The sequence below is a fragment of the Anomalospiza imberbis genome, chromosome 7, assembly GCF_031753505.1.
Source record: "Anomalospiza imberbis isolate Cuckoo-Finch-1a 21T00152 chromosome 7, ASM3175350v1, whole genome shotgun sequence".
Lineage (NCBI taxonomy): Eukaryota > Metazoa > Chordata > Aves > Passeriformes > Viduidae > Anomalospiza > Anomalospiza imberbis.
In genome coordinates, this window is record NC_089687.1 from 702,729 (window position 1) to 843,427 (window position 140,699).

The 140,699-nt window shown below is 53.1% G+C and overlaps 2 protein-coding genes, 1 long non-coding RNA gene and 2 other non-coding genes across 8 annotated transcripts; 2 read left to right on the forward strand and 3 right to left on the reverse strand.

Moving 5' to 3' along the window:
• Positions 1 to 4,511: 4,511 nt before the first annotated feature.
• On the reverse strand, positions 4,512 to 56,525 carry GPD2 (glycerol-3-phosphate dehydrogenase 2). The gene is made up of 17 exons (XM_068195055.1): positions 56,375 to 56,525; positions 44,754 to 44,861; positions 39,375 to 39,543; positions 37,779 to 37,903; positions 36,041 to 36,138; positions 34,992 to 35,155; positions 22,012 to 22,164; positions 20,197 to 20,341; positions 16,015 to 16,208; positions 14,136 to 14,270; positions 13,732 to 13,907; positions 13,133 to 13,264; positions 12,008 to 12,166; positions 11,154 to 11,266; positions 10,996 to 11,074; positions 10,797 to 10,895; positions 4,512 to 5,354 (listed from the first exon to the last, which is right to left on the reverse strand). Exons 2-17 carry the CDS (start codon positions 44,853 to 44,855, stop codon positions 5,229 to 5,231), a joined length of 2,169 nt encoding a protein of 722 aa, XP_068051156.1. The 5' UTR covers positions 44,856 to 44,861; positions 56,375 to 56,525; the 3' UTR covers positions 4,512 to 5,228.
• Positions 56,526 to 58,827: 2,302 nt separating this feature from the next.
• Positions 58,828 to 60,084, reverse strand: LOC137477570 (uncharacterized). Its single transcript, XR_011001049.1, has 2 exons — positions 59,785 to 60,084; positions 58,828 to 59,044 (listed from the first exon to the last, which is right to left on the reverse strand). It is a non-coding gene; the product is annotated as an uncharacterized lncRNA (long non-coding RNA).
• A 4,125-nt stretch (positions 60,085 to 64,209) lies between these two features.
• TRNAG-GCC (transfer RNA glycine (anticodon GCC)) lies at positions 64,210 to 64,280 on the forward strand. Its single transcript has one exon. It is a non-coding gene; the product is annotated as a tRNA-Gly (tRNA).
• A 225-nt stretch (positions 64,281 to 64,505) lies between these two features.
• Positions 64,506 to 64,577, reverse strand: TRNAA-CGC (transfer RNA alanine (anticodon CGC)). The gene has a single exon. It is a non-coding gene; the product is annotated as a tRNA-Ala (tRNA).
• Positions 64,578 to 87,156: 22,579 nt separating this feature from the next.
• NR4A2 (nuclear receptor subfamily 4 group A member 2) lies at positions 87,157 to 92,413 on the forward strand. Of its 4 annotated transcripts, XM_068195058.1 has the most exons (8): positions 87,158 to 87,316; positions 87,477 to 87,869; positions 88,002 to 88,325; positions 89,201 to 89,330; positions 89,413 to 89,576; positions 89,977 to 90,179; positions 90,599 to 90,777; positions 90,857 to 92,413. In XM_068195058.1, the coding sequence occupies exons 2-8, from the start codon at positions 87,591 to 87,593 to the stop codon at positions 91,111 to 91,113; spliced, it is 1,536 nt and encodes a 511-aa protein (XP_068051159.1). In that variant the 5' UTR covers positions 87,158 to 87,316; positions 87,477 to 87,590; the 3' UTR covers positions 91,114 to 92,413. The 4 variants fall into 4 exon arrangements, with proteins under 4 accessions (XP_068051158.1, XP_068051159.1, XP_068051157.1 ...); XM_068195057.1 differs by having other exon boundaries at positions 87,157 to 87,316; positions 87,477 to 88,325; positions 89,413 to 89,501; XM_068195056.1 differs by having other exon boundaries at positions 87,182 to 87,316; positions 87,460 to 88,325.
• The last annotated feature ends 48,286 nt before the right edge of the window (positions 92,414 to 140,699 follow it).

Here is a 140,699-nt window from a genome sequence, read left to right on the forward strand (position 1 = left end):
AAGAAAGCAGAAATCTAAAGGAAGGTGGGGGGGTGGGAATTCCCAGTAAAGTATCCCTGCTTACTGCTCCCTCCTTCCTACAACAATTTAACTGGAGAATCCCTTAACACCAAACCAAAAGAACTTCAGTAGCAATAATCAGTTTTTAAATTCATATGAAAGCTTTATTAGTTGTTCCATGCACAGTTTAAAAGAGATGAGGCAGCTTTTCAGACAATTCGGGGAGAAACAAGCCCTGTTCACCTGGCTACTCTGGGCTCCCACACGCCTCTTCCTCCCAGGAAATTACAAATTAGAGGAGTGCAGGGGGGGAGAGAAAAGCAGTAATTTATGAAAACACAGTACACCATAATTTTGCCATTTTTCTGCAATAAGGATGGCAAATGATTCATGGGGAAAAATGAAATATATTCCGCTGTCAGCTCAATAGATCCAAGATTTACAGCTCTTCGACTTGGACAGGAACAGCTCTGCTTGCATAGGAATGAATTGCAAATCAGTTAATTGGAGAGATGCAAAAATAATAAATGAATCTGTGCAAAATAAAGGGAGCACCAATTTGGGAGAGGAAATGAAGGGCAGCGGAGCCCTGGGTTTGTTCTGGGGGGGGACAGGGACCTCGGCACAGGGGACACCCCCGACCCTGCCGGTTTTACAGATCCCTTAAATTCCAGCTGCTGCCGCTGGAGAACGGCGGGTGTGGGAGGCAGAGCCGAGTCTGGCACATAAAGGCATGGGGGAGGGAGAGGTGTGTCCCTCCAGGTGAGGCACAGCTCACCTGGGCAGTGCAGGGTGTGTGACCCCTGCACACAGCTCACCTGGGCAGTGCAGGGTGTGTGACCCCAGCCCTGCACACAGCTCACCTGGGCAGTGCAGGGTGTGTGACCCCTGCACACAGCTCACCTGGGCAGTGCAGGGTGTGTGACCCCTGCACACAGCTCACCTGGGCAGTGCAGGGTGTGTGACCCCAGCACACAGCTCACCTGGGCAGTGCAGGGTGTGTGACCCCTGCACACAGCTCACCTGGGCAGTGCAGGGTGTGTGACCCCAGCCCTGCACACAGCTCACCTGGGCAGTGCAGGGTGTGTGACCCCAGCCCTGCACACAGCTCACCTGGGCAGTGCAGGGTGTGTGACCCCAGCCCTGCACACAGCTCACCTGAGCAGTGCAGGGTGTGTGACCCCAGCCCTGCACACAGCTCACCTGGGCAGTGTGGAATACCTGCCCCAGCCCTGCACACAGCTCACCTGGGCAGTGTGGAATACCTGCCCCAGCCCTGCACACAGCTCACCTGGGCAGTGTGGAATACCTGCCCCAGCCCCCGGAGCGCTGCGAGGGCTCGGCAGCGGCAGGCACAGCCCCGGGGCTGGGCAGGGGAAACGCTGACACTCGCCAGGCTCTGCAGCAGCAGCCCCTGCTCAGGTCCCACGGGCACAGCTCGGGGCTGTGGCGAGCACGGCGAGCACAATTCCAGCTCTGCCGAGCCAAGGGCTCCGCTCCCGAGGGAGCCCGGCCCCTCCTGGCACACTGCCACCCCCGGGACACCGCGGGGACACCGCGGGGACACCGCGGGGACAGCGGGACGGGCACTCCCACCGAGGCAGAGCACGGCCCGTCCAGGGGCACGGAGCTGTCCAGCCACGGCCCCACGGTGGCCCTGTCCCCACACCTGCCACCAGCTCCCAGCTAGCACGGGACACACCCAGCTCGGCCCCGACGCTGAGATATGAATGCTGCTCTGGTATTCCCCATCATGCTTCTAACCAGGCTGCAACAGCCACACCAGGGCAATAAATCTGAATTTCTGACCATGCTGGGGAGACACCAGAGGAAGGGACCAGCCCCACACTCCTGTGCCTTCCAGCAGCAAAGCCAAGAGCTTGACACGAGGCAATTCTGGTACTGCAAAATATTTGGGATAAAGCTAATCACAGCAAACGTTCTTTGCCTTATCACTTACACGCCGTGGATTAGGGGAAAATCCATAATCTCTGTGGTTTCCCTCGGGTCTGGTTCATTCCCACGTGGAGGGAGCTGCGTGTACATCAGCACAACTCGGTGGCAGCTGCGCAATATCCCTGCTACAAGTGTCAATTAACCCACGAAATAATCTGGAGATTATGAAGATTGTGCTCACGCTGCTAAGGGCGCTGCTGACTCCCTGGCAGGGAAAATGGATCTGCTCTGCTGGAACACCCGTGCAGCCCGGGCTCACCTGACACGGAACACGACCCACAGGGACTGGGAAACCTCTCCCGCTCTGTGGCACTGGTTTGGGTCAGGATCAAACCCACCCGTGTGTGGGGGCTGCTCCTGGCCGGCAGTGAAAATCCAGGAGGAAAATGCACATATCATCTCTCGGCCAAGCCCAGGTGGCTGCTGCCGTTCCAGCCCCAGGGCAGTGCAGGACTCCTCACCTGCCACTGCCACTGCCACTGTCACCTCCCGGCAGTGCCAAGGCTGCACCCACTCCTCACTTCCACTTCCACACTGCAGAGCACTCCGTTCTGAGCTAAGAGGGGAAGGCCTGGGCAACCCGGGCTCTGTTCCCCAAACCCGTCCATCCCCACCTCCTCCTTCCCAGAGAAACGTCCCCAGGGCGACTCTGAGGTATTTGTGCACCTGCCACAACAAACTGCCAGCGAAAGGAGCTTTTTTAGCCAGTTTTATTGATTCATGCTTTCAGTCCTCAGTTAAAAACAAGGCACATTAAATACATCCTCTTATTGCTCAATAAACGCATGCGGCTCATTCCAGATATCAAAGGTAATAAATAATGGCAGGAAAACACCAAGACAGTTGTAAAAATGACAACCCAGCTTCAAACACAGCACTGAACAGCCCAGGCTGCAAGAGGAACATGACAACAGGCCTAAGTGCCACGTGGAAACCTGCAGTGTGTCTGTACAGGTATTTATACACAGCCAGACACTGCATGGATCCCCCCTCCCCACAGGGGCACGTTATTTACAACACAAAACACCCACAGAAAACCCAGACATCTTCACACACACAGTCCCACTCCTGCTTTTCCATCCCAGACCAGCACAGCAAGACAGTGACACCATACAGCTCTTGCCACGGTACGCCCACATGAAAAGCCCTGCAGAGCAAAGGCAGCATTCCTGCAGACAGGAGCAGGGGATAAACAAGCACCTGGGAGCTCTCCTGTACTGCTGGGGAACACGTGCAGCTGCCCCTGTCACTGCAGGCCTGGCTGTGCCGTGCAGGGGAGCAGGACGTGACACAAGTGCCTGAGACACAAAGCAAATCCATGCCCAGGGACACACACAGCCAGGAGAACCCACAGCCACGTTCCAGAAGCAAGATTAGCAAAACAAGAGAACAAAGAGCATACTTTGGGTACAACACAGAAATCCTGCTTTCCAGGTAAATTCAGGTTATTATTTTAACAATGCCAGTTAGAGAGAAGTGGAGAATTTATCTTTAAACTGTACAAAAGCTGTTCAATAGTGAAAATATTTTTTTTTTACAAAAAACCTGTTCAACATTGGAAATATTTCTTCTTCACGTGGCCTGGAAAAGGTCTCATGACTTTTACTTGGGTTTTTTTTTCCCCTTACATTTCTGTTAACAGTAGAATCCTGAACCCCTTCCCTCGCCCACTGAGCCAAATTACTGTGTTACACATTCACTTCATTCTGCAGGACATGTGAAACCTGTCACTGTGCGCTTGAACACAAACATTCCATCCTTCACCTGAACATCTGGCACACAGCTCAAAAGGAAAAGCCTACAGGGCCACAGGAACAAAGCCCTTTGTTCACTAGAACATCCTTGTGGTGCCAGATGTGCCAACTCTCCCTCCTCAGCCCTGCTGGAAGCACAGAGCCAGAACCTGAACAACATCTGCACCAAAAAGCAAACTGAACATGCAAAACCCATCTGAACTGATTTAGGAACTCATTTTAGGTGAGCCTCGCCCTTTTCTTTTATATCTACTGTTTTTCAACACCTGAATGTTTAATGTTTTTGTTAAGGGCTCTGCTTCTGCAGAGCAAGACAGCATCTGCACTCACTGTGCTATATCCCACCACTCCTCAGCATCTCCATTTGTGTCTGGAGCCATTTTCCTTGTTAAAATATCCAAGGAATCCTTGCTGTTCACTCCTGCCCTGTTGGGCATCCCTGATGGATGTTATTTTTCATCAGTGGACGTGGTGATACCAGTTAAATACATCAAATTTTACTTCAGCAGAAATTCTGACCCCTGGGAAGAGAAGCTTGATTTGAGGTGGAAATTGCTCTACTCAGGGAATACAGCAGATGCCAAATCCAGCAGAAAGCCAGGTTTCCCTGCCTTGTTCTACATCAGGCAGCAATCTCCCACCTGATCTCAGCCCAACCCAGCAGCAGGAGGACAACAGGCAGATACAGCAGTGCTGGAAACAGCTCCAGTGAGGGCTCCATGCTTTGGTTTTTCATTGAGCTGCTGAAAAACAGCAGTTTTCTTCTAGAAAAGTTAGTAGGATGCAAGACATACACTTTGATTTTTCACTGTGTCTGAGCATTTTTAAATTAATATTTAAGGATGTTGTGCTACCTAAATCTGCCTCATCCTACACAGCATCAGGGTTTGCCCCAAGCTTGAAGCTCTTTTTAGCATAAAACACCTTTTGCCTTTATTTCACTGCACAAAGCACCACCTGCAGACAATGCCATTTATTAGAGGCAGTTTATTTGTGTTAACAGGGGAGAAGGGAAGCTGTGCCCAGCTTTCAGCTACGTTATTACCTCGGGTGATTAATCCAGGTGTCTTGTTTTCCAGCTGGAATTTCGGAGTGGCCAAGTGCTGGCAGCACTGGAATAACAGGGCAAACCCACCACCCACAGCAGGCTCAGGACAGGTCTCCACCACCCCCACCCCAGGAAGTGCCGGTTTGCTCCTTTGGAATGGTGTCTCTACTCCAGAACACAGCTTTCCCTCTCTTGCTCCTTGCTGAAGAGGCACAAGCAGCTCAGAGATGTTGTGTTGGCAGAACTCAGCGTGTTGGAGGGCAGGATTCCCTCTGAGCACCCAAGGTGAAGGCGATGCAAACGTCAATGGCCGGGGCAGGGCGTGCCCAGAGTGCCCCCAGAGCCCTGCAGCCCGCACTCCTGAGTCCAGCCAGGCCACGTCCCGGAGCAGCAGGGAAATCATCAACGACAGGACAAACCACCGAAGTCTCCTGGGAGAGCTGCCCCGGGGGCCAGGAGCGCCCCGGGGCTCAGAGCCCGCCGCCGCTGCGGTCCACAGGGATGGCCTGGCGGCGCCGCAGGTTCTCCTCGGCGCTCTTCATCAGCACGGCCAGCCTGCTGCCCGACACACGGCCCTTCTGGATGGCACTCATCAGCTGGGGACACGGCGACAGCGGCACTCAGGGGCTGCCAGCGCTCCGCCGGGCCCAGAGCCACCGCAGGGAGCCCACGCACCTGGGTTCCCAAACTGCAAACCCCAACAGACTGCAAACCCCAAATGCAAACCCCAAATGCAAACCAAACTGCGAACCCCAAACCCCAAATGCAAACCAAACTGCGAACCAAACTGCAAACCACACTGCAAACCCCAAACTGCAAACCCCCAAACTGCAAACCCCAACTGCAAACTAAACTGCAAACCCAAACTGCAAACCCCAAACTGCAAACCCCAAATGCAAACCAAACTGCGAACCAAACTGCAAACCCCAAACTGCGAACCCCAAATGCAAACCAAACTGCAAACCCCAACTGCAAACTAAACTGCAAACCCCAAATGCAAACCAAACTGCAAACCCCAACAGACTGCAAACCCCAACTGCAAACCAAACTGCGAATCAAACTGCAAACCCCAAACTGCAAATCCCCAAACTGCAAACCCCAACTGCAAACTAAACTGCAAACCCAAACTGCAAACCCCAAACTGCAAACCCCAAACTGCAAACCCCAACAGACTGCAAACCCCAAATGCAAACCAAACTGCGAACCAAACTGCAAACCCCAAACTGCAAGTCCCCAAACTGCAAACCCCAACTGCAAACTAAACTGCAAACCCAAACTGCAAACCCCAAACTGCAAACCCCAATAGACTGCAAACCCCAAATGCAAACCAAACTGCGAACCAAACTGCAAACCCGAACTGCAAACCCCAAACTGCAAACCAAACTGCGAACCCCAAACTGCAAACCCCAAATGCAAACCAAACTGCAAAACCCAACTGCAAACTAAACTGCAAACCAAACTGCAAACCCCAAACTGCAAACCCCAAACTGCAAACCCCAAATGCAAACCAAACTGCGAACCCCAAACCCCAAATGCAAACCAAACTGCAAAACCCAACTGCAAACTAAACTGCAAACCAAACTGCAAACCCCAAACTGCAAACCCCAAACTGCAAACCCCCAAACTGCAAACCCCAAATGCAAACTAAACTGCAAACCCAAACTGCAAACCCCAAACACAAACCAAACTGCAAACCCCAAACCCCAAATGCAAACCAAACTGCAAACCCCAAATGCAAACCAAACTGCAAACCCCAAACCCCAAATGCAAATCAAACTGCAAACCCCAAATGCAAACCAAACTGCAAACCCCAAATGCAAACCCCAAATGCAAACCCCAAATGCAAACTAAACTGCAAACCCCAAATGCAAACCCCAAACTGCAAACCCCAGCTGCAAATCCCAACTAACTGCAAACCCCAGCTGCTCCCTCACACCTCCTAGGAGTGTCAGAGACTGCTCTGGACAGGTCTGGGTGGCAGGAGGAGGGCAAATACCAAACATGATGCACTTGGAACAGTGCAGACACCACCAGTGCAGACAGCCATCATCACTGGGGGCTTCTCCGTGACATCTCAGAATGTGGGAAAACCCAGCAGGTGCACAGGCTTTCCCTGGTTATTTGTAGTATCTGAGGGATGCAGCTCCCAGAAGATTCAGGATTTTTTTCCATTTAGGAAGAAATTGTTCCCAGTGAGGGTGGGCACAGGCACAGGCCTGTGCCCTGGCACAGGGTGCCAGAGAAGCTGTGGCTGCCCCTGGATCCCTGGCAGTGCCCAAGACCAGGTTGGAACACCCTGATCTAGTGGAAGGTGTCCCTGGCCCTGGCTTGCAGAGGAGCTTTAGGATCCCTCCCAGCCCACATCATGCAGGGATTTCATGATTCCTGATCCATCACTGATTCCAGACCTGCCCTTTTCCACCCACATGCCTTTCTCTGGAGAAACACTGTACTTGACTCCCACAATTCTTTCAAATCCAAATTCCTTTATAGACTTTTAAAACTAATTTGCCTCTAAGTCCTGGAAGCTGGACTCTTCTCTCTCCCACTGAAAGCACACTAGTGGTAAGATTTTAGTTAATTCTTTTTTATCCCATGGATAAAGCCAGCATTAGAGCTGAAATTACTTGCAGCCAGCTCTGCACAGAGCGCTGGGGAAGCAATTGGCACTTGCCAAATGCAATTTCTTACTCCCATGGACTGCAGGAATCCCTCAGATTCCTTCCCCCCACAGGAAAAGCTGCTGGTGTGGCCTTCTCCCTGGCCTCCCTCCCAACTCCAGAGCCACAGGGAGGAGGCCAGGCCTGTGCACAGAGGGATCTCCCAGCAGCAGAGGCACTGCCTCCTGCCCCGTCACCCTCCCGGGCCACCAGCCTGCCAGAGCTGGGGCAATGTGCTTTAGAGGAATGGGATGGGCTTCAAGGCCCCTTCCCACCCAAACCACTCTGGCATTCCATGCTTCCTGCTGACTAAACATGGGGCGGTTGCCTTTACATCCCACCAGCAGTTCCAAGGCTCCCTGTCCCTCGTGGAGCAGCACTGCCAGCAGCTGGCTCTGCAGGAGCCCAGCCCTGCCCCAGGCAGCCTCTGTGCCCTGGGCTCTGTGCCAGCTGTGCTGCCTGCCCCGGGCAGTCCAGTTTGCTCCATGGGCACCGTGTCGCCCTGTTCTTTTGAGAGTTTAAAGTTCTTCTAAAAGTTCCTGTGCCTTCTGACATTGACATATTTCAGCTGAGTTTTCTCAAGCATGTTCATGTAAATAATGCTTGTTTTGCATTCTTTGTGGGAGGAGAGAATGGATGGACTGTTAGTTTGACCAGTGTGCTTGGAGAGGTGGCAGTTCCACCCTCCAATCCACTGCCACTTTTGCTGTTGTCTATATACTGGAGTCAGAAAATAAATCTTGCTTTTTTTGGGTTCTTTTTCTTTCCTTTTACATCTGGTCTGCTTCTGTGAGTTATTTCGTGTCACAGTGTGACAGCACCGAGCACCAGGGGCTGCCAGGGCCACTGTGCCAACCCCTGAACCCCGTGCAGGTGGCCGAGGCTGGCCCTGCTCTGCTCCCACCTGCAAGCCAGCAGCCCCCAGGCACAACCTGCTCTATTTTCCAACACAAACCTCCACAAATATTTGCCCAGGGCTTGCACAAGTTCTGCGCTGAAACGCAATTACTTGAAAGTTTTCAGAAAGCAAACACTCAAGTACTGGGCACTGACTTAACAGATCCATTAAAAAATTAAACAAACATCTAATGTATTTTGCTCCTTCCATGGCAACCCCAGTTCATTTCAGTGGCACCTTCCTGCTTAGCACTGAGTGCTTCCCTGGAGCAGTGCAAGGCGCAGGAGAGGGCTCAGCCCTGCAGTGCCATTGATGCCTCAGGTTTAGATTTTATATTTTCCACGTTCCGTGCTGCTTTAGTGTGCAGCTCTGAGCTTCACATTCAGTGTTGCTGAGCTCTCTGCACAGAGCAGGGAGACAAAACAATTCCTTCTCCAGCTGGGCACCAAGGACAAATGATCCCAATCTCAGCCCAGGAGCACAAACACCGGGGGCCGGAGAGAGAAAAACAAGCAGGATGGGACTCGATCACCTAAAGCTGGAACTGGACAATGAACTGCAATGTGCCAATGGAGCAGAGCTGATCCCAGTGAAAGCCCCCGGGAGCGCTCGTGCATTTTGGGACCATTTGGGTTCATCTTGGGTGCAGCCCTGGCTGGGCTCTGGTGCTGCCCAAGGTGGATCCATGGAGGAGATCCTTTTCATGAATCCCTGCTTTATTCTGTGACTTTGTCCAGCCTCTGCTCCAGGGCAGCCTGCTCAAGGCATCCCCATCACTGTTGCTCTGGGAGATGTGCAGGAGCCACAGGGTGACAGGTTTGCACAAACAACCCTGAAATACTCCTAAGCACTGCCTGGCCTTTGCATTCTGTGGGATGATGCAGGGCTGGCAATCCCCGGTGCCACCAGAGGACACAAGGAAAAACGATGCACCACAGCTTTGGTCACCATGAAGAGACTAATTTATTTCCTCTGACTCCAATCATTTATAGTTCTCAAAAGGTGCCAGTGGATTGGAGGGTGAACGTGCCACCTCTCCAACGACACTGGACAAACTACCAGTCTATCAAATTTCTCCGCCTCTATGAAAGAATGCAAACCAATAGGTTGTTTACAGCAAGTTGTGTGAGAAAGTTCTCTACAAGAATGTAAACTCAGGAGGCTTTAGAAAATCCTAAGAAATCAGGGCGACACCTGGTGAGGCTGGTCAGCGTAGCAAAAACACCCCAGAATGCCCCCAAACCCCACAGAACAACAATTAACTGTTCAGCGCCCCAACCAATGCACCCAACCTAACCAAACTCCAGCCAGCTCAGCCCTGCAGAAGGGGCTGGGCTGCCCCAGTGAAAGGCTTCCAGTGGAGGTACCAGGTGTCCCTTTCCAGCAGCCAGAACCCAGCTGGACTGTTCTCTCCCATTTGAACAGATCAGCATAAACTCCCAAAGCCATCGGTTCTCCTTCCCCCCTGGCTTGTTTGGTTTGGTTTTTCCCCTTCCCCCAAGTTCACTGCAGCTCCTCAGCTCAATTGCTGAATTTTAGGCAAATAAATACTCCTTTTTGCTAATGCTGGACACAACCTGTGAAAATTTTCTGCATTTAGATTCAACAATGCTGCTCTTATCCCCAGCTCATCTCCAGAGAGACAATTACCATTTCCTTTGCCTTGATCTTGTTTGTTTAACTTGACACAGTGAAGAAAGGGCTGACATTGACCAAAATCCCCAGCATTAATTTCTCTCCTGTTTGGCATTCATCATTGCCACCGGGCAGGGGAGACACGGCAGGCTCTGAAATACCACCCCAAAAAAGACTCCTCAAACACCAACCCAGCTAACAAACTGCTTATGCCAAGGGAGCACCCTTGGGTTTGCTTGAAAGCCCCCCAAAAAGCAGATGCATGTCTTTTTTTTCAGAGAGACTGGGACAATTTAGCCAATCCAGGAATTAAAATGGGTTATAGGGCCTGCATGGGCTCTAACTACAAGATCATTCTTTATAATATTCAGTTCATTATTCAGTTATTTAGTTCATCATTATTATAGTTATACTACTATTTATCACTATAAATATTTGGTTATTTAGTTGTTTATTATTCAGTTTGTTAGTTTACTTATTTTTATAACAACCCTTAACAGCTGCAGATGTCAGTGTGCACACCTCTGCCATGCACCTTCCAACGGACACCTCTATAATCTTAAATATATTTAAACAGCATTTCTGGGCTTAAAATGCCAAATTCAGGTCTGGATTGGGGCATACTTTGTAAATTGGACCTGTTCTTTGAGTCTGACTAGGAAAAAAAAAAAATCCTGAATTTCCAAGCTGCTTGAGGATGCTCTGTGTGCCTCTTGTACCACTACCACCACCACAGGTAACAATGCCCTGGTCTCCAGCCCAGCCCTATGCAGGGGGAAAAGTTTCCCAGCTGTGTCTTTGCTATTTAAAAGCCAGCCTTTCCTGGAACCAGAGGAGGCACGTACCTGCAGGAACTCGTTGAGCTCCACCTGCCCGTTTTTGTTGAGATCCACCTCGTTGAGGATCTCGTGGAGGGTGTTCTCGTCCATCTGCACGCTGATGCTCTGCACAGAATGAGCACAGGAGGAGGGGGCTCAGCAGCCCGGGCCTCACCCACTGCCACAGGCTGCTCCCAGAGGGAGTCAGGAGCACGGGGCAGCTCACCTGCAGCACACGCTGCACGTCCAGGATGGTGATGAAGCCCTTCTTGTCCTTGTCAAACATGCGGAACCGCTTCTTGTACCTGCCAGGGAGGGGCTGGCATGTCAGGGTGCCACGGGCTGCAGGGACAGCAGCACGGGCAGCCCTCCTGCCTCACTCACCTCTCAATATCTGAAGGCACCAGGCTGATCTCAGACCTGTCTGTTAACTGATCTGTTTTCACTTTGTAGCCCATTTCATAGTACAGGAATGTTTTAGCGGTTTCAAGCTCTTCCTACAATGAAAACACAAAACCCGAGTATCTGAGCAATAGCAAGTTCTTACACAAGTATTTCTTTTTTACACTTTACTATTAGCTTCTTCCACTTAACCAGTACTTTTCTAAGGTCCCAAAAATAAGCAGATGGCAGCTGAGAAGTATCAAGAAGTTAAACTTAGGTATTTTTTACCCTTGGAAAAAGGTATCCAGGCTAGTAAAGACTTCTAATTTCTGTGTAAATGCTTTCAGGAGCACCCACACCTTCAGTCACACACAGTCTGTCTGCCCCTTTCAGGAAGAAATGGCCTTTTAAGGCCAGGCCTACAACTTGTCATTTTTCTCTCACTTGGTATCTTAGTGTGATGATTCACATAGCTGTCCAAAATCAGAAAAAAAATCAGGGAGCTCAACACCAGGCAGGTTCTTTATGGTTACAGGAGCTTCCTTTGCTGAGGCAGATCTGCTGAAAAGTGTCAGTAAAGCAAAATAACTGACAGGAGTAAGACAGCAATGCCAAGCCTGCTTTCATTTCTAAGGCTGGGGAGCAAGAGGATACAGATCTTCCCGTTCCCTCCACCCCTGGCTGATCCCAACCCATTTCACAGATAAAGTCTTTAGAATGAAATGCACCGAGTGACTCATTCTGCTGGGAATAAAACATCACTTGTAGTTCTCTATTCACCCAGCTGGGATCCTTAACACAGGAAACTCCTCAAGCAAAACGCAGCAGCTCCAGCTGGAGAGGGCCCTTTGTACCTTCTTCTTCTGCTCGCACCAGTTGAGCTCCTTGGCCATGATGTCCACGATGCGGGGCAGGGCCTCATCGGCAGCCTGCACGTTGAGGAAGGCCAGGCGGGTGCGCCGGGAGATGATGTCCACGGCGGTGCGCGCGTACTCCTTCACCCCGTACACCACCTGGAGGGGCAAGGGGACACAGGGCTGGCACCCCACACCCCAGAGCACAGCTGGGAGAGCTCCCTTCTCCTTGGGACGCTTTACAGAACCCGCCCGGGATCGAGTGCTTGTGCGTGAACTCAGAAACAGGCGCTATATAAATACTGATTTGTGTCCATTTCTCCCGGGGTTCTGAGGTCAGGGTGACCCCGAGATCGAAAGGAGTCTTTGCTTCCCTAGCCCGACACAGCCGAAGAAGGAGCCTGGAATGCGTCCCATTGCTTTTTCAAGGTTGTTTATTTCTTCTTATCTATAAACATTCTTTCTCTGACCTGCCGAGCTCTGGCTAGCAAGGAGGCCATGGCCATCTGCCTGAGCCTCAGGTGGCTCCCACCTTATATACTCAAAATTACATGTGTGTCTTTACAATTTATTTCCAATTACTATCACCTATGTTAGACTGTGAATCTCTACCTTAAACCAAGAGAAAAGTGACACCATCGCACCAAGACATGGAGGACAAGAAGAAGGAGAAGGAAGGCTAGGACATGCCCAAATTCCTCCATCTTGTACCCCCTTGAACCCCATTCCAAAAATCCCAAAATTCTACTTTTCCACCCTATGTTAGTTCAAACATCACACTACTAAAACCCTTATGGCTTGTAATTCCTCATACAAAGTTGGCAGCTTTTCCCATGGGCTACAATTGAAGCCATAGGTATTTTTGACTTCATGCCAGGGTCTCTGAGCCCCCTGCCAGGCTCTGGAGCCAGCCAGGGCAGCCAGAGGGATGTCCTGGACTCTGACAGAATTGTGCATAAATATATTAATATGTGTATATATCGATACACAAAGTGTGCTCTGGGCACAGGCACAGAAAATATCTTGGCCTCCACAAAGGACAGGGCTCAAGGAGATGTTTCAGAGCCACCGACCTGCTTGTCCCAAGAACACAATCAAGGAAGGTGACATGGTTTTCCCACATACCTCAGCTTCAATGTAAGGAAATTCAGATACCAGTCGTTTCCCAACAATAGGCCACCTCTTCCCTGTCACCTGGGCTATTTTGGCCACCTCAAAAGCCTTGTCCCCGTAGGTGGAAGCCAGGTGCTGAGCCACCTGTGGAGAGGAAAACAAATCCAGCATGCTTTGAAAGCACATGAAAGACACATTTTCCTTGACCATTCCTTCATCCCCAATAACAAACAGGCTGCCAAGGGTGTTGGAGTGTGACAGTGTGCGAGGAAGCTCTGTGCTGTTGGGAGGCTGGACCAGCACTGGCCCACCGTGTCTGTGCCACCAGGCCTGACAGCCCAGCTCTCCTGCCACACGGTGGTCACGCTGCTGCACAGCTTGGGGGGCTCCAGGGACCACAGACCCTAGCAAGTCAGAGTGTTTTTAGCAGGAAACAGTCAAGATACAGAGGAAGAAAAAAGGAGAAGATGATGAACAATTACTAACTTTATTTCTGTTAGAACTATCTCTGCCCCAGCTCTGATGGGGCTCACCAGACCTTTGCCCAAGTTATGCTGGTGTTTGATTGAGGGGAAGACTAAACCCCTCCAAGGCAGGAAGCCAGGACTCACCTCACTTTCCAGTCCGTAGTCCTGGACCAGTCTGATGTAGAGCGTGGGGCTCCAGTCCTGAGCCCCTTCCAGCTGCAGCCCCATGGTTCTGCAGGAGCCTGCCTGCAGGTTGTGCTCGCGCACGGCCGCGTCGATGGTGTCCCGTGCCATGGCGCGGTAGGTTGTCCACTTCCCACCTGGGGGAACAGTGCTCGCCTCGTTATTTGGGGAAAGCAGCAGGAATACAAGCTCTTACACCCTACAGACATATCTGTGTATTCCATATATCACATGACTGGGGCCAGGCTTGCCACTGACAGAGCAGCTTGGTTACAGGAGCAGAAGAATTCCCACAAAACAAGATTTTTGCATGGAATGCCCTGGGGAAGCCCAGCAGAGCTGGAGTTTGAAGGAACCCCCAGTACCTGCAATGGTGATGAGGCCGCTGTCGCTGATGGTCACGACGTGGTTCCGGGATAAGGACTGGGTGTCCTTGGAGTCGGGGTTGGTGACCAGGGGCCGGATGCCACTCCAGGCTGCCAGCACATCTCCTCTTCTCACTGTGCAGAGCCACACTGAGGCACGGCCAGCCCGAGCCCAGGGGTGCCCAGTTCCCACTGGGCACTCCACACCCTGCTTGGCCCTGAACACCCCCAGAGCTGGGGAGAGCCCCCAGAGCCAGGGGATAAGCTGGGCTATGGAATCCCAGAACCACTGATGTTGGAAGAGCCCTCCCAGGCCATCGAGTCCAACTGGTACCAATGCCCGCCTTGTCCCCAGCCCAGAGCACTGAGTGCCACATCCAGGTGTTCCCCGGACAGCTCCAGGGATGGGGACTCCAAACCTCCCTGGGCAGCTCCAGCCTGATCCCCCCTTTCCACGAAAATTCTTCCCAATGAACCTGAGCAGTCCTTACATTACATTTAGTAAACCAAAATAAAGTTTGTTACATGAGTGTAACATTTCCTTTCAGATCTTCCAAGCTTTTCCTCTAGATGGAAGGCTATCATTCCAAGATTTCCTCTTGACAAGCCATCTTTATCCACAGCCTTCACCCTAAGTGCAGTTACCAATTTGCTTTATACTGAAGTCTTTGGAACATGCTTTTAATACAACTTTCAAATGACCGATAATTGAAAAATCACTAAAAGGGTGTAAGAAACGTCCCCCAAAGAACATGGAATAGATTTCCGAAATCAATGTGCTCTGCCAGCGTGTTCAACCTGCCAAAATGAAGTGTTAATCACAGACACAAGACCCTGTATTAGGTTTATAAACTAATGAAACTACAGAAAGCAGCACGCGTGACGCTGTAATTAAGCAGCTGGAAGGTGTCCAAGCCTGTGGAAGCTGATAACCCCGGCACTGGCTCTGGCAGCGGAGGCAGGGCTGTCGAGGGGTGATATGGGCAGCGACGTTGTTATTTCAGCTCCAGCCATCTATAAACAGTAATTGCACAGGAAAACCAGCACAGGCCCAGCTGGGCTGAGCCAGAGGGACTGAACGCTTCCAAATGTGCTGCTGGAAAATAGGTGGGAAACCAGGGAATGGCCTGGCTTGGGACAGACCTTACAGCTCATCCCATCCCAGCCCTGCCACGGCAGGAACACCTCCCACTGTCCCAGGCTGCTCCAGCCCCACTGTCCAGCCTGGCCTTGGGCACTGCCAGGGATCCAGGGGCAGCCACAGCTTCTCTGGCACCCTGTGCAAGGGCCTGCCCACCCTCACAGTCAGGAATTTCTTCCCAATATCCCATCTAATCTCTGTACTATTCACATTCCCATCTCCCTCCCTGGTCTCCTCTGGTTCCAACACCAACTGCTGCTCCAGGAGCTTCCCTGGACACGTTCAGAACTTCATACAACATGCAGATATCAATTATCCACTTCAGGAAACAAGGAATCATTCATTTCCCATCTCCAGACAGCAGGTTTTCCTAAACCTAAGTATGTTACAATGCTCCTGCCTGAGAGCTTTTGAGACTTATTTGGATGCTGCAGCAGAAACGCAGCAGTACAAACGCTTTCACAGAATAATTTAAATAAACCAAACCCCCACTGTGGAGGAAAGATGGCTGCCCAGGGCAGTGGTGGAGTCACCCAAAACCCGGTGGATGTGGCAGCTGGGGAGATGGTCAGTGGTGCCTGGAGGGGCTGGAGCAGCATCACTGCACAGCTCATGCTGACACCTCAGCACAGCGGTGTCGACAGCCAGATCCCAAGAACCACAGCTTCAGGCAGCAGCACATTCTCCCCCAGGCTGGAATGCCCCCAGCCCTTCCCAGGAAGGGTTCCCCGCGGTTACCTTCCACGTCGGGGCCCAGGTAGTTGCGCACTTCGCTCAGGATGAAGTTGATGTCCTCCTCCGTGGGGATGGGGTGGGAGGTGACATCCGTGGGGCTGTCCGTGGTCCCTGCGATCGTCATCTTCTCCCAGGGCAGGAAGAAGATCACTCTGCCATCGCTGGTGGCCGGGTCCAGCAGCCCCATGTTGTCAGGGCTGAAAGAGAGGAGGGGCCTGGCTCAGACCAGAACAGGGCGTGGCACCTGGGGGGCTGTCCCTGCACCCCCAGTGCCCAGGCAAGGACTGGGACACAACACCTGTTCTCAGGTAAAGGGCTCAATAAATCAACAAATAATGGATTGCGCGTGTGGCCAAGACACAGCTTTAAAGAGATGTCCCAGAAGTTTGGGGAAACAAGGCCCGTGGATGTTTTTATGCCATAAAATCACAGTGATGCCTCCAATCTGCCTCCACAGTAAAGGTGGAGCAGGAGGGGAGAGGGGTGATGACTGAGAGGAAAAGGAGAACAAAGAAGAGAAATGAAGACATGTAAGGAATATCCTTGCAGTGACACTAAGCCTGAGTTTGTCACCACCTGCCACTTCAGCGGGAAGGAACACCCACAGACTCCCGAGGGATTTGGACCAAGGACCGTGCTCGGAGTACTTCCAGCTCTGTGGCCCTGAATGGGGAACTGTGCTTTGAGGAAAAAAGGCAAAAGGGACACTCGGTGGATGCTGCTACTCAGGCATTTTTCATTACTTCTGCCAGTGCTACAACAGAATGATTCGGTACAAAGAAGAAAAACTGTAGTGCTTTGGATAGATTTTAATTCATGTATCAGGTTTTTCTGGTGTAATGTAAGAAAGATATCCACAGTATAAATCCACCACCTCCTCAATGCTTATTAAAAAGCTCTGCTTGTATTTCAGAAAACAAAAGGCTTTTATAAACACTTCAAAGGAAACAGCTTTTATGGAGGAAAACATTGAACTGCCCCTTTTGTCGATCATTTTTTACTTCAAGGACTGATGCTGACTTTAATTTAAGGTGCTGCAACTCCATTTACAAACATGTGCAGACAGATCAGGGCTCTTCAGGTTGTGCCCCTGCTCCTGAGATACAGGGAGGGCAGGAGATGCAGGTTTAGGTGGCAGTTATGGACTTCAGTGAGGAATTATTCAATGGACTCAAATCCTAAGGCAGGCGAAGACCTGCTTGGGTGGGATTTACCTATTCAAGCTGAATATTGCATTTTTAGGAAGTCTGAAGTGATTACTGAAGGAAGTTGGCAATATCTGGCAAGGCTGGGAGAGAGGCTGAGAATTTCATAGCTAGCATGTATATTAGACCCATTTTAGCTGATATTTATAGACAGCTTAGGCATACGGTGGCAGAGGTACAATCTAATAGGGGAAGTCAACACAGGTTTGGGAAAGGTAAATCACCTCAGACAAATGATTACTTTTTAAAATGAAAAAGCTGTTGATTTAGAGACAGAGGAAATCAGAGGTTTAATATACAGTATCAGAATTCAGAAACTTTATAGACATTTTCTTCAAAGTATGAATTTTTTTTATGTGATTTCATAAAAACTGTTAAAAACAAGGAAGAGAAACAAGCAAAGGCTTCCAACTAAGTTTCCCCACAGCACCTCTGAACTGAAGTGTTTTAGATTGCACAGCAAGTGCTGAGAAAGGCTGGAACAGTTTTTCATATGCCAATTTTTTACTGAATCACTGATACCAGCTATCCTGGGAAGCTCTCTCTCCATGCCCTTTGCCATGCCTGTTCCAGCTTATTTAAATAACTAAAGAACCACCCAAACAAATGCAAAATAAGGTGGTTTGCATCAGAAAGAAGCATCTTAACACCCAAATACTGGCCTTCCTGAGGCTCAGGAGTCATGCTGCTGAGGAATACCTCAGAAACAACACGGTTTTATGAGGCAGGAATTCCTACGATTCCACCATGGATGGGAGCAGGAGGTAAGAGCCATGTAGCCATGGTGAGATTTCTCTTTCAAGATGGATAAAATGGGCAAATTGAGGATTGGGAGCTCCAACATGAAGCATAAAGCAATGCCTTTAGAGAGAAATGTAGAGGCAAAAGGTCTGGGAGATCCATGGAAGGTCTTGGATCCATGGAAGATCTCCAGCTGAAGAAGCATTTGACCAAAGCACCACAAATGCAGTTAAAGAACCATAAAAAGTGACTTTCCGTAGAGAAGAAGTGAGGTGCAACAGGCAGATTTACCTGGAATGTGGAATGCAGAGCAGAGAGGAAAATTCCAGAAACACAGAAACATGTGAAATTGGTCAGAAGGGAGAGAAAAAAAAGCCTTGCCTTCACAGACACATTCCAGGCAGGAAGCCTAATTAATGAGGGGGGGAATTCTGGGACTAATAATGAAGGACATCAGTGAGTAAGAAACCCATGGGGAGTGAATGCATTAGGTTAACATTAGTTTTACAAAATCTTGACTATATTTATAACTAAAACCCTCTAGATGTTTAAAAAAAATCATTTGTGTGACTGTAGGCCAAAATCCTGTACCACATTCACAGGGCACACGTGGACACGGTGAAATGCCAGCCTTCCTGTGCTGAGCAGTGTTCCTTGGCACCACGAGAAGGGAGGCCTGATACAACCAAGATTAAATCCCACGAGTGTTTTCTATTTAGCAGACAGCTCCCTGCTTTCAGCTATCCCACTCCAAGGAAATTCAGTGCAGTGTTATCTTATCAGCTGTGCTGTGGAGGCAGTGTGTGGGCAGATACTATTTTCCAAGGAAAGTAATGCCCACATGCTGGCATACACCGGGGAACATGGAGAACAAGAATTCTCCACATTTCCAATTAAAATTATTGGGTTATTAGAGACCAAATAAATCAGAGCTCTCAAGCATATCCAGCCATCTTCTACTTTAAATTTACTAAGCGAGCCCAGGTTCTAAGGTTTTCCATGTTTTTGTGTAGGGCCATACAGCTAATCACACACATCCTTCTCCCGGCATATGAGGAAACTGGGATTACAGCCCATTTCTCCACATTTTTAGTACTTTAAAGCAGCTATCAGGTCATTTTACCATTTTTCATGGAGAAAGATACAAAAAAAAAAAAAAACAACAGAAGAGAATGCAGGGGTGATTTTACACCAGGCCAAAAATGCCTCAATTTTACAGTGTGTGGTGGTGTCCTGTTGGGACAGCTCTGGCAGAAACACCCCCTGGTGCACTGGAAGGCTGAATTCCCATTCTGAGCGGGGCTGTGGAAGGCATTACTGCAAGGGCACTGTATCAACACAACTGGGCTAAGTCCATAAAGGGGAATTTCCATTAGGATGCTAATGACTTCAGGAACCAAAGGTAATATTTGAGCTCCGACTGACAAGGCTGGCTCGGGAGAAGGGGATTTGGCTTTGCACAGCAAACAGGGAGAGGAGCAGGGGACTGCAGGGAGCAGAGTGCCACGGGAACCTCTCCTGGAACACAGAGAGTGTGTCCTGTCCACCAAAACCCCCACGGGTGGGAGGGTGGGCTTGGGGCCACAGCAAATGTGGTTGTGCTACTCTGAGCTACTGCCATTGCCTGTGACAGTAATTATTATTACTGATTACCCTGCCCATCCTCTCACTTATTCTGTGCTTTGCACTCCTGTTTTCTCTGAGCAGAGCCACATCCCGGCAGAGTCACTGCACAGGGAATTTCATGTGTGAAGGCAGGCAGTGGAACAGGATGATCTTTAAAGTCCCTTCCAACCCAGACCACGCTGCGATTCCATGATTTAACAGGACAAGAGATTCTGTAGGAAGGTGCAACCTCTCTGGAAGGTTTTACACGCTCCTTGTTTCCCTGAGGGGGTGACCAAGCAGCAGCACACTCAGCTCAAAGGCATCATTGAAACAGGTGCTTTCACACCTGGGCATGTGCTGCCTAAACACCTTCTGCTTCAGCAGGAGTCCTGCCTTGGGGAGCTCTAACTAAAAACTACACGGCTTCAGTCTGTTCTGAATAGATGAAATTGTTCTCCTCACCGGCACAGCGCCAGGATCCTCTTTAAAAAACACAAACAAAAATCAGACTCAAACTGTGCGCTCCGAGCCGCCGCAGAGCCAGCGGGGCGCCTCTCCCAGCTGGTTCACTCAGCAGCAGCAGCAGAGATTACAAACGGTGTCACGCGGGCAGCAGGCTCCCCTGCCTCACCTGTAATAGCCAGGCATCACGATATGCACGCCTGCACTGGGCTGACAGATGTTGGGCACCTCCTGATCATCCATTTTGCGGACTGAGTCTGTGAAAGGTCCCGTGGCATTGATAACACACTTGGCTCTGACATCGAACTCCTTCCCTGTGAAAGAGAACAGTATCCATCACAGCCACCATTTGTTTCCTGCTCACTGATGCTCTTTGTTATTCATCTCCCTATGAACTCAACCTACTGTAAAGTGTACCCTGCTTGTCTGAACACAACAGCTGGGATGGGTTCTAACAATCAACTAAGTGTTCACCCAACACCAGATCTGAGAGAAAATGTTTTAGAGTGGAATTCCAGCTTATCTGTAAGGGCAGACAGAGGCGGGGTGGAAGTTGCTCAGCTGAAATCTGCCTCTCAAGAAGAGAGATTTCAGTCTCAGCCCGCAGACTCGGCAAATGGGATTACTACTGTACAGCACGGAGCCTTTACAATGTCATCTTTGCTTGACAGAAGGGCTGGGATGCAAAGCTCAGTCTGGCCTGCCAAAACACTGGGGTTTGAGTGAGAAATGTGACAGAAGTGGAAGCTGAGTGACACTAATGGCACGGCCCAGAAAGATGGCTCCTGAGCTGGTTCAGGGCTGCTTGCAGACGGCAGGGGCTCCGCTCCTCCCTCCTGTGCTATCCCAGGGTGTCACTGTCCCCTGCAGAGCACCCCACAGACCCCAGACTGACCTGTGAGCACATCCCTGCAGTGGGATCCGGCACACCCCACTCACCTGTGAGCACATCCCTGAAGGACACACCCCACTCACCTGTGAACACGTCCCTGCAGCGCACCCCGCAGACCCCACACACAGCACAAACCCCATACACACCCCACACTCCCCAGACTGACCTGTGAGCACATCCCTGCAGTGGGATCCTGCACACCCCACTCACCTGTGAGCACATCCCTGAAGGACACACCCCACTCACCTGTGAACACGTCCCTGCAGCGCACCCCGCACACACAGCACAAACCCCATACACACCCCACACTCCCCAGACTGACCTGTGAGCACATCCTTGCAGCGCACCCCGCAGACCCCACACACACCATACAGACCCAGACCCCATACAGAACCAAACCCCGCGCTCACGCATGAGCACGTCCCTGCAGCGCACCCCGCAGACCTCACACACCCCACACAGACCCCAGACCCCACACACACACCCCATACACTCCACACAGACCCCGTACACCCCACACACACACCCCACACACACCCCTCACACACAGACCCGGTCCCGCACTGACCCGTGAGCACGTCCCTGCAGCGCACCCCGCAGACCCCACACAGACCCCATACACCCCACACACACCCCACACACACACCCCACAGACCCCTCGCACACGCCCCGGTCCCGCACTGACCCGTGAGCACGTCCCTGCAGCGCACCCCACAGACCCCACACAGACCCCATACACCCCCCACACACCCCATACACCCCACACAGACCCCATACACCCCCCACACACCCCATACACCCCACACACACCCCACAGACCCCTCGCACACGCCCCGGTCCCGCACTGACCCGTGAGCACGTCCCTGCAGCGCACCCCGCAGACCCCACACACACCCCATACACCCCACACACACCCCACACACACACCCCACAGACCCCTCGCACACGCCCCGGTCCCGCACTGACCCGTGAGCACGTCCCTGCAGCGCACCCCACAGACCTCACACAGACCCCATACACCCCCCACACACCCCATACACCCCACACACACCCCCCACAGACCCCTCGCACACGCCCCGGTCCCGCACTGACCCGTGAGCACGTCCCTGCAGCGCACCCCGCAGACGCGGCCCGTGCCCGGGCCCTTGAGCAGGTGCCGCACCTCGGTGTAGTTGGCGGTGGCCGCGCCGTAGCGGGCGGCGGTCAGGGCGATGGCCAGGTTCATGCGCGCGTCGTTGTGCTGTCCTGCGGGGAGGGAAGGACAGCCGTCAGCGCAGCCCGGCAGCGTGTCAGCACGGATCCGTCCGTGTCACCGCCGTCCCTGGGCCGCTCCCGGCCGCTCGCTGCCGGGCTCTGCCGCAGGGCCGGGCCGGGCCGGGCCGGGCCGTGCGGGCACCGCCGCGCCCAGCGCGCCTGCCTGCCCCACAGAGCTCTGCCTGCCCCACAGAGCTCTGCCTGCCCTACACCTGCCCCATGGGGCTCTGCCTGCCCCACGCCTGCCCCACAGAGCTCTGCCTGCCCCACACCTGCCCCACAGAGCTCTGCCTGCCCCACAGAGAGCTCTGCCTGCCCCATGCCTGCCCTACAGAGCTCTGCCTGCCCTACACCTGCCCCACAGAGCTCTGCCTGCCGTACACCTGCCCCATGGGGCTCTGCCTGCCCCACGCCTGCCCCACAGAGCTCTGCCTGCCCTACACCTGCCCCATGGGGCTCTGCCTGCCCCAAGCCTGCCCTACAGAGCTCTGCCTGCCCTACACCTGCCCCACAGAGCTCTGCCTGCCCTACAGAGAGCTCTGCCTGCCCCACGCCTGCCCTACAGAGCTCTGCCTGCCCTACACCTGCCCCACACAGCTCTGCCTGCCCTACACCTGCCCCATGGGGCTCTGCCTGCCCCACACCTGCCCTACAGAGCTCTGTCTGCCCCATGGGGCTCTGCCTGTCTCATGCCCGCCCCACAGAGCTCTGTCTGCCCCATGGGGCTCTGCCTGCCCCACGCCTGCCCTACAGAGCTCTGCCTGCCGTACACCTGCCCCATGGGGCTCTGCCCGCCCCACAGAGCTCTGCCTGCCCCATGGGGCTCTGCCTGCCCCACACCTGCCCTACAGGAGCTCTGCCTGCCCCACGGGCTCTGCCTGCCCCACACACATGGAGCCCCTCGCTGAGGGTCTGCACTGCTGCACTGAGCAGCACACAAACCATCCGTCCCTTCCCTTTATCCTCCTGCCCTCACTCGGAACCCGTATCCCAGATTTTGACAGTACAACTGGTATTAGCCAACAAGTCTGATTACCGAGTGAACACTGCACTCAACATCCAAAACATCCTTTTAGAGACTCTGCCAAATTTAACCGGGTGGGTTTTTTTGTATATTCCTTTGAACTTCCCAACATACAACATAAAAGCACCCAAAAAAGAGAAATAAGTGGACAAGAATTAATGAAGGATTCTTAACACATATCATTAAAGATTTATTACTGAAATTCCCTCGTTAAAGAAAACCAAGAGAGAGGTGGAGGGACTGTGAGGGGAGGATGATTAATTACTCTGAAATACTGGCTTCACCTGAGACTTTTCCTATTTATTATTGCACTGAAGTTGGAGGCTTGGATGCTGGCTGGAAAGAATTACTATACATTGAAGGGGCCAGGCTCTGTGTGTCCTGAATAATTAATTTCCAAGCAGGCTAAACTTCCTGAGGTTCACTTCCCCACCTGTTTGGACCACTCCTATCACAGACCATACTGATAAAGTGATAAATCTGTAATAGATACTGTAGGTGATTTATGTTGCCAGCATTCCCAGCATTTAGTATAAATGGTTTATGTAAAGTTTGGTCCTTCGGATTCTGCCTGCACAGATCTCCGGCCCCCGTGCAAATCATCTGTTCCCAGCTAAAAGGGCAAAGTTATAAAGATGGGATCAATGGCCTTGCGAGCACCGCCTCCCCTCCCCAAACCCCTCATTCTGACCCAGCCCAGGCTGTGCACTGCCATCCGTCTTCAGCTATGAGAAAAAAAGTTACACAAAGTGTACAGGAACGGCAGCATGATAAAGCACCGATGAAGAAACAAACAGTAACTCCAATTCCACTCAGCAAACAATGCCCGGAATCAGCCGCAACAACGGAAGAACAGCAAAACAACTGCGAGAGACGTCAGGAAAAGTTGGGGATGCTCCATCACACGAGCTGCACGAGAGGGAACAACCATCGGTCAGAGCTGGCAGGCAAAGCTTTCAGTAAATGCAGGGGCCCTGCTGCTGCTGCCGTGGCAGGGAGGGATAAATGACCTTATGTGGTTCACCTCAAAGCTGCCCACTTTCAGGCAGGGTTGAGAGAAGGTACAGCTCGTGTGCAGAGGGAGCACTGGGTGAAAAAGGGACAAAGGACAGCGGCAAGCTGTGGTACAGCAGCTGCTTCCACATAACAACAGGGATTCCAGAGGAACCCGGTGCTCAAGGAATGCTGGATGTGGCACTCAGCGCTCTGGGCCGGTTGATGAGGTGAGGTCACAGCTTGGACTCGATGCTCTTGGAGGGCTTTTCCAACATAAGTGCTTCCGTGATTCTGTAATGCAGGAAATGCTCTCCTAGCCTGAAGCCAGGGGCTCTCAGGAGCTCGTTGCTCTGGAGACATCCCCCTTTACTGGGGCTGGACTGGGGCCAGCCTGACCCATGGCACTGCAGGACTCAGCTGTCCCAGGCCACGCAGCAGCACTCCTCAGAGAGGTCCCCAAAACCCAAACCCTGCCGTGCCATCGGCACATGCGGATTTGTTCCCTCCTTGCAGCAGGACCCTGGGGCTGGGGGGATCAGACCCCCCCAGTCTGCTCCTGCCAGCAGTGCCCCAGGGGGCACCGACACAAACCCCACTGCCTGCGGTGCCCTGGTGTGGGGATTCATCACATTCAGCACGACCCCACCTCAGCCAATATTAGCTCTGGGCTATGGAGCCCTGACTGTTTAAATTTGGCGAGTTTGCCTCTTCCCAGATTTGTCACTTATTTGTCCAGAGCAAAAGCAATCCGGAGAAGCCAATCAGCAGAATAAATAATGTGGAAATGGGTAGCTTCTATAAAACCAAACTTCCAAGTAACAATTGTTTAGCAAGCCCCAAATCCAAAGGCTGCTCAGCGTTTTGTTGAGCCTCCCAATGCTCCTAAAGTCAGAGTGAGCTCAGGACACTCAGGACACTCTCAGCACATGCCAGGATTTGGACCACTGTGCTCAAAACAACATTTTCCTCCTTTCTCTGAACCTCTCATCCATTTTCCCCTCATCATTATTCTGACGCAAGAACCCCCGTGCTATTACTCACTCCTCAGCTGTCCAAAAGCAACTGGAATGCATTTGCAGGCAGAGGACTGGGAAATAACCAGTTCCTGATTAACTACATGGCTAGAAAAACACACTGGCTTCAGATTGATGTGACCTACAGTGTGGAGTCCTTGAGTATTTCATGGCATAAACAGCAGAGATCTGAAGAGGTCTGGATTTGAAAGGAGTAAAGAGTGACTTCCTACCTTGGGAATTTATCATCTGTGGAGAACAACAGTGCAACAGTTTAGGAGAGATGGGGTCACAGGATAGTGGTTCTATACTCAGGAACAGCTGGGGTTTGCCTTTTTTTTCTTTTTTTTTTTTTTTTGAGGCTGCCAACTGGCATGTGTATATTCTCCCTAGAGAATGGCATTAAAATCCTGCACTTGAACAGAGTGCAGAATATCCTGGACTGGGAGGGACACACAGGGATCACCCAGTCCAGCTCCCTGCCCTGCACAGACACCCCAACAATCCCCCCCTGTCCCTGGCAGTGCTGTCCAAACACTCCTGGAGCTCTGGCAGCCTTGGGGCTGTGCCCATTCCCTGGGGAGCCTGGGCAGTGCCCAGCACCCTTCACCCAAAGGGGAAGCACCTTTTCCTGGTCTCCAGCCTAAAGCCCTCCTGACACAGCCCCAGCCCTTCCCTCAGGTCCTGTCCCTGCTCACAGAGAGCAGAGATGGGAGCTGCCCCTCGGGAGGGAGCTCCAGACCACAGTGATGATCTTTAACACTCTGGAGGGAAAAGGGAAGCATAAGCAAAGCCAAGATTTTGCATCTCAACCTTTCTGACCTCGCAATCAACTGCCAATTCTCCCCAGACACAGATCCTCCCAACACTAGAGAAAAGCACCCCCAAGCTTTAGCTCCTCCAGCCCAGACGTGTAAAGCTCTCGACATGAGCACCTTTGCCCCTTCCCAGGGTGCCTGCTCAGTGATTCCACTCCGAGAAACCTGAGGGGTGTGATCACAGGCAAGGGAGCCCCAGCTCCCAGGGCGGCTCTGGATTACCTACCACAGCCATCCTTGTCCTGCACAGCAGCCACTGGGACTCCAAAGCCAAACAGAACAATGATCCCACCTTGCTACCACAGGTGACCCCTTGGTGATGCTTTGGGGTTCTCCAAATACTTCAGCCAAAAAGTTATTTTCTAACAACAGAGTGGCTAAGCCAAATTAATTTGGCATCCTTCTCCACAGGTGAGTATGCCCCTGAAGATCCCCTAAATCTCCTTAGTGTAGGCAACACAGTGAAAAGGTAACTGTGGCATTCCCCAAGAAGAGATGCTCACCAGTGCCCTGCCTGGAGAGGACTCTGCTGCTCCAGGGCTGGGTTTGAGCACTTGCTCCTTGCATGATGCCAGCTGCCACCTGCTGCACCCAACAGAAGGCAGCCACAGCTCAGCACACTGGGACAAGCCTCCCTGAGCCAACTGATGGAACATGCTGAGCTCTCCTGCAGCTCCTTGTGTAGTGCCTCTGGAAAATAGCGAGGAAAACTGAAAGAACCATCCCTCCCGTATTTGTTGTTTTCACCTGCTGTAATACGGTGACAATGAAGAGATACTTTCATTTTTACTAAGGGCAGTCAACCCAGCTTATCCCAAAACACTGGCCTAAGTGCTTTCACCAAATTAACACTGAATCCTCCAAGAAACCCCTCAATCCTGGAAGCCACGCTATTGAGGATATTTGGTGTGCAAAGACAGTTAGAGTAAGTCTATCCCACACCATGTTAAGCCCATCAGTGATGCCATTTGGTTTATAATTCCTTATTTTTGTGCAATTTGGGAGAATTCTATTTTCACTCCTTAGCAGCAAATGCTGTATTTCTTCACATCCGAACAGACAATGTTTCCGTTGGCACTCACAGAATCCTCCCCCAGCATGCACACAGTGTACACTCAATTTTATTTTTATCAGAGCTGAGCCCCAGCCAGCAGGGAGTGATAACAAAGCCCACAGACCGGAGAGATTTGTTTGGGACTGGTTCAGGAGCCTTGTGTGAAAACCAGAGCGTTAATGAGGCACTCTGGCAGTTCTGGTATGTTCTGTCCTGTGTCACTCTGACAACTACCCCGTCACACCAATTCACAGAATCACAGAGCCCCAGACAGGCTTGAGATGAGAGGGACCTTAGAGCTCACCTGCCTACAGGTGTATTCCTTACTGCAGCCCCGCAGCAGGTGACTGCAGGCACACAATACTGCAACACAGGCAACCAAATCCTTTCCTGTTCAAGGTTTTCTCACTGTGTACACACAAACCTCACCCCAACCTCGCCACACTGAAGGCTGGTGAGCGATGACACAGTTGTACATGTGCATTAGGTATATACAACTACACTGCACTAAGTCACCAAGGCTGTCTGCTCCTATAATTTTAAGGAAGTGCTTAATTGCACGAGCAGTTTTATTACAAGCATTAAGCAGGAGCCCAGGAGCTGTTGTGCATATGGAAAGGGTTAGATCCCAGCTAGGCACAATGAATCAGCTGGAGTGACTCAGAATCCTTCCAGACTTCTCTGAGCAGAGCTCAGCGAGTTCTCCTCCCCAGACAAGCAGAGTAAGCTCAGGGGGAATGTCCCCTTTGACTCACGAGTCACAAGTCAGAACAATGCCCTCAGACCCGAACTCTCCAGCTCTTTGAATCACAAGAAACCAAAGTGGAATTTGCTGCAAACTCCCAGACTTTCTAGGCTATACAGCACTCATGTCCTTGCTCCTGTCCTGCTCCAGGGGGACACGTTCTGACTTGCTCCATGGGTTTCATTCCCCCCAGCAGCACAGTGACAGCACCCCTGACTGTGCCTGGAGCCCCTGCAGGGCACACAGAGCCCAGCCCTGCTGTGCCCTGGGCCACCCGTGCTGCTGGAGTAAGGCCCAAGCAGGTGGGAAGGATGATGGACAAGTGAATAAGCACTGGGAATAACCACAGCCCGCATTTCAGCTCTTTAACACCCGCCAGAAGGTGTGAGCTTCCACGGCAGGGAAAGCCTTCTCACTGGTAAACTGATCCCAACAGATTCAAACGCAGATTTGACGCATCCAGTTGAAATAATCCAGTAGCAGTCACCTGAATTTCTGACCTCCTCCATTTAGCACCAGCTCAGATCACAAGAACTAAACCTCCCTATTCTTGGAATCACACAATGGTTAGGGTTGGAAGGGAGTATAAAGCTCATCCCATTCCACCCCCGCAGCAGGGACCATTTCCACTATCCAAGCCAACCGGGCTTGGGCACTTCCTGGGGCAGCCACAGCTTCTCTGGGCACCTGTGCCAGGGCCTCCCCATCCTCACAGGGAAGGATTTCACCCTGATCTCCCACCTACCCCTGCCCTCTGCCCGTTTAAAGCCAATGCCTCTGTTCTACTACGATTTGGTCCAAATTCTGTAATTATAAACAAAGCAATATCACAAGCAAGAGGCAGAAAACCCATAAAATATTTTTACAGAAGAAATCCCAGTATCCTTCAAATATCTGCCTGATGGAGTCTGCTGCCAAGTTAACAGCACAGGAGCTAAAACTCCTACTGAAACTAAGATCCCAGAAAGCAAAAATAAGCCACAATATCCACCACATCCAGTGACAGACAAAATTTGGAATTCTGGCGCTGTGTGACTGCTTTATAATTATGTTGTTTCCCACTTCTTTTGTATCAGCCTTCAACTTGTCACTACACTGCGACTGCCGTGTCAGTGGCAGGAAAAGCACCATGTTAAAATGAAACTAAACATTGTCACTGTCAGTTTGTGGAAACGGCGCTAAAATGTCACCGTGAGCGCCCGTCACGGCGGGGCCAGGCAGGGACCTGGTGATGTCACCACAGCTCTCGTGTCCCCACTGCCACCAACGGCTCCCAGGGGGAAGATCCCGTCAGGGTGAGCTCCCAAAGGGGCAAGCCCGTGCTGGTTTTCACCTCCCAACGGAGCAGTGATGGCTGTATCAGCCACCGTGGGCTGAGCTTGGCCAGCTGCCACTGTGCCATGCAGGAGAGCCCACCTGGGAGCCACACCTGGCAGAGGCAGGGTCCCTGGAGGGACAGAGTGCCCTGCCACAGCGGGGAGAGCAGCACTGCTCCCACAGACCACAGAACCCACAGCAGCAGGGCTGGAAGAGACCTTCCCGACCACCCAGCACCACCACAATCTCCCCATAACCATGTCCCGAGTGGCACATCCGGATGGCTCCTGAACGCTGCCGGGGATGGTGACTCCACCACCACCTCCACAGACAACTGATCCCAGTGCCTGACCACTGCTCCAGCGAGAAGCTGTTTCTAACATTATTCTGATGCTCCCCTGTGCAGCGTGAGGCCGGTTCCTCTGCTCCTGTCCCTTGTTCCCTGGGAGCAGCGAGGTGTGCGGGGATCCCATCACCCACTTCCCCTCCCAAGGATCCGTCCCGCAGGGAGCAGCACCCCTGGCACCCCGCGACCCACTGCAGCTCCCACAAACAGCCCCTGGCTCACAGCAAAGCTCCATCCCTTCCCCTGAAAGGCACCACACCCCGGGGACCACGCAGATGTTTGTGCCACGATGAACAAGTACCGTCGTCTCGTTCAGGAATCATCTTAAATGTTTTTGGTAACATGATCTGAAGAATTATTCCCCATTCACTTCTTAAGGGACACAAACCCCATCCTTTGCTTATACAAGCATTAGAAAAAGAAAAGAGAGAGGCCCTGAATTCACCGGAATATTCATCATTTCCAACCTTAAACCCAGAGCGTACAAACAGACGAATCCGGCAAGTCAGAAAGCAAAGCCAATTTAATCTGTGGCTCCCCTGAGGTAAATGTAGTTCACAGTCCTGCCCCCACCCCAACCTCAGCCATAATCCCTGCTTCCTGGAGGTAAGAAAGCACTGGAGTGAGGAAAATTCTGCAGCAGGATATAATGATCCAAAATGACAGGGACAATAATGACAATGAATTTCATGTCTCCCAGTCATGAGCCGGGGATGCTTGACTGGGCTGACTCACACGATTAAATTGTTACAGGTACAGCAGGAGATGCAGTTATCGTCCGGTGCTTTGGGAAGGTGCCTGGGGCAGCGGGCAGGCAGCGCCATGCACCGCCCTGCTGTCGGGAGCAAAGGGCTCCTCCTGCAGCCACACGGCTGCCCCTCGACAGAGGCAAAACTGGGTTAAAGAGGCAGCTGGTGCAGGCCACTGATTTTATCCCTTCTGAAAATGATAAAAGAGCCCTGACGGGGAAAGCGTGGCAGGACCGGAGCAGCGAGGCACGGCGTGTGCCAGAGGGAGCTGGGCAGCCCCGGGAGATGGGCAGCACGGGGAGATGGGCAGCACGGGGAAATGGGCAGCCCCGGGAGATGGGCAGCACGGGGAGATGGACAGCGCGGGGAGATGGGCAGCACGGGGAGATGGGCAGCACGGGGAAATGGGCAGCCCCGGGAGATGGACAGCACGGGGAGATGGGCAGCACGGGGAGATGGGCAGCACGGGGAGATGGGCAGCCCCGGGAGATGGGCAGCACGGGGAGATGGACAGCACGGGGAGATGGGCAGCACGGGAGATGGGCAGCACGGGGAGATGGGCAGCCCTGGGAGATGGGCAGCACGGGGAGATGGGCAACACGGGGAGATGGGCAGCACCGGGAGATGGGCAGCCCCGGGAGATGGGCAGCACGGGGAGATGGGCAGCCCCGGGAGATGGGCAGCACGGGGAGATGGGCAGCACGAGGAGATGGGCAGCACGGGGAGATGGGCAGCCCCGGGAGATGGGCAGCACGGAGAGATGGGCAGCACGGAGAGATGGGCAGCACGGAGAGATGGGCAGCCCGGGGAGATGGGCAGCCCCGGGAGATGGGCAGCACGGGGAGATGGGCAGCACGGGGAGATGGGCAGCACGGGGAGATGGGCAGCACGGGGAATTGGTCCTGCCTGTCACTGCCAGCTCCAGCTCCAGCTGCAGAATGCTCCAGAGCCCTGTCCTGGGCTGGTGCTGCCTGTCCCTGCCAGTTGCAGAATGCTCCAGAGCCCTGTCCTGGGCTGGTGCTGCCTGTCCCTGCCAGCTCCAGTTGCAGAATGCTCCAGAGCCCTGTCCTGGGCTCTCTGCACCTGCAGCCCGGACAGCACGTCCCTTCCAGCCCCACAACCTGCAGGATTGCAGGGGCAGCTCTGAGATGCAGAAGGCCCTGGCACACATCAGGGCATGGACATACACCGAGTGTTTCCCAGCCACACCATGGTCAGCGTGCCTGCGAGGCTTCCCTCACCCACCCAGCCTCAGGCTGGAAACACGAGCAGCTGTGTATTTAAATTCACCTATGGAAAGTCTGTCCAGCGACAAACTGTCAGAGGTTTTATACCCAGGCAAGGAAAACAGCCACAGAGTTGTCTGTAATACCCCTATTACAGCTCAACATCTCCAAATATCCATTTGTCAAACATGAATTATAAAGCTATAACATTTCATAATTCAGGACACACTCAAATCCTAGGAAAAATAGCTACAAGAGCCCAAATAAAAAAAAGCATTTTTCCATTTTTGACAGCTTAATGAATGCCCTACTCTTTTGCATTGATTTTTGTGTGTGTGTCTGTGTGCGCACGTGTGCCTGGGAAGGATTTCTCAGGGGGTTTGCTGTAAACAGGGAAAGCGAAATCCTCTGCCAAGGCTTTTTCTACTTTTAAATAACCTCCATATTAAAATATTTCACCCCCAAAACTACCGAGAATGCAAAAAGCAAAAAACCAACTGCTTACATCCCAGTAAACATAGTGGAGATCTGTAGAACAAGACATTAAACAATCCAATATCTCAATGAGGCAAGAGAGTCCTGGACACAGCATATGTTAATTTCTTCTTTCAGGAAATAACAGCAAATTCGAAAGCACGGTCAGCAGAGCCCTAGAATCTTAAATTCAGGATTGATTCCAGAACACAGATTTTCCTCACACACCTAAGAGCTCACCTTGCAAGGCAAAATATGTTAAAAAAGCCTGCAAGCACCTAGAGACAGAAAAATAATGTATCATAAAGAGAACCGTGCCACTTGGAATTGCTGAACACTTTACATTGACACACTCTGGCCAGCTGGATCCCTGCTTTAATGGTTTTCCTAGTTCTTATCATAATGAACTCCATATAATTTAAATGGAGATTAATTCTTCCATTTAAAGTGCTTTGGAACAATCCTGCCCGAGATCCTGAGCGCAGCCCAGCCTCTCCCTGTGCCTCCTCTCCAGCTCTCCCGCAGCCCCTAAGTGGATCTGACAGATTCCTGCTCAGATAGCAGCCGCCTTCTCCCCCCAAAATGTTGCCTTTTTGCTATTCAGGAGTATCCTAATACCAACAAATGCTAAATGCAGTCTGACATGTCCCCCTAAGAAACAAACTTGTAAGTTGTGGCTTCAAAGCAAACCTTGAATAAATAGGACACGTTGTGTACACCCCGGCTAACATCCAACATATGCTCTGGCTTCCCGATGCTCAGGCAGAGCAAGAATAGCCTCTGGACAAGGCTGTGATTTGCTCTTGCTGGTACTTGCAACGTTTATGATGTACCATTTCTTTGTGCCTGTATAAACAATTTAAGGGATGTAATGAAGACGACCCCGGCGCGGTTGGGAACGCAGCGTCCCCATGAATTATGGATGGCTGGAGGTGCCAGCGGCCCCACCAGGGGCCACACAAAGACAGGCACCCCTGGGCAGGGGCTGCAGCACACAAGAATCAGCCTAGACACGGAATGCTTGCAGCTCTTCCCCTTGGTGGTGGTGGGGGGGATCGACAGCTGTCATCATTAACAGCTCTGTTTTCAACAATTACAGGGACAAAGAATAAAGGAAAGTGAGGAAATAGGATAAAACTGCATTTGACTGCACTTACAGTTAAGACACTCCATCCATAAAAGGCCAATTTATTGATTCATTCTTTGGGGGAGAGAGAAGGAATGGACAGAGAAGAGAAAGATGTCACCTACTTTAAGACTTGTATTTCACCTTGCCATTATTTAACACTATTTTATAACTAATCCTTCTGAAAGGACTAAAACAAGTTTAATTTCATCACCCCCTCCTCTACTTTCAGTTCCATTCCCTTTCCCTTTGTGCTCCATCCCTCTGGATGCAGGGTGTGACAGTACATCATTAAAATTCAAGCACAATAATTTACAAGACCTAAAGGGAGCTTGCTGAAATGTTGTGACTTGAAGCCCATTTCCCGAGGCCAGAGCACAGGTTAATTGATCGGGACAAAGCAGTTCATGTGCCCCAGCCCCACGGGAGCCCAGCTGGCCCACGGGCCACCCCACAGCAGAGTGACACAGACAGCAGCGAGCTGAATGTGGCCTGTTCCCAGCTGAATTAACACTCCAGCTGGACAGCCTCATTCTGCACTAGGTACAGCCTCAGAACACTCAGATGTGTACTATCCACTCACAGACTTCATCCCATCTTGTTCTTCAGGGAAACTGAGGTTTGGTGGAGCTTGGAGAGCTTTCTAAATTTTAATTCAGAACAGCATTTCTCTACATTCTGCCTAAAACCAAGGATAACTAAGCTGTATCTTATAAAGAAAGCAAAATAAAGCAAGACAGATTTTTCCCCTTTTCTTTCTATTTTACTCTTCCTTTCTAATACTGAGTGTGGGTTTGTTTCCCTCTGTTGGGATGGCACAAAACCTCCAGAGACATCTCTCAGTCACTCAGAGCGCTGCCCGTGTTTGCCATCAAAGCCCACCTGGCACCTCGATGCTGAATCTTTAGATTTACAGTACTGTTTAAAACAATTATTCATGTAAGAAACATGAAGACCAATTTTAAGGCTATCCTGAAAGATGTATCTTTGGAATGCTGGAGTAGTAAATAGCCATGATACAGCCAAATTATTTATTTAATCAGAAAAAACTTCACTAGATTATAAATAGATTTCAAGCTATAGTGCTCTTATGAGAAGTGTAATTACAGTTAAGAGAACCACTTCGTTCTTCTGGCAGGCTCCTGGGATCCCTTAAAACAAGCTAAGGAATAGCTCAGGATACGGAAAAAATAAATCTGAATTCCCTCTCTGTGTGCTGTGTTTGGCAGGTCCTGGTACTGGGTACAAAAACCGCCACATAATCCCACAACAAATTTTGCTACATTTGTAAATTATGCTCTCATTTCCTGCAGACCTTAAAAATAAGATAAAATGCAGCTTCTATCAGTAGTAAAATCAAGTAAACACCAGGTCCATCGTTTAAATCCAACCCTCCTCCCAAACGAGAATCTGCACATACATATTCCCACACATATATATGAAGTTTTAATTGATTTCCACGCTGCTGGGCTCTGTCTGAGACACCTCCAATAAACAACACAAGCTTCAGCCAGAAGCCTCATAAACCCCACTGGAGTCCAGCCTGTTTCCAGAGCTCTTCCCAGTCCAGAACCCCTTTGATGAGCTGATCAATTGCTCTAAATGCAGCTCTACAAAGGGAAAAGAATGCCCCTTATAATCCACCTTGCACCAGAAGACCTTTCTGCTGCCCAAAGGTCAGAAACCACATCTCCACCAGAACACTTTCACACTGCTCTACATCCCCTAGCCAAGAAAAGCCATTGCATTTTCTCCTACATCCAGTAAGCTGCTGTCCTCAAGATGTAACTTGTCTCCCAAACTAGCAATTAAGAGGCAAGTTGAATCCTTCAAGCTGTAGAGAGCCAGTGCACAATCCCCAGGCTCCCACCTGTGTTTTAAGCCCAAAACCAAAGCCCATGAGCACAGCACAGGCAGAGAGGCCACGCACCATCGTAGTAGACAATGGCTCCCACCAGCTTGTCCCTGCGCAGCATGGGGAACAGCTCCAGGGCCCGGGCCTTGGTCAGCACATAGCTGCTCTTCAGGCACTGGCTGCCTGCCACCAGGTCATACAGCTTGATCCCAATCCAGTAGTAGGGCAACTGCCACCACCTGAGGGGAAAACAGCAAAAAAAATACCAGTGAAGCATTTAGGAGTGCGTGCACACTCTGTTCTTGCAATACAGAACACAGACTGTTCTTACAGCACTTCTACCTTGTACAGCATTACAAGCTCATGGAAACAAGACAATGTAAATACTCCAGACTTAGGTGCTGTTTGCCACTGCTTTCAACTGAGCTACTCCCTGCAGGGAGTCAAGCACATTGAATGATTTATTTGCTCCAAAATCAGGATCTAAACGGGGCTGTTGTGCCTCTGTGTGAGATACTGTGTGTGCAAGCTGAGAGGATTCCCCCAAGGCACGGTCTGTGTTTCCTGCACAAACAGGGCCACAATAAATGCAGGAAGCCACTGACCTACACAAGCTGCAGCTCTTACAAGCCCCTCACACTAAGACAGGAATAATAAAAACAGGAATGGTCTTAATAAAATTAAGTTCCTTTAGCAAAACCTCCCTGATCTAAGTAGCCTGTTCCAGGGGGTAATTGCTCTTACAGACTGAAAACCCAACCCAAAGCACTGAGTGTCTTCCTCACAGGAGGAGGAAGCTGTTCTGTGCACACCCAACTGCCCTGTGCTCACAGGGACTGAACAGCACCGTGCTGGGGACACTGGGGGGACAAGAGTGCCCTGAAAGAATAGCAAATACATCGTGGCAATGAGAGCCCTTTGCAGCTGTCCCTGTTGGGATGCTGGAAGGCACTGACAAGCTGCACCCCAGGATGTGCCCCCCAAAGCAGCAATTGCTGGCTGGGCACAGGAGACCGTTGTGCTTCTGCAGCCCAGCAACTTCCCCAGCTCTAAGAAACCCTTCCCAGGCCAGGGTTGGCTTGTGAGAAGCCAAGGTAAAGGAGAGAAGGCACAGCAGAGCTTACTTGTAGATGGGAAGCATGATGGGCAGCGGGGCCGAGAGGTGGGGCGCGCTCTGCAGCAGGTGTGCACGCTCCTCCAGAGCCTCCTTCACCATCCTGTACTGCAAAACACCAGCCAAACACCAGCCACAGTCAGTGCCACAGCACCCACCTCCTCCAGCCCTCCCTCACCATCCTGTACTGCCAAACACCAGCCACAGTCAGTGCCACAGCACCCACCTCCTCCAGAGCCTCCTTCACCATCCTGTACTGCCAAACACCAGCCACAGTCAGTGCCCCAGCACCCACCTCCTCCAGCCCTCCCTCACCATCCTGTACTGCCAAACACCAGCCACAGTCAGTGCCATAGCACCCACCTCCTCCAGCCCTCCCTCACCATCCTGTACTGCCAAACACCAGCCACAGTCAGTGCCATAGCACCCACCTTCTCCAGCCCTCCCTCACCATCCTGTACTGCCAAACACCAGCCACAGTCAGTGCCACAGCACCCACCTCCTCCAGAGCCTCCTTCACCATCCTGTACTGCCAAACACCAGCCACAGTCAGTGCCCCAGCACCCACCTCCTCCAGCCCTCCCTCACCATCCTGTACTGCCAAACACCAGCCACAGTCAGTGCCCCAGCACCCACCTCCTCCTGCTTCCCCATCCTGTACTGCCAAACACGAGGTGAGTGCCACAGCACCCACCCTTGGCACCAGGGCAAATGCTCAATAACAGACTTTATCCAAGTATCAACACCTCCCACCACTGTCACTAGGCTTTCACGCTGCGATCTGCTGAGAAACCCAAAGGATAAGGGAAAGGATCCCCAATAAAATAAAGTTTTGGTAGTTTAATCTTGGCATCTTGGCAGCACAACTGCATAATTTTTCATTTGAACACAAAGCTCAAGAAGCCACATTGCCCTAATGAGGGGCAGGAGGCACTTCAGGAGGGCTAGGGACACGTCCCACAGCACAGCTCCATGCCAATTCCCACAGCTCAACCCCATCTGAACTCCAAGCTGCAAGTGCAGGAGGGCTCTTCTCCAAACCAATCAATGTCCATCAACGTGGGGGTGTTCTTTGGCAGGAAAGGGGGGTTTCTCTGTGTGAATAATTGCAGGATTTGGGTATTTCCCCCTGAAAAGTCACCATTCCTGCAGCAGCATTTCAACCACTAAACATACTTTGAGAGGCTCCAATGGAAAGACGGTGTGATTCCTCAAAACAGGAATATGAGGCTTCCACCCACACAAGAATGCACAAAAGCATTTATAAACTATCACTCATTTACCATATTTTCTTTCCCCATGCCAAAATAAATCACTCATTTACCATCTTTTATTCCCTTATTCCAAAATAAGTCGCTCATTTACAATAGTTTTCCCCCATTCCACATTGAATCCCTCATTTACCATCTCTTCTCTCCCCACTGCAGAACGGAACAGCCACTCACTCCCCCCAGTTCATGACATTACCAGTCACTTTTAATTTTATTTTATTTTAAGCTCTTTTTGTTCTGAGATCAGCCCTGTCTCTGCCTGCCTCTCCCAAAACCCGCAGCCTGCACGGCATGGCAATGACACTGCCCATCAAAGCACTGGAAAGCTCCCCCAGAGAAAACACTTCCCGTGCTCAGTGGCTGTGGAACACAGCACCGCAATCCAGCACCGAAAAGCTCAAAAGGAGACTCAGCTCTGACTGGGACAGTGAGGTATCTACCAGCAATTCTTGCTGAACAGCCAGCACAGAAAATTACCTGCTCGAAATCCAGCTTCATGATGGCCTTCTGGAGGTACCTCACTCCACCATGGATCAATTTAGTGCTCCTGCTGCTGGTCCCCGATGAGAAATCATCTCTTTCTAGAAGGGCTGTTTTTAGTCCTGTGTTACCAGAAAACCAAATTAACTTCTTAAATTACACAATTTGTATGTAATTCATTAAAGACACTTCTCTGGGGTAGAGACAATCACAAGAAAAATTACTCTGTACATGGATAAATTTGTATTCAAAGTGTAGTGCACTGTCTATATTGTAATGAAAAATTTTAGCCTTCTTCCTGAGGGAAAAGTCAAAGCAGAACTTAAACAGCAGCACATTAAAAGCTGGGTGTTTCACAATGGAAAGGCATTACTGCACATTACGGGGCCACGCTCCCCAAGGAAATGACAGCTTGGATGCTGGCAGGAACAGAGGGGCTCCACGGCCACTTTTAACCCTTTGCAGCAGGGAGCTCTAGACCTCTTCACTAACCATTTACGTGGCATTCCAGAGAGGGAGACAACTGGCAGCTCCGCTTACTTGCAGTTTGCTTCAGAGGTGCCCAAACCCAGGGGAGAGCCACAGAGCGTGGGGCACGCTTGGAATTCTGACACACAGGAAACACTCTGATCAGCCTTAACCACCAGATCCCTCGGGCTGGAAAAGACCTTCAGGATCACCGAGTCCAGCCACGCTCCAGCCCCTCAATGTCCTTTTGTCAGGAGGGACCCAGAGCTGGACACAACACTCGAGGGGCCTCAGCAGTGCCAGCACTGAGATTTTAACATCTCCTGGTCTCCCAAAACTTTTATGTCCTTAAAAACATCTAATTATTACTGGTAACTTACAAAGATCAGAGCAATTTATTTTTGTCGAATGTGACTGAAGATTAATGGACACAATCAGGAATAATTTGGTGAAGATTTATCAAACACACGAAAAGCAAAATTTGTTGTTAAGCGAAGCAAGCACGATAAAAGAGCAAGTTCCATGAATGAACAGCAACGAGACACAACTCATTAACCAAATGCCCGTGAATATTTCACACCTCAGAGACCTACTGATATACCCAGTATATCCAAGAAAAGGATAAACAGAGATTAACTGTAATGATTTCTGTCTGCTTTACAACTGCATTTCCTGCCGAAGCACAGCAGAGGCAGAAGTGAGAAGATCTTTGTCCCGTGTTATTAGATGTAACAACCAGGCTGGAGTTTGGACTCCTCTCCCTGCGGTCAGTCCCTACTGCTTTATCCATTTCACATTACCTCCCCTGCTGGATGAGTGTTTCCCAGCTCCACCTGAAAGGCTCTCCTGGGTCAGGTTTTGCCTCTGCTTCTGAGGTACGTGTCCAGGTTAAGGAGCTGAGAACTCCAGGGCTCTCTGCTCTGGCAGCTCCCCAAAGGTGGGGCAACGGGAGCACGGATCTGCTGCGTGACCTTCTGCAGGGTCCTTCTGCCTTCTGAGAACAGAGGTTTCCCAGCCAGCACAGCCAGTCCTCTACCTCTGAGTCCTTCAGAAAGCCAGTCTGAGAAGTTTGTCATAAGCCACCGCCCCAAGAAGGAGGCTGCAGCTGAAGCTGCAGGCCCTCACCTCTGGTGGCTGCGTCCAGGGCGCAGCCACAGCCCGTGGCTCCCCCGCCGATGACGAGCACGTCGAACTCCTCGCCGCTCTGCAGGGCCACGATCTGCTGCTCTCTCGTGGGGAGATGGTCCTTCCTCACTGGAGCACCCTCTGCAGCCTGAACCTGCACCAAGGCACCCTGCAGAGACGGAACACAGCCCATGAGGCCCGGCTTGGTTCTGTACACACGCGTACGGGGACAGACAGCCCCCAAAACACAGCCTTTTCTAGAACCACAAAGGTGGACTCACTTATTCCCAGCCACTCCCCCCATTTAGCAATCATACCCTATTAAACATTGAGGAGCAAACAGCACTAAATCCATGAAGTGCTGCCACACCTTTACTTCACCTTGCCCACCTCAGTGTAACACTGCACTCAAACGTTACTACCTGTATTCATTACTTCTAGGAGCTCCCAAATGTTACAGGATGCTGTTATTATTTTAATAAACATTACAAAGGAAGCATTTTAATAAACAGACACATGGCTGGGCTCTGGAGTCTGTACCAAAAAATTCACCACAGCAAAGGACAAAGAGTTGACTGTACATTTTACATCTCATGCAGTGGCATTAATCCAAGCTCAAGTTTAATGAGGTTCAGGAGTGATGTGATTGTCAAATGTAGTGCCCTGAAACACCAAAGAAACTCTAATTTCACCTCCTTCTTGAGAAACTTCTAAGCAATGCAGTCTATGTCCTACAGCACGTTAAAATACAACATTAAAGTGACAAAGCTTAACCACGTGGCAGTTTCCAGACAAGTTCCCTTTTTCCTGGAATGGCCCTGGGAATCTCTTTGGGCTGATATTCCCAGAGCCAATGCTGCTGTCTGTGCAGGGACTGTGGAGAGAAGGGCTGATGCTCAGTCACCCACCAGGGACCATGGCTTAAGTGGGAAGGGTTTGAGCACTCTCTGAAGGCTCGCTGCTGTTAACATCAACTTAAGCTGAATTCTAAACATTTCCAGACTTTCTTGAGAATTATAAACACTTTGAACACCAGCAAAACCTGTTTAACCCTAATTTAAGACCTAATTTAGGCCCAGTCTACAGGCCAAATGGCAGACTTAACTCTGCAGAATAGCTTCTGCCCAGATCTCCCAGACAGGAAAGAGCAGACTAATAAAAATTCAAGTGACAAACCACAGAAACTCCTTTCCAGCCAAGCACAAAAAGCCTCAGTTCAGATTATATGGTGCATGCAGCCTAAATATTTTTGTTCAGAATTATTTGCTCATTCTTCAGCAGTATCATGATTTAAATGCATTAGTTCTGTGTCCCTCTCTCTACCATAGAGCTGAAAATAAAATCTAAAAACTAGCAGCCATGACTCAAGGAAGTGCATATTCCAAAGATAATTAATGGCCACGTTCATCCTGCAATCAGGGATGATATTGACTATAATGCAAGCAGCTCATGAACATCACTTAGGACAGCAGCAACCACTGTCAGTGCTCGTGTGGTACAGTGCAATCCCCGGGGAAATCGGGCTGGGGACGGAGTGCTCCACTTCATACTGAGGATCTCATGAGGTCCTGGAGCCCCTCTGCCCTGGGGCCAGCCTGGGAGAGCTAGGCGTGCTCACCTGGGGAAGGGAAGGCTCCAGGCAGAGCTCAGAGCCCCTGCCAGGGCCTGAGGGGCTCCAGGAGAGCTGCAGAGGGACCGGGGACAAGAAAGAAAAGCCAAGATTTATAACAAATCCTAGTTTTTCCCAAGCATGGTGACCCCTGTGGGATCAGCTCTGTCCCCCCAGCCCATGTGGGGCACTGGGAGCTGCAGTGAGTGCCCACCCAGCTGTGCCAGCTGTGCCCAGCCCAGCCCCAGCTGCAAACACAGCACACTCTGCTCACTACCCGGTGCTCACAGGCAGAGCAGCCTCAAACACAGCCTGTGGGAGTCTGTGGGCCCCAAGCTGGGCAACTCCCTGGGGGCTCCCTGGCAGGGGAGACCCTCCTGGAGCAGTTCTGTGTCAGGAACCAGAGATGCACTGGACTTTTTTGGTCTTCAGCCTCTGTTTATTGTTATCTTATCAAAACTCCAGGAACACTGTCTGCACCAGACCCTGCGTGCAGGAAAAGCAGCACAAAAATGGCCAACAATCTCTTGTCACAAGGCCTTTTAAGTCTAATCAAAAACTGAGCTACCCAATTAAGAAGTGACACCTAAATTATTTTCCCTTCTAACCCAATAACTGACCCCTAAAGACCCACAATGCGGATTTTTCTACCCAATTACAAGATACCACCTAAAGCCAAGAAGAAAGAAGAAAGCAACTCAAGACAACACCCTGTATCCTCCATCTTGAACTCATCAATAACATCCTAAAAATCCTAAACCCTAAATTTCTCACTCATGTGACATACTACACTACTGTCTACAATCTATTTCACACTTTTGTGGTTTCTAGTTTACCTTGAGGCTTTGGAAGTTTTCTCCATGAATGAGGGTCAAAGTCAGTGCTCCCCTGGGGGTCAGGGCACCCCAGAGCAGACAGAGAAATATTCCCGGTGCCCTGGCTTTCCACAAGCCTGCAGCTCCCAGGCACTCGGGCTGGGAGGAGAGAGGCGAGTCCTGAAGAGCCCCGGTGTGCCTGCTGGCACAGATCACCGGAGCAGGGACAAAGTCTGGGAGCTTCAAAGAAACTCAGCTGCCACCTTATTCCTCTGGCCATGGAATTCTGCCAGTCCCCACGTCCTCCTGCCTCTTGCCCTGCTCTCTCAGTGGCCCTGGCAGCTCTAGCACTGCTACAAAATGTTTATATCCTCAAAGTACAATAAAAACATGTAATAGAATCCCAGAAGGGTTTGGGTTGGAAGGCCACCCTGGCACTGCCAGACAGCAGTGACAAGCAGGAAATTGGGAACACTAAAAACACCCTATCTCGCACGTATTTTGGTTGACCGAGCTCAGCGACACGTGATCAACTTCCACCAGCTCTAGAGAGGGAAAATCCCCACCTCCAAATTTACTTTGCACTACATTTCCTGAGAAATTACTTCAGGAAAATAACAGAACACCAGAAAAGAGAGATTTGGAGTTCAAGAAATACTGGCATCAGGTGGGTTTGACTCCATGTCTAGGTTTGTTTTTAAACCCATTATTTACAACAAATGGCTCCTAGCAGAGCCCAGAGCAGAGTCCCCAGCATCCAGCCCCTGGTATAGCCAGAGTGTGGAGATTAGCCCTGGAATATAAGCAGAGTGATTAGTACCAGGAATTGATATAGATATGATGCATCTTGCTGTCAATTAAATGGGGGAGTGAAGAAAAGCTGCACACAGGGATTCCATCTGCAGTAACGTGATTAGTTTGGCAGTGAACAAGTGTGTTTACTGAAATAAGCAATTGCTGTTTATATCTACAATTTCTCAGGCAAGAGTTCCCTGAATGGTTTTGATTACACTCTTAGTGAGAGGAATTTAGTTTGGCAGTTTGAATTTAATCATCAAGTTATAAAGTGATCTAGTAATCCATAACCCAGTGCTCTCGTTAATTTGCTACTGTAAATCTCCAGGTAGGTTTACAGAGTCAAATTCATCATCCTTATTCATTTAAACAAAAAAAAAAAAAATACAGTAATTAGAACTCCCCAAAGCAGGCCCTGATGCATTATCATATTATCACACTATTGGATTCACCTTGCTGAGCAATTTCTACTGACCAACAATGCACTCACACACCAGGAAGAGCAGGGCTGGGAAAGGACAGCAGAATCCTACAAACCAAAGCACTGCCTTTCCCCTTAGGGATCATGAGGGGAGAGGGGAAGGAGAAGCCACCAGTGATCTCCAGTTCAGCCTGGCATACCCAAGAGCACCCCGTCTCACGCCAGCCTGCAGAGGTCGATGCATTAAATAAAGGCCCAAAACCAGAATGCAGCAATGCAGCCAGGAAGCAGGAGCATCTGGTACTTCCAACTCAGTGTCCCCATCAGTGCTGGGCGTGCTGTGAAACAGCCAGCAAAGGCTCGCTGTGCCACCTGGGCTGTGCAGGGGTCTGAGTGTTTGAGGCCAAATCACAGAACCCCAGAATGGTTTGGGTGGGAAGGGACCTTAAAGCCCACCCAGTGCCACCCCTGCCACAGCAGGGACACCTCCCACTGTCCCAGGCTGCTCCAAGCCCTGTCCAACCTGGCCTTGGGCACTGCCAGGGATCCAGGGCAGGGCTGGAATGACATGAGCTTCAAGGCTCCTTCCATTCCATATAGTTCTGGGATTCAATGACTCAGTTCCAGTTGCATAAATGTGACCTAAAATGTCAGCAGATGTGTCTGCACAGAAAAGCACAAGTGGTTCTGTGATTTTGACACCACGATCATGCTCTGTAAAACCCTGGGGTTTAATCTGTCTCTGGACATTCACAGTGGCCATCCATCCCCAGAAAAAGAGGAATTCCCTGAATTCTGGAGTACTGCAGACAATATGCAACAAGTGAGCTCTCCAGGTGACTTTTCCCTTCCAGCTCCTCTTATTTAGCAGTCCTAAAAGCTGCAGCTGCCATTTCTGACAGTAATGAAGCCAGGCTGTAAAACGCTGGCATAAAGACTCTGGAGAGAACATTACCAGCTTGGAGCAAGGCAGGCAGCCCGATGGGGAGCTCACTTGAAATGCTGGGGTTTATTTTCTGCAACAGTATCTGAAGCCATAAGAATCCTGCCTTATCCACTTCCCAGCTTGGCTCCCCAGAAATGACTCATCTCATTCCCAGCTGCTCCTCCTCCTCCTCCCCAGAGAAAGGGGCCAGAGAAGTGATTTAAAGACCATTGTGGATGTGGCACTTGGGGACATGGTCATGGTGGCCTTGGCAGCGCTGGGGGAATGGTTGGACTGGGAGTCTCGGAAGAATTTACCACCCCAAACAAGTCCATGGTGCAATGATAGAGAAGGGAGCTCAAGAGCACAGCCACTCCAGCCCTGCTGGGAGGAGCAGATACCCAGGGGAATCTGTTTTCTCCAGCAGCAAGATCCCAGTACACTGGGATGTGCTGCTTTACTGTGGCAGGGCTCCAGCACCACCCTGCCCTGCTGGGGGAACTCTGTCCATGCCCCCTCGCCCTGCAGGGACCCCGGCCCACGGGGCTGGGCTGTGCCCACCAGAGGCCACAGGAGCTGCCCTGTGCCTGCCTTGGCACAGGTCCTGTCCCCAGCCCTGGGAACCCAATAGGAGCTGGCAAACTCTGTGCAGACAGCGTTTTTACTTCAGTCAGGTCTTTCCACTCCTCCTGCAACTAAGTAAAGCCCCCAGTGGCAGCCAAAGGTCATTTTTAAAACTATTTGTACAAGCCTGACATATGCTGTGACAGATTTTAAGTTTCCTATTTTATCAAAAATCATAATTAATACTTACGTGTTTGTTTCTATACTGAGAAAATTGAGAGAGGCCAAAAACTGTTGCTATGGCACCTCCTCCAATGAGAGCAGTTCCTTTCACTGCCTTCTGGAATGCCATTTTTTACTGGAAGAAAAGAAGATAAAAATTAATTGGCAGTTTTACCATGTCAGGATCTGGTACACACAGAATAAACCATTTGAAGAAACTAATGACAATGTTGTGACAAGTTGAAATTTAGGGTAGCAATGTCTTAATTAGAGACTTTCACTGCAATATTAGTAACTTCTAAACAAAGTCTAGACAGAGGCGAGCCAGAGTGCTCTGGTGCTTGCTGAGAAAGCTGAAGGAGGAAAGAGTATTTAGATCAGAGCAGATATACACAGCCCACAGTGACGCTGAGTATGTGACAGGTACTGCCAATCCCACTGAAAGGCAGACCAGGAACAGCCCGTCCCCAGTCACAGGGCCAGCAAACCCTCATCCCAACAGCACAGCAGATCTGATCAGCTCCACACCACCTCCTGCAGCTCCCTGCCCGTCCCATCAAAGCCCTGCTGCAGTCCCTGCTGCCTCGCAGGCAGGAGCTGCCCAGAGCCCAGCCCGTCCTACCCCGGGACGCCGTGCAGCAGCAGCACCTCAGCGAGACGCAGCAGCACACACAGGGACAGCACTGAGTGGCACTTTACCACCCAGCCCCAGAGGGCTTGAAACCAGCCCTATGTGGGTCAGGCAGATTCTTAATAGGCCCAGTGTTCGGATCCTGAATGACAAATTTGCACGGGACTGAGCTGAATGCTAAGCAGGCCCAGCCCGCTCCATCTTCCCCGGCGCGCTGGGGACAACATCCATCCTATCTGGGGACCCCGTCAGCAGCCGGGCCCCCACACGGGGACAGCCTGTCCTGGCCACACTCCCCAGCAGGCCCCAGACAGTGATTTAGCACCAACAAGGCTTAAAGCAGGGGCAGACTGTGTGTGCAGCCCCGTGCCAACACCGCAGCACCCGTGCGCGCACCAGGCACGGCGAGCAGCTCCGGGCCAGGAGCGGGGAGCCAGCTCCCCGTGCCAGGCTGGGCAGGACGACCCTGGCAGCCTCCCCTGACGTCCGTCAGAGCATAAACACACCACCAGGGCACGTCACTGAACCGCTCCTGCGCTCCTGTACACGGAAACATGTTCCCAGGCTGGAACGCCTCAAAGGAAGGAATTCCTCCCCAGGAGGGTGGGCAGGCCCTGGCACAGGGTACCCAGAGATCCCTGGAGGTGTCCAAGGCCAGGCTGGACAGGGCTTGGAGCAGCCTGGGAGAGTGGAAGGTGTCCCTGCCCATGGAATGAGATGAGTCCTGAAGTCCCTCCCAGTCCAGTCCTCGGCCTGATTTCCCTGAGCACTTTTCCTGCAGCACACTCAGCGCGGGGGAAATCCCCCACACAATTTCTGGCGCAGGCATTTGATGCAGAGCTATTGTTGTTGTGTGTACAAACTGTGTAAGGGATCATGTACAGAAGGCCAAGACTTGCAGCTTCCCATGAGTTTTTCCAAAGAGGGGCATTTATGCTCTTGGAGACTCCCACTATGACTGCCTTTCTTGTATCACATTTTCTGTTTACTTCTTACTATGCTTGCAAAAAAAAGATCAGCTTCATCTTTCCTTTGTGCTGTGACAGGAAGGAGTGAAAGGGAAAGGGGACAGGCAAACCCCAGCAAAGAAAGCTCCTGGGAGGGAAGTTACTGTGGAGGTCCAGCCTCAAACACTACAGCACCTCTGTGAAAACAGAGAGGAAGACTACGGACAGTCACTAAGTTGTATCACAAGGGGGAATCCAGGAGAGCTCAGAACTGGAAGAGCAGCTGGAACACCCAGGAGAGCTCAGGAACATCCAGGAGAGCTCAGAACTGGAAGAGCAGCTGGAACATCCAGGAGAGCTCAGGAACACCCAAGAGAGCTCAGAACTGGAGGAGCAGCTGGAACATCCAGGAGAGCTCAGGAACATCCAGGAGAGCTCAGGACTGGAAGAGCAGCTGGAACACCCAGGAGAGCTCAGGAACACCCAGGAGAGCTCAGAACTGGAGGAGCAGCTGGAACATCCAGGAGAGCTCAGAACTGGAGGAGCAGCTGGAACATCCAGGAGAGCTCAGGAACATCCAGGAGAGCTCAGAACTGGAAGAGCAGCTGGAACATCCAGGAGCACTCAGGAACACCCAGGAGAGCTCAGAACTGGAAGAGCAGCTGGAACATCCAGGAGAGCTCAGGAACACCCAGGAGAGCTCAGAACTGGAAGAGCAGCTGGAACATCCAGGAGAGCTCAGGAACACCCAGGAGAGCTCAGAACTGGAAGAGCAGCTGGAACATCCAGGAGAGCTCAGGAACACCCAGGAGAGCTCAGAACTGGAAGAGCAGCTGGAACATCCAGGAGAGCTCAGGAACATCCAGGAGAGCTCAGAACTGGAAGAGCAGCTGGAACATCCAGGAGAGCTCAGGAACACCCAGGAGAGCTCAGAACTGGAGGAGCAGCTGGAACATCCAGGAGAGCTCAGGAACATCCAGGAGAGCTCAGGACTGGAAGAGCAGCTGGAACACCCAGGAGAGCTCAGAACTGGAGAGCAGCTGGAATACCCAGGAGAGCTCAGGAACATCCAGGAGAGCTCAGAACTGGATAGCAGCTGGAACACCCAGGAGAGCTCAGAACTGGAAGAGCAGCTGGAACACCCAGGAGAGCTCAGGAACATCCAGGAGAGCTCAGAACTGGAAGAGCAGCTGGAACATCCAGGAGAGCTCAGGAACACCCAGGAGAGCTCAGAACTGGAAGAGCAGCTGGAACACCCAGGAGAGCTCAGAACTGGAGAGCAGCTGGAACACCCAGGAGAGCTCAGGAACACCCAGGAGAGCTCAGGACTGGAAGAGCAGCTGGAACATCCAGGAGAGCTCAGAACTGGATAGCAGCTGGAACACCCAGGAGAGCTCAGGAACACCCAGGAGAGCTCAGAACTGGAAGAGCAGCTGGAACATTGCCGTGGCCATCCTCACACTGAAGGAGCTCAGGCAGGCATCACTCCTGCTCGCCTGCAGCCACGCCGCACAGACCACAGACAGTGACAGGAGCACTGCACAGCCCACCCACACTGCGGACCACACCTCTGCCCCAGGCTTCCAGGAGGCAGGAATGACAGCTCTGCTCCCCAGGGAAGGCTGCTGGCAGTACTGGAGCAGTTCCACACCCCTCACGCAGCAGCAAAGGAGTCGCTCTGAGAGCCTGAAACCCTCCAAGTGCCTGTGCTGGAACACACCAATGCAGGGAGCTGAAAAGGAACAAGTTAGCATCTTCCAAGGAGCCCGCTCACACGGCTGCAGAGGTGCTGGCTTGCAGGAAGACAAAGGGAAGCGTGCCCTTTCCATGCTGTACGAGCTCAGGAGGAAGGCTGATGGCTGAAGCACAATCCCTGCTCACAACCAGGGCTCCTGCAAGCACAGCCAACACTCAGCCCTACTTCATGTCCCCTAGCCTGGACCTCTGCTGAGACTTCATTTCGGACACCAGGGACACACCTGCCAGTTACAGCATTCCTCTCCATGGAATTCGAGCACGAGGTACACAAACCACTGACTAAGAAGCTCAGTGATTGTCACCTGACCCCAGTCGTTCCAGCCGGCTGAAGGGACATGAGACATGCCACAGGGCACAGCTTTCCCACTTCCATCCCGCAGGTAGCATCTCTAACACAGAAAGGGACTCGGTGGTCCTGTGCAGGAGGATTTGTGGCCTCAGGGCTCCCCACTCCTTGCCTGGCCCCAGGGTGTGTTGCATTAGCTCTCCTCAGAGCTGAGAGCCGATTACAGGCAATTCTCCCGAAAAAGGAACTCTCCCAGCAGACCAGCTGCTCAAATTGCCACATCAATCTTGCTCACCTTCCCTAAGAGAAGCTTATTCAGGAGAGAAAGGAAGATAGGGCTTAGCATAAGCCACTCCAGCACAAAGCCAGACAGGCATTCCAACCAGACTGTGCTTTTACACCTGGAACAGCTCAATTGCATCCCGGGAACCATGAGCCCCCATTTGTGAGGTGGGAGGGGATGTGTTTGGATGAGGCCGGGTGAGCTCAGGGCATTGCAGGTGGGCAGAGCCCAGGCATGGCTGGCACCAGGCTGCCCCAGGCTCTGCCAGGGCACGGCACAGCTCCGGTTCCTCCCGAAAGGAACGGCCCTGCAGGCAGCTAATGGCACACAAGGTCTTCTCTGGAAAGGAGGACGACCTGAACACTGCCTGGCTGGCCACAAGCCACGGGCAAAGGAGAGGCTCTGGTCAGACGCTGGTGGGTTTTTTCCCCCAGCTCTGTCCCTGACGGCTGGGGAAGGCTGCTGCCAGCTCTGAGCAGGATGCACCCAGTGCAGATGAAAGGGGAAGGAATGCAGTCCATGTGCTTCTCACCAAGGCTGTACCAGGGAAGAGCCCACGCTCACAAACTCCTCCTCTTTCGTGAGCAGGTACTGAAACCTGCCTCTCTTCCAAGCTGAGATCAATAGCTTGTGACAGAAATGGGATTTTATTTTAATGAAAATTATAACAGCAACCAGCATGAGAAGCACTGCAGTCAGAAATGTCATCTTTCCATCACGCAAATATTCTGAATCACCTTTAAAAGCAGCTCAGAGTGTTTTAGTGCTGCCATCTGACACAGTAAATCTGCATGTTAAGCCTTAACCCTGATTTCAATAGAAGCCATAAATGGCACCTTTGGACTCATGGCCTCACCTGGAGGGTGGGCTGAGGTCCCTGACAGGCTCCAGAACAAGCTGTGGCAGGAGCAGGAGCCCTTGGCTGGCGTGGGAAGAGCCAGGAGCACGTCACAAGGAGTAGCTATTGCATAGAGTGATCTGTCCAAGGAGTTCAATATCCCCAGGGAACAGTTCCCAGGAACAGCTGAGCGCTGGTGAAGATTCAGAGGGACATTAGCTCAAACTGCTATTAAAGGATTCATGATAAGAAGAAACAGACTTTAAACTTGAAAGGACACAAAGGGGCGGAGAGAGCAGTCTACACAAAATGGAAACTACACAAAAGATTTATCAGCACAAGGTCCTGCTTTCAATTTCCAAAAGTTAATACAAACCCTAGTCACAGCAGGAAGTCCTTGGTGCATTCCTTAACCATCAGTCACACTCACTTGGACTACAGCAACGTGGAACAGCCACTTCCAGAGGACTCTCCCACCCCAGACCCAGGCTGGTGACCAGCTCCCTGCCTCGGTGAGGTCCCCAGGTGACCCCCCCTCCCCAGGTATCAGACCCTGGACCTGCTGTGTCAAAGGCAACGGTCCACTTCAGCAATTAATGCACTCCTTACACTGCTTCGCTTTCAACCCCAAAACCCTACAAGGCACCACTTACACCCTGGTTTTGAAAGAAGGGATTCCAAGAGCCGTCCTCAGCAGATGCCTCTGCACGGCGCGTCCCACATGACAAACCTCTGCCACCCTCGCCAGGCTGGCACAGCTCCTGGCAGTGACCTGCACTCCTTATTTCCCGAAATGCCCGGCCCAGCCAGCTGCCAGACTATGGTCTGGATGTTTCTGGGAGTTGTGCAACCCACTCCCACCCGAGGCAGCGGGTGGCTGAAAGGGAAGCCAGCGCTTCTCTACTCATGTACTTTCTAATTACAAAGGTATGGGGCTGGATGTGAGCAGCCCACGGCCAAAGCTGGGGGAAAGAACGAAAGGAATGAGGGAAGGGGAACGGCGGGGAGCTCAGCCCCAAGCCATGACTGGAGAGCGAAGCAGGATGAGTGCTGCAGCAGAAGTGGAGGGACAGATGGATCGAGGCTGCGGAGCCGCCCCGCGCTGCCATCAGACACGGCTCTGCGACGCACAGCCCGGGAAATTGGGAGGAGAAACCCAATCTGTTATGGTGTACATCCGTGTGCCTTGCGAGGCCATTACCATGGAATCCGGGCGCTTCGCATTCCACTGCAAACGAACACGTCTAATACAGTGAGTCACTCCATGCAAGGCTTAAAAATAGAAAACTTCTAATCATCTCCACTACAGTTTGCATAACTTGCCATTGGCGCAGGAGCATTGTCTAATTCCTTCCTTCCCAAAGCTCCTCAGGTACGCTTGGGACGATGAGAGGCTGATGTCCTTGAGCTGAGCTGAGTCCTGGCGTGCTCCTGCCTCTCCAAACAGCTGCAGTCCTACCCTCAGCTCCCTGCAATCCAGCTGTCGTCCCTCTCGCAGGGCTACCCTAAGGTGGCCACGGTGACGGCAGCAGCGAGGCCAGGGTTCAGCTCTGACGGGGGTACTTTCAGCCTTTAAAGCCGCACTGCTCTGTACCGGCAGTTTCAGGGTGTGTCAATGCAGGAAGCGGCCAGCTAACCAGAAAAAGGGCTTGTAACCAGAAAATGGCCCAGTTAGCACCCTCTTAAGCAGGTCATCTAGCAGGCAGTCTCTGTCTTTGAGAAGCCGGGAGTGGTTAATGTGACACGGGCTGGAGTAACTGAAGTAGCTGGAAAGGAACTGAATAAAGCTCAACCCAACCCGAGCTGGAGGTGCTTCCCCTGCAAGGCAGATCTCTGGTGAGGAGCTCACCCCGAGGAAGGGTTCCAGAGGGTCCCACCACGGCTGACACAGCACAGACACGTCCACCCTCCAGAGCCTCCCCTGGAGCCTCCCTGGCCACTCTGGGCTCTCAAACACAAGGCAGAGCCTTGCAATTCAAGTCATTTTCTGTTGTAAAATGCAGGTGAACCCAATGGGAAGGAATGATGATGTCCAGCATCAGTTCAGAAAGCTGAATGATTTTTTTTATTATAACTATGCTATAATACATTAATATACTATATAAAAGAGATACTAAAACTACAAACCTACTCTCTCTATCATATCTAACTACTAACAACTCGTGACCCTGTTCACGAGAATCCAGCCACAGGTGGGTTGGATTGGCCATCAGGCTCAAACAATCCTCACCAGAATCCAACCAAGCAATCACCCCAGGTAAGCAATTCTCCAAGCACATTCCACATGGGAAAAACAAGGAGCAGAAATAGAAATTGTTTTCTCTTTCTTCTCTCTGTGCACCTCTATGAAAAATCGTGTGAGAGAGAGAAATGTGCTGCCACAATTATCCAAGACCACCTCTCCAGCCAAGCACAGGAACACAACCTGCCATATCCAGACAGCTCGCAGGGTCACCTCACAGCTGCGTAATGTCCTGCACGCAGAATTTAAACTCCCAATCCCCCCAGGCCACCTGTGCCGGTAAGTGGAAGCCAAGCAGCACTTCACCATATGGGGAAAGTCCTTCCCACGCTCCAGCACAGGCAACCAGCTTGGCTCTCATGCCCAAAAGTGGCTGCAGCACTTGTCAGGCACAAAAATAGAGGAGAAACAAAGCGGAAATTAGGTATTCTATCCTCATTCCTCCTCTTGGTCCTACTGCTTCCAACTACTTCATCTGCCTTCCGCACTCAGACACCAAGATATTCCCACCCAGCTTTAGATGACAGAACAACTGCTGTGAACTCTGTCCCACAAGGAACAAACTTTTTTAGCTCCTCTTTTGAGTGCCCAGTGTTTCGATTTTAGCCTAACCACTTCTTTTTCTTCTGCTTCATTACCCTCCCACTTTACAGATGAAGAGGGGAAGAGTCCTCTGTGTAAATCCCTCTTGGAATTTCAATAGCAATAGTCTTGCCACAAACAGTAGCATGTTTCTGGGAATGAGGCAACACTGCAGACAGGGATGGCTGCAATCCCAAGAACTGTATCTAAGGACCAACAGGAATACAACGAAACTCCAATGTCAACAGGCATTTTGAGCTTTCCCAGCATACAAACATCACAATATATTTATCAAGTTCTAGAGGAAAGTATTTCAATTCCCTCCTGTCCTACTGGAAGGAGTGGGAAGCCTGGTCTCCAGCCTGATCACTGACTAATGTGTGCAGGATGATTTCCATACTTTTGTGTTCCTGTGCCAATGTTTTTTTAACTTAAACTTCTCAAATAGTCACTCTTGCTTTCACTGTTGGTGGGGGTTCATATCAGCCATCAACCACACACAATACAATGACTGTAAGCCAATTACTGCCACTAGAAAGAAATGCTCTTGTCAGATACGGTTAATTTATAGCTGTTTCCCATATTTTTTAAATATTCTTCAATCCCCTCATTTTTAATGCGGATATTTGAATAGACAGTATGCCAGTTCAACTTGATCCCAATGCTGACACTTTATCCATGCTCTTCCTTCCACTCACTAGCCAGAGACTCAAGGAGCAGGGGTTAGAAAACAAGGTGCTTTGCTTTTTACAAGACTGGACATATATCTGCACACACAAACTGGAACCTGCTCAAAAAATAGCTACAAACTAGGTGAATACTTAGGTGTGGCAAGGAAGTAGCCTAGTTTTATATCCTGGGATACAGATTGAGACCTGATAGCACATGCAAATCTAATCCTGGAGGAGGGGCCTGCGTTCAGATTCGCTCTGAAATCAGAATCAACGCTTCGTTTGAGAAGCTTTGCAAAGCAAATAAAAACAACCCAGTCTAAGACTTTGGACTCCATCCACAGGATCTGGCTGTGATTCGGGGTGAGTTCACCTGGAAACCCCTGGGGACAGAGCTACACGCTCGCTCAGGAACCTGGCTCAGAGAGAGCCATTTAGGGATATGGAATGTTTCCAAAATCAATACTGTTATGTTGTGGAAGAGGTCTGATTACAAACCGTCTGTTCCTTACGTAACAAAAGCTGTTTCCTAAAGTGAAGCTTTTTGGAAGAAACAGGCTGCATCTACATTACCAAGAGCTAATTAGTGGAGCCCTAGAGCCCAACGCTGCTGCAGACAGCTCTGTGGTCTCTGCCCCGCAGTGTTTACCCCAAGTGGCTCCAGTCTGAGCCACAAAGCACCCGTGGAGCAGTGGAAGTGCAGGAATCCTTCCTTCCTTAAAGGGTCATCTTCCATGTCTGTCTCACGTGCTTCAGCTTTCTTTTTCCACCCTTTAATTTTTATTTCACAGAATCCCCAGAAACACTGAGGTTGGGAAAGCCCTCTAAGGTCATGGAGTCTGAGCTGTGCCCAGTCCTCATCGTGTCCCCAGCCCAGAGCCCTGAGTGCCACCTCCACAATTCCTGGGACACCTGCAGGGATGGGCACCCCAAAGCTCCCTGGGCAGCCCCTGCCAGGCCTGAGCCCCCTTTCCATGGGGAAATTCCTGCTGCTGCCCACCCTGAGCTCCCCTGGGCCAGCCCGAGGCCGTTCCCTCTCCTCCTGTCCTTGTTCCCTGGGAGCAGAGCCCAGCCTGTTCCTGTTTTCCACCTTGGCCACAGTGTCCCTTGCCCAGCAGGTCCCAGGAGGGTGGCAGGGGCAGGGATCAGCACCCTGGTGCTCACATCCTGTGCTCCCAGCAGCTGCAGGAGCACACCCACCATGACACAGCTAATCCCTGCAAAAACCCAGGTGCCAACTACAACCACGAGGCCAAGAACATACCGTGGCTTAGTTAATCTGTACCGCCAGGCTGGCAGAGCTCTGGTTAAGACTAAACCAGAGGGTACCCAGCTCACAAACAAAGGGCAAAACAACTCCCCAGCTCCCATCTGCCAGCACACAAACAAGCACCAGCACAAGGAAGATATTGCCTAACTGAGCTACTTGCAAATGCCAAGCCCTGTTTTGAAACCATCAACTACGAGTGGAAGGTGGAAGTCACAACTGCAAACTGACAGCAGAAAACCCACATTTCTTTCAAATGTTTGCTAAAGCTTGCAGAGACTTGTGTGGAGACAAAGCAGGCACAGCAAGGAACCCGTAGGAGCTGTCCTTTGGAAAACTGCTCTGCATGAATGGCCTCTGCACTGACCACATCCTGCCAGCTTCCTAAACTCCTGTCGGGGACAGCCAGCACGTAGAAATGGATCTCTAGAGAAAATACTACATTATGCAGCAAGGTCTAGTTCACAACGTTGTTATTATTACTGTGGTCCTGTGCACACACGTAATTAAGCAAAACAAAGTGTAAATCCATATATATACACAACCAAAGTAATGCTACAAATTACATGCAAGGGGTATGAATTATTATTTATGCACACTCTTGCCTACTCAAAACTTCCATCCAACTTCAGACTAAGTAAACTGCTAATGCCTAATGTTAAAATGAATAATATTCTGGTTATTGCTATTGAAGGGGCAATACTGGACTTTGCTTTACATATTTACACAGAAAGATCCTGAACTATCAGACCAAGTCTTTACTGGCTAATCAGGCACTGCTCATCACTGAAAATTCCTGAAGAACTGTAACCATGAATGAGTGAGGAAAAGAAAAGGGTGGAAAGGAGCAGGGAATAGAAGAAATTGCTACTCCTTTGGAGGGGAGGAGAGCCCCTGCTTGTCAGCAGCAGGTGAAAGGAGCTGCTCTCAGCACACCTGTACTACCTGTTCACAGTAACAGGAGAAGCCAAGAAGGGAGTAAATCCAGCTGCTTTTGAACCCAGGCTCTCCACACACACATTTACACATTTAATCCTGCAGGATTAGGCTTACAAACATTTACTGCCTGCTTAACAGACGTAAGAACTCAGAGAAGTTTAGGACACCAAGCAATGGTCCCACGAGTACGTTCAGCGGAAGTAATTACTTACTTTCATTTTACAAAGTTCAGTGTTTCTACAGCTGTGCTATTTTTACCAAGAATTCAGGGGTTTTTTTATAATGGGAGATATTACTTCTGTCAGCTCCATCCAAGAAAAAATACATAGAAGCTTTACAACCTCCTATTTATTATATACAGATACCCACAGGCACACAGCAGCTGTCTTGGACAGGGAGACACTGAGGCTGGACTTCTCGTTGTGGGACATTCTCAGGGAGCACAGGGATGACCCGCACTCAGGACAGCTGCCAGGGGCTCTGCAGCCCTTCTGTAAAACTGCCACACTCTTTTTTTTTTTTTTTTTTTGTATTTTCTTTTTCCCATCCAAAAGCTTAAATAAAACAGGGGGAGGAGGCTGAGAGCACTTGGAAGTGAAAGCTGCTGTGTAAGATCATAGAATCACGGGGTGGTTTTGGTTGGAAGGGATTTAAAGCCCATGTCATCCCACCCCTGCCATGGCAGGGACCCCTCCCGCTGTCCCAGGCTGCTCCAGCCCCAGCGTCCAGCCTGGCCTGGGGCACTGCCGGGATCCAGTACAGCCACAGCTGCTCTGGGCACCTGTGCCAGGGCCTGCCATCCTCCCAGGAAGGATTCCTTCCCAATATCCCATCTGCCCATGCTGTTCTTGAGCCTTACACATGGAACGATGAAATCCCAGAATGGTTCGGGTGGGAAGAGACCTTAACGATGCTCCGGTCCCACCCCTGCCATGGCAGGGACACCTTCCACTGGACCGGGCTGCTCCCAGCCCCGTCCAGCCTGGCCTGGGACACTGCCAGGGATGGGGCAGCTTCTCCGGGCAGCAGGGCAGGATGTGGAGGAGAGGCAGGCAGGCAGGATGCGGTGGGTACGCGTTTACAATAAAAGCAACTGCGGCGTTCACCGCGCGGCTCCGCCCGCGTGTCCGGGCCGGCCCCGCTCCCTCCATCCCGCCCGCCGCGGCTGCGAACCCCGCTCACACAGAAACCCCAACGGCACTTACTGCGGGAGCGCCGGGAGCCCGCGTCCCTCTGCGGGCTGCTCGCCGGCCGGCGGGAGGAGAAGAGGGGAGGGCGGCTCTCTCCCCGCCCGCCCTCCGCCTGCAGCAGCCAGCCAGGCTCCCCCGAGCTCCGCCTCAACACCGCCGGCACCTCCCCGCCCCGCGGTCCGCCCGGGGCCGCGGCTGCCCCGCCGAAGGCCGCGGGAGCCCCGCCGCTGCGGCCTGGGCCCGCGGGGAGGGGCCCGCTGCGGCCTCCTCATCCCCGGGCTTGCGTGATGGGGGTCGCCGCCCATGGCGGCCCCTCCCCGGGGCTGCGCCGCTGGCGGTACCGGAGGCGGTACCGGAGGCCTCCGGCCCACGCGTGGGGCCCGGCTCCACCGCCGGCGCAGCTGATCGTGGTCTTCAGCTGTCTGGGTGTCATTTCAAGTCACTAAACAACTGCAAGGGTTGGATTTCATGAGTTCTGCAAAGTCAGTGATATTCAGTCACTGGTGATGGGAGCAGTGTTTATCCCAGGAGCATTAGTGCTCTTAAAAGGGGCTAAGATCTCGAGGGGCAGCTGGAAGTAGTAGATACTCCTGCTTAGAAGCTGTCAACTGAAGAGAAAGATTTGAAAATAAAAGGGAAAAGACCAGAAAATGATTCATTGTTTTCTAAGGATATGGTTTTAGGGTGTGTGTGTTTTTGGAGCATGTGAGAACAGAAGAAGAATTATTGGGATAAAAAAAAAAAAAAAAAAAAAAAAAAAAAAAGGATTTAAATGCAGTTTGTGGCAAATAATTTCAGCATGATCCAACACACACAAGTTCTGGATATGAATGCCTACCCCATATATGTGTTCCAACATGGCACTACATGTTTCACCCATCTCTAACAAATACTTGTTAGAGCTGGGAGAATCTCCTGTCCTCCCACCCAAGTGGTTGTCTACTGAGATGCAGCTGCACTGTCAGTGTTAATATATGACAAATTTTAATTGACACAGGGCAGTTTATGAGTGCAAAATACATTATCTATAGCCAGTTTCCAAGTGAACATTTTCTGCACCCCAGCACTGCTGTGTCTCATCAACTTTTTCCAACCTGCAAAATCTTGAAGGGGGTAGAAAAATGAGAGCGTTGTACTACTCTCCTCATAAAGGGAAAGTGAAAACTTCATAAGGATCACATTTCCCAAGCAATCTCGCTTTCCAGGAGAGGTTCTCCCCACTGTCACAGTGCGGCTACCAATAAACAGGGATGGGCTGTTCTCTCCCCTGCTTGAGGCTTCTGTTCAACTACTCCAGTCTTTTTATCTTAGTTACTGATTAAGATTGGGCTCCATAAGTTTGAAGAGTGAAAGTTTTACAAGGTTAAGTAAAAAAATGAGATGCCTGAAAGTATTGTAAAATTCATCCCTCTCAAGTCTGATTTTTATTTAATGCCTGGATGAAAATATTACCTCCAGAGTAAGTCTCCGTGCGTGTGGCTTGGTCCCCGGGACACCTGCCAAGACAGGAATTTCAGATGCCCAAAATCATGTGCTCAGCAGGTGTAAATTGTGTGCAGGGAGAGTTCACCTTTTGTCCTCAACCCCAGAGGCAGTTTCTCTTCATTAGCAAGGGAAGATGGGGGAAAATATCATCATCGTTTCCTGACTGCATGCCAGAGTTATGTATCATACGAAGAAAATCTGTTCATACGTTCACAAACACGTTTTCTGCTAATCTGTCTTCAGGAAGATGTCTTGGTGAGGAGCAAGGGTGGTGACATTCGCAGGAGAGCTGAGACAAAGGGACAGAAACAGACGCAGAGTTGCTCTGCTGGGATTTTTGCAGCAGGATCCCCGGCAGGTGCTGCCGCTGGGAGATGCAGGTGGTGGCTGTGGTGAAGCATGTCAGTCGCTCCCATCTCGGGCTGCGGTGGCTGTGGTATCGGGTGTCCCAGCAGGTACAGCCCTGGGCTTTCCCCGCGCTCAGCTTGCGGCTGGAGCAGGATGTGCTGCTGCTGTTCAGGGATTTATTTCCCTACACTGCAGCAGATAAATCCAGCCGCCGTGTCCGTGAGTCCGAGGGAGAGAGAGGGGCTGGTTTTCCTATTATGATGTGTAAGCGCTGTAATTATGTCTGATTGATTGCTGCCCCATCGAGATCCCACGTCAGGGCTGAGCCGCAGAAACAAATGCAAAAATTGCAGTTTTAAAACAATAAGGTCACGGGTCACGTTATTTGTAGCAGGACAAACGCCATCATTAATTGGCCTCTCCCTGCAACGGCAGCACAGGAGGGAATGGAAGGAAGGGATGTGGAGCATCCGTGTTTTTGTGGGGCAAATGGCCGAGCTAGGTCTGATGGACCGCATGAATTCCATTGGTAAAGACAAGAAGGGCAGTATCTTTTAGAAAGCAAGACTGCTTGGACTAGTCAAGAGCAGTTATTTTCTCTTTGAATGTTTAGGGATCTTTGTTGTGGGAGGAAATATGAAAAAAACCCTAATAAGTTTATTTTCTGTACATGTGCTGGAGTGAGAGATTGTATTCAGCAAAAGCAAGGCAAAAGGCTCTTCAGAATTTGTGCTGTATTATTTTTTTCTCTCAGACAATGACAGATGAAAACAGCCCTGGTAGACTGCACATGTCTGCTGTTTATCCAGGTATTTTCTCCATTGAATTTATTAGGAAAAGCTTAGAAAGCCTCTTCAAAGACATCTACAGTGGCTTTTTAAAATTCCCAGCCTGGTATCCCATAATGAATAAATCCAGGATTTGAGTCTCCTGTTTGCTTCCAATGCCCATTTCCCTGGCATTGCCTGCCTGATGGCTTTCTTTTGGGACGCTTTAGGCAGGACCTGGGATGAACAGTTTCAGGGTGTCCATGCATTTATAAGGAACTTGCAGATTGCCAGCAGCATCATCAATAATTGTGCCGGGAGAAGTTATTTTAAATAACCACATGTATCATTGTCAATTTGGTTTCAGTGACCTTTTGTGATCCAGAACTATTCCATTGAAAAAGAAAGGATATTGGAAAATCCCTGAGAGGCTGGTATCTGGAACAATCAGCACTCCTGCATGGGAGTGGCTCCTCTCCGTGTCCGAAAGCCGTGGCAGGGATATCTCACCCCATTTTCCCTCAGCACCATTTTGACCACGCCAGCCATCCTGTACCTTCCCCGGAATTTCACATTATGCTTTTTCATCTACTGAAATATTCCTCCCTGCAGATTTAAATAATTAATTGGGACGTGCCTAGTGGCTCTTGAGCTAAACTTCAGAGAGGCAGCAGATATGTGTGACCAAGTGACCTTTTGCTGTCCTGCTCGTCCCCGCGCGCTCACTGTGCTCAAAGGGACGCTGTCAAAATTGCTAGGCCTTAAAACTTTAACCCGCACTGACAAGTTGTTCTACATTATAAGTCTTCCCTAAAAGATTACCACGATTGTTTTGTTTGTTTTGTTCCAACCATCTTTGCTGAGGGCTCCACAATGCGGATTCATTTGTCCTTTTGGGTGGGTGGATATTTTTAAATGCCCGGCTTGTTCTGTGACCTGTTAAAATCGAGTTGATGTGCGTGTGCTCCACTCAGCGGAGAACTTGCCGGGGATGGGGCAGTTTCTCTGCACTCTGGAAGAGGAGACGGGAACATGCTTGGGAAGCCTTTATGGAGAGGCTTTGCGAAGCCATTTTGAAAGGCCTCTTGTTATCTTCAGTGCTTTGGAAGGCTTCACTGGGCTCACCTGGTGATACAAAGTGGTGTGTGTGTGTGTCAGTGAAACACCAGCTGGTTCTTACACAGAGGTTTGCTGTCTTTCATGGTGCTCTGATTCACTCATTGGGCTTTATTTCTAAGATCTCCATGTACAGAATCACAGAATCTCTGATGTTGGAAAAGGCCTCCAAGGCCATCGAGTCCAAGCTGTGCCCGATGACCACCCTGTCCCCAGCCCAGAGCACTGAGTGACAGGTCGTGGAATTCCTTGGACACCTCCAGGGATGGGCACTCCAAACCTGCCTGGGCAGCCCCTGCCAAGGCCTGAGTACTCTTTTGTGAAGAAATTCTTCCTGAAATTCTAAAAAATTTCAACCTGCTGTCTACCCTGAGCTGCCCTGGGCCAGCCTGAGGCCGTTCCCTCTCCTCCTGTCCCTGTTCCCTGGAGCACAGCCCGACCCCCCCGGCTGTCCCCTCCTGGCAGGAGTTGTGCAGAGCCACAGCGTCCCCTCTGAGCCTCCTTTTCTCCAGGCTGAGCCCTTTCCAGCTCGCTCAGCTGCTCCTCCAGGACATACATGGTTTAATGCAGCTCCACGTGAGCAGGTGGATCAGAGCCAGCGGTGCAGGTACAGCTGTGCTGTCACACTTCCCCATTTTCATGTGCCAGGACAAAGATCAGTGCAACACCCATTTTATATGGGATGACTGCGCAGTTCCTCCACGAGACATGGGAGCACGTGTCCAAGCCAGCAGGCAGGAGGGAAGCAATGATACCCACTGCCACACCCCAGGTAAGCCACACCTGCACTTTGAAGCTTGATTTGAGCAGATTTACCACTGCCTATCAACCCAACCCTATTCCTGTCACAGTGCACCAGCTGAACTTGTGGAGAGAGGCTGCAGGTGGCCCTGAGCTGCAGCATCCTCCTCAGAGGGACACAGCAGAGTCAGCAGAAACACCTGAACCTCCGGGGCTCTGCTCTGTCAGGCCTCAGCCAGAAGCAGGGACACCTTCCACTGTCCCAGGTGCTCCAAGCCCCAGTGTCCAGCCTGGCCTTGGGCACTGCCAGGATCCAGGCGCAGCCACACCTGCTCTGGGAACCTGTGCCAGGGCTTTTCCATCCTCCCAGGGAAGGATTTATTCCACATATCTGACCTAAATTTCCGCTCCGTCAGTGTGAAACCATTCCCCGCTGCCCTCTCCCTGCAGCTCCTGGTGAAGAGTCCCTCTCTGGCTCTGCTGTACACCCCTTTAGGGACTAGAAGGGGCTGTGAGGTGTCCCCAGAGCCTTCTCCCCTTCAGGTTGAACAGGCCCAGCTTTCTCAGGCTCAGAGGGGAGCTCCAGTCCCCTTACCAACTCTGTAACCTCCTCTGGGCTTGCTGCAACAGTGCCGTGTCCATTGGGGCACACGGAACAGCTCCATCGGCACTGCAGCTTGGCAGGAAACCTTCTCCCAGCCATTGTGACAGCTAAGACAAGGAACCCTTTAGAACTGCTTGTTTTGTGGGAGTAGGATTCTGATTTCTACTCAGCTGAACTGATCCTGTGAGATTCTCACCAGTTCTGAGGCTCTGGACCACCATTTCTAATATTGCAGGTCTCAATTTCTGCCCCGTTCAGCAACCTCCTACTCCCAGTCTGCTCTGAGGGAAGCCAAGTGTGAGCCTGGGTCACACAGCTTGGGAACGGGTTCCCAGAACGTGTTCTGGGCTGACATTTGGGCCCCAGGGAGGCCTGGGAGTCTCCAAACTCCTCCTGCTGACAGAATTCCCTGCAGGACGTCAGCCAACACTCTGAGATGTTCTGAGCAGATGTAAAACAGCCTGAGGGACATGAGAAACTGTTCTCTGAGTTGTTAACCACGAGTGCAAGGACAGGTTCCATTTCTGCTCTGGGAACGGGTAGTGCAAAGTCTGTCACTGCAGGGACCCTCTGTGCAATAATTCTCCAGGCCGTGGCAGGAGCAGCACGTTCTGCTCTGCCTGTCCCGCGGAGCACAGGGGCACCTGGGGACAGGGCTCAGAGGTGGCCCTGCCAGCGCTGGGTGACCTGTTGGACCCGGTGATCTCACAGGGCTTTTCCAACCTCAGCCAGCCCACGGGTTTTGACTCCGTGACCCTCTCAGAGGACACGCTGCTGGGTCCCATGTGGCTGTGCACAGATGTTGCCAGATGTCCCTGCCTGGCAGAGCCTCAGCTCACCAGGAATGAGAGGAGGACAAAAGCAGGGAGAAGCCCCCGCGTGGCTGAGTCCCAGACACAGCAAAAAGGGAATTAGGGGCTTCTCAATATGAGTAGTGTTTGTCTAAGTGCTTGGAGGGTTCTGGTCCTGGGCTTGTCTGAGGAAACAGTTTTGCTAGGCTGACTAATCCAACCGTAAGCCAGAGCCTCAATAACAATTATTACTTACAGTTTTTATTATGTCTCCTTCTGCCAGGAGAAGCTGAGAAGGAAAGGGAGCTGTGCTGGGTTGTCACATTGTGGTGTTCTTGCACATCCACACACAGGACACTGGAACATGACCTGCAGTGCCACAGAGCTGAACCAGAAAACACCCGCTTGCTTCTGCCCTGTGCCGAGGTGGGTGCTGTGGCTGTTCCTCCTGCCCGGGCGGTGTTCTCCAGCACTCGGTACGTAAATCTCCGTGCTCCCTTGACGTGAAGCACTCGTTGCAGCTTTTCCTTGGACTCTGGCTCACGCGTGGCTGTTTGTGGGAGCGTGTCCAAGGCAAACTGAGCGTCAGGAGTGTGCATCCTTTATTTTGGGACACAGTGTGGCCATGACACAGCACAGTCCAGGACTCACTGTTGACATCACCACACACAGGCACAGCGTGCTGAAATGTCATCACCTGGCAAGTCTCAGAGACCATCCTGAGCACGCTCTGATGACTCCTTTGTGGATCAGCTGAGCCTCTGAGGCCTTAACTGCTGGTCTCCCCTGGCGAAGTCCTTCCAGGATGGAAAAGGAACAAAAATACACATTTGTGACTTGATCTGAAAGCTTTTAAATGTAAAGAACGATCATAGCACCATTTAGGTTGGAGAAGACCTTTAAGATCGACTCCAACCATAGTGCTAGGGGTAAAGAATCTTGGAAACCTTCACCTGTAATCTCCTGAAGTTCTTCCATTAAATCACTCCTTGCTTATTAGTTTATCCCTGATACAAAGAGAATGCTTAGAAACGAAAGAAGTTTTCAAATATGCTGACAGGAAAAAAAAAAAGTTTTTAAAATGCTTACAGAAATAATGATTAGTGACATCTTGCATCTGTGAGAGATGAGCAAGACCAAAAGCAGCAGGGCAGACTCTGTGGGGTGTGTGATGGGTGCATTATACCCTTTCCCAGGGTTTTTTTAATCCTTTAGAGGAAAAATGTATAATGGCGAGTGCTGACTGCTTAAAAACTTTTTTCCCTGGGAAATGATGGCTGAAAAGTGCTGTGTGAGCACGTGGGGCTGAGAGGGAGAACAAAGCAGGGGGGTGCGGTGCCGTGGGTGCCATCGGTGCCACTGATGCCAGCGGTGCCAGCGGTGTCAGCAGTGCCAGCGGTGCCATCGGTGCCATTGGTGCCACTGATGCCAGCGGTGCCATCGGTGCCATCAGTGCCACTGATGCCAGCGGTGCCAGCGATGTCAGCAGTGCCAGCGGTGCCATCGGTGCCATCGTTACCATCGGTGCCACTGATGCCGGCGGTGCCAGCGGTGTCAGCAGTGCCATCAGTGTCATCGGTACCATCAGTGCCATCGGTGCCATCGGTGCCACTGATGCCAGCGGTGCCAGCGGTGTCAGCAATGCCATCGGTGCCATCGGTGCCATTGGTACCATCAGTGCCATCCGTGCCATTGGTACCATCGGTACCATCGGTACCATCGGTGCCATTGGTACCATTGGTACCATCGGTACCATCGGTGCCAGCAGTGCCATTGGTACCCTCGGTGCCATCAGTGCCACTGATGCCAGCGGTGTCAGCAGTGCCAGCGGTACCATCGGTACCATCGGTGCCACTGATGCCAGCGGTGTCAGCAGTGCCAGCGGTGCCCTCGGTACCCTCGGTGCCCTCGGTGCCCCCGGCACCATTGACACCATCGGTACCATGGGTGCCGTGGGTGCTCCGCTTCAGGCAGGGGCGGGGAGAGCTTGTCAAGCTCGCATTGGTGGTTCAGTGGTAGAATTCTCGCCTGCCACGCGGGAGGCCCGGGTTCGATTCCCGGCCAATGCAACTCCTTTTTGCCGGCGGACGAGCCGCCGCGTTTTGTGGCCGCAGCTCTTTGATTTTCCCCGCGGGGCTCCCGGGCGGGAGGAAGCGGCACCGGGACGGCCGTGCCGTGCCGTGCCGTGCCGTGCCGTGCCGGCGACGCGGTGCTGGCCCGGCCCGGCGGAGCCAGCGGCCGCGAGGGGACACCGGAGGAAAAAAAAAAAAAAAAAAAAAGCCAAAAGAAGCGCCTGGAGATGCCGGGGATTGAACCCGGGACCTCACACATGCGAAGCGCGCGCTCTACCACTGAGCTACATCCCCGGCTGCGATGGCTTCGCGCCGGGCGCCCCCAAATGGAGAGGAGCCCGGCCCGGCCCCGCACAGCTCCTTCTGCCGGCACCGCGCTCGGCCCGCAGCGGGACACGGCCACGGAGCCCCGGCAGCGGGACACGGAGCCCCGGGGGCGGCACCGGCCCGTCCGAGTGCGGGGAGCCGCAGCAGAGGCTCGCGGCCCGGGGCAGCCCGCGGTGCTGAGCCCCGCGGCGTCCCCAGCGGGGGCAGGAGCCGGCGGGCCGGGAGCCCTGGTGCTAACGGAGAGCAACCCCGACCCGTTCTTCCCGTGGCGGAGACCCAGCGAAAGCAGCGGCGTCCGTGACGTTCACAGGCGTGCCCGGTGCTGTCCGGAGCCAAGCGCCATGGCCCGGGCCGCGCCGGGTGCCCGCGCTGTGCAGCGGGCTGGCCCGCAGCCGGGGAGCGGTTCAAATCCCTAAATGCCGCCCCGTGCCCCCCTGCCAGGGCACGGAGCCCTCCCACTGCCCCAGGAGCTCCAGCCCCAGCGTGCAGCCTGGCCCTGGGCACTGCCAGGGATCGGGGCAGCCCCAGCTGCTCTGGGCACCTGTGCCCACCCTGCCAGGGGAGAACACTGGATACCGTATTTAATTTATTCCCCCACCGATCCCACAGGGCCCTTCCCCTCCCGGCCATCCCCAGTTCGACATCCATAACCTTGGTCACTCAGGCTTTTCCACCCTGTCAGAAAGCAGCGATTACAGCTCGACTTTCTTCCAGCCAGACTTTAGGAAGCTGCTTTCTGGGAGTAACTGGGTCTGGTTTTCCCAATCAACACCCAAACTCTGGTTTGTGTGTAACCTAAGGTGCAGAGTGCCCATGGCTCCTCACCAAGCTGAGCCAAGGGTGCTAATACCCACCTTGCAATAAAAACACAAAGCAATTTAAATATTTCTCTTCAGTTTTTTTTTTTTTTCTCATTTTGTTTACTTTCCTGTAGAGTCCAGAACAGCCAGAAATGAATAATACAGATATCACTGTTCTGTTATGGATTTGTCAGCTGTGATGGACAGTCACCGGATTGTGGAACTTCCCCTCTGGGAGGTGGATGGAGGCAGAGCACATTCTGCCTGCTGACAAGAGCAGCTCCACACCCGAAGCCTATCAGCAAGTATTTAATTACTGTCCCTGTGGCAGCGATACAAGTGCTGCCTATATTGAAGTGAAACAGGGCTTCTCATCCAGCCTGGTCTAAATATGCTCTACACCTCATCACCTACCAAACACAGGATAAGATGAATTGTTCAGGCAAGGCTCTGCACGAGGATGTCACGGGAGAAAACAAGGTGCCTTGAAGTGACCGTAGAGGAAAATAGAATGCCCATGGATGGATGTGAATCACTGCCTGGAAGCCCCGGCCCTGCCAGAGCTGCGTGCTCACAAACAGCAGGGAGCAGGACGGGGCCCTGTCCTGCTCACATCCCTGACCCTTCCCACCACAGCACATCCCTGATCCTTCCCACCACGGCCCAGCTGGCCCTGCTTCCAGGAAACACTTTGTCATCTTGTTTCAATGCGGCTGGATGCCGGCACAAGCTCCACATTCAGCTGCCTCCAAGGACTACATTCACCTCTTTGTGTTTGGGTTTCTGCGCTGACATCAGGGAAAAACAATGTCACTGTTATGTGGCAGCTCCTCCGCATTCCTTGGTGGGATTAACTCATTGCTGGTACCTCGGGAACCTCACGCCTTTCGCCCCTGGCCCTGGGGATGGGCTTTTCTTTGATGTGCTCAAGTTTCTGCGTTTTTCGTCAATTCTCGTCAGATACACGCATAAACTCCCTCGCTGTTTACCACAGCATCTCTTCTCCACGCTGGTGGAGCCTGACAAGAGCTCTGTTCCAAAGTCCCCGGGCTGCATGGGAACAGGGATCACAGCAGGGCTCTGAGGAGACAGATGGGCAAGTCTGTGTTTCCTTCCAGCACAGCTTCCTACCACGGCACTTGTTCCCAGGATTCAATGTTTACACTCAGAATTCCTTCTGGAAACCAACGCTCTCATTCAGTAGACTGCAGCAGCAAAGCCCAGTGGTGTAAAACAAACAGGTGAAGAGGATTCATGTGGTGGATCCAGCCCTGGAGCAATGCCAGAGCCACAGGTCTCTGCTCCCAGGTGTGTCTGACACCTCTGTGTAACACCTGAGCCCACGGCGATGGCACCAGACATTTACACTTAAATACATTGAATTATTTTTCTTTCATCACATGGCTGTGTCATCCATTTCTTTGAGGTATCCAAATGAGGGGGTGCAGAATTCCAACCTGAATTCCAGCCTGTCAGCCTGGAGAAAAGGAGGCTCAGGGGGGACCTTGTGGCTCTGCACAACTCCTGCCAGGAGGGGACAGCCGGGGGGGTCGGGCTCTGCTCCCAGGGAACAGGGACAGGAGGAGAGGGAACGGCCTCAGGCTGGCCCAGGGCAGCTCAGGGTGGGCAGCAGCAGGAATTTCCCCATGGAAAGGGGGCTCAGGCCTTGGAACTGCCCAGGGAGGTTTGGAGTGCCCATCCCTGCAGGTGTCACCTGGAGGTGGCACTCAGGGCTCTGGGCTGGGGACAGGGTGGGCATGGGGCACAGCTGGGACTTGGTGGGCTGGGAGGGCTTTTTCCTGCCTCAGGGATCCTGGGATTCTGTATGATTATTTATCTTTTATTGAGCATTCCTGTTCTCCTTCAAAAACCATTTCTGTTAGAGATTAGGAAACTTGTGAAGTGACAAACATCAGAGTTAGTGTGTTGGAATGACACCTAAGTACTTAACACTACAGGAACGTGCCCTTACTACAGTATTTTATGTAATAAATGTATTAGAAAAACAAACAATTACTACAGACATGTGATTTGCAAAGTTAAATAAGTAAAAACCCGCCAGTGTCACTTTTCAAAGAATCAAAGAATCGTTAAGGTTGGAGGAGAGCTTTCAGATAATCGAGTCCAAGCATCAACCCACCACCATGGCCACCCTTCAGTGGTGTCCTCAGGTGTCATACCCACGTTTTTTGAAGCATATTTACCCCCTGGCACTAGTCAGGGAATAGAGTGCTCGGAATGACCTTTAGGAAGTTCTGCACACAGGTCACACGAGCTGGAATGAAGTTACCACCTTAGGTCCTCCAAATACAAATGGCTTTTTCTGCTGGATTTTTGCATCTTGATTTTTACTGACTCAGCTCTCTTGCTTGCTGGAATTGAAGAATAAAGCAAGGAAGGCTTTCAGCAGCTCCCAGCCATGAAGGAGGACTACAGAGTTCACATGCTTGGCTGCCTTTTGTTGTAAGAACAAACACAGCCTCAACATACAGGTTACAGATGAGCCCATAGTAAACAATTAGGAAAGTTGGAGTTAAAAAAGGAGATAAAAAGGCAGAAAACATGATTAAAGTACTGACTGGGAGATTCATTAGTGTTGCAGACAGATAAGTAAATTAGAGCCCTGCAGAAATTATTTGACTGGCAAATTAATTACACAATATTACAATGGCTTTGCCAGCCAAATTTAGCCCTCGGGAAGCAGGTAGGAGTCTGCCTGACTTAATAAAAGGAGCCTCGACTGGTCTGCAGCTTAATCAGAGATGAAAATTAACATCTCAGGATTTGAGGCACAAGGAGGCTTCTGCCATCGGGAGGCCAGGCTCAGGCACAATTACCAGGTTACACTGGCAAGGAAGCTGTCCAGGCAGCAGGATGCTCCTGCCTCCTCACAGGCCTTTAATTCACTGCCCTTCCTGGGAAAGCAAGGCAGGAGCTGCTTTGGAAAGCCACGTGAGCCTCGTTAGGCAGATCACTCAAAGGGCCACTTTACATTTGCTTAGAGAATGCCTAATTAAAATATTTTACCCTAACCCTCAAACGGTACACTATATTATTATCATTATTATTATTATTACTGCTATTATTGTTACTAATATAGTTCATGTTATTGTTAATGTTATTATCATATTTCCTTCAATGTTGACTTATTCCCTGAACGTCATTCTCCATTTGCAGCTCTTGTTCTGTCGCCAGTGAGCAGAAACACTTTAGGTAAGAAACATTTGTTTTTCACTTTGTTTGCTTAGTATCACATTTTTAAGGTATGGATATTAGGAACTCTCTCCTGGACCCAGTTTTTTTTTTTTTTTTTTTTTTTTTTTTTTTTTTTTTTTTTTTCTTTTCATGGAACAGCTTTGGAAATACATATTTATATCCCTGGAACACATCACCTTCCACGACAAGCACCAGACAACACTCATTATCCAGGCTGATCCACAGCATCATTTCACACGTGAAGACCTCAATATCATTGCAGATATTAAATAAAAAAAACCCTTCCTGGGCTTTCCTGCCCCCAGACGTGGCAGTGGCTGTGGTGGCCACCCCGAGCCTGGCAGCACTTGCCCACCCAGGCCCCCTGGGGAGCAATGGAGGGGCTGCAATAAATCCATTCTCTCTCCTTTCCGGGTGCCCGCAGGGGCCAGGCCGGAGGGATTACCTGCTGGAAGTGTGGCCTCATTTAATGGGGATCTGACTGATATCAAAATTGACTTGGTTTCCCAATGATATCTTGTAACGGAATGTTGTGAGCTGGAAACTAATATATTTCTTCTTGCTTGTCACATCAATATGGGCTGATTTTGTTGGCTTTTGTATTGAACAATCTGGTGAATGTACAATCCAGTTTTGATTTCTCTCTTTATGATGCCTTTTATTATTAAAGCTCCCTCAACCAAAAAATAATGTATTTTTATTTACTGGTAATATTAATGGGATTCAATTTTTGCCTCAGTTTTAATCTAGTTTCTCCATATTGAATAACCAGATCCCATTTAATTAAAATTGAATAAAATCCAGTTTTTCCTCCATCCAGTGTGCAGGCTGAGCTTCATTTTTGCATAGTTTTATTTCATACTACTCTTCTCAAATCAGTGTTTTTTTACTCACTGTGCTTCAGGTGTTGCAAAAAAGACTAAATTGTTTATTGTACATTATTAATTGCCTGTTTCTCCATGACTATTGCATTTTCAGGAAAGGGTGAGTGTACATTTTTGTACCACTGGGCGTGTGTCCATCCTACACTTGTGCTGGATTCCAGTTGAGCTTTACTGGAAGCAAAGAAGTGCTGAGAGAAGGAAAGAGGAGCTGAAGCTTGGAGACCCTCGTGGCTGTAGGATCAGGGAAAACCCAAATGGGTTGGGCTGGAAGGGACCTTAGAGCCCATCCCATCCCGTCCCGTTTCGTCCCGTCCCATCCCATCCCATCCCATCCCATCCCATCCCATCCCATCCCATCCCATCCCATCCCATCCCATCCCATCCCATCCCATCCCATCCCATGGGCAGGGACACCTCCACCATCCCAGGCTGCTCCAGCCTGGCCCTGGGCACTGCCAGGGATCCAGGGCAGCCACAGCTGCTCTGGGAATTCCAGCCCAGCCAGGAATTCCCAATTCCCAATCTCCCACCCATCCCTGCCCTCTGGCAGTGGGAGCCATTCCCTGGGTCCTGTCCCTCCATCCCTTGTCCCCAGTCCCTCTCCAGCTCTCCTGGAGCCCTTCAGGCCCTGGAGGGGCTCTGAGCTCTGCCTGGAGCCTTCCCTTCTCCAGGGGAACATTCCCAGGGCTCTGAGCTCTGCCTGGATCCTTCCCTTCTCCAGGGGAACATTCCCAGGGCTCTGAGCTCTGCCTGGAGCCTTCCCTTCTCCAGGGGAACATTCCCAGGGCTCTGAGCTCTGCCTGGAGCCTTCCCTTCTCCAGGGGAACATTCCCAGGGCTCTGAGCTCTGCCTGGAGCCTTCCCTTCTCCAGGGGAACATTCCCAGGGCTCTGAGCTCTGCCTGGAGCCTTCCCTTCTCCAGGGGAACATTCCCAGGGCTCTGAGCTCTGCCTGGAGCCTTCCCTTCTCCAGGGGAACATTCCCAGGGCTCTGAGCTCTGCCTGGAGCCTTCCCTTCTCCAGGGGAACATTCCCAGGGCTCTGAGCTCTGCCTGGAGCCTTCCCTTCTCCAGGGGAACATTCCCAGGGCTCTGAGCTCTGCCTGGAGCCTTCCCTTCTCCAGGGGAACATTCCCAGGGCTCTGAGCTCTGCCTGGAGCCTTCCCTTCTCCAGGGGAACATTCCCAGGGCTCTGAGCTCTGCCTGGAGCCTTCTCCTCTCCAGGGGAACATTCCCAGGGCTCTGAGCTCTGCCTGGAGCCTTCTCCTCTCCAGGGGAACATTCCCAGGGCTCTGAGCTCTGCCTGGAGCCTTCCCTTCTCCAGGGGAACATTCCCAGGGCTCTGAGCTCTGCCTGGAGCCTTCCCTTCTCCAGGGGAACATTCCCAGGGCTCTGAGCTCTGCCTGGAGCCTTCCCTTCTCCAGGGGAACATTCCCAGGGCTCTGAGCTCTGCCTGGAGCCTTCCCTTCTCCAGGGGAACATTCCCAGGGCTCTGAGCTCTGCCTGGAGCCTTCCCTTCTCCAGGGGAACATTCCCAGGGCTCTGAGCTCTACCTGGAGCCTTCCCTTCTCCAGGGGGACATTCCCAGCTCTCCCAGGCTGGCTCCAGAGGGGCTCCAGCCCTGGAGCAGCTCGTGGCTCCTCTGGGCTCTCTCCAGCAGCTCCAGGTCCCTCTGATGTCGGAGCCCAGGGCTGGGGCAGCTCTGCAGGTGGGGTCTCACCTGAGCACGGGGACAGAGGGGCACAATCCCCTGGGGAAGAGCTCCAGGCACAGCCGGCGTGTGCAGCACAGTGTGTTACACCCCCCGCACTGCTCCCTGCAGCGGGCACTGGCCACCTGTAGGAATCACTTGCACCCTGTAGGAATTACTTGCCCCTGCAGGAATCACTGGCCCCCTGCAGGAATCACTGGCCCCTGTAGTTATCACTGGCCCCCTGCAGGAATCACTGGCCCCTGTAGGAATCACTAGCCCCCTGCAGGAATCACTGGCCCCTGTAGTTATCACTGGCCCCCTGCAGGAATCACTGGCCCCTGTAGGAATCACTAGCCCCCTGCAGGAATCACTGGCCCCTGTAGTTATCACTGGCCCCCTGCAGGAATCACTGACCCCCTGCAGGAATCACTGGCCCCTGTAGTTATCACTGGCCCCCTGCAGGAATCACTGGCCCCTGTAGTTATCACTGACCCCCTGCAGGAATCACTGGCCCCTGTAGGAATCACTGGCCCCCTGCAGGAATCACTGGCCCCTGTAGTTATCACTGACCCCCTGCAGGAATCACTGGCCCCTGTAGGAATCACTGGCCCCCTGCAGGAATCACTGGCCCCGCAGTCGGAGCCCAGCGCTGTTGGCAGCCCGTGCTGCCCTGACGGAGGAGCTGTTTGCTGCCCGCACAGGAGCGCTGTCCGTCTGTCCCGCACGCCTTCAGCCCCGCCGGGCGCAGGAGCGGGGCCGGCTCCTCCCGGCTCCTCCTGGTTCTTTCTCCCGACCCCTCCCGACCCCTCCCGGCCCCTCCCGGCTCTCCCGACCCCTCCCGGTTCCTTCTCCCGACCCCTCCCGGTTCCTTCTCCCGACCCCTACCGACCCCTCCCGGTTCCTTCTCCCGACCCCGCCCGGTTCCTTCTCCCGGCCCCTCCCAACCCCTCCCGGCCCCGTCCCCGGGGTCCCACAGCTGGAGAGGGACGGGGTCCCTGAGCGCAGAGCCAGCCCTGCAGCTCACGGCGCTGCCGAGGCCCAGCACCGCCCCAAAACCCACGCCAGGATGGGGACACCGAAGGGAAAAGCCGCTGGGATCAGAACTGCCCCACCAGGCCAAAAGGGCGAGTGAGAAACGGGACCTGAGAGCTCCCGAGCCACCCAGAGCCATGGCCAGCGCTCAGCTCCGCAGGGAGAGCCCTGCGAAGGAGCAGGACCCGCACGGGAGGGAAGCACGGTGCAGACCGGCAGAGAAACTGAGGCTCAGCCCGTACTCTACAACGGTGCTTTACAACTGATAACTGAAAAAACTGTCCTGACAATTTTGGTAAGTCACTTTCACCTCAGGCCTCTCTCTCTTTCTGAAGCACTGGAAATAATTAACTTTTTAAAGCATAACTCCACCATACTCTGTACTGAAGTCAGGCATTTTAAAAAGCAAAAATGGTATCTTAATAGCTAGTCTCATAATTACAAACCCCATTTTCCACACCGTCCTGTTTTCAATTAACAGCTGCATTAATGGGTTTGTTCTCCCTGCCATTTCCCTCTAAAGACAGCAGCCGTCGCAGACACGGAGAGTTCTGCAAATTCCTAACTCTCAGGAGCTGTTTTCTCTTTGTTTTACCTCTCTCCTGGGGCCTGCAGCACTGTATGAGCCTTCTAGCAGGAGGTGGCATTGTCACACGAGTGGCAGGACAAACACACAGTGCTGGGCTCCGTTCCTGGGGGCTGTCACGGAGCCACAGGATGCTTTGGGGTGGAAAAGCCCTCTCAGGCCACAGAGCCCAAACGTGAACCCATCGCTGCCAAGCCCACCACTGACCCACATCCCTGAAGGAGGCAGCAGCACTCCCTGCTCCATGGGGAGGTGTCTGCAGCCTTGGCAAGGCCTGAGCGGTCTCACGGCCTCAGCTTGTGGCTGTTGCTCTGTCCATTGCCATCGGGACCTTCAGCAGTGACGGAAAGTTCCAGCAGCCTCCTGCCCAGAGGAGTTTGAACCGCAGGACAGTTTGGGATGGAAGGGACCTCACAGCTCGTTGTGTCCCACCCCTGCCATGGCAGGGACACCTTCCACTGTCCCAGGCTGCTCCAAGCCCCATCCAGCCTGGCCTTGAGACATCCAGGGCCTTAGTTCGGAGCATGAATTCAAAACACAGCTGGGTCCCCTCTAGAAATTAATCTCGTGGTTTGCAAACCAGGCTGTCCCTGTCCCTGGAAACCCTCCATGCCTGGAGCAGCCCCTTGCCCTGGGACATGTCCTGGTGAGGGGGACACGGCTTCCGACAGGCACCGTGTGAGCCAGGGTGCCGGGACAGCCAGCAGGCCCCGCAGGGCCAGCCCGGGCCAGCCTGTGACTGCCGGGGGCTCTGCTTGAGCGCGATCTCAGCCCAGGCTGCGCTGCAGGGAGGAGGAGGAGGAGGAGGCTGGCGCCGGGGGCTGGGCTGGCACACTCCGGAGATCTGCGCCACGCATCTCCCACTCACTCAGCAGTCGTGAGCGCAGCAGTGTTCAGAGATGCTGTGGAAAATGCTCAGAATAGCTCTGCTTCGGGAGGCCTCGAGGCTCGCAGCCTCGCTGGAAAGTGCTTTCGTTAAGCTGGGAGCGAAGGGAAGGACGGGCCCCCTGCGGCCCCCCGGCAGGGCGGGCCAGGCTCGCACTGGGATGCCGTGGGCGCGGGCCGGGGCCGTGCTCGGCGGGGCTGTGCTCGCCCGGCCGGACGCTGCCTGCCTGCGAGCCGGCCCGCAGGAGGCGGCGTGCGAGGACTCGAGCGGCTGGCTCGGGGCGGGCTGGCGGGAGCAGCCCGGGGCGGCTCCAGGGCAGCAGGCGCTCCTCGGGCACTGCCTCTCATCTGCGGGGCGCTGCGGAGCGGGACGGGCGGCAGCGCCGTCCTGGCGTCCCCAGGAACCCCTCTGCACGGGCGGCTGTGGCATCGGGGATGTGACTCCTGATATCAGCCCCAGCGACCTCAGGCTGCTGTGACGAGGCCCCTGTCATGAGAAATGCAGTGAGGAACAGCTTGGAGGAAAACCGCTGGGCTTTGTGTCGAGCGTCTCTCCCGGCTTCTTTTGGAGCTCGTCATTGACCCCTCGGTGTGTGCAAGGACCTCTGGACGGCCTTGTCCATCTGGAGATGGGGCCAGCAGCACCTCCCTCGAGGACCATTCGCTGCGAACCTGCTGCTTTTCCCAGCTTCTGTGGGTATTGTTTTCCTGCTTGGCAGTGTCTTCCAGGGAATGTGCTTCTGAGGGGAAGGATCCCAGATATGTTGAGCAAATCCTTCCCAAACCGAGGAAGGATTTCACTCAAAACAACAAAATACATTTCACTTAATGAAAACAGTTAATTATTCCAGATTCCTGTGTCTTGTGTCAGTAATTCCCAAAATACAGGGAAAACAATGGGCAATTATGATATTTTTGACTGTTTGTGGCACAAATACATCAGTCAAGTGTTGTGTTTTGGTGGTTTCCAGAGCTGGCAGAACAGCCTGAGGCTGAGAGCATCCCTGAGACCGTTCCCAAAGAAGCAGGCGATGGCCAGTGCAGACCCTGGACACCTCCCCCAGCACCATGGCCACAGCTGGCCCTGGGATGCCCCTCCTAGTGCTCCTGGGTGGCTCGGTGTCCTCCACCGAGGACATCCACGGGCAGCTCCGTGGCCCTACAGGTGATTTCTAGAGGGGGACAGTGCAGCTGTGTCCCCAAAATCTGCTGGAGGAGTGGGCATGGGGCAGCTCTGCCAGTCTGTCCCTGCGGGGCTGGGCTGCCTGTCCCTGACCCTGCCCCGGCCCCACCTGCAGCCAGGGGGTCTGAGCCGTTCCCGGGACACTCTTGGGGTGTTTTTCCATTCCTGCAGCCTGGCTGGCATGCTGTCAGCGAGCAGGAGTTCAGAACTGCGCAGCAGATGAGAAGCTGTAACAGACTCCGCAGTGTAGTTACTACTTTTGGCATTCCCAAGCCTTTTAGGAAAACACTGCCAAGTTAAAAACCCAACCGACGCCTGTGTTCGAGCGTGGGGGGTGAGTCTGGAGATGTTTTATGCAAGAAAACTTCAGCAGGCACTTTAAATAGTCTGTTTGCTGGGATCAGTTGCATCCAGAGGACGCGTGTCTGACATCAAACCCAGCGATGCGCTCCTCGTCACAGAGGGGAGAAGCTGCACCCTGGGCAGGGCTGGGCTCCTTTGATCCTAAAATCATGGAATCACAGAACAGTTAGGGTTGGAAAAGCTCTCTGAGGCCATCGAGTCCAACCATTCCCCAAGCACCGCTGAGGTCACCACTGACCCCAGTCCCCAGGTGCCACATCCACACAGATTTTAAATCCATTCAAGGATGGGGACTCCACCACTGCCCCGGGCAGCCGTGCCAGGACTGGACAGCCCTTTCATGGAAGAAATTTTCCACAATATCCAAAAGGAACTTGCTCTGGCCCAGCCTGAGGCCGTTCCCTCTCCTCCTGTCCCTGTTCCCTGGGAGCAGAGCCCAATCCCCCCAGCTGTCCCCTCCTGTCAGGAGTTGTGCAGAGCCACAAGGTCCCCACGAGCCTCCTTTTCTCCAGGCTGAGCCCCCCAGAGCCAGGGCTGGAGCCGGTCCAACACTTCCAGCAGGGACACTCCCTGAACCAGCGTGGTGGTGGAACTTCGGGGGGTGCATGGTGGGTGGGAAAAACCAAACTGAGCCCAAACCAAACCAACCAAATAAAAAAAAAAAACAAATAAAACCCCCCCTCAAATCAAAACACAGACCACTCCCCAGTCCGTGGCTATGCGGGAGTGCTGGGCTACAGCGCGGGGGAGCCCGGGGGAAACAGAGGGACAGCCCGGGACGAGCGGGGCAGCCCCGAGGGGGACAGAGGGACAGCCCGGGACGAGCGGGGCAGCCCCGGGGGGGACAGAGGGACAGCCCGGGACGAGCGGGGCAGCCCCGGGGGGGACAGAGGGACAGCCCGGGACGAGCGGGGCAGCCCGGGACGAGCGGGGCAGCCCGGGGGGGAAGCGGGGCAGCCCGGAAGGGGAGCGGGGTAGCCCGGGAGAGGAGCAGGTCAGCACGGGGCCGCCCCCGCCCGCCGCCAGGCCTCCCCCGCGGCGGCCCCGGGCCGCTCCCCCGGCGCTGCCGTCACCCGCCGCCGCTGACGGGCCGTGACGGGCGCTGACGCGCGGCGGCAGCTGCGAGGGGGCGCGGCGGCCCCCGGCACCGGGCTCCGGTCCCGGCTCTGGTCCCGGCTCCGGCCGCTCCGCCCCGCTCCGCTCCGCGCCCGCGGCGGAGGCAGGTACAGCGGGCGGGCGGTGGGGATGGGATGGGATGGGATGGGATGGGATGGGATGGGATGGGATGGGATGGGATGGGATGGGATGGGATGGGATGGGATGGGATGGGATGGGGGCGCAGACGATGGGGGTGGGGATGGGGCCAGGACGCAGAGGGTCGAGGGACTCGGCCCCCGCAGGCAGGCGCGGGCTCGGGGCGGCGCGGCTCCGCCAGCGGTGCCCGCACAGCTGGATGCGGGCGGGCAGATGTTGCTGGCGGCAGCCGCGGCGCGGCTGGGCAGGGAGCAGATGGGCTGCAGCGAGCGCCATATGGCCCGTTTAGCCTTTCCCCTCGCCGGTATCAATCACAGCCGTCCCGGGAGCGCGCAGCGGCTCCGGCGGCGGCACGGCCGGCCCCGCGCGGTCCCGCTGCCCGGCCGGGCGCTGAAGGGACCTCGTCGCTGTGGCACGAAGGACGTGGCCAGCGGAGCCGGACATCAAACACCGTGAACGTCTCTGCGTTCGGGGCCCTGGCGGCCGGCAGGCGCTGGCGAGTGGCCCGTCGTGCTGGCCGGCAGTGACACGGGGACAGCGTGGCTTCGTGGGCTTCCACGGGACTATCATGTGCTGACAAGGACTCTGAGAAATGGGCACTGCTGCAATAAATACCGCGTGTCAGCTGACACTACCTGCACGACTGAGCTTCAGGAGTGGACCAGGAGCAGGAAGAAAGGGGGAATAACACTCCATGTAAAGTTTCAGGGAAGTCTAAGGGGAATAATGGAGTGCTTGTGAGACGGTCCATTCACTCTCTGGCAGTGAGACCCCCACGCTCTGACTTCACATCAGGACGTGCAGCTTCACCTGGGCTCCAGCCTCACGAGGACACGCAGCCTGGGTGTGTCACAGCTGCTCGTGCGCCGTGGGATGGCCTGGTGGAACACCAGCGTGTGCTCTGGGACCTGAGTGCCCAGGGCTGGAGCTGCTGGTGGGGCTGGAGGGGAGCTGGGAGCTGGGAGCTGCTGCTGCAGCCCTGAGACACGGATCTCCGGGCGGGGCTGGCGCTGCCCAGGGGCCGGACACCAGCGCCAGGCTTGTGCCTCGTTCTCCGTTTGGGGACCTCGCACCTCGTGTGAGACTGGACAGGAGGACATTCCAGCCCTCTTTCCCTCTGGAAAGTGCCCGCTGCAGTGGCAGCACTCGCTCGGATCTCGGTGATGGCACCAGCATAGCTGTCTGTCCCTGAGCTGGGCGGTGGCTGTTCGGGGGCCTGGCACTGCCCCCTTCACCCCTGGGCCCAGGCAGGGGACCCAGCCCCAGAAACACGACGTCTCCTTTTGTAGCAGCACCTCTTGGTCGGTCTGAAACTTTTGGTCTGTTGAAGAGGCAACAAATCTCTTCCCTCCCAAAACTCTCTCCAGAAACACGCGTCAGGGTAGGCAGGGGGTGTGAGCAGTGGAAATGTGTCGGTGTAGGGAAGGGCCTGATGCAGGAGCTGCACTGGTGCTGCAGGAGCTGCGCTGGAGCTGCAGGGGCCTCTTTAAGATGTCCCACAAACACAGCCCTGCCGTGCCCACCGAGCCCTGCCAGGAGGGTGTTTGAGGGAGCTGCTGGCCAGGGGCACAGCACTGACCCTGCCTGGCTTTGCTGGCTGCTGCCCTCGGCACTGCCCACCACACTGCCAGTGCCCCCCACTGCTGCCAGTGCCCCCCAGTGCTCCCAGTGCCCCCCACTGCTGCCAGTGCCCCCCAGTGCTCCCAGTGCCCCCCACTGCTGCCAGTGTCCCCTGAGCGCTGCCAGTGTCCCCTGAGTGATGCCAGTATCCCCCACTGCTCCCAGTGCCCCCCGATTGCTGCCAGTGCCCCCCATTGCTCCCAGTGTCCCCCAACTGCTGCCAGTGCCCCCTGAGTGATGCCAGTGCCCCCTGAGTAATGCCAGTGCCCCCCACTGCTCCCAGTGCCCCCCAGTGCTCCAGTGCCCCCTGAGTAATGCCAGTGCCCCCCACTGCTCCCAGTGCCCCCCACTGCTCCAGTGCCCCCCATTGCTCCTAGTGTCCCCCAACTGCTGCCAGTGTCCCCTGAGTGATGCCAGTGTCCCCCACTGCTCCCAGTGCCCCCCAGTGCTCCAGTGCCCCCCAGTGCTCCAGTGCCCCCCACTGCTCCAGTGCTCCCCAAGTGCTCCCAGTCCACCCCAGTGCTCCAGTGCCCCCCAGTGCTCCAGTGCCCCCCACTGCTCCCAGTGCCCCCCACTGCTCCCAGTGCTCCCACTGCTCCCAGTGCCCCCCACTGCTCCCAGTGCTCCCAGTGCCCCCCAGTGCTCCCAGTGCTCCCACTGCTCCAGTGCCCCCCAGTGCTCCCAGTGCCCCCCACTGCTCCAGTGCCCCCCACTGCTCCCAGTGCTCCCAGTGCTCCAGTGCTGCCACGCTGCCAGGGCAGCACCCCTGTGCCGCCGCGGGGCTGCAGGGCTGAACACCTCCCCGTGGGGGCGGCGATCCTGGGCTTCCTCATCCTAACAAGAGCTGATTTCCCTTCCTCGGGACTCTGCTGCACTGACAGCCAGCACTGACATGGATGTGGGGGTTTTGTGGGAAACGGCAGCACCAGCTGCACTTCCTCAAGGCCCGTGGGATCGGCCGGGCTGGCCTGGCCCCGCAGCAGCCGTGGGCTGCAGGACCTCACCCGTGGCACCCAGAGCCTGCAGGAAGGTGGGCTTGCACTTCAGGGAAAGCTGGGGACGGGGACGGTCTTCCCACCCGGGCAGCCAGGCCCAGAGGCACGTGTGCTCCGCTCTGGCCCGTCCACGAGCCCCATTTCTCCGTGCCCGGGTGGCCTGGAACTGCCCGGAGCTGTGGCTTCCCCGCAGGAGCTCATCCTGGGGCTGAGGGGCCGTCCCCGGCTGCCAGCCCTGCCCGGGGAGCAGGGCAGAGCCCGGGACACAGAGCCCTGCGTGACAGCCCCTCGGGGGAGAGCGAGGTGTCTGTGACAACGCGTTCTTTGTGCCCAAACCCAGCATTGCCCCACACGTCTGCAATTGTGTTTGCAGTTATTTAATTTGGAGTTCTTTTAAAAAGCATGGAGTCTGGAATGTTTGTTCTCCGCTTTTTTTCACATCATTACTCTGATACTGCTTGATTAGCTCCCTCCCCAGTCATGATTGGTAATTAAAATAGGCATTAAAATTAGTCACTTAGCAATTTTGCTGTTCAATTGGCAATTAAATTACTTAATTGCAATTAAAGTCCTAATTTTAATTGGCAAAATGATAGATGTAGATTTAAGATAATATGTATAAATACTTTAATAAGTGTCTATATAAGGATTACTTAATTACTCAACTTCAAGTTTATGCTGTTAACTTTAGAACTTTTAAGTGAGTAATGAAATTTATATTACATCTATTCTAAGGATATGGTAATTAGATGTGTCACTTAGCCCTGTAAGGGCCCTGGCTGGAAGTTGGTGTGGTGTGGAGCTGTAGGCTGGACGAGCTCTTGGGGTGTGACTGACGCTGATGGCTGCGTGCTGCTGCAGCTGAGGGAAGCTGGCCGAGCTCCTCCTTCGGGGAACGACCCCAGAAATGCCACTCAGGACAGCCCTGGGGTGTCCCAGCCTCGGGTTCTCCTTCAGTGACCCCAGAAATGCCACTCAGGACAGCCCTGGGGTGTCCCAGCCTCGGGTTCTCCTTCAGTGACCCCAGAAATGCCACTCAGGACAGCCCTGGGGTGTCCCAGCCTCGGGTTCTCCTTCAGTGACCCCAGAAATGCCACTCAGGACAGCCCTGGGGTGTCCCAGCCTCGGGGTGCTCCTTTAGTGACCCCAGAAAATCCCGTGCTGGGCTGTGGGGTTTATCCCGGGCTGGGCTGTGAGGGGTTTATCCCATGCTGGGCTGTGTGGGATTTATCCCGGGTTGGGCTGTGTGGGGTTTATCCCGTGCTGGGCTGTGGGGTTTATCCCGTGCTGGGCTGTGTGGGATTTATCCCAGGCTGGGCTGTGAGGGGTTTATCCCAGGCTGGGCTGTGTGGGATTTATCCCGTGCTGGGCTGTGTGGGGTTTATCCCGGGCTGGGCTGTGTGGGGTTTATCCCAGGCTGGGCTGTGTGGGATTTATCCCGTGCTGGGCTGTGTGGGGTTTATCCCGTGCTGGGCTGTGTGGGGTTTATCCCAGGCTGGGCTGTGTGGGATTTATCCCGTGCTGGGCTGTGTGGGGTTTATCCCAGGCATAGCTGTGAGGGGTTTATCCCGGGCATGGCTGTGTGGGGTTTATCCCGTGCTGGGCTGTGTGGGGTTTATCCCGGGCTGGGCTGTGTGGGATTTATCCCGGATTGGGCTGTGTGGGGTTTATCCCAGGCTGGGCTGTGTGGGGTTTATCCCGGATTGGGCTGTGTGGGGTTTATCCCAGGCTGGGCTGTGTGGGGTTTATCCCGGATTGGGCTGTGTGGGGTTTATCCCAGGCTGGGCTGTGTGGGGTTTATCCCGGGCTGGGCTGTGTGGGATTTATCCCGTGCTGGGCTGTGTGGGGTTTATCCCGGGCTGGGCTGTGTGGGGTTTATCCCAGGCTGGGCTGTGTGGGGTTTATCCCGGGCATGGCTGTGCGGGGTTTATCCCGGGCCGGAGCTGGCTGTGTTCTCACTCCTGCACGGCTCCGTTCCCCGGAGCTCCCGGGGAAGGCACGGGAGCAGCGGGGCTGGCCCGGGCTGCGCTCCCCGCACCCCCGACCCCATCCCGTCCTTTCCTGGCGGAAGGCGGCCCTCCCATTCCCAGAGGCCGGCCCCGGCACGGGGGAGGCCGTGTCCGTGTCCCCTCCCGCCCTCCTCAGCCGGACCCCGGCACCGCTGGAGGCACCCGGGAACCGAGGCTCGGGTCTGGCTTTTAAGAGACGCAGCGCCTTTAACGGCCCTGCCCCACTCACAGCCCCCGGGCTGCGGCCGGCAGTGCTGCACACTCGGGGGGCTCTGGGGGTGCTGCTGGGGGGACGAAAAATTAGCCAAAATTACCATAAAAAATAACCCTAAAATAAATAAAAATAACAAAGCTTAATAAATTAAACAAAGAAAGCCAAATAAAATAAAAAATAATGCCCCCAAAAGAATGAATTAAATTAGGCCATGAAATAAATAGAAATTAAAAAAAATAAAGTACAAAATAATATAAGAAGAATAAAAAATAAACAGAAATAAATAAAATGGAAAATATTACAGTAAATAAATCCAAAATAAAAATAAAATAAAACCAATGCAATATAGAAAAGAATGATAATAATAAAATAAAATAAAAATTAAATTAATAATAAAATAAAATACTAATAAAATAAAATAGACTAACTTCCAGGTGGGCAGTGGAGGCGAGGGCACGTTGCACGCCTTTTGTGGCCTCGGCCTAGCTCCGTTCCCAGCTCTGCTCTCTCCCATTCCCTGCGCTGTCCCATATTCTGCGCTGTCCCCTTCCCGGTTCTCTCCCATTCCCAGTTCTCTCTCCCATTCCGGGTTCTCGCTCCCCATTCCCGATTCTCTCTCCCCATTCCCGGTTCTCGCTCCCCATTCCCGGTTCTCTCTCCCCATTCCCAGTTCTCTCTCCATATTCCTGGTTTTCTGTCCCCACTCCCGGTTTTCAGTCCCCACTCCCGGTTCTCGCTCCCCATTCCCGGTTCTCTTTCCCATTCCCAGTTCTGTGTCCCCATTCCCGGTTCTCTCTCCCCATTCCCGGTTCTCTCCCATTCGCGGCTCTGTCCCCATTCCTGGCTCTGTCCCCATTCCTGGTTCTGTGTCCCCATTCCGGTTCTCTCTCCCCATTCCCGGTTCTCTCTCCCATTCCCGGTTCTTCTCCCTTTCCCGGTTCTCTCTCCCCATTCCCGGTTCTCTCTCCCATTCCCGGCTCTCTCCCCATTCCCGGTTCTCTCTCCCATTCCCGGTTCTCTCTCCCATTCCTGGTTCTCTCTCCCATTCCCAGTTGTCTCCCATTTGCGGCTCTGTCCCCATTCCCGGTTCACTCTCCCATTCCCGGTTCTTTCTCCCCATTCCTGGTTGTCTTTCCCATTCCCGGTTCTCTCTCCCATTCCCGGTTCTCTCTCCCATTCCCGGTTCTCTCTCCCATTCCCGGCTCTTTCTCCCCATTCCCGGTTCTCTCTCCCCATTCCCAGTTCTCTCTCCCATTCCCGGTTCTGTCCCCACTCCCGGCTCTGTCCCCATTCCCAGTTCTCTCTCCCATTCCCGGTTCTCTCTCCCCATTCCCGGTTCTGTCCCCATTCCCGGTTCTCTCTCCCATTCCCGGTTCTGTCCCCATTCCCGGTTCTCTCTCCCATTCCCGGTTCACTCTCCCATTCTTGGTTCTGTCCCCATTCCCGGTTCTCTCTCCCATTCCCGGTTCACTCTCCCATTCTTGGTTCTGTCCCCATTCCCGGTTCTCTCTCCCATTCCCGGCTCTCTCCCCATTCCCGGTTCTCTCTCCCATTCCCGGCTCTCTCTCCCATTCCCGGTTCTCTCTCCCATTCCCGTTTCTCTCTCCCATTCCCGGTTCTCTCTCCCCATTCCCGGTTCTCTCTCCCATTCCCGGTTCTGTCCCCATTCCCGGTTCTCTCTCCCATTCCCGGTTCACTCTCCCATTCTTGGTTCTGTCCCCATTCCTGGCTCTCTCTCCCCATTCCTGGCTCTCTCCCCATTCCCGGTTCTCTCTCCCCATTCCCGGTTCTCTCTCCCATTCCCGGTTCTCTCTCCCATTCCCGGTTCTGTCCCCATTCCCGGTTCTCTCTCCCATTCCCGGTTCACTCTCCCATTCTTGGTTCTGTCCCCATTCCTGGCTCTCTCTCCCCATTCCTGGCTCTCTCCCCATTCCCGGTTCTCTCTCCCATTCCCGGTTCTCTCTCCCCATTCCCGGTTCTCTCTCCCCATTCCCGGTTCTCTCTCCCATTCCCGGTTCTCTCTCCCATTCCCGGCTCTGTCCCCATTCCTGGTTCTCTCTCCCATTCCGGGTTCTCTCTCCCATTCCCGGTTCTCTCTCCCATTCCTGGTTCTGTCCCCATTCCTGGCTCTCTCTCCCCATTCCCGGCTCTCTCCCCATTCCCGGTTCTCTCTCCCCATTCCCGGTTCTCTCTCCCATTCCCGGTTCTCTCTCCCATTCCCGGCTCTGTCCCCATTCCCGGTTCTCTCTCCCATTCCCGGTTCTCTCTCCCATTCCCGGTTCTCTCTCCCATTCCTGGTTCTGTCCCCATTCCTGGCTCTCTCTCCCCATTCCCGGTTCTCTCTCCCCATTCCCGGTTCTCTCTCCCATTCCCGGTTCTCTCTCCCATTCCTGGCTCTGTCCCCATTCCCGCTTCTCTCCCCATTCCCGGTTCTCTCTCCCATTCCTGCTTCTCTCTCCCCGTTCCCGGCTCTCTCTCCCATTCCCGGTTCTCTCTCCCATTCCCGGCTCTCTCTCCAATTCCCGGTTCTTCTCCCATTCCCGGTTCTCTCTCCCCATTCCCGGTTCTCTCTCCCCATTCCCAGTTCCTCTCCCATTCCCGGTTCCTCTCCCATTCCCGGTTCTCTCTCCCATTCCAGGTTCCTTTCCCATTCCCAGTTCTCTCTCCAATTCCCGGTTCTTCTCCCATTCCCGGTTCTCTCTCCCCATTCCCGGTTCTCTCTCCCCATTCCCAGTTCCTCTCCCATTCCCGGTTCCTCTCCCATTCCCGGTTCTCTCTCCCATTCCAGGTTCCTTTCCCATTCCCAGTTCTCTCTCCAATTCCCGGTTCTTCTCCCATTCCCGGTTCTTCGCCCATTCCCGGTTCTCTCTCCCATTCCCGGTTCTCTCTCCCCATTCCCGGCTCTCTCTCCCCATTCCCGGTTCTCTCTCTCCCATTCCCGGTTCTCTCTCCCATTCCCGGTTCTCTCTCCCATTCCCGGTTCTCTCTCCCATTCCCGGTTCTGTCCCCATTCCCGGTTCTCTCTTCCCATTCCCGGTTCTCTCTCCCCATTCCCGGTTCTGTCCCCATTCCCGGTTCTCTCTCCCATTCCCGGCTCTCTCCCATTCCCGGTTCTCTCCCTCATTCCCGGTTCTCTCTACCATTCCCGGTTCTCTCTCGCCATTCCCGGTTCTCTCTCCCCATTCCCGGTTCTCTCCCCATTCCCGGTTCTCTCCCCATTCCCGGTTCTCTCTCCCATTCCTTGTTCTGTCCCATTCCCGGTTCTCTCTCCCCATTCCCGGTTCTTCTCCCATTCCCGGTTCTCTCTCCCATTCCCGGTTCTCTCTCCCATTCCTGGTTCTGTCCCCATTCCCGGTTCTCTCTCCCATTCCCGGCTCTCTCCCCATTCCCGGTTCTCTCTCCCCATTCCCGGTTCTTCTCCCATTCCCGGTTCTCTCTCCCATTCCCGGTTCTTCTCCCATTCCCGGTTCTCTCTCCCATTCCCGGTTCTCTCTCCCCATTCCCGGTTCTCTCTCCCATTCCTGGTTCTCTCTCCCATTCCCGGTTCTCTCTCCCCATTCCCGGTTCTTCTCCCATTCCCGGTTCTCTCTCCCATTCCCGGTTCTCTCTCCCCATTCCCGGCTCTCTCTCCCATTCCCGGTTCTCTCTCCCATTCCCGGCTCTCTCCCCATTCCCGGTTCTCTCTCCCCATTCCCAGTTCTCTCTCCCATTCCCGGTTCTCTCTCCCCATTCCCGGTTCTTCTCCCATTCCCGGTTCTCTCTCCCATTCCCGGTTCTCTCTCCCCATTCCCGGCTCTCTCTCCCATTCCCGGTTCTCTCTCCCATTCCCGGTTCTCTCTCCCCATTCCCGGTTCTTCTCCCATTCCCGGTTCTCTCTCCCATTCCCGGTTCTTCTCCCATTCCCGGTTCTCTCTCCCATTCCCGGTTCTCTCTCCCCATTCCCGGTTCTCTCTCCCATTCCCGGCTCTCTCCCCATTCCCGGTTCTCTCTCCCATTCCCGGTTCTGTCTCCCATTCCAGGTTCTCTCTCTCATTCCCGTTTCCTCTCCCATTCCCGGTTCTCTCTCCCATTCCCAGTTCTCTCTCTCCCCATTCCCGGTTCTCTCTCCCATTCCCGGTTCTCTCTCCCCATTCCCTGTTCTCTCTCCCATTCCCGGCTCTCTCCCCATTCCCAGTTCTCTCTCTCCCATTCCCGGTTCCTCTCCCATTCCCGGTTCTCTCTCCCATTCCCGGTTCTCTCTCCCATTCCCGGCTCTCTCCCCATTCCCGGTTCTCTCTCCCATTCCCGGTTCTTCTCCCATTCCCGGTTCTGTCCCCATCCCGGGGTCGCGGCCGCGCGCGCTATTCCGGGGTTCGCGTCACGGTGACGCGCGCGGGGGGCGGGGGCGACACCGCCCTCTATGCAAATGAGGCCACGCCCCCGCCCCGCGCGTGGCCGGGGCGCGTCCCTCCGCGTGACGTCACCGGTCGGAAACTTACCAAAAGGGCGCGCTGGCGCGCGGCGGGGGCGTGTCCGGGGCGGGCCGCCGGCGGCGCCGATTGGCGGGCGGCGCTGACGCGCGGTGACGCGCGGGGGCTCGCGGCGCACGTTGGTCGGCGGCGGCCGCGGCCACATAAACAAAGGCACATTGCGGGCGGGCACAGTCCGGCCGCCCGCGCCGCCGCCGCCGCCGCCGCTCCGCCCGCACTTGGATGCGCGCCCCGCGCCCCGCGCCGCGCTCCGCTCCCCGGTGAGTGCCCGGCCGGTCCCGCCTCCCGCGGCCCCCTCCCGACGCGGGGTCCCGCGCGCGAGGCGCGGGACGCGCCCCCGTCCCGTCCCGCCTGCTGGCGGGTCCCGCTCGGGTGCCCGGACGGGACGGGTGGCTCTGCCCGAGGGCGAGTGTCACCCGCGGTGCTGCCGCGCCGCGCCGGGCGCGCCCGGGCCGGCTGTCACCCGCGCCCCGCTCCGGTGCCGGCACCGCCGCGCCGGGAACCCCGCGCCTCGCCCGCTCTCCCGAGGGACGCGCCGCGGCTTCCCGGAGGGCGTGGAGAAGGGAAGCTGGCAGCCGGTGCCGGTGACAGCCCGCCCGCGGGGAGCCTCCTGCCCGGTTACTGAGGAAACAGCCCCAACCGAGCCCAGACCCGCTCCTCGCGGGGCGCGGGGCGGCCCTGCCCCGGCGCCGCTCCCGCCGCCCGTGCGCTCCGCAGGCGGGGCTCCCACGGAGCCGGGAGCCGCGCCGGCTGCTCCGTGTGTCTGTCCGCGCTCAGGCGGCTCCGTGTGTCTGTCCCTCCACTGGCGCGTCCGTGTGTCAGTTCCCCGCCGGGGCTGCCTGACCGGCGGGTCCGTGTGCCTGTTCCCCGCCCCGGGTCCGTGTGTCTGTCCCCGCACCAGCGGGTTTGTGTGTCAGTCCCCCGCCCCTGCTGCCCGATCGGCGGGTCCGTGTGTCGCTCCGTGTGTCCCTGTGTCCGTCCGCTCACCGGCCGGTCCGTGTGTCGGTGTGTCTGTCCGCTCACCGGCGGGTCCGTGTGTCGCTCCGTGTGTCGGTGTGTCTGTCCGCTCACCGGCGGGTCCGTGTGTCGCTCCGTGTGTCGGTGTGTCTGTCCGCTCACCGGCGGGTCCCTGTGTTGCTCCGTGTGTCGGTGTGTCTGTCCGCTCACCGGCCGGTCCGTGTGTCGGTCCGCGTGTCGCTGTGTCCGTCCCCTCACCGGCCGGTCCGTGTGTCGGTCCGCGTGTCGCTGTGTCCGTCCCCTCACCGCCCGGTCCGTGTGTCGGTCCGCGTGTCGCTGTGTCCGTCCCCTCACCGCCCGGTCCGTGTGTCGGTCCGCGTGTCGCTGTGTCCGTCCCCTCACCGCCCGGTCCGTGTGTCTCTCGCAGCCGTCGCGCCGGGCAGGCTGGAGCCGCCGCCGCGCTCTGAACCCGCGGACACCTCGCTCCCCGCCGCGCTCCGACGCTGTCCGCCCTCGGCTGCCCCGAAAACGCCGCTCCCTCGGCTGAAGGTTGGTGCTGCTCCGTCCCCGCGGCTCCGCGGCCCCGGCAGTCCCGGCGGGGGCAGGGGGGTCCCGGCGCTCGGCCCCGCGGCCGCCGGTGCCCGGCGCGGGGCGGCGCGGGCCGAGTCTACCTGACGCTGTTTCGTTTGCAGCCATGCCCTGTGTTCAGGCTCAGTATGGGTCCTCGCCTCAAGGAGCCAGCCCGGCCTCCCAGAGCTACAGCTACCACTCCTCGGGAGAATACAGCTCCGATTTCCTAACTCCGGAGTTTGTCAAGTTTAGCATGGACCTCACCAACACCGAAATCACTGCCACCACTTCTCTCCCCAGCTTCAGTACCTTTATGGACAACTACAACACGAGCTACGACGTGAAGCCCCCCTGCTTGTACCAAATGCCCCTGTCCGGACAGCAGCCCTCCATTAAGGTGGAAGACATTCAGATGCACGGCTACCAGCAGCACGGCCACCTGCCCCCCCAGTCCGAGGAGATGATGTCCCACTCGGGCTCCGTCTACTACAAGCCCTCGTCGCCCCCGACCCCCTCCACGCCCGGCTTCCAGGTGCAGCACGGCCCCGTGTGGGACGACCCCGGCTCCCTGCACAACTTCCACCCCAACTACGTGGCCACCACGCACATGATCGAGCAGCGCAAAACGCCCGTGTCCCGCCTGTCCCTGTTCTCCTTCAAGCAGTCTCCGCCCGGCACGCCCGTGTCCAGCTGCCAGATGCGCTTCGACGGCCCCCTGCACGTGCCCATGAACCCCGAGCCGGCCGGGCCGCACCACGGCGTGGACGGGCAGGCCTTCGCCGTGCCCAACCCCATCCGCAAGCAGCCCTCCATGGCCTTCCCCGGGCTGCAGCTGGGCCACGCGCCGCAGCTGCTGGACAGCCAGGTGCCCTCGCCGCCCTCCCGGGGCTCCCCGTCCAACGAGGGGCTGTGCGCCGTGTGCGGGGACAACGCGGCCTGCCAGCACTACGGCGTGCGCACCTGCGAGGGCTGCAAGGGCTTCTTCAAGGTGAGCGGGGCTGGGCGAGGCGGCCGCGGGGCCGGGCAGGGGCGGCGGGGCCGGCAGAGGGCAGGAAGGCAGCGGGGGAGCCCGCGGGGCCGGCAGCCCGCAGATGGAAATCGGTTAGGACAGAGAACCGCGTCTGAGCTAACCATGTGGAACAGAATTCCCCGTGGTAAAATTAAGTGATCTCTTTATTTCACCATCCTGATTGAATAATCTTATCATTTTAAATAGAGAAGGTCTCCAAGGAATGTAAATAATATGAATGCCCACGGATTTGTATTTACCGAGCGTCTCTTTCCCTCCTCTTGGCATATAAAACACGGCTAGGAGCTGCGAGGTTAGCTTGGATGTTAACGCTGTCAATTTTCTCCTGTTAAATGCTCTGGGAAAAAAAAAAAAAAAAAAGAAAAAAAAAAACAAAGGAGGGGGGAAGAAGGAAAAGGAAATAAAAGGGGGAAAAGGGAAACTAAATTAAGGGGGAAAGGAAATAAAAATAAAGAGGGGAAAAGGGGAAAGGAAATAAGGGGAAAAGAAATCTTAAAAGGCAGAAGAAGAAAAGGGAAAAAGGAAATAATAGAAAGGAAAAATTTAAACGGGAGAAGAGAATAAAGCGGGGAAGGGGGAAGGGATATAAATGTAAAAAAGAGAAGTAAAGATAAAATAAGGAAAATAAAAGAAAGGGGAAAAATGAAAGCGAGAACAGAAAATGAACGGGAAAGGGAAGGAAACAAAGCAGAAAAAACGGAAAAGAAAATAAAGGGGAGGAAAGGAAAAAGAAAATCGAGGGGAAAGGGAGGAAAAGAAGCTGCGGGGAGGCGGCGGCGCGGGGCGCTCCCCGAGCCGGCGCTGACGCCGCTGCCCGTCCGGCCGGCCCGCAGCGCACGGTGCAGAAGAACGCCAAGTACGTGTGTCTGGCCAACAAGAACTGCCCGGTGGACAAGCGCCGCCGCAACCGCTGCCAGTACTGCCGCTTCCAGAAGTGCCTGGCCGTCGGCATGGTCAAGGAGGGTGAGTGTCCGCGTGTCCGCGTGTCCGTGTGTCCGGGCGCGCCCCGCGGGGCCGGCGCCGGGCTGACCCCCGTCTCTTGCAGTGGTGCGCACAGACAGCCTAAAAGGCCGGCGGGGCCGCTTGCCGTCCAAACCGAAGAGCCCCCAGGAGCCTTCTCCCCCCTCTCCCCCGGTGAGTCTGATCAGTGCGCTGGTGAGAGCCCATGTCGACTCCAACCCGGCTATGACCAGCCTGGACTATTCCCGGGTAAGCGGGACCGAGCTCGCGGAGGGACCCCGCCGCCGCCGCCCGGGGAGGGGGGGCCGCCGGCCCCGCGGCCGCTGCGGGGGGAGAGGCGAGGCGGCCCGGGGCTCGGCTCGGCCCTGCCCGCCCGCCCGGGGCTCGGCTCGGCCCCGCCGGGACCGGGGGCTCGGCTCGGCCCCGCCGGCGCCGCCCCGGGATCGGGCCCCCCGCGCACGGAGAGCGGCGGCCTCGGAGCGCCGTTCCTAATCGAATTAATTGCCCCGGAACATCTAATTTCCTCACCGGTCAGAGAGAGCTTTAATTGTTATCCCAGCCCGCTCCCCGGCCAGGGACGGGGTGAGCAATTTCACGGGTTATAGACTTTAGAGAACCTCATTAAGCGCTTTTTAAAATGAATTTCCAGTTCCAGGCTAACCCCGACTACCAGCTGAGCGGTGACGACACCCAGCACATCCAGCAGTTCTATGATCTCCTGACCGGCTCCATGGAGATCATCCGAGGGTGGGCGGAAAAAATCCCCGGCTTCACCGACCTCCCCAAAACGGACCAGGACCTGCTCTTCGAGTCCGCCTTCCTGGAGCTGTTCGTGCTGCGGCTGGCGTACAGGTGAGTGGGGGTCGGGGGAGCGCGGGGCGGGCAGGGGATCAGACCCTTTCAAGGTCCACTGGTCTGCATTTTATTAACTCCTCGGTAATTAGGTGCCTCTTAAATCCTTCATTTATTGCTCCTCGAGTAATTAGTTGTTTAGATTTTCTCCCCCATCATCTCCTTTCTTATTATTTTTTTATTTCTTTCCTTTTCTCTCTTGTTTTTTTTTCCTCTTTCATTTCCTCTTCTCTATTTTACCTTTCTCTCCCTCCCTGTCTTTCTTGCGTTCTTCCTTTTGCTCACTCTCTCTTTCTTTACTCTTACATTTTATCTTTATCTATTGTCTTTTCCTTTGCTCCGTTTTCCCTTTCTGTCTAATTTTCCTCCCTCTCTCATTCATCCATCAGTTCATTCTGGGGTTGTCCCCTTCCTTCCAGGTCCAACCCCGTGGAGGGGAAGCTGATCTTCTGCAACGGGGTGGTCCTGCACCGGCTGCAGTGCATCCGTGGCTTTGGGGAGTGGATCGATTCCATCGTGGAATTTTCCTCCAACTTGCAAAACATGAACATCGACATCTCTGCCTTCTCTTGCATCGCTGCCCTGGCCATGGTGACAGGTCAGTGTCCCCCCTCGTGCTCCCCTGCCGGCCCTGCTCCGTGCCACACCCGTAATGTCCCGCACCCTTCTCTTTGCAGAGAGGCACGGGCTCAAGGAACCCAAGCGGGTGGAAGAGCTTCAGAACAAGATTGTAAATTGTCTCAAAGACCATGTGACTTTCAATAACGGGGGGCTGAATCGCCCCAACTATCTGTCCAAACTCTTGGGGAAGCTCCCCGAACTCCGCACGCTTTGCACACAGGGGCTGCAGCGCATTTTCTACCTGAAACTGGAAGATTTGGTGCCACCGCCAGCAATAATTGACAAACTTTTCCTGGACACTTTACCTTTCTAAGACTCTTCCCGTACGCTTCCGCTGACCCGAGGAGAAGCTCCAGCTGCCTGAAGGGGAGCTGGTCTGGGCCCAGAGCAGCACCCCTGGGTGCCAGCTCCCACCCAGCCAGTGTTGCAAACTCCTGCAGGCAGAGCACGATGGGCATTTTGGCTCTGGGGCATCGTGGATGCGGCTCGTGGACTACACAGATACCATGGTATAAACTTTTTATTATCGGCTTCTAAATGAATTTGTTATTAAGGACTTCTGGTGCGAAAGACAAGCCTGCCCGGCTCATGCGGTGACAAACCGAGCCTTGGGGCGACCCACGAGTCTCACCCTCCTAAAGACTAAAGTTTTCTGCTGTAAAAGAAAGCTGTAATATACCCAAACCCCAAACGTTGCGTGGGTGGCGTGGCATTAATGAAGGCGAAGGCTTGTAAATTTGTCAGATGCAGTTTGGCTTTTTTAAAAAAAAAAAAAAAATTCTTCTGTGCCTATTTATGATGAAACATGGAAAATAATTCTAAAAAAAAAATAAATAAAAGCTAAATGTGTTTGGGAAAAAAATAATTTAAAAAAAGGAGAATAAAAAAAAAAAAAAAAAAGAAAACCCAATCTGTCCATACCAGGGAAGCATGATGATTCCAGGGTGACAATGTTATAGGCACTTGCTATTTCAGTAATGTCTATATTCTATAAATAGTATTTCAGACACTATGTAGTCTGGTAGCTTTTATAAAGACTGGTAGTTATCTAAGCTTCAAACATTTTCTCAATTGTAAAATAGGTGGGCACAAGTGTTACCCCCCCGGAATCCCCCCCAAAGGGACACATAGTGTTTGTAAACACCGCCCGACACCCCTTGTTTGTAAGTGTTGTATGTACTGTTGATGTTGATTAAAGAAGAAGTTTATATCTTGATTATTTTGTTGTCTAAAGCTAAACAGATCTTGCATGCAGCAGCTTTTGACTGTTTCCAGAGTGCTTATACTATACATAACTCCCTGGAAATTACTGAGCACTTTGAATTCTTGGTTTGTTTTGTTCCATTTGTTTTTTTATGTCTAAAAATTGTCGGTTAATATATTATTTTATGTTCGAGTAATATTTTTAATATTGCCATATTCTGTAGTATTTTTCTTTGTATACCCCGGTTTGGCACACGGGAAAGTCGCTGCCTTTTTTTAATATGGTGTACGACAGTTAGAAACGCGGATTATTATTATTATAATTATTATTATTATTATTTTTTCTCCCGAGAACTCTTTCTTTGAGAAAGACAATTTTAATGTTTACAACAATAAAACATGTAAACGAATCGAATTTCGTCTCCTTTCTGCCGAAGTGCGAAGCTCCTCCGCCAGTCCCCGCCGCACCCAGGGGACAAAAGCCTCTGCCCGTGCGGCGATCCCGGAGCGGCGATGGCCGGGGCCGCTCCCGTTCGGTGCCGCTGGCCCCGCGGGAGGAAGAGGAGGAAAAGCCGCGGCTCGGAGGTTGGTCCTTCCCCGGGTTTCACCACGCTCGGTCCCCGCCGCATCCAGACCCCGCATCCTGCGCCACCCATCCCTCTCTCCCTCCTCCCGCGCCGGCCTTTGCTCAGGCGCATCCCTTCGTCGGGGGGCTAATTCCTCAGGAAAACACCTTTAACGGAGGAATTTTATTCCCAGCCTGCGCCCGCGGCGGCGGAGGGGCTCGGGGGGCAGGACGGGCAGGAGCACAGCGGGGCGCGGGGATCCGGGGAGCGCTGCCCCCAGAGCCCCGGGCTCCTGCCAAGCTTTGGGGCGGGGGCGCCTCTCGGAGCCCCGGGGCACCGGCACCGCGCCCGGGGCCCCGCGGGTCCCGGGACCGGGCTGCGCTCACGGGGGTCCCGCGCGTGGAGGGGGATGAGGAACCCAAACTCCGCTGGTTCGTCCGGGAGGGACAGAACTTCGGCCTCTCGCCTCGGGAGACAAAATAACGCCCGTGGGAGGGTGGGGGAGGCACGCCCGGGATCGGTTTTACTCCTCTGTGCCACGCGTCCCGCGGTGCCCATGGACACGGGTGAGGGGCAGGCTCTCCCCGCAGCTGGCGGGGAGCGTCCCGGTGCCGTAACCCCGTCCCGGTGGCGCATCCCCGTCCCGGTGGCGTAACCCCGTCCCGGTGCCGTAACCCCGTCCCGGTGGCGCATCCCCGTCCCGGTGCCGTAACCCCGTCCCGGTGGCGCATCCCCGTCTCGGTGCCGCATCCCCGTCCCGGTGCCGTAACCCCGTCCGGTGCCGCATGCCCAGCCCGGGGTGCCGGGGATCTGCGATCCGCGGCTCTGCAGCCCCCGGTGCGGGCGAGCCCCGCGTACCCGGCCTGCTGGGGAAGGGGCTTTGCGGCTCGGTCAGGCGAAAAATTCCGAGAATAAAGAGTTGTAAGAGGAATAAAAGTCGGTGCCGTGACAGGCGGGTGCTGTGGGGGAGCAAGGAGCGGGGCTGGGGCACAGGCGGGTGCTGCCTAATTCATCCTGAGCGGGGTCTTGAGCTCGGGATCGCCACGGGCACGGGCTGGAGTAGCTGTGGCTTTAGCCTAAACAGTGCACAGGGAATGCAGATATGCCCTAAATATATAGAGAGAATACAGACATTCCTTAAATGTGTGTAAATAAATATGGAAGTGTAAATGTCTATGCTATAGAAGGGGTTTGAAATGCAAAAGAAGGACAAAAACCTGTTTATAGAAAGAATTTAACAACTCGATCCTCCTCTAAATATCCCCCAGCTGCTCCCAATTCTTCCCAGAAACCAGCTGCTTCCACCACTTTAATCAGCGCCCTTCGCAGTAACTTTTCTAACAGGTTTAACCCTCTGCACCTGGGGAAAGCAGAATTTATCCTTCCCGGGCGGCCATTTCGCCCTTGCCTCGGCTTTTCCCCCGGTTTCCCCGGGGTGCGCTCCTGCCCCGGCCGTGGCTCGCTGAGGAGCAGCCGAGCCCGGAGGGACCTGCCCGGCCGGACGCGGGCACTGCGGTGGGCTCGGGCGGGGGGCGCTGCCCGGGGCTGGGGCTGGGCTGCAGAGGGGAGCGCTGCCACAGCCTCTGTGCTCCCTGCGATCCTGCCTGCCGCGCTCTGCGGGCTCTGGCAAGGCAGGAAAGCGAGGAGGGAATGCTGAGCACTGTGCAGAGACGTTGAGAAAAGCGATCAGAGTGGGAGCTCAAGGCGGAATATGGAGCTGAAGGAATGACTTTTAACTGGTGGTATCAATGGGAGGATTTATTAAAAGATTTCACTTCTCCAGGCTTGCAATATTCCAGATCAATAGCTATCTTAATTATCTTAGCTGTGTGCTGCTGCTGGAATTTGTTACCGCTCGTTCTGCTGGGCTCATGTGAGGAGCAGCCAGACCCATCCTGGTTTGTTCCCTCGGAATTCCAGGCTTTGTAATTCCTTACCAACCCACTGGGCTGGTTTGAACCCAACTTTCTGTTTTGCTCACACAATTGCGCTGTTTTCTGTGCAGTTACTCCTCCGGTGCACCGAGGTGTAAGACTGGAGTGTGCTTGCTTTGTCTGGAGGTCACGCTGGTGTTCCCAGTGAAGCCCGAGCACGGGAGGGTCTCTGCTCCTCTCCAGAGCTGGGCACCTTCCCTCTGCTGTGGGTGGGTGAGGAGGTTACACCGAGGCACAATTTCCCCAAATATGCCGAGATTTCCAAACCTGACAAACGAACCGGGCGGGGATTCAGGCCAGGTGTCAGCTGCTCACCCTGCCCATCGCGTTCCGCTGGCGACATTTACATTTCAGCTGCGTTTTTCGGAGGGTCGGGACGATGTGATCGTGTCCTGGGCGTGTTGAGCTACGAGTGCCACCGAACTGGGCTGCCAGAACTCCCAGCTGGTGGCTCGGGGACGAGGAGGCGCCGCGCTGCTCCTGCAGAAGAACTGGGCACGGGCCCCGTGCGGGAGCGTCGCTGGATTGGGAACGCAACCGGCAACAGTTGCCTTCGGTCCTTCCTAATTATCCTCATCCGTGTGTCACGGGCACCGGGAGCAGCCCGCAGGAATTCACGTCCGGGTGGCCAGAGCTGGGAAATTCATGTTTTATGTGATTTTACCCTCCTGGCTTTTCTTTAGTGGGAGAAATCCCCGAACTGGCTGCACGCAGAAAGCACCTTGGGTGCACCTGTAGCTGATTTTTTATGTATAAGTAAACCCCGTGCTGCATAATCTGCACTTGCTGAAACGTTAGCCCTGAGTAACCTCTGCAGCTGGGGATGGTGCAGAGGGAGATGTTGGTATTCATGAATGTTTTGACATATTTGACATTTCCTATATGGTGTGCTTTCTCTGTTTTCCTGATTTCCTCCTGCCTCTGCTCCCCTGGCTTAGCAGCGAAGAGTTTCCTTCTCTGGTGCTGTGGCACAATGCAGAGAAGCTCAAGCTTTGTGGGTTGGGTTTTTTTTTTAAATTTATCTCATTTCAAAGTGCGTGTCTGTCAGAACAGTGGCACGATTGCATTTTGATGGGGTTGTTGCATTTTAACGGGGTGCAGGGGTGGCCAGGAGAGCTCGTTTAGATGAACCAGGTGATTTGTGTTCTCCTCCAGGGCAGCCTGTCCGGCCTGCAGCTCCCTGAGGATCTGAGGGATGCCTGCACGGCTGGAGCTTCCCGCAGGTGCAGCAGGAAAGTGTTTGGTTGGGCAGAACACGAGCAGGGCAGCGCTGCTGGAGCCAGGGAGGAGGTTTGGGCTGGCTCCAGCTCCTGCCTGCTCTCTGCTGCACCAGGGGAAGGTGCCAGGCTGAGGGACTCGGGAGGAATCTGCTGTTGGACCAGTGTAAACAGCACATGTCATTGAACAGGCCTCTTGTCTAGTCAGAGAACTTCTAAATTTTATTCAAATCTTTGTAAATCTCTGTGAGAAACCAAATCTCATTTGTAACTTTGGGACCACCATTAGGGTGAGAATTTCTGCAGCAAAACTCTGGTGTTTTGGTCACTTCAGCCTTTCCTCCTCAGCGCCTCATTTACAGCTGAGCTCCTTTGGTGAGGTGGAGGAGTTTAACTCAAATGAATGTTGCTGCTGAGGAGAAGTGATGTTTGATCAGGTTTTGTGTGTGGACACTCAGCTTTTCTGTGTAACCCCCTCGGGGGGCTGGGGCCTGGTGCCCCTGCCTAGCTGGGCCGGTCACTGGGGTGGCTTTTGGCCGGCCCTGGTTGCTGCTGCGTGTGCTGGGCTGGTGCTCTGGCTGGATTAATGGCTTTAATAGGATGGCTCTGCTCTACAGCACTGACAAACCCAGCTTTTCCTGCTTGTTGTGTGCCTTGCTGAAGGCACAGGGACTCACATGTGTTAATAAACACCAAATAACATTACTTACCTCATTTTTCTTGACTAATTTGGTTTTTGCCACAAAGAAAAACCCGAAGTTTTAATTATTATTTCACTGTAACGTTCCGTACAAATGCCACAGTAAACTGCAGCACCCCAGCCGGAATTGCTGTGCCACAGGGATAAAACAAAGAGCTGGTGCTGCCAGCCCTGCTGGAAGTGTCCTGGCTCTGGGGAGGGACTGTCCCCTGGGCTGGGGTCACAGTGGCAGCACAGCCAGGGCCACACGGGGCTGGCTTTGCTGCTCACAGCCTGCGCTCCCACCTGGCTCTGCCTCGGCAGGCACGGCAGTGCCATGGCCTGGCAGGGATGCTGCACCCCAGAAACAGCCTGGGCCAGAGCCCCCCAGTGCCAGGGTGACTCCCTGAGGTGCACAGGGGCAGGGGACACCTCCTCTGGTCACGGCTCTGCAGGTGTTGGGGCACAGCCCTGCCCTCCTGACACGGAGACACGGACACGGCGCTCCTGCGGGATTGCCTCTGAGCCTGCTTCTCCCACACCCTGGCACAGCTCCCCTCCCTCCCTGCCAGCCTGCAGAGAAGCTGCCCCATCCCTGGGAGGGCTCAGGCCAGGCTGGGCACGGCTTGGAGCAGCCTGGGCCGGTGGAATGGGACAAGGTCCCTTCCAGCCCCGACCGCTCTGGGGCTGTGCGATCCCATGGTGCTCCCAGTCCTTTCTGGAGGGGCTGTGTCATTGTCACACGGCTGGGTGATTGTTCTTCAGAGCCGTTTAAGAGTCTGGGACCCTCAGCTGTGGCAGTTCTACCTTGCTGTTGCTAGGAATGGCGAAGGCAGGAGTTTGCAGGGAGAGCAGGAATCTGGGGGTCCGGGGGAGCAGGGCTGGCTGCTCCTGCCTCGGGGCCTTTTGGAATTTGTCTCTGCAGCTGGTGAAGGCTCAGGACTCTGTATTTTCAGAGCACAGCCTTTCCCTGAAGCTGCCATTAAAGGACTCTCATTGTATGCTTTTTCCTGTTTTGCTGTAAAACTGGGTATTTCTCTGGATGTGATTTTTGAGTGATGTGACTTCCAGTATCCGGTCACGAATGCTGCAGCCATAGGCATGTTGAGTATATGGCATCACAAACTGAGGGCTGGTCAGCACAGCGTCACAACATTTTTTGTAAATATTTATAAAATGTAAGTGATGGAGGGTCCCAAAGAACAGCACCCCAAGCTCATACATTCATAATATTTATGTCGTGAATAATCTCCTGCGTAACAGAGAGCACAAAGAAGGACAATAAAACACATCTGGGCCTATTACGAATTAATTTCAAGTTGCATCCTGATGTCTTTTCTCCTGAAAGCCTCTGTAAAAATGATTCTTTGTGCTAATTCCTGAAGATGAAACTTATAGAACTGAAAGAATTGTTACATTTTTATTTCATTGCATTTCCTGACACGAACAAACACAGTTCATGTGTTCACAATGCTTTCCTCATCTGTAAGTGAGCAGCAGGGCCACGATGAGAAATGCACATTCCATAAAATACATTTGGGTTAGAGTTGCATTTTTAACGGATTTGCAAGCAAAATATGATTTAATGACAAAATTACCAGGAGAAAGTCCCTGCTGTTAGTGAGGAGGTGATAAAATGAATTCCAAACCTCTGCTCTCTGCCTTTGGAGACATCTTAGGGGAGAAAGCTGCAGGTTCAGTAAAGCAGGGGCTGAAGAGAAACCCTTGGCATTGTAATGCCAGGAGTACCTGTGCCACGGAAAGCTGGAGCAGGTTCATTTTCTGTAGGGATCAGAGGCTGTACAAGCCCTGGGAACACTCCCACGTGTTTGTGCTGGAGTCTGTGCTTCCAGCAAAGGATCCTGGCTTTATGCATCTGGCCCCAGCTCCTTCCCAAGTTTATTAATAGTAATTCACAGGGATTAATGCTGTGGAGCTCTTCCTTCAGGGAAAAGGAAAAATAAACCAGGAGTTGCTTCTTTTGGTGCAGAAGATGCCATGCCATGGCACCCTGTGCTCCAGGCTGAATTTCAGCCCAGAGCTGGGAATGCAGATGGGAACGTGCTGGAAATTCTGAGTGTCCCACAGAATCCTCTCTGAAAGAGGAACCAAAAAAGGGCAGGCTGGGGACACTTTTCCAACTCAGGGTCCTTTGCAACCTCGCCGACTGTGTGCAATGAGAAGTGGGGATGTGCTCTGGGGTGAGGCGGTGACTACAGAACCAGGGCCGGGCAGTTCTGGGGTGCCTGAGTTTGGAGAGAGGCAATGTTCACTCTCCTGGTGAGCCCCAGTGTCTCTCCTGGCCGTGCAGGATCATTTCCTGCCCGTTTCCCCGAGGCAGGGGCTCTGAAGTGCAGCAGTGTTGGCAGCGAGGGTGTCGCAGCTGTCAGTGGGTGACACTGCCCCGTTGAACTTGAGTGGACTTTGCCATGTGCTTTTCCACGGATTCTGCTTGGCCAACAGCTCTTTGCACGGATATTCCTCAGGATCTGACTGTAATGAGAAATGCAGTTCAGGTGTGGCCACTTCTAGCTCGCGGAGAGCTCTTGCTGCCAACTCCTGAACCCCTTGTAAAGCTGATTCTTAAATGAGGGCGTTCATGTGGCTCCGAGTGCGCCGTGGCAGAAATGTGTAATTTTACTCGCTGCCATTTGAAAAGACCCGTCTTCAAACCCCGCTCTAGTTGCAAACAGAAGTGATCTTGAGAGTCCTCCTAATCCCTACTGGATATCCCTCTGCTCCATAAATAACCATCAGCCCTCTCTGCCACCCGGTCTGGCACGGCGAGGCACAATTGGCAGCCCGCGCCGCGGAGGGCTGCGAGCGCCGAGCAGATGTGCTGCAAGGCTGCTGCGTGCTGCAGAGCACAGCTGGCAGAGCCTGCTGCAGCACATGCAGCCAGCCTGGATGCAGCCCGGCTCCTCGGAAGCAGTGGGATGTGCAGAGCTAAGGGATCGGCCCCTCTCTTTCTTTGCAGACAGCGGTGTGAGGAGACGGGGCCGCAGAACTGCCTCTAATGAGTGTGTTCTGCATAAATAGCCGTGTTAGAAGTAAGGGGAAAGGAGCAGGCGCTCACGTAAAAAGTGTTTCTTAATTAAGCTGGAGAGACGTTGTGGAGCGCCGAAAGCTGGGGTTTTTGTCAGGAAGGCGTTGGGAATGGCTCGCTCCAGTGCTGGGCTGCTCTGCTGCTCCCAAACCATGACAGGCTCCTCCAAGCCCTGCTCCCAGCACAGGCCGAGTGCCATCCTGCTGGCACGGCACCGAGGGGACCCCACGGGCTGTCCCCTGCCTCACCTGTGGGGCTCAGTCTGCTGGGCACCGAGGCCTGGGCTGCAGGGTGAGGAGCCTCGGCACTCAGGGAGCAGGGCTGGAGCTGCCCCGGCCGCTCACGGCCCCGATGGGCATCCTGGCCCTTTGGCCAGTGCCCACTGGTCACTCACATCCCCGATGGGCATCCTGGCCCTTTGGCCAGTGCTCACTGGTCACTCACATCCCCGATGGGCATCCTGGCCCTTTGGCCAGTGCTCCCTGGGCGCCCCGTCCCTGCCGTGGCCAGGAGGGTGGCAGGAGGAGCTGTGGGGCCGGAGTGCAGTGCTGCGGGAGGATGATGCTGGGGAGGAAGGCACCTCCTGCCCGGGGCAGGGCAGAGGCTGGGCGGTGGCCAGGACGGGCCGGGAGCCCTGGGCAGCCCTGCCCGGGGTGCGGGGGTGGCTCCCGGCCGGCTGCGCGCTCTGCGCTCCCCGTGCGGGTGCCGCAGCGTGCGGCTCCACCTGGAGCCCCGCTGTCCCCCGGAGGCGTTTGCAGAGCCGCTGACCTTTGCAGGAGTGTGCTAGCCAGAGCTGCTGGAGGACCCTGCGCCTCGAGCCCCTGCCCGGGCAGCCAGGCTGCATGCTCCCTGCCCTCCCCCAGCCTTCTGGGCTGCTCTGTCGTTTTGTGCTTCCCCAGGTGAAGCTCGTGGGAAGGTGTGACTTTTCTTGGCAGAAGTGGCTCCAGGGTGCACGATAAGTTGGGCTGGGCAGAGGCAGCAGATAAGGAAAATAGCCCAAATAAGCCCCCAGTCCCATCCCTCCTGCAGGGACGAACCAGCACCTGCTGTGCTGCCCAAAGTCTTTTCTCTAGAGAGATGGGGAGGGGAAAAAAAGCCTTTTCTGTGACTTGCTGAGTTTTGTTTCCTGGTTTGAATCGAGCGACTCAGCACTTGGATAAAGGGAATGCTCTCCCTTCAATTGTCTGTGTTTTAATTTTAGTTGTCCCTGCCATGGCAGGAGTTACTCACGTGTCAGAGGCTGTTTCCACAATTATGGTTTGCCTAATGGTCCTTTTGTTATAATTCATAGGCTAATAGAAGTCAGAGATGGAAAAGACCTGTTAGATTATGGAGTCAATGCCCTGCAAATGCAGGATATAATCTCCAGGATAGAGGATGTATCGGGTATTATTAAACAGATTTTACACTTGATCTTAGCTAAATTATGGTTAGGAGTCATTGGATTCCTGAATGGTGGAATAACAATGGCTTAATTTCAGGTGTTGGGAGAGCACATCTGTATTTAAGTTTACCATGTGGCATTTCTCTGCCTTGCCTCTAGATGTGCCTGATTTCCAAAGGGGAAATTAGAGATTCCCACCAGAGAGTGGTGTGGGGGAAAAATAAAATTCACCAATAAAATATCTCAAAAAAAGCCCTTAAATTTTCCAGCGTTAGAGCAGTGCAAAATACCAACTTTTTAGGGAAATAAAACTGTAGAAGGAGAAAATCCTCATGAACATAAGTGTCGGCAGCAAATGCTTATGAAACCCAGCTGCTTTGGGGCTGAGCTGAGCTGGATTTGGGCACAGGTGAACTGAAAATGTTAAAGGAGACTATTAAAATCCAAAATCCCAAAAAACAACCAAAAAATGCAGAGCCCAGCCTTAAGGACTTCTCCCAGAGGAGCCCAGCTGGGTGTGAGAGCAGGCACCTCTCCCGAGGGCAGGGACAGAGGGGACGTGCCAGCCTGGGGGCCCTGCAGGGAGCTCGGGCTGTTCACTGCCCGCTGCTCCAGGGGCTTGGAGCTCAGGGGGTTGGGATGTTTCTGATCTGCTGCTCTTCCATGGACTCGCAGAATGGTTTGGGCTGGAAGGAACCCCAGATCCCACCCAGTTCCATGGGCAGGGGCACCTTCCACCATCCCAGGCTGCTCCAAGCCCTGTCCAGCCTGGCCTTCGGCACTGCACAGGGATCCAGGGCAGCCCCAGCTGCTCTGGGAATTCCAGCCCAGCCAGGAATTCCCAGTTCCCAATCTCCCACCCATCCCTGCCCTCTGGCAGTGGGAGCCATTCCCTGGGTCCTGTCCCTCCAGCCCTTGTCCCCAGTCCCTCTCCAGCTCTCCTGGAGCCCTTCAGGCCCTGCAAGGGGCTCTGAGCTCTGCCTGGAGCCTTCCCTTCTCCAGGGGAACATTCCCAGGGCTCTGAGCTCTGCCTGGAGCCTTCCCTTCTCCAGGGGAACATTCCCAGGGCTCTGAGCTCGGCCTGGAGCCTTCCCTTCTCCAGGGGAACATTCCCAGGGCTCTGAGCTCTGCCTGGAGCCTTCCCTTCTCCAGGGGAACATTCCCAGGGCTCTGAGCTCTGCCTGGAGCCTTCCCTTCTCCAGGGGAACATTCCCAGGGCTCTGAGCTCTGCCTGGAGCCTTCCCTTCTCCAGGGGAACATTCCCAGGGCTCTGAGCTCTGCCTGGATCCTTCCCTTCTCCAGGGGAACATTCCCAACTCTCCCAGCCTGGCTCTAGAGGGGCTCCAGCCCTGGAGCAGCTCGTGGCTCCTCTGGGATCTCTCCAACAGGCAAATTTCCTCTTTTTAGTTTAATTTCCACGCAGCTGTTGAGAAGGATCAGCAGGATTCCCGTGCAGGTGGAATGCCCTGCCTGCAGCTCCTGCTGTGTCCATCAGCCCTTCTGTCCCTTCCGTGGGTGCTGAAGTGTTTGGGTAAGGCTGGAGGTGTGAGGGACACCCACCACGGGGCCTGAATCCATCAGCTCTGGCTCCTCTCGCTGTTGGGGGAGGCCTGGAGAAGTGATCCTTGTTTGAGAGGGGTGAAGGAAATGTCTTTCTGTCATTTCTATGAGCTGGTGCAAACCTCAGCGTGTGGGGCTGCTCCAGCAGCAGAACCCTGAGCAGCACTGGGGCTCTTCCAGGCAGCCTCTCCCTGCGTTGGGATGGCAGGGGATTCATCCCACAGTCTGGCAGATACTTGGGAGAAGGAGAGCTGGAGCGGGAAGGGCATCTTGAGTTAAAAGGCTGCAATTAAAGGGGGGTGGGCTTTGTTGACCTGGAGTGCTGTAATTACGAGATGGGGAAGGTTTCCTCCAGGACAAAGTGCAGTTCCTCAGGTCTGAAAAACTTCCTCTGCTCCTTGAAGCCCCTCACTGGCAGGAAGAGCAAAACCCACTGGGGGCTCCTGCCCTGCCAATGGGCACCAGAGCAGTGCCTGGGGCTGAGCTCCCCTTGGAAAGCTCTTTTTGGGGTCTCCAGTCTGATTACGTAAAGTCTGTACACGGCATAAATCTGACCTCGAGTTATTTTCAGTGCTGCTCTCATCTGCTTTTCCTATAATTAATTCCTTGTGTAATTGCTCTGTAAGGGAGTCTGGCCGCTCTGCTGGCGAAAACAGTCGTCATCAAATATGTGGGAAAAATTGGAACACAAGCACCAGCCTTGCAAAGGCCGAGCAGCAAGTTCTGGGATTTTTCGATGGAATTGGAGAAGTAGGAATTATTGCAGCGATAGTTTTTTTGTACTTTCCGACCTCATGCGTCTCGAAATAGACGCTTGTAACTTACTATTTACAGCATTTTTCTTCCTGAGAGTGTGGCTGCAGGAGCCCTGCTGAGCCCAGCAGCATTGTCTGCGAGGGAACAGCCTCGTGGCGTGTCTGAGAGCTCTGTGAAGTACAAAGCCCATTATGTAGATCAAAATGCGACTTTTAGAGCCAGCTGATGAAACCTTTTCTTTCGAAAGCGAGCAGAGGCTGCCGGTGCCTGTGGCCAGGCGTGCCAGGGAGGTGCCAGGCTGCAGGAGGGGCTGCACCTGCTCTGGGAGGAGCTGCTCCTGCTCGGGGCAGGGCTGTGGAACAGAAGAGCTTTATGGTCCCTCCCAGCCCAAGCCTTCCTGTGGCACACAGAGCCCTGTGCCACCGAGACGTTCTCAAGTTCCATGCATAATTATGCTTGGGGTCCGTGAAAATGTAAACTTTTCCTGCCGACTGGATCAATGCGAAAACAGAAGGAGTTTTTACAATGTTCACCTGATTTAGGCTTTCGTGCAGTTGCTGCTTTCCTGAAGTGCCTGGGTTTTATAGAGAGGGGTTTGTTTTAAAGTGCATTATTTCCCCTGCTGAAGGCACTCCGTGGTGCTGCTTTCTCCCCGTTCCTGGTTTGCCATTCCTGCCGTGGCTCTGCACCGGGGAGGAGGAAAGCCCAGAAAGGGGAAGGGGGTGCTTCACCCCAGCATAAACGGGAGATTTTCCTGCTCAGGAGCGCGGGGGCCGTGCCCGTGCCCGGCACAGAAAGGGTGCTGCACATCCCAGCACATTCCCCCTGTAGCAGGAGCTCAGGAGCCTTCACGGTGCCCTTTACCTGTCACAGCAGATCGGATCTGAGCCTGCCTCCTCGGGCTTCGAGCAGCTCTAAAAACCACATCTGAAACGTGCCCTGGGGAGCACAGGACCCGGGCAGCCCGAGCATCCCAGGGAGCGGGGGCTGTGTGTCCCGGGGAGCTGGGATGGGCTGGGCTCTGTGTGTGTGTCTGTGTGTGCGTGTCTGTGTGTGCGTGTCTGTGTGTGTGTCTGTGTCCCGGGGAGCTGGGCTGTGTGTCCCGGGGAGCTGGGATGGGCTAGGCTGTGTGTGTGTGTCTGTGTGTGTGTCTGTGTGTGTGTCTGTGTCCCGGGGAGCTGGGATGGGCTGGGCTGTGTGTGTGTGTCTGTGTGTGTGTCTGTGTGTGTCTGTGTGTGTGTCTGTGTGTGTCTGTGTGTGTGTCTGTGTCCCGTGGAGCTGGGATGGGCTGGGCTGTGTGTGTGTCTGTGTGTGTGTGTCTGTGTGTGTGTCTGTGTGTGTGTCTGTGTCCCGGGGAGCTGGGATGGGCTGGGCTGTGTGTGTGTGTCTGTGTGTGTGTCTGTGTGTGTCTGTGTGTGTGTCTGTGTCCCGTGGAGCTGGGATGGGCTGGGCTGTGTGTGTGTGTGTGTGTCTGTGTGTGTGTCTGTGTGTGTGTGTGTGTGTGTCTGTGTGTGTGTCTGTGTCCCGTGGAGCTGGGATGGGCTGGGCTCTGTGTGTGTGTGTCTGTGTGTGTGTCTGTGTGTGTGTCTGTGTCCCGGGGAGCTGGGATGGGCTGGGCTCTGTGTGTGTGTGTCTGTGTGTGTGTCTGTGTGTGTGTCTGTGTCCCGGGGAGCTGGGATGGGCTGGGCTCTGTGTGTGTGTGTCTGTGTGTGTGTGTCTGTGTGTGTGTCTGTGTCCCGGGGAGCTGGGCTGTCTGTCCCGTGGAGCTGGGATGGGCTGGGCTGTGTGTGTCTCTGTGTGTGTCTGTGTGTGTGTGTCTGTGTGTGTGTCTGTGTCCCGGGGAGCTGATGGGCTCTGTGTCTCGGAGAGTTGGGCTCTGTGTCCCGGGGAGCTGATGGGCTCTGTGTCTCGGAGAGTTGGGCTCTGTGTCCCGGGGAGCTGATGGGCTCTGTGTCTCGGAGAGTTGGGCTCTGTGTCTCGGAGAGTTGGGCTCTGTGTCTCGGAGAGTTGGGCTCTGTGTCCCGGGGAGCTGATGGGCTCTGTGTCTCGGAGAGTTGGGCTCTGTGTCCCGGGGAGCTGATGGGCTCTGTGTCCCGGGGAGCTGATGGGCTCTGTGTCCCGAGGAGCTGATGGGCTCTGTGTCTCGGAGAGTTGGGCTCTGTGTCCCGGGGAGCTGATGGGCTCTGTGTCCCGGGGAGCTGGGCTGGGGCACAAAGAACAGACTCCTCTCCTCTGCCTGCCTCCCTCCTGGCCACAGCCACACAGACTCACGTCCAAAATGCAATTAGGGCTCTCCGTTAATGGTCGTTTGCCTGTTTGGTCCTCGAGAGTGGCACCCCTCAGGGACGTGTGTGAAGCTTTAGGGGGGTGTGGGGATAAGAGACACATGCAGTGCAATCTGTGGGATCTCAGATGCCTCCAGAAGGACAGAGTCTCGTCCTGGAGCTGTTTTTGGAGGGAAAAAAAAATCAGATTAGGAAGCACTAAGAGCCAGAATTAACATTCTAGCTTGCAGTTTAATTGCATTTATTAATAGGAATAGGGGCTCTTTTTTTTTTTTTTTTTTTTTTTTACTTTTTTTTTAATGTAAACTTGATGCCAAAAATCTGAGGAAAAAACTTCTAAAAAAAGTTAGTGTTTTCCTCACACACGTACAAGTACTGGGAGTGAAAGGCAGGATGAATGCTCACTGTAGGATATTTCCAATTTCTCTGTTCCTTGCACATGGAGAGCAGTCAGGGCTTACCAAAAAAATCCCCACCACACTCTTGCTGCAGGTGCAGCGCTGCTCTCCAGCCCTGTGACTATTTGCTGTACTCGTGATAAAAACCCTCTTTTTTTGATGCCATACATGAAATCCATGTCTTTTTTTCACTGTTCATAAACAATTTTACAGCAGCAGTTGCTGCTCCCTGCAGAAGGCAGAAAAATCTGACTAATGAGGGATCCCAGTTCCAGGTTTCCAAAGGGCAGTTGTTGGAAACATCCATGAGTCAAAACCAGTTAAATCAAATCACAAAAACCTCTTCTGAGGAGCTGAATTTTGGGGCTGAGGAGGCAGGAAAGGCTCTCTGCACAGACAGGGCTGGGGCACAGGGGTTTGGAGGGGAGATTCTTGTGGAACATTTCCGTGGTGGAACTGTGGGAGCAGCGAGTTGAAATATTCCTGCACTACTTGGACTAGCAAAGGTATGGCCTGGCCACCTCCTTTATCTCAGTAGTAAAGGACACAAATGAAAAAAGGAGGTTATTTATTGTTTTTGTGGGGATTCTTTGGTGTTGTTTGTTTGTTTGTTGGTTGGTTTTTATGGGCAGGCCCACTTCCACTATCCCAGGGTGCTCCAAGCCTTGACCAGCGTGGCCTTGGGCACCTCCAGGGACCCAGGGGCAGCCAGCTGGGACTCTGCTTGTGTGTCTGTCCTGCAGGGTTTGCAGCCCAGGTGAGTGGGCAGAGAGGTGTCATTCCCAAAAGCTCCCTGGTCACTGCTCAGCAGAATTTGGTGATTTATTCCCAGTGCCTAACTGGAACAGGAATAGGAGTGCTCCGGCTCCTTGGCCTCTTGGAACAGGTTCTCTGCAGTGACCAGAGGAGCTAAACATTAATCCATGCCTGGTTTTCTAAGGCAAATCTGAGTTTCATTTTACACGAGGTGCTCTGCCACAGTTTGACCAAAGTCCCTAACTCAGGCCATGGAGATCCACTCACCCCTCGGATCCTTAACTGACTCACGGTGCCCACAGTGCAGCCCCTGTTGTTTGGGGGTTTTGGGAGGGAGCCTGCGGGGAACTGGCCGTGCCTCAGTGCAGGTCCCAGCTGTGCCTGTGCCAGGGCTGTCCTGGAGCACCCTGATCCTCAGGCTGGCTGGGGACACGGGACTGCTGCTCCTCGGTTTAGGGTGGGCTGCAGGCACCCTTGGAAACCCAGGGACCTCCTGCTCCTCGGGTTTAGGGTGGGCTGGGACATGGACCTGCTGCTCCTCGGGTTTAGGATGGACTGGGACACAGAACTGCTGCTCCTCGGGTTTAGGGTGGGCTGGGACATGGACCTGCTGCTCCTCGGGTTTAGGGTGGGCTGGGACACAGAACTGCTGCTTCTTGGGTTTAGGGTGGGCTGGGACATGGACCTGCTGCTCCTCAGGTTTAGGGTGGGCTGGCACATGGACCTGCTGCTCCTCAGGTTTAGGGTGGGCTGGGACACAGAACTGCTGCTCCTCAGGTTTAGGATGGACTAGGACACGGACCTGCTGCTCCTCAGGTTTAGGGTGGGCTGGGACATGGACCTGCTGCTCCTCAGGTTTAGGGTAGGCTGGGACATGGAACTGCTGCTCCTCAGGTTTAGGATGGACTGGGACACGGACCTGCTGCTCCTCGGGTTTAGGGTAGGCTGGGACACAGAACTGCTGCTTCTTGGGTTTAGGATGGGCTGGGACATGGACCTGCTGCTCCTCGGGTTTAGGGTGGGCTGGGACATGGACCTGCTGCTCCTCGGGTTTAGGATGGGCTGGGACATGGACCTGCTGCTCCTCGGGTTTAGGGTGGGCTGGGACATGGACCTGCTGCTCCTCGGGTTTAGGATGGACTGGGACACGGACCTGCTGCTCCTCGGGTTTAGGGTGGGCTGGGACACGGACCTGCTGCTCCTCGGGTTTAGGGTGGGCTGGGACACGGACCTGCTGCTCCTCGGGTTTAGGGTGGGCTGGGACACGGACCTGCTGCTCCTCGGGTTTAGGGTGGGCTGGGACACGGACCTGCTGCTCCTCGGGTTTAGGGTGGGCTGGGACATGGACCTGCTGCTCCTCGGGTTTAGGGTGGGCTGGGACATGGACCTGCTGCTCCTCGGGTTTAGGGTGGGCTGCTGGCGCCCTGCAGCACCCCAAGAGCGGCTCCATCTCTGCTCTGTGGCAGAGCACCTCGCTCAGGAAGCGCTCCCCGCTGCCAGAACGCATTTAATACTTGTGCTCCATAAAAGATCATTTCTTTCCAGGGAGAATTAACGCACGCGGGGTGAGAGCAGTCCATATGTATAACCCATGCACGGTTATTCCTACAATTACAAGTAAGGGAGTGATAATTACCATGGCAATTTGCTTCTTTATGGATGAGATTTCTCCAAATAGATGCAGGAATATCTCCTCTCTGTCTCTATGTCCTTATGTTTAGCTTTTCTCCGAGATAAAGGTTCCACGGCAAACATTTTAAGGAAATTGGAGGTGCTTACTGGAAAGCCTCGTTTTTAAAAATGTTATAACATTTTTCACCAGTCACGGAACCAACCAAATAAAAAACTGTCCTGAAGAGTCCCCATATCCTATTTCATGGCCAAGGGGCTCTTGGGAGGTAACCAAACGAGGGGAAAGTCTCCAAATGCATCATCATCCCCTGGACTCGTTGGAGTGAGTGTGGGGCTCTTCCAGGGGTTATTCCCTGGGGCTTGCTGAGCTTCCAGGGGTTATTCCCTGGGGCTGTTCATCTGCTGGGCTCGGCTTGAACCTTCTCCTGGTTCCCTTCCCCCGGGAAGGGTCTGCCTTGGGCACAGGTAGGTCCATCAGTGCCAGGGGCTCCTCAGTGGTTCCTCTGGATTTGCCTCCTGACCCAGCCACCTTCTCTCCTGGCCCCACAGAACATCAATGCCAAGAGAAAAATCAGTTTTGCCCACACAGAGGTCAATGGGATGTAGAAGTGCTTATTTACCAGAAGAATTGATTCATCAAGTGAATTATTCAGTAAAGATGGTGAAATTAATTGAATCACATGTTTTAACAAATGGAATCTGACTGGTTTTATTGTGTGTGTTCAGAGACCAGCAGTGGCTCTGCCTTCTGATTCAGGTTCCTCTGCTCAGTTGCTTGGCAAGAGAAATTTGGTTTTTTAGAATTTTACTCCTTGCTCTTAACTTTGTAGCAATGAGCATTATGTTCTTCAGTTAACAGCAATCCTAAAATTGAGATATTTTAGCCACAGGTAAATTTGACTTAAGGTGTGATTAAACCATTTGGGGGGAGGCTCATTTGGATGTTTTTATATCGAGGGATTGAATCAAATCAGTTTAACGTTGTGCCAATTCAGAGCCATTTCTTTAGGGAAATGTGGGAAAATGCTTTTTGAAATGCAATTATGAGGCAAGCCTGAAGTGCTTTGCTTTTGTTCCTCTGGATGAGGAAGGAGTCCTCTCCTCAAGCCTAATCAATACAATGTTTGTGTTTTAAACTGGATTTATTCAGCCTCCCCTGGAGTGTTCAGGTCAGTGCTGCTGCTTTCCAGGTGTGGTGTTGGCCGCCTTTGGGTGTCCCATCCCAAGGGATTACTGCAGGCTCCTGAGCAATGCATTCCAATCGAAACCATTCCATGGCTGCAGTATTTCTAATTGGCAGGAGTTGCTTTCTCTAGGCCTGTTTTATATTTAAAAAGTGATTTTTCCTCTTTGTTGTTCGAATCCAGTTCTGATTTCCTTAAAGATTTTCAGTGGATTGTATCACCAGAAAGACAAATCTGTTAGGTCAACTTTGATTACATTGGGGAGACATATTCCATTATATAATTCACTGGGGTCTGCACTACTCTTAAAGGAAAATATAAAGCTCCCTCAAATGTCAGGGTTTGATAGATTCAGAATGCGGCCCCTCCAAACTCCATTAGGCTCCTAATCTCTGAATCTCCTCGTGCTCCTCCCACCCAGAGCTCTGCTCCTTCTTGGAGGCACTTCTCCCAGCAAACCCTGGATAATTCAATCCTGCTTCCCTGGCCTGCCTGGGAGGGATGCTGCCCTGTGCACCAGGGAGGGAAACTCACAGGGAATGCTGGAGTGGCTCCTTTCTCTCATTTAAAGATGACCAAATGTTGTATTTTGAGTGTGTAAGGCAAATCACAAAGGCACAAAGTGGTGTGTGCAGAGCGATGCAGACCGAGAGCAAACGTGCCTGAAAGGGTGTCAGCACAAAGAGGTTTTCCAGCATGAGCTTCCTGGCAAATGGATCAGATGGAATTGTAGGAACACTGGGAATGCTTACCAAGTTGTAAACTACTCCTGTGGTGACATTAATGGTCTGGATAAGCAAAATAAGGGGAAAGCATGCACAAAAGGAGCATTTGAAGCTGAGAGGAGGGAAATTCTGCAAATTTAATTTGTAGTTTTAACAAAGTGTAACTTTTCCCAAAATAACAAAGCAGTACCTGCCAACTGCACACAGAACTGAGAGCTTGTCGTGGCACCTGCACAGGAGGGGCTTGTGTCTGGCACAGGAGCTTCTGCGCTGTCGTTCCTGGAACTGCTTTGTGGGTTTCAGGTCGGGGTTGGTGCATCAGGGGTTGCTGTGACCAGCTGTGGGAATTGTCCTGGCAGTGCCCAGGGCCAGGCTGGACACCAGGGCTGGGAGCAGCCTGGGACAGTGGGAGGTGTCCCTGCCACGGCAGGGGTGGCACTGGATGGGCTTTGAGGTCCTTCCCAGTCTGGGATTCTGTGAGCGTGTAGGGTCAGAGGTGTGGCCTCCCAAACCCAGAGCGAGTCACTTAATAAATTATAAATAATTAGAATAAACTGCTAGCCAGTATCAGAAGGGATCTGGAGGTGAAGCTGTGAGCAAGTTTTAGCAGAACAGGGAAAATGTTTGTCTGCTGGCTTTGCTCTAGCTCTGATTTAGGAGCAGACTAATGAAAGGTGAGTCGAGCCTGGGCTGCAGTGTGGGTTTGCTCTGTTTATTCCACAGAGGATTGGAACTGGTCGTTTTTACAGTCGTGTTTGGTAGAGAGGGAAAGTTTTGCGTAGTTTGTCATGGCTGCGCTTTCCTTTTGCTGCTCTGAGGAGCAGGATCCCAGCATGTTTGGGGTTGGAAGGGACCCCAGAGCCCATCCCATTCCCCTGGTGGGGCAGGGACACCTTCCCGGGCTGCACTGCAGCCCAGAGCCCTGGAGGACGGCTGCAGCTCTGCCTGCCTGAACTTTGTGAACAGTAGCGTTTTGTCAGCAGCTAAATCTGTTCTCCGTGTGAACTGCCAACTCCTCGTGCAGCATAATTACCCGGTTCAAAACGGAACTCGGGAGCTGCAAGTTACAGAACAGCTTGAGCCCCTGTTCTGCTGCAGACAACTTGTGCTCGGCTCCGCCGCGGGCCAGGCGCGCGCGTGACAATTCCTCATCTGCTCCCACAGAGACGCTTCCCGCTGCTCTGTGCCCCCCTGGCCACTGCCGGGGGGCTCCCTGGCATCCCCAGGGATGAGACTCTCCCTGTCCCACAGCCCAGCAAAGCCTGTCCCCTGCCAGGGCAGCCCTGGCCCCTCTGGCAGGGTTATCTGGGTGACAGAAAAGGGCTTATGGAACCTGCCCCTGGCTCTGCAAGCAAATAGCCTGGTTTTGGTGGTCTTTTCTGGTTCAAGCTGACTTTAAATTGCAGGAAAAAGACAATTTTTCTCTTTAGAGAAGCTTGAGGCAGACTCTTTGCTGGGTAATGATGAAGGAAAGGTTTGGTTTAGCTGCCCTGGTTTCAAGCCCTGTCTAAATGTCACAGAAGCAGAATCCCAGACTGGCCTGGTTTGGAGAGACCTTAAAACTCCTTTAGTTCCAACCCCCTGCCACAGGCAAGGACACTTTCCAGCAGACCAGGAGCCTTGTGCTGCATGAGGAGTATCTGTTGAGATTTGTGTGGAGAGTGATGCTAAAGCTGTCCTTTGTTCTCGGTTTCATCCTCCTGATATTTCATTAGTGGCATTTTCTTTTCTGTGACAAATGTGGCAGGCCGTGCTGGAGAGTTCTAGGGACATCCTGGACGTTTTTGGCTTGAACTACAGGCAAACCTCCCTGCCCAGGGAGGTTTGGAGTGCCCATCCCTGGAGGTGTCCAGAGAATTCCTGGAGGTGTCACTCAGGGCTGGGGACGAGGTGGGCATCAGGCACAGCTGGGACTCCGTGGGCTGGGAGGGCTTTTCCAGCCTCAAGGACTCTGGGAAAGGAGCTGTGTGCTGACAGAGGACAGCCTCTTTTTCCTTTTGATCACCAGCCTCCTGCTCCTTCTTTTAGCCCTTTCTAACTCCCCTTCACAACCTCTCCCCACGTGGAAAAGGAACCAAAAGGAGGAGGCACTTTCAGGAGGTGAGCGTTCAAAAGGCTTTTTTCTCTGGGCTCTGAAATTTGTCAGATCGTGGAGAGGTTGTGGAAAGGTGCCTGGCTGTGTAAACTCCATCCTGAAGGCTTCAGGTGGACCTGAGCCTTGTTTGAGCTCTGTGCCCAGGAGTGAATTCCATCCTGGATGTTATTAAAAGTTTCCGTCCTTAACTGTGGCATGGCTCACAGCAAATGATCGCTTAAATCTCCAAAGTAATAAAGAGAGAGGAATTACAGTAATGTGGAAATCTCTGCTTCTGCAGAAAAACCCACGCCAGCCCCCATTATATTTGCATTGCATCTGACCCACAAACACTCCCTCAAAACGGAGATGGAATTTAGTGTTAATTAAACCATTCCAGGGAATTCGAGCCGTGAATGATGGTGCTTGAATAAAACCACAAAAATATCATAAAGGGTAAGAGCACGTGGCATTTGTTCTGTCTGAAATCCTTGTGGTTTCTGAGCTGGGAGCTGGAAATGCCTGTTATCACCCTTTCCAGGAGTTCTGTACCACCGGGGTACGTGGCTGAGAGGCAGCTGCTGATAGGCAGGGCATAAAAGGTTGATAAATCACAAAAAAGACATACTTTTATGTGGAAAAAAATGCATTCAGCATTTTTTCCCGGGTAAAGTATGCAGAAAACCTGCTTAAATGGAGCATATAATTTTTAATGAATCAGACCCTTTCTCCTAGGAAATGAAGCAAGTATGATAAATATGATGGAAAGTGATGAATATCAAGGGTCTGGTAATCAGATCAGATTGGAAACCCACCTGAGGTTTGTGTGAAAGGTAGTAGCTCAAAAGGATTAGTCTTTAGGCCAGCAGACTTTGAGGGATGTGGGATCAATTGAAGGAATTTGATTGTAATCAATTAAGGGAAAATACTGCTGGAAGTAGGGGGTATGAGAGGCACAATTACAGGGATGTGAGTGATTCACTGAATCAACAGCCTGGTGGCTTCAGGATTTATTTTGTATTTATTTTGAAGCAATCCAGGCATTACTTCCTGGGAATGCCCACCCTGCAGTGGAACTGCCCTTGCTGGATTTCCTTTACCCGAATTACCACAATTCTGGTGTTGGCTGAGTACAGTGAGGTGCTAAAAGCCCTTGGGAGAGGGAATTCTGCCATGTGGGAGCTGGCACCCAGCCCTGTGGGCGCTGCAGGTGTCTGTGGCCATCCTTGCAGGGCCGAGGGAAGGGAGGGGTTTGGAGGCAGCGAATGTAGAGACAAGCTCTGAGCTCCAGAAGGTGGATGTTTGGATTTGCCCACGTTTTTAAATGCCCTGGATCTGTGCCCCAGGATCCCTGCATGGGCAGCAGACAGGTAAATGCCAAAGCTGAGCTTACCTTGGTCCCTGTGAGCACATTTCCTTGGGTTCCAAGAACCAAATGCTCCAGAGCTCCCAAACAACAGCATTGCTGTCCCAGAGCAGGTGAGATGCATCCACGCACCCTCCTCTGGCAGGGTGGCTGCAGTTTCCCCTGCTTGCTCAAGAGGAATATTTCCCAAGACCAATCCCTCCAACTTTAATCATTTGCCACTCACAGTTTCCCCTTAGTGTGTATTTATTGTCTTTCTCTTTGACATTTAAAAAAATCCTACACTCCATGGAAACTCTTTGGGTCTTATGGCTTCTCACTTGATGCTTATTTCTCTTTCCAAGGTGAAATACTTGGATGGGAGCATGGAAGGGTGCGGCACCTGCCCTGGTGGCAGGGCAGCAGGCTGGCATTGTTCATTTCAGCTTCTCTCTCGTGGATGTTTCATGAACTGTATCCCCTGGCAAGGCGCTGTTTCCTGGGAGGGTTTTGCTGTGGAAAGGTTATTAAAGAACAAAGATGGTTTTAAAACCTTGTTCATGAGGCCTTCATGGCCATATCTGATTCAGCTGTGGCACAGGGTGGGGGGATTTTTGTCAGATTTAAGGAGCGTGGACATGACAGATATTTAATTATTGCTCTCTCTCTCTCTCTCTCACAATCTGCATCTATCCCAAACTTTACTCTGCAGTCTTTGTGATGTCATTGAGTGTTCTTGAAGTGGCAAACGATGTGCTTGTCTATTATGAGACAATCAGGCTGTCTTGGGACCAACTACTGGTGTTGTTTCAGAAGAATTTACAGCTGTTTAGCCATAAATCCTGAGCCTGAAGTGTCTGAATTTCATGGATTTACATGGGCTTGGGCTTGACTTCCTTATTTAAAGGCAAAGGTGTGCATTGGTGCAGGATGGAGGGGGGCAATGGGATGCTCTGCTCAGGCAGGCGAGCTCTGCCAGTCACCAAGGGACACCCGCAGGTGTCAAGGGCTTCCTGCCAGGTTGTGCCTCCCGGGCACAGTGAGGGCATTTGCAGAGGAGCAGATTTGTCTGTGGCAGTGTTCTTGTTTGCAAGGTCATGCAGCCAGAGAGGCACAAAATGGTCTGGGTTGGAAGGATCGTAAAAGCCCATCCAGTGCCACTCTTGTGAAAGGGACAGCTCTCACTGCCCCAGGCTGCTCCAGCCTGGCCCTGGGCACTGCCAGGGACCCAGGGGCAGCCACAGCTGCTCTGGGAATTCCAGCCCAGCCAGGAATTCCCAATTCCCAATCTCCCACCCATCCCTGCCCTCTGGCAGTGGGAGCCATTCCCTGGGTCCTGTCCCTCCAGCCCTTGTCCCCAGTCCCTCCCCAGCTCTCCTGGAGACCCTGAAAGGGGCTCTGAGCACTCGCTGGACACCTGGGGGTTCCCTGTCCCCAGGGCGATTCCCTGTCCCATCCCGGTTCCCTATCCCGGTTCCCTATCCCGGTTCCCTATCCCGGTCCCATCCCGGTTCCCTGTCCCGGTTTCCTATCCCGGTTTCCTATCCCTATTCCCTATCCTGGTCCTGTACCGGTTCCCTATCCCAGTTCCTTCCCGGTTCCCCTTCCGGGTTCCCTATCCCGGTTCCCTATCCTGGTCCCGTCCCGGTGCCCTGTCCCGGTCCCGTCCCTGTTCCCTATCCTGGTCACGTACCGGTTCCCTATCCCGGTTCCCTATCCCGGTCCTGTCCCGGTTCCCTTTCCCTGTTCCCTATCCCAGTTCCCTATCCCAGTTCCCTATCCCGGTTCCCTATCCCGGTCCCGTCCCGGTTCCCTGTCCCGGTTCCCTGTCCCGGTCCCATCCCGGTTCCCTGTCCCGGTTCCCTATCCCGGTTCCCTGTCCCGGTTCCCTGTCCCGGTCCCATCCCGGTTCCCTATCCCAGTTCCCTGTCCCGGTCCCATCCCGGTTCCCTATCCCGGTTCCCTGTCCCGGTTCCCTGTCCCGGTCCCATCCCGGTTCCCTGTCCCGGTTCCCTATCCCGGTCCAGTCCCGGTCCCGTCCCGGTTCCCTATCCCGGTTCCCTATCCCGGTTCCCTATCCCGGTCCCGTCCCGGTTCCCTATCCCGGTTCCCTATCCCGGTTCCCTGTCCCGGTTCCCTGTCCCGGTCCCATCCCGGTTCCCTGTCCCGGTTCCCTATCCCGGTTCCCTATCCCGGTCCCGTCCCGGTTCCCTGTCCCGGTTCCCTGTCCCGGTCCCATCCCGGTTCCCTGTCCCGGTTCCCTGTCCCGGTTCCCTATCCCGGTCCCATCCCGGTTCCCTGTCCCGGTTCCCTATCCCGGTTCCCTTTCCCGGTTCCCTTTCCCGGTTCCCTGTCCCGGTTCCCTGTCCCGGTTCCCTGTCCCGGTCCCATCCCGGTTCCCCGTCCCGGTTCCCTATCCTGGTCCCGTCCCGGTTCCCTATCCCGGTTCCCTGTCCCGGTTCCCTGTCCCGGTTCCCTATCCCGGTTCCCTATCCCGGTTCCCTATCCCGGTCCCATCCCGGTCCCATCCCGGTCCCATCCCGGTTCCCTATCCCGGTTCCCTGTCCCTGTTCCCTATCCCGGTTCCCTATCCCGGTTCCCTGTCCCGGTTCCCTATCCCGGTCCCATCCCGGTTCCCTATCCCGGTTCCCTGTCCCGGTTCCCTGTCCCGGTTCCCTATCCCGGTTCCCTGTCCCGGTTCCCTATCCCGGTTCCCTGTCCCTGTTCCCTATCCCGGTTCCCTATCCCGGTCCCGTCCCACTCCGGGCGGGGCGGCGCCGCCTCTGCCGCCCTCTGCCGGGCACTGCCGGGACTGCACCGCCGCTGCCCCGCCCGGGAACGGGCCCGGCTCAACCGGGATTGACCCGGCTGGGCCCGGCTCTGTGTGGGGATGGTGGGGAGATCGGGATGGTGATGGGATGAGGATGGGGATGGGGATGGGGATAGTCCTCCCTGAGCTGACCCTGCACAGCTGGGGTGCAGTGGGAGCAGGCAGCAGAAGAGGAGGGGTGACCTGATCCCGGCGTTCAAGGGGATCCCGGGCATGAGGGGGACGTGGGAGCACTGCAGAGAGCCCAGAGGAGCCACGGAGCTGCTCCAGGGCTGGAGCCCCCCTGGAGCCAGGCTGGGAGAGCTGGGAATGTCCCCCTGGAGAAGGGAAAGATCCAGGCAGAGCTCAGAGCCCTGGGAATGTTCCCCTGGAGAAGGGAAGGCTCCAGGCAGAGCTCAGAGCCCTGGGAATGTTCCCCTGGAGAAGGGAAGGCTCCAGGCAGAGCTCAGACCCTTGGAATGTTCCCCTGGAGAGGAGAAGGCTCCAGGCAGAGCTCAGAGCCCTGAGAATGTTCCCCTGGAGAAGGGAAGGCTCCAGGCAGAGCTCAGAGCCCTGGGAATGTTCCCCTGGAGAAGGGAAGGCTCCAGGCAGAGCTCAGAGCCCTGGGAATGTTCCCCTGGAGAAGGGAAGGCTCCAGGCAGAGCTCAGAGCCCTGGGAATGTTCCCCTGGAGAAGGGAAGGCTCCAGGCAGAGCTCAGAGCCCCTTGCAGGGCCTGAAGGGCTCCAGGAGAGCTGGAGAGGGACTGGGGACAAGGGATGGAGGGACAGGACCCAGGGAATGGCTCCCACTGCCAGAGGGCAGGGATGGGTGGGAGATTGGGAACTGGGAATTCCTGGCTGGGCTGGAAGGAGGGTGGGCAGGTGGGATGGGCAGGGATGAATGGGATATTGGGAATTGGGAATTCCTGGCTGGGCAGGTGGGATGGGCAGGGGCCAGGGATGGATGGGATATTGGGCATTGGGAATTCCTGGCTGGGAGGGTGGGCAGGCCCTGGCACAGGTTATTCCATGGATGCCCCTGGATCCCTGTCCAAGGCCAGGCTGGGTCTTGGAGCAGCCTGGGCTAGTGGAAACAGCAGTGGTGCAGCCCGGCCAGGCCTGTTGGGCTGCTTGTGCTGATCTGCGTGGTCTCAGGAGCGCAGCAGTGGGGCTGCAGGGCAGCTCTGACTGCCACTTCAGGAGAGGGACACATCCATGAGGAGAGGAGAGGTCGTTGGAATGGCTGGGAAACTCGTTTAACCAAACCAGACAAACAGAGAGCTGCAGAGGGGCTTTGGGCAAGAGAACGGAGAGGGCTGGGTCACAGCCTGGGGTGCCTGGAGCTGCTGCTGGCCGTGCCCGGGCCTGTGGAGCAGTGGCCAAAGGGCTCCGTGCTGCCCTGGCCCCTGCTCCCTGTGGGGCCCCTCACGGCTGATTGCTCACTCAGAACCAGGCTCGTCCTTCAGAGCTGCTGCCGAAGCACAGAAAAGGGTCCTGCAGTTCTTCACGTGTGCAGCCAGCCCATCCCCAGCCACATCTTGCTGTAATTAAACACTTCTGGAGCTCAGGTGTGATTGATACTCCGGGACAGCCAGAGAGCCTCAGGTGTGTGAGGCGGGCTGCCAGCACGGCCTCACAGGTGTGCACAAGCCTCAGGTGTGTTGCTGCTCCTGTGTGTGAGGCGGGCTGCCAGCACGGCCTCACAGGTGTGCACAAGCCTCAGGTGTGTTGCTGCTCCTGTGTGTGAGGCGGGCTGCCAGCACAGGCTCACAGGTGTGCACAAGCCTCAGGTGTGTTGCTGCTCCTGTGTGTGAGGCGGGCTGCCAGCACAGGCTCACAGGTGTGCACAAGCCTCAGGTGTGTTGCTGCTCCTGTGTGTGAGGCGGGCTGCCAGCACAGCCTCACAGGTGTGCACAAGCCTCAGGTGTGTTGCTGCTCCTGTGTGTGAGGCGGGCTGCCAGCCCAGCCTCACAGGTGTGCACAAGCCTCAGGTGTGTTGCTGCTCCTGTGTGTGAGGCGGGCTGCCAGCACAGCCTCACAGGTGTGCACAAGCCTCAGGTGTGTTGCTGCTCCTGTGTGTGAGGCGGGCTGCCAGCACAGCCTCACAGGTGTGCACAAGCCTCAGGTGTGTTGCTGCTCCTGTGTGTGAGGCGGGCTGCCAGCACAGCCTCACAGGTGTGCACAAGCCTCAGGTGTGTTGCTGCTCCTGTGTGTGAGGCGGGCTGCCAGCACAGCCTCACAGGTGTGCACAAGCCTCAGGTGTGTTGCTGCTCCTGTGTGTGAGGCGGGCTGCCAGCACGGGGTGCTCAGGGATTGCCCCGGAGCTTCCAGCAGTGCTGGAATGCACCCCCAGGCTGCAGCACCCGCCTGTCTGGAGGGGAATTGATCCCCGATTTAACTCACTAATCGATCCTAACAGCTGAGATTATACTGCCAATCCTTCTTTAGTGGATTGCTATCAATTAGCACCTAGAATGTTTGTGTAATGTGCTGTTAATGCCTGCCGGCCATAGCTTCCTGCGACTCCAGGTACAGTTTGGGTGGGGGACCAAATCAGCCTCACGCTGGCCCAGGGGAGCTCAGGGTGGGCTGCAGCAGGAATTTCCCCATGGAAAGGGGGCTCAGGCCTTGGAACTGCCCAGGGAGGTTTGGAGTGCCCATCCCTGGAGGTGTCCCAGGAATTCTGGAGGTGGCACTCAGGGCTCTGGGCTGGGGACAGGGTGGGCATGGGGCACAGCTTGGATTTGATGATCTTGGAGGGCTTTTCCAGGCTCAGGCATCCTGGGATTCTGTGATTTTTTGAGGTGTGTTTAATTACAGTCACATTCTTCGCACTACCCTGTTCTCTACTCTCTGGTCAGTTGTACCAAGGTTTCAGGCTGTCAGTGTTTCAGGGATAAAATCTGTACTTACAAAGGCAAAATTAAAGGCTTGTCTTTCTTTTTTTTTCCCTTCCATTTCTTTTTTCTCGTTTACCCATTGGCAGCACCGGTGAGGGTGTTTTAAAGGCTTTGCCGAGATTATTTTTTATGGAGGCCTAAGGAGCATGGGAAGATGATATTTTATGAAAATCAGGTCTCTAAATAGCTCCAAGAGAAGTTTCTTTTCCCCGGCTCCGTGCCTGTAGGTTGTGGGGTGGGCAGAGGGGCAGTGCCCGGGCTGTGTGCACAGCTCGGGCCAAGGCTGCTGGCACGGCTTTTATGGATGTGCTGAGGTGCTGCTGATCAGCCCGGCAGCACATTTGATGAATGAAGGTAATTACAAATACAATAGCAATTGATGTGATCACGGTGTTACCAAGTGTGCCTCGTTCTGTGCATCGACTGGGGCTCCCAGAGGGCTGTGGGAGCGTTCCCTGGCACCTGCAGCAGGAGACGCCTGGCTGCAGGGCCAGAGCCTGCCCAGATCCCCCGTGATCGCACTGCTGTGCGCAGGGAAAGGGCCTGCTCTGCGCCCTGCCCCTGAAACCGGCTTTTAGAGATTTTTGCCCATGCTTAGCTTGCCTTCTTTCCTCCCTAAAGGCAAATAACCAGCCAGGTAGAGTCTGCCTTGCTGAAAACACATCTTGCACCTCAACTTAAAACTGAGAAAGGGGATTTAAAAAAAATTGCATCAGACATCTTTTTTAAAATAAAAATTGAAAATTGACCCACAAAACACTCAACCCCCAGCTTTATGGGGTGTTTTAGCTTATGGTTATTCATTTTGCATGCAGCAGTGTGGTTTGGGAAGCCCATTCTTTTGTAGCTCAAGCTAGTTAGCATCACATAATTTAGGATGCCTGCAATTATGGGATGCATTCAGGCAGGCATCAGTGAGGACTGGTGAGTGTTTTCCTGTTGGGATACAAGCTCCTCGTACCAACTGCCACATGAAAAGCAAAGCTGTGGAGGAGACATCAAAGCAGGGCTGCTCCAAAGGCAGGGGATGATTCTGCAGCAGCCACAAAGGAAATATTGAACCAGATCAGAGCCCAGCTGGGTACTGGCACCTGGTGAGACTCACCCAGAGCAATCCAGGTGGGAGCTGGGGCCATCCCCAGGCAAGGGGACACACTGGGCTTAGGAGCACTTCAATAACTGGTGACTTCCTTCAAGCTCTGTGCATGCTTCTGCAATTAGGAAGGGCTCTTCATGATAAAATACTGAGTTTTAGGGCTTCACAAAACCTGTTATGCTTCTGTACATTCAGCGAGGAGCAGTTTGTGATGTTTGGTCTCCTTTCCGGTGTTCATGCAGCTGCTGGTGAATTTTAACTTCCAGTTCCTGCAGTTATTGGGTGTCTTCTGTCCTTCACTCTGCCCTCTTTAACGTCCAGTGGCCTCAAGACCCCCAACCCTGGCTTTGCACCACAGGGACATGGTTTTGGCAAGTCTTGTCCTCATTGGTTCTGCTGCTGCTCCTCCCTGACACCTTTTTCCTGTGAAACGCCCTCGGCTCTGGCACATCTCTGTAAACTGGGGTGAACCCAGAGGCATCAGCAGGGAGGAACTCACGGACAGGGAAGGCCAGGAGACCTGCAGTGCCTGCAGGTGGAGCAAAGCCCACCCTGTGCTGCCTGCCAGGCTCCTGCCTCTCCCATCTGCTCACAAACCCAGGGGAGCACCAGCCTGTGCTGCAGCCAGGTGAGATGGGAGCTGGGGGAACTGGGACCTCTCCTGGGGCACTGGGGAAACTGGGACCTCTCCTGCAGCCAGGTCCCTCTGGCTGGATGAGCTGACCAAGGGACGTGGCTGGTGCCTGTCTGTGCTGCTCAGAGCAGGCTGTGGTTACTGGGACCAGTCCCTCCGAGTGCTGGTGTGACATGGACACTGAATGTGAGTGTGTTCGTAGCTCCTGCTGCAATGCCCGGAAGGTGCCACTTGTGCTTGCACAGAAACCAACGGTCCAACGTGGTTTTGGTTGGAAATAATCTGAACAGCTTCCAGTGGTGGAATTCTGAAGCTGATCAGGTGTTCTGGGTGAACTTTGGTTGTACTATCCAGAAATCATGAAGGAATTCTTCAGGAAGGAATTCCTGTCTGTGAGGGTGGGCAGGCCCTGGCACAGGTGCCCAGAGCAGCTGGGGCTGCCCCTGGATCCCTGGCAGTGCCCGAGGCCAGGCTGGACAGGGCTTGGAGCAGCCTGGGACAGTGGGAGGTGTCCCTGCCATGGCACTGAAGTTCTTTTCTGTGTGTTTCGGGGTAGCAGCAGCTGCACTGCCACGTTCTGCAGGTGCTGCTGACACAGGGAGCCTCCAGTTCTGCTTCCCTCCAACTTCCCATCCCAAAGAAGGCACTTGGAAGAGCACTTCAAGATCTCAGCTGAGAATCAAATCAGAAAAGGTTCTTCTTGTGAACGGTTGATCAGCCTCAGCTCGCCTTGGCTGCAATGTGATTTAAGAGTACTTAGCACCTTGCATTAATTGGCTCTAAATGGGCAAAAGGCATTAAAATGAAATTCTTTTAATTAAGTGACAATAAGCATTCCGTGCTCCGGCACTCAGCTGTAAATTGTTTTGGAAGCCCTTGCCTGGGGAGCCCAGGGATGGCTCCCGGTGCCGGGGCAGAGCTGCTGCCCTGGGAGAGGCTGCCAGGCTCAGCCCGGTGTGTCCCACTGGCCCCCAGGCAGAAGAGCTGGGTGAGGAGGTTCTCTGCTTGCTTCCCCTCCCTGTCTGCAGGATCCTTGGCTTTGGCTCTCGGTGAGCTGTGCAGACAGGCAGTGCCTGCTCTAAAGGCAGATTTCCTCGGTATTTCCTGCATCTGCTGATTGTCCCGGGTGCTTTTATCCATGGAGACAGGGAATAACGTTGGGAAACTTCAGCAGGTGGTGAAGGAGACACATTTTAGCGAGTGTGGGGTGTGTGGGGTGCCCAGGGCCGGGGCTGTCACTGCCAGCAGCGTTTGGGGGTGCCAGGGGCAGGTTTGGGGCAGGGACCTGAAAACCCTGCGGGCAGCCCCGCTGAGGAGCTGCTGTGGGAGAGGGTCCCTCCCTGCAGGGTGAGACACCGGGGCTGCTGTCCAGCTGTCCAGCTGCCCTTCCCAAACACAGCGTGGCACCGGGCTCCTGTCCCCGTTCCCATCCCTGTCCCTGCTGTCCCCTCGTGTCTCTCCCGCCGATCTGCCCCCGCTCTGTTTCACCGGGATTTGTCCCTCTGGTCAAGCAGTGCTGGGGCAGGAAGGAGAAATTCTACACCGCTCCCTCGGCTTTGCCTTTTCATCCCATTTGGATGCAATCAGCTCCTCGGAACCCGCTCCCCTCCGTGAATGTAAATCTCATTAAAGCCCTCTTGGTTCCCTGCCCACTTCTCCACCATGAATCCGATCGCTGTCATTATTTCTGCCTGTGTCACTTTTATTTTCTCTTACCTTTTCCCCCTCGGTTTTATGTAAATAATGTTTGGATAATGGAGTGAAATGGTTTCCATGGTGCTGAACAAATACAGGTCATGGTGTGTGGGACTCCTCTGCACCTGAACATAAAGGTGAACATGTATATAATTTTTAATTATTTGCTTTCTTACAACTAAGAAATAAGTTTTGTGTCTCTTCTAGCATAATTTTTGCTGACGAGAAAAATTTGTTCATTACGAATTCTGCCAAAAATAGTTCTGCCTTTCAAATGGTAATTTTTTCACTGTATTCACCCATTTTTTTTTCTTTTAAATGACACTATCATGCATTACACCATCTGATTAAGAAATCTGCTGGAATAATATTTACACTGAACATCTGTCATTGGCAGCTGTAAGTGTGTTCTGTATTTATCTACAAGAACTCGAGCTCGGAGCCCCTTGCAGGCAGCAGAACTTCAGAGGAGGGAAGGAGCTCTGGATGCCTGGCTCCCGGGGCTGTGCCTTGTCCTGGGATAGGTTAAACAGATGGATCCTTACTTTGGGAACCAGTCTGGAGTCACAAGGGCTCTTTTTAAAGTGCTCCCCAGCCGTTGGTGGTGTCACGGGGGGAAGTTGCAAAGGCAGTTCTGCAGGAAGATGAGGATGCTGGATTCGGGGCTGTGCTGGGAGCCCCAGGGCTGGACGGTGCCAGGGCACTGGGAGGGTGGGATGGTGCTGCTGCTGCCCCTCAGAGCCTGCTGCTGTGCTGCCCTGCCAGCTCCTGGGCTCTGCTGTCCCTGCTGAGCTGAGAGGAGCCTGGATGAAGTCAGCAGGGCAGGGCTGGGGCGGTGAGCCCGTGGCAGTGCCCTCCCATCCCAGCCTGTGTGCACTCTGCGTCGCTCTCAGACGGCTTTCTCACGCTCTGCAAACAAGGAAAGAGGATTTCACTCATCCTCAAAGAAAGAGGATGATAAAACGGAGTTTATGAGCTTTATCTCATTGTCTGAGGTGCCATCTAAATAGAATTTACATTGTCTAGCCCCACTTAGGTCCTGCCTTTCCCTGTGTACCCTGCACAGGAGCTGAGCTGGGGGGTTTGGATCTGCTCCCCCCAGCTCAGGGCTCTGCAGGTGTGACCCACAGAGTGCCAGGGGTGCAGGGACCTGCTCGGGGCTCCTGGTGTGACACGGGAACTCAGCCCCACACGGAACAGGGTGACACCTGACACCAAATCCCGGAGGGAATGTTAAAGAACTTGTCTTTCAAGATTTACTTTAAACTAAGATTGCCATTTTTAGTGCCATTTTAACAAGTAGCAGTTGCTTTGCTGTTCACAAACCTTGCCCTTCTTAGCAAAACTTGGGGTGAGTCTTGGAGTGAAGGGGGGAGTGACCTGAAATAATGACAACCTTAACGAGCAGCTGGAAGCACATCCTCAGCTCTACACTGTGGGAAAACTTGCAGACATGAAGCTGTGCCTCACTCTGAAACTCAGTCTGGGCTGGATTGTCAAGGCAAAAAAAAAAAAAAATCCAGACATGGAGTTGTTTAACTGAAAATTCCCTGCCACAATTCTGAAGCATTTGCATCTGGAATGAGTTCCCTCAGCTGGGGACACGAGCCTTGGAGTTGTAGGGTAGCTGCAAGGACCGGAGACAGCAGCGTGAGGCTGAAGTGACTAATCAGACAGAAAAAGAAATGCTGGAGCCAACAGACTCGAGAACAGTCCGTGGGCAATCTGTGGTTATCCCTGCTATTGAAAACGAGCTGTTGGATGGATCAGAGGAACTTACAAATGAAAGTGCTAAATTAGCATCAACAGAAGTTTGTGTAGGGGTGACTCACACACGGAAATGGAACTCGGTGTTTATCACAAAAACTTCCACTGCAAAGAATTCATCTGTTACTCCCAGCATCGCCTTGAGCTGGTCCTGGTGGCGAGGGAGGGACTATTCTCATCTGAGGATGTGTTGTCCCCAGCTGATGGCATTAAACAACGCCCTGCCCAGCTGCACAGGGGTGGCCTGGCCAGTGCCATGCCCCCACCCCTGCCTGGAGGTGACAGCAGCACCAGTGACCCCTGCAAGGACCTCCCCTGCCACAGCCAGGTGCTGCCGTGCCGAACCTGGGGTTAAAGGTGCGTCAGTGGCCTCACAGGTCTGACAGTTCTGCTCTTTCCCAGCTTCAGCAGGGCTCCGTGGGTGCTGGGGAGCAGCAGAGGACACGGGGGGCTCTGCACGTGCAGCTGGGAAGTGTGGTGTGCTGGGGACTCCTGAGGGGGGACAGGCTTCCTTCGTACCCTCGTGAGGGGGTCTGAGCGAGGAAGAAGGTGTTTCTTGGAGGGGATGAAAAATGCAACGTTGCATTTTAATTTAGATCATGCAGGTTCTGTTTCTAGTTTAGGCCCCAGAGATTCTGTTCCTAGAGCTGGTTCTTAGTAACAAAGCAAACCATGTCAATGAGGAGTCCTTTGGCTGCACCCCTGGGGCCACCACCTGGAGATCTCTTGCCCATGTGCACGGTCCCCATGTCCCTCTGGGATGGTTAGAGGGGAGGCTCTGTGTGAAGGGTTTGGTTTAATGCTATGTTTAGACAGTACTTTAGCTCACCCGTTTCAAAAAACGCAAACAAACATGGGATTTATACAGGTTGGAAAGTCAGACCTACCCTCCTAATCTTGATTAAATTCAAGGAGCAATTGTGTCTATTCTTAGAGAATCCCAGGATCCCTGAGGCTGGAAAAGCCCTCCCAGCCCATGGAGTCCCAGCTGTGTCCCATCCCCACCCTGTCCCCAGCCCAGAGCCCTGAGTGCCACCTCCAGAATTCCTGGGACACCTGCAGGGATGGGCACTCCAAACCTCCCTGGGCAGTTCCAAGGCCTGAGCCCCCTTTCCATGGGGAAATTCCTGCTGATGTAATTCTCCTTCCCCTGTGGCACGGCACCACCATTTTTAGAAGTCCCATTTGAATTGTGAAATGAAGCCAGCTGTCTCCATTCCTGCTGCGTCACATTACAGCGTAAGGAGAGCAGGCTGATAACAACAGTCTTTAAGAGATATTCATAAACATGATTTTCCCTGAAGTTTTGACATGGAAAAGTTTGTGAGGAGAATTATGGCTCTTATTATCAGCAATATGTTAAGGGCTAAATTTAGTTACTGATGTGGCAGGAAACTATGGGAGTAGTTTTGGTTTAGGCTGAGGCTGAAGCAAAGCAGCCCACCCTCCTCAGGAATTAATGGAGGCTTTCATTCTTCCTGGCAGAGCTACTTTATCATTCATATGACTAAACAGACAATCAATTTAACAGCAACGTATGGGAATGGAGGGAATGAACAAATAAGCTATGAATGATGAGAATAGAAAAATCAAGCCCCCCTCCCTTATTCCCTTTTAATGGCTAATACCAACAGGGACAAGACCAGTAAAAAGAGGTTAATGAATTGCAAAGATCCTTTAGAAAGTGATTGACTGGTATTGAAGCTCAGTCAAATCAGTCATAAATATTTACTTTTATTAGCAACAGTGGGTTGCCTGTTATTTTCAATTGATTTTTAAAGCTGTCAGAAATCTACCACTGTGACTATTATCAAGTGTTTTATTTCATCGATATTTGAGCTGCAAGGAGCTGGAGGAGCCCCTGTCCTGAGCGCCTGTCCTGAGCTGCCTGGGGAGTGCTGCTCCCAAAGGACTGGCAGAGGGAAGTCGAGGTTCTCCCCCCGGGAATCTCCCTGTCCTTCCCTGTGACATTGAACCCCCGGGATGTCACCCCGTGTCCTCTTGGGGCTTCTGTCCACCCTCAGCAGGTGCCCAGGGGCTGTGCTGGGGTTTGGGAAGGAGCCTGGTGGTCCTTGGCTGGGCTGGGGGAGCCCCAGGCACCCACCCGGGATGTCCCCGGGGCACAGAGCCATCCCAAAGGTGCTGCCCGGCCAGGCTGCCAAAGGAGAACCTTCCCCAGGTGCTGTTTGCTGTTTGCTCCAGCCCAACCGCATCACTCAAAGGGAAATAACAAAAGGAATTTCCCAGAGATAACAACAAAGAGTTAACATTTCCCAGGGCAGACAAGTTTCCAATTCAATTAGTTTTAATGAACCTTCTGCTCACTGGTTACTGAACTAGAAAGAACAGCAATAAATGCCCAGAGGAAAGAGAGAGAGGATATTAAAGGAGGGTTAGTGTATAGTATATAAATTTCCAAGTTGACTAAAAGAGTAGCCTTGATATAGTTTTAGGAACCAAACCTGCAATATCATCTCTGCTTTCCCTTCCCAGCTGTCACCCACACTGGATAAACCTTCCCCTGTCCTGATCCTGCCAAATTATTGACCCTCTATTGTCTCTGGAAACACAGGGAAAAATGACAAATTGGTTTTTTGGTCATTTTTTAATCAACTGTTCAGCTTTTTTTTTTTTTTTAAGGAAAAAAAAATAGTTGCAGTATTAGTATTTCATAAGCCAAGTGTAGAGAAAGCAGGAGTTAATAAGAAAATGAAAAAGCAAATATAAATTCTGTAGTGAGAACTCTATATTTGATGTATTTTCATTTGAAATGCACAATAATTTTTTAAAAAAAAAGAAAGCTTTGAGGCTGTTGTTTAGCCTGTTATCAACAGCATTCCCATGCATGTTTGCTTTAAGTTTAAATATTAATTTAGTATGAATTTCGGCCACTGAAATTCTGCTGTGTGGAATTTTCCTCTGGTGCTTCCAGAGCCCGGCAGAACGTGTCAGGGCCCGGTTAACACGCAGCCACCCCGGTGCATGTGTTTGCACACCCCTGCTGGCTCAATATTTGACAGAAATAATAGATTTTAATAAGTGCTGCATATTGCATTATTGTTTCAAAGAGCCTTTGCTGTTATATGAGGATTTCCCCCCCCCCACTCGCTGAATTTCCTTGGAATTAGCGACATGCACTTAAAATAGTTCACTGCCTGCTTGCTTCTGTCAGCAGTGGCAAACACTGGGAAAAACCCTGCCCTTCTAAGCATAGCATTTATCATTCATCTGTAGTCTAGCATGAATTTACAACAAAAATCTGAGTTTTCCTTCCTATACTGGGAGAAGTTAAAGGCAAAATTCTGCTCGCAGTGTTTCAGTGGTGCTGTTTTTCACCCCGTGCTGGTGGAGCAGCAGATTTTCAGTCCTGTCCAGTCCTGCTCAGCTGTGCAGCTCAGCAAAGCCAGGCTCATTTAAAGCCTGCAGCCTCCCTCGGTCCCTGTGCAGCACAGCCACACCTTGGGGATGGAAATAATCCTTCAGCCACCTTTAAACACCAGAAATACACATCCTGAAGTGAGGCTTTGCCATTGTCAAAGTCTGAAATAATAGATCCCACCTCCTTTCCTTGCTGCTTAGTTTGCAAGATCAGTACCAAAGCAAGCAGGGCTCTTAGGCTGGGTTTCTGTTTCAATTTTATTTTGTATACAGTAGCTGCACCAAGGGTTTTTAATTTTTTTTTTCAAGTCCAGTAAGTAAACCACAAATAGAGAGGTTTTTTCTTTAAGTACTACAAATGGCTGGCTGTATTTCCCATTTAGACCAGTTTCATTTTCCCAGCAAAGCACAGCAGAGAACACCCTTCCTCACTGCAGACAAACTGCATTTTTTGCTGTACAAGGCACTAAACTCTTACTTTGATTTTTTTTTTTATTCTCCCATGTTCATAACACGATGGAAAATTATGACAGTAATTTTACAGGCTGTTTGCAAAGGAACAAATGGAGCAGCTGAGGAGAAGTTCTTCAGGAATGGAAATATTTGTGTTTGTGGAAAGTGTTTTGGGGCAGGGCTGGGTTTGGGATGGATGCTGAGGGCTCAGAATTGATGCTGAGAGTTCAGAATCGATGCTGAGGGGCAGGGATGGGTGCTGAGAGTTCAGAATCGATGCTGAGGGGCAGGGATGGGTGCTGAGAGTTCAGAATCGATGCTGAGGGGCAGGACTGGGTGCTGAGGAGTGGAACAGCTCCAGTCCTGCATGACTGGACCAAACCAACTCCTGCACTGGGGTCCAGCCCCCATCCTGGTGCAGGGGAACTGGGGATGAGGAGATGCCTGACATCAGCCAGTGGGTCTCTAATTGCTGCCCTCTGGATTTTTTGTGTCCTTGGCTGAGTTCTGCCCCTGCTGGCACTGGGAATACTTGTTCCTCACAGCGGCAGGGTCGGGGGTGAGCCCCACACCCATTTTTAGGAGCAGGGCCCACCCCAGCAGTGCTTCCTGCTCAGATGCTGAGCCTGGAGCAGGCTGGCAGCTCCTCCCCAGCCCACTGAACCCCAGCAAATGCGCTGCAGAATGCTGGGAAGGCGAACAAGAACAATGGGGGAGATAAAATAACCCTGCCTTCCAGTCTCTGAAATAGCAGCTCCAAGTCTAGAACTTGCCTCTAAGATATTACAAGAACTTTGCCAAGTAGCACATGAGAAAATAGAGCCCACAGCCATATAGTAAGCAAAAAAATTCTGTTTGAGTATTGACATGACAGTTTTTGAAAGTTCAAGCAGAAAACCAATTATAATGAGCACTGAAAAGCCCGAAGCCCTGCTGTTCAATAAATAAAAAAGTACAACAAACTATTTTCCAAAAAGGTTCTAGAGAGTTTCTTCTTGTCCCACTACTTACAATATGATTACATAAATAGTCTCTATTTGCTGTTGAATTGCCAGGCAGCTGTATTAAAGTACAAATCAAATCAAGTCAGGATTAGAAAGTAAAAGAGCATGGTTTAAAGTAATCTATCCCCCAGGAACTGTGCTCAGATTCATCAAACAGAGCTTAAAGTACAGTATATCTTATACCCTTGTGTTTCCATGCTGCACTGCTGCACAACCAGTTATTATTTTTGATATCCAGAGAATGTTGCTCGTAGCTTTGGAAGGCTCACTTGCTTATTTAAAGTACCAGAAACCTTCTCTGTCACTTATTATTATTTCTCTTGGTTAAGATTCATGAGGAGGCCGTGAGTGTGGAAGGCACGGAGCTGCTTTATTGATCGCATCGTATTTGCCTCCCCTGAATTACTCGAAATCGGCGCCGTGGATAAAGGAATGATGTGTTTGCCTCCCGCTCCTGCTGATCTGCAGGTGCAATATTTTTAAAAGCTTAAGCCCTGTGCGTGGTTCTGCCTCATCAGCAGAGCTGCCCTCCGGGCTGGAGGGGCCCTGGGCCCCGGAGCCAGGTCAGTGATCTTTAGGTGAGCCGAGCTCTGACACCAGGGTCCCTGAGCGGAAGCATTTCTGCTGCTTCAGGAGCATAACTGGCTCTCAGGACGAGTTCCAGTCACACAGCAAGCATGACTTGAGAAAGCTTTTCTGGATCCCTGTTCTGAGCCTCAGGAGCCCGAGACCCCCTTTGTGCAGAGCCTGTGGCTGGCAGAGGATCCCGGCGTGGCAGAGGAAGGACAGAGCCTCGGCCTCTTCTGTGTCATTGTCCATGGGACTTGGGCAGAGCAGCCCCAGCCTCGGGTCACTCCTGGTGGCCAAAAGGGCAGCGTGCAGCAATGACAATTCCTGGGGATGAATCTGGGTTAAAAATAGCCTGGCTGGATGCTCAGCAGCTGCTGGGCAGCAGATAGTTCCATAATCCTTCCCTGAGGACACCACGGGCTCTGGGTGCACCGGGGTCCCTGGTGGCACTCTTTGGGCTCAGGAGGGGGTCCTGGGGCAGGGCTGCCTCTGGGCTGGGCTCTGGCTGCAGGCTCCCTCTGGCTCGTCCTGTGGCTCAGCACACAGTGCTGGAGGGAGCAGGAGGAGCTGGGACACTGCGGACAGGACTCCTGACAGGGAATTCCTGCCTGACCCGGTGGATCGGGGAGGCTCTTCCTGCCTGCCCTCCTCAGCACAGAGCAGGAGCACTGCCCGTGTCCACTGCCAGTGTTGTGTTGTGAGGAAAGGGCTCCAAGCGGAGCCAGGGGAGCTGGAGGCTGGATTTTAGGGAGTATTTCCTCATGGAAAGGGCTGTCAGGCATCGGGACAGGATGCCCAGGGCAGTGGTGGAGTCACCATCTCCGGAAGCGCTTAAAACCTGTGAACGTGGCACTTGAGGACAGGGGCTGGTGGTGGACACCGTGCTGGTGCTGGTTGATGCTTGCACTTGGTGATCTTGCAGGACTTTTCCAGCCTTCCCAGTTCCCTGGTTCTGTAGCTGTTGCCACTCTGCTGGGGAAGATGATCTTCCATCCAGCACAGGGCAGTGCTGTGACTGCGCAGGGAGCCTCCACCAATGCGGTTCAACAGAGCCACTGGAAATTAAATGTATTGCTCATTTTTGGCTGCTGTGCCCTGGGCTGGGGACAAAGCAGAAGGGGTGACAGCGAGCACTTGTTGCAGCACTTCCCCTGAAGTTCTGTCCTGGGGAGTGCCTCCCTTTTTTCTGTCATTTGTGGTTTTTGCTTTGGCTTCCCAGGGAGCAGGGAGAGAACGGGGCCCTTCTCCTCCCTTTGCCCTCCTCACAATCCCACGAATTGCACGTCTTTATCCCTGCTCCTGCAGAAGCTGGCCCTGGACAGCGCAGCCCTGCGTGGTTATATAAATGTTAGTGGGTTACAGATGAGCCCCTTTCTCATTCCCTCTCCTCTGCTGAAATTGCTCTGAACAATTTTGGGGGAATCTTTTAATGAAGTATTGATTTTTATCAAGCACATCAAACTAAAGGTAAATGTACCACCGTGTCATGTTTAAGAAAAACAATACAAAAAACCCTGAGCCCCAGTATATTACAGATAAACTAAGATAAATGACTTAAGTGCTCAGTTTGTGGAGTAAATTGAAACCATACATCACAGGCTTTCATTATTTTATATTATAAATACTGTAAAGAGTAGGAAAGATGATTGAACAGTAATACAAAATTAGTACTAATTGTCATGACTCCCTTGATGAGGAAATGTGCTTTTAATACAAATAATGCGGAGCAATCATTATAACAAAAGTTAATTTTTTACCGCCCGTGATTGCGGGGTGATAATCAGAGGACTCTGACATCCATTAAATTGCCCTTCCCCGATCCCGCATGAAGAAATGAAGGGATCTGTGTTAATTTTCAGGCTCCCTTTGATTGGGTGAACCTGTCTCCGTGTTGTGTGACACTCCTGCCACAGGTCATTGCCTGGTGCAGTGTACCATGAAACAAACAAATAGAAAAAGGCACCTTCTGGCACTTTAAGTTTCGCTGCCATCTGACTGCAGCCCCGGTGGGTTGAAATGATGAAAAGCACAGCCTTGGAAAAATCTTCCTATGGTTAGATTGGGAAAAATGAGTATGATTATCACATGTGCTGGGAAGGGCAGGATAGACAGCTGAAGTCATCTCAAAACTCCAGAGAGAGGAGGAAGACAAGAGGTCACAATTATATTCTGGTATCACACTCCCTTTCACGGAGATCTGATCTATTCAGTTTGTTCTTGGAGGGTGCTTAGGGAAGTTCTAATTAAGGGAAGAAAGAATTTTGACACATGTGAAGCAGAGATCAATATTTAGCACCATAATCAGCAATTCCTGATGGTTTGACAATGTCACCATCCACACTGTAACTATCCATTATTCCCGGCGAAGGGAGCCAGGCGGAGGCTAACAGGCTTACTGCAGGCTCTCATGAATCACGGCCAGCAGTGCCTCATTCACTTCTATTTGTCTTCCTTTTCATCTTCATTCATCCTTATAAAGCAGCCTGTGCTGCCACCAGGCTGGAGAGCCACCGCAGCTCTGCGCCGGGACGGGGCTGGGAACGCGCCTGGCGCGGGATCGGGGGCGATTCCTGCGGGATCGGGGGAGCTTTGTGCCGCCTCAACCTGTGTCGTGCCCCATGACATTGGTGCACAGGAGTTCCACAGCTGATGGGGATGGATAGGAATGGGTGAGGAGCACCTCTCACAGGAGCCCGGGCCCCTGGCTCCTCCAACAGGAAACGGAGAGATCAGGAGAGTTATTTTTAGGGGATGATCCTGTACCTGCCTAAATTGATGGCATCCAGCTCTAATGGTGCAGCAGCAAAAGAAAAATGGTGCAGGAGAAGGAGCTGAATCTCCAGTTTTTCCTACTTGTGCATGGAAGACCATCAATCATCCTGTTTACTGCCTGAACTCAGAGCAGAGCTGCTGGAGCATTAGAGAGAAGGATGACACACACACCAAGCCCCCATTTGTTTTCGTTTGTTCTCTCGGGATCATGCCTTTAATTGTTCAAGGGAGGACATCTGAGAGGTGCTCATGGATCTCATCACTTCACCAATTCCCCCCCACCAAAAATGAATTCTGCACCTCCCCAGGCATTTGTAGCTGCTTCCTTCTAAAAATTGGATCCCTCTAATTTGGGAGCAGAACTGACTCAGGTGACTGCTGCTCATGTCTGAGCACACCATGAGCACTGAACCTTCAAAGCAAAATAATTTGGAAGAAATTCTGAATTGAAAACGCTCTGCCTTGTCCAAGTTTCCTCACTGATTATGGAGACATTACCTGATGTCACACTCAGTTTATGAATCTTTCATAAACAATGACAAATTTGCGCTGGAAAAGGCTGTCACCCCCACTTTGTGTCTAGTGTTGATCAGAATCAAATGAAAACACGATTTGTTGGGGTAGGAACGTGGGAATGATGCTTTGGGTATGACATGATCTGGACAACCAGCTGACATTCCCACCTGATTTAAAGCGAAAGGCAAGTTGTTCAAATGGTAAAAATCCAACTGTGAAATTTGGGATGCCTTCACGTGGTTCCTTGGGCACATCTCCAGGTGCAAGGCAATGTAAGGGGAGTACAGTTCTGCTGCTTTTCCCGAGAATGGGTTGTATCCTGAGGAACAGTCTGTTATTAATGCAAAGTTTTAATATCACTCCTGGTTCTTTTTGAATAACAAATCAGGATTTTATACTCAAATATCTGAATAACAGTGTTTGGATTTCCATGCTGAGTTTTTAAGGATCTGAAGAGTGACTTTGATATTTGCCTGCTTGTTCTTACCTCTCTGGCACCGTTTAGGCAGAGCCGATGACCCTGCATGGTTCAAGCTTAAAGAAATAAATACTTTGTGTAATGGGATAGAATAATTGGAGGCCACCTCACACAAAGTACATTATTTCCTCTTTCTCCTGGCAGTGCTAGTTCCCCCAGCTGTGTGCTCCTGTGGGTGGGAATAAGAGACCCAGTGCCGCTTTTCCAGTTTCCCTCTGGCTCTGGGTGCTGCCAGGGCTGGGACTGGGGCTGGTGCTGAGCCCCTCCTGCCCTGCCCGGGGCTCTGGCAGCACCCAGGGCAGCCCGGATGGCATCTGAGTGAGATGCTGACACAGCTCTCATCCTGACTATCCTGAGCAGCACTAATTAAGGGCTGTCCAACTGTGCTTGCTGTTGAGCCGCTTGCTCCGGTGGGTGACAGGGAACAGCCTGGGATCTGTCTGCAGAATGACATAACAAAGAAGGGGGGGAAAAAACCGGCCCTCAGAGGGGGTGGGCTGGGATAGAAAGCCCTGAACCAGGCTTGAATTGCATATTTTGTTGTTATAAATATGTAATCTCAGATTAAGCACCACAGCGTGCTATGTTTTTGCTTTCATTATATATTTATTAGTGCTCCAGTGGTTGCTCTAAGTGATAATTATAGAGGAGCATAAATTAATAAGGAACTTGGGGAATGATCTTCCCTTTGTTAGAAAGGTTATCAATAAATCTTCCTTTTTTTTTTTTTTTTAAAGAGCATGATGGTCAGCATTGCTGATCTGCAATTTTTGGATGGGGCTGGGGAGGGAGAAGGACCCTCCGGGGCTGCTCCATGTGAGGCTTGGAAAAAGAGACTGAGCAGCTCAGCTTGGAGACCAAGCAGCCCAAAGTTGACTTTTTATGTAGAGCCTTTCCCCAGGATGATCCCAAGCAGGGCCGGTCCAGGACCCCCTTTGAGTGCCCCCCAAGGCAGCGCTGCCAGGGCACCCCCAGAACAGCAGGAAGGGCCGGGAAGCGCTCCCGGGGTCGCTCCTGTCCCCATTGTCACCCCCAGGTGACGCCAGGGCAGCGGGCAGGGCCGGGCGGGGCTGTTTGGGCCCCCCCAGTGGCAGTGGCAGTGGCAGTGACACCTGCCGTGGGCAGTGCCCCCAGCAGTGGCCGTGCCCCCCACGCCGCTGTCCTTTCCCGGCGCTCGCCTGCGCTGCAAACCAAAGAGCAAAGGTCTTTAACTCTTTAACCAAATTCCAATGTCTGCCAAATTCAATCGCTGTCATTCCCTCAGAAAAAGACACTGTAATATGTGCGTCCTGATCCAATTTTATAGAAAAAGACAGAATTTACATACTGTTTATTTAGTTAAGTCTCTAAAATCAATACCTTTGTCTGTAGCTCTTTTATTTAAAATACATCATGACATTGCAAACTGCTGTATAAATGAATTTTTCCAAACCACACATGTTGTTAATGTTTTTCTATTGCACATTTTTTTTAAAGTTTGAATCGTAGCATTTAATAGATCAACTTAAATGTATTTTAATATTGGATTACTAAAGAATGTTAAGTTTTACATTTCTAAAATTATAAATATTATTTCAAAAGGTCAGTCATTTGCCCAAGACTTATCTGTCCAATGGAGAACATATTTCAAACCATCCAGACACAGAAACTGATCATGTTAAATACTAAGAAAAAATGAAATCTCTTAATAATATATCTTTTTTTCAGTAGTGGAGAGAGAGGAAAGAGCAGCCTTGGACTGATGAATACTCGTGTAGGCTGCCAGCAATGCTTCAGGAAAAGAGAACCCTCTGTTTCGGGGGAAGACCTGGAATTTATGGTCTTTTACACATAGGTTATGGAATTTACACATAGGTTAAAGTGTGTTTAGGAGCCTGTAAGCAGGTACAGAAAAGAGTTATTTTAAAGCAAATGTGGGCATGGAGCACCGAAATGGGTGAAGGGGGCAGAGCTGATTCTCTGATTCTCTTGAGCACTAAATGATGCGTTCCAATTTCACTGGATTTCCTTTTGTAAGATATGAGTCTTTGCACACAAAAGAAGTTTGAAACCCTGGCAAACATTATTGGAACTCTGTGCTGCAAGCTCCCAGTTTGTGCTGCAGCCTGCTCATGAGCAAAGGACCTGGCTCCAGCAGGGGACTTTGGGATGGATCAAAACCTCCATTCCATGATGCTCAGCCCTGTGTGCGGTGGGGTGTCAGCCTTCAGGCGGTGACCTGGACAGGGAAGGATGCTGGAAGTGTTCCAGGAGAGGTTGGAAGGGCTTGGAGCAACCTGGGATAGTGGGAGGTGTTCCTGTCCATGGCAGGGGTGGAATGAAAAGGGTTTTAAGGTCCCTTCCAACCCAGACCAATCTGCTATTCCATGATTCTACAATTATCCTCCTGTGAAACTGGACTTGCTGTGGGAGTTTGGAGAGCAGATCCACGAATTTAAAGATCAAATGTGGTTGCTGGGGAATTCTGTCACTTATCACTGCCAAGATGACGTGGAAGAAAGTGTAAAATCATTCCTGGAAACCTCTGCAGGTGATACCAGGATGATTGTCTCATCTTCTGGGTATGGAAGTTTTTAGTGCTCATAATGGTGGAAATAAGAACTGGGTCTCAAATGTCACTTCTTTAGTTTCGGTATTTGAGTCCTTGCCCTGCATTTCTTAGAAAGTGGATTTATTCTTTTGTGATTGCTCATTTAAAAATGCAAACAAAACCTTTTTATTGATTTGTGTGTATTGGCAGAATTACTGTAATTGCATCAAATGACATAATTGGTGTAAATAGGTATAATGATGTCATTAGCATGTGTGATTGTGACATTTAACAGTGTAATTAAAATGTATAATGACATGGTAAAAGTCCTTATTAAAGAATGCCAGAAAAGCTCTGCAGGTGGACAGAGCAGGATTTTAAAAATTCAATATTGCTGTCACTCTTTCATGTTCTTTTCAAAGCAGCAAAAGCCATTAGGTCACATCAAAACTGATTTTTAAATCCACAGGTCTGTTCCAGGGAAGACTTTTTCCCTTGGGAAGGTTCCAGCAGCACCTCGGTGGCTTCAGGGTTCCTGTTCAGGGTGGGAAAATCTGCTGAGCCCCCCCCGTGCTCCCTCCTGTGCTCCTGTGTTCAGGCGTTCTGTGGGACATGGCTCCCACAGCACCACGTTCCCTGTTTTCATGGGCATGGGGAGTTCAGAAGGAGAACTCAGCTGGGAAGGGACCCCATGGACACCGACGTGCTCAGAGCAACCCTGGCTGAGAGGTTTCAGCTCCAGAAGGACTGGAAGCAGTTTGAAATCCCCAAGGGATGAAGGGATGCACCAGGCACAAGGGGATTTCATTGCGTTCACCTGAACACCCTGCCCGGGGAGGGTGACCCCATTCCCAGGGGATGATCCCCATGTGCTGTTCAATTCTTTGTCCTGGGTTTGCGATGGCATCTGTGGGCTGTGCCCAAATGGCAGAGGATGTGCCAAAGTTTTATAGAATCGTGGAGTACCAGACTGGCTTGTGTTGGGAGGGACCTTAAATCTCATCCCATTGCCCTCCTGCCATGGGCAGGGACACCTCCCACTATCCCAGGGTGCTCCAAGCTCGTCCGACCTAAAGTAAATTGAGGAAAAGTTAATAAAGGAGTCCCAGAATCCCAGAATGTTTTGGGTTGGATTGGACCTTGACAGAACCAATGATCAGTGTGGGATGCTTGGAATATCGTAATGTAGCACTGCATTTATTTGTGGTGAGTCTAAACTTTGCTTGGAAATCTGTCCCTTTTCCAAAATCTGGTCACTCTGGTGACGAGGAGCTGAATGAAGGGCTCTTGTGCCTCTCGTGCTAAGGAATGCTGAGTTAATTCAGCTCTGGGAGTATTGGAGTATTTACTGTTCATAAATGATGAGGCAAAGTCCAAGCAAATGCGAATTATGTTCTCACTAATTTAATAACACAAAACGTTTTTTCTCACCTAATGTGTTAATAACAGCCTGTGTTGACACCACAGGGATAATCTCATTCCGAGAGCAGTTTCTGCATGGAGCTCCTGTGAAACTCTCGTGGGGTTCTCTGGGAGCAGGGATTGCTGCCAGCATGGGTGCCACTAAATGACACAAGTTCTGACCAGAAAGAAATATTTTTCAGGTGAAACTTACTATTTTTTTTCAGCAGGTTGTCCTTGGTCTATGACAGCACTGCTAAGAACAACAGAATGAGTAAATACTACTCCCCAGCAGGGAAGGTTTGAGTAGGCACTGAGTTACTGTGGAGTATCAAAGGGCAGGGCCAAGCAACTGCGTTGGAGCGTTTGCTCTCACACTCGAGCGTTTGCTTTATTCCATCACAGCTGTGCTGAGGGTGGATTGTCCACATCTGCAGGTCTGAGATGTGCAGATGTGGTTGGGTGGGAGCTGCTGTGCCCCCACCACAGCTGCTGTGCCACCTCCAGATAAACGGGAGGCACCAGCTGCTGGATGGAGAGGATGGCTCCTCATGGAATCATGGAATGATCTGGGTTGGAAGGGACCTTAAACCCCATCCATCCCGACCCCTGCCATGGCAGGGACACCTTCCACTATCCCAGGGTGCTCCAAGCCCCAGTGTGCAACCTGGCCTGGGACACTTCCCGGGATGGGGAATCCCCAGTTTCTTTGGGCAGCCTGTTCTCTTGGTTGTGCACAGCACATGTGTGGAATGGTTCCTGCTGAGCTGTGTTTCCTATCTCCGGGTTTTTCCCAAGGAAAACCCTTGTAGGCAGCTGTACCAGCTGCAGACTGCTGGGGCTGAGAGCCCGGCACGGGCCCAGCCCCGTGAGTGCCGTGGCCTCGCTGCACTGCTGGGCCTTGCTGCACTGCTGGGCCTCACTGCACTGCTGGGCCTCACTGCACTGCTGGGCCTCGCTGCACTGCTGGGCCTCGCTGCACTGCTGGGCCTTGCTGCATTGCTGGACCTCACTGCTCTGCTGGGCCTTGCTGCACTGCTGGGCCTCTCTGTTCTGCTGGACCTCACTGTACTGCCCTGGCCTTGCTGCACTGCTGGGCCTTGCTGCACTACTGGGCCTCACTGCATTGCTGGGCCTCACTGCATTGCTGGGCCTCGCTGCACTGCTGGGCCTTGCTGCACTGCTGGGCCTCGCTGCACTGGTGGGTCTCACTGCACTGCTGGGCCTTGCTGCACTGCTGGGCCTCGCTGCACTGCTGGGCCTCACTGCACTGCTGGGCCTCGCTGCACTGGTGGGCCTCACTGCACTGCCCTGGCCTCGCTGCACTGGTGGGTCTCACTGCACTGCCCTGGCCTTGCTGCACTGGTGGGCCTCACTGCACTGCTGCCTCGTGTGGGCTACAGACACTTGGAACTTATTCCCTGCCACACGAACAGAGTCTGCCAGCAGGGAGGGCTCTCACCAGGCTCCTCTGACCAAACTGTGTGTGGGGACACCTTTCACCCCGCACCTCCAGATGCTTTTCTAGTGCTGCCCCTTCCATCAGCACGTGGCACAGCCTCGGGGGTCCTGTCACACAGGGCGGTCATTTGCACGCTGATAGGGCGTCTGTCATCGTGTTAGCACAGGCGCATGGCGACGCTCCATGGACACATGCTCAGAGATGAACAGAAAGGATTGGCCTTTAGGCCCTAGTGAGAGCAGCATTTCTCTGCCATGAGCAGACGTGTAATTTGAAATAATAGCGTGCCAATAGTGCTTATTGGGAATTGGTGTAGAATGGGGGCTTCAAAATCAGCCTTAGCCGGGCAGGAGGGCTGAGGAGCTTCCTACAGCGGGCCCCTTATCTGAGCGTTGCTCTGAAAACTCTGGTGGTGGTTCTGTTTGTGCAGATGGGAGCACTGCTCAGCAGCGGGCTGAGCCCTGATTGCATTCCCTGAAATGCCCTGTAACTCCTCCGTGACTGAGGGAAGGGCTGTTCCAGGTCAGCTGGGACAGCTCACGCTTGTGATGTTATCCACACGCCCAGGACTGAAGTGGCGTGGCGCTTTTATCAGGACCCGTGTCTGCATATGGATTATGGATGTAGCTTTAAGTGACTCTGTTTGTTAAACCACACATTATCCACCGCTACCCCAAACTGTTCAACTGTCCAAACTAGAGGAGGTGACTGGTAACACAGCAAATAATTTAAAGTGCTGAATGCTGGAAGGGGGTTTGGGGCCACTGGACATCACACTGTAATTGCTCATTTAACTAATTCAGCAAATCCCAAAGCAGCTGGACAGTCTTATTTATTTATGGATCCTATATTATTTAAAGATGTTTTATGCATGTGATTTTGAACTGATTCACTAGAGCCAGGTCGCATTGTGATTTACTCTTTTTCTTCTCCTGGTACCATTTGCTGTTTGTGGGAAGTTCATATTTCAGCTCAAAGAGGAGAATTTTATTACTCTAATTATTGTTTGCTAAATTATAGAGTTTAAACGGTGGCTAAATAGTTCTTGTACCATCTCCAAGTTAGAATAGCTGGTAATGCTGTGTGTGAAAGGGATAATTTCAGATGGATATAAGACTGTATCAAGCAAGGCAGTTAATTTAGGAGTTTGCCTAATATCCTAACAGCTTCTATTTCCCTAATACATTTATACTATAATGTGCTCTAAACATATTAAAATGCGTTATCAGTCGCTTAGCAAACCTCCCTAAAGATGTTTGTATTCATGAGGCAAGTGTAAGCAGAAGAAACACAGCTTTATTTCACTTACTCCGCTGCTTTGTTCATTAAGCTAATTACTGTATTCTACATCCTTCTTTTTCATCTCACTTGTTTCTGGAGCTTGATCCTTTCCCAACCCTGAATCGACTGTTACTGAACAGTTGAAGCTGAACAGGAAGGAATTGCAGGTGTCAACTCACAGTTTACAAATATGACATCTCCTCTGGCATAGCTGGAAATATGAAATATTGATTTATGTGCAGTAAAAGGTCTTATAAAAATGATCACATACACATGAGAGATTAATGCGCTGGAGATCAATAGAAATTTCATTCTTGACGCTAGACTGTCACCTATGGTGAAATGCTAAAATACAGAAATCAATATTATCTATGAAATGTCAAATTTATTATAATTATGAGGATGAAAG

Bases quoted from the DNA above. Each gene is read 5' to 3' on its own strand.
- GPD2 (XM_068195055.1), bottom strand. From the start codon at position 44,855: ATGGCATTCCAGAAGGCAGTGAAAGGAACTGCTCTCATTGGAGGAGGT. The intron at 20,342-22,011 runs GTCAGTGCGGGA...TCTCTTTCACAG, and splicing joins CTGCAGGGACGTGCTCACGG to GGAAGGAGTTCGATGTCAGA. The intron at 13,908-14,135 runs GTACTGGGGGTT...CTGTTCCCCCAG, and splicing joins CGGCCTCATCACCATTGCAG to GTGGGAAGTGGACAACCTAC.
- NR4A2 (XM_068195056.1), top strand. From the start codon at position 87,462: ATGCCCTGTGTTCAGGCTCAGTATGGGTCCTCGCCTCAAGGAGCCAGC. The intron at 89,331-89,412 runs GTGAGTGTCCGC...CGTCTCTTGCAG, and splicing joins CGTCGGCATGGTCAAGGAGG to TGGTGCGCACAGACAGCCTA. The intron at 89,577-89,976 runs GTAAGCGGGACC...ATGAATTTCCAG, and splicing joins CCAGCCTGGACTATTCCCGG to TTCCAGGCTAACCCCGACTA.